Source organism: Pelophylax lessonae (assembly GCF_965119305.1).
Source record: "Pelophylax lessonae genome assembly, chromosome: 10".
Classification (NCBI taxonomy): Eukaryota; Metazoa; Chordata; class Amphibia; order Anura; family Ranidae; genus Pelophylax; species Pelophylax lessonae.
Window position 1 is genome coordinate 93,207,291 of NC_138777.1, and position 144,179 is coordinate 93,351,469.

General features: G+C 44.7%; 1 protein-coding gene across 1 annotated transcript; it reads left to right on the forward strand.

Annotated features, from left to right (window-relative positions):
* Positions 1-22,240: 22,240 nt before the first annotated feature.
* SLC25A45 (solute carrier family 25 member 45) lies at positions 22,241-88,909 on the forward strand. The gene is made up of 6 exons (XM_082269706.1): positions 22,241-22,350; positions 42,304-42,347; positions 44,044-44,115; positions 50,782-50,964; positions 75,359-75,626; positions 88,617-88,909. The coding sequence occupies exons 1-6, from the start codon at positions 22,314-22,316 to the stop codon at positions 88,883-88,885; spliced, it is 873 nt and encodes a 290-aa protein (XP_082125832.1). The 5' UTR covers positions 22,241-22,313; the 3' UTR covers positions 88,886-88,909.
* The last annotated feature ends 55,270 nt before the right edge of the window (positions 88,910-144,179 follow it).

The following is a 144,179-nucleotide window of genomic DNA, read 5'->3' on the forward strand; positions in this document are numbered from 1 at the left end:
TCCTTGCACAGAACGTTTTCAGGGGTTCTATTCGAACCTGTTCACAAGACCCAGGAAAGAGGGCAAGGTGCGTCCAATTCTGGACTTGAGAGCTCTCAAGTGTTTTGTCCGGGTACAAAACTTCAAGATGGAGTCCATCCGAACAGTGGTGGCCTCTCTGCATCAGGGGGATTTCCTGGTGTCCAGAGACAGCAAGGATGCCTATCTTCATATCCCCATCTTCGCAGGACATCAGCGTTTTCTTCGTTTTTCCCAAAGATCATCCCTGGTTCCCACCAGGAGACTGAACTATCTGGGCCTAACTTTGGATACATCCTTGGCAAGAGTGTTTCTCCTTGCGGAGAAACTCCAGAAAATTCAGTCAACGATTCGGATGTTGCTGTCCGTCAACTGGCCTTCCCTTCGGACTTGCATGAGGGTCCTGGGACTGATGGTGGCCTCCTTAGAGGCAGTAGCGTTTGCCCAGTCTCATACCCGAATTCTCCGAAAGGAGATTCTTCTCAAATGGAATCGGAATCCCGATTCCCTGGACAATCGGATCCGGTTGAGCGAGCAGACCAGGGAGTCTCTGGTCTGGTGGCTTCGGTCTCCGATGCTCAGCCAGGGGAAGTCATTTCTTCCGATAGAATCCAGGTTACCGATAAATGTATTGGAACTGAGAGCGATCAGACTTTGTCTGATTTACTGGACCGAGCAGCTCCAGGGCAGCCCGGTTCGGATCCAGTCGGACAATGCCACGGCCGTGGCTTATGTCAATCACCAAGGGGGCACCAAGAGTGTCCTGGCGGACATCGAAGTGGCCAGCATTCTTCGTTGGGCGGAACGGTTTGTTCAGGCTTTCTCCGCGGTATTCATTTCGGGGGTGGAAAATTGGCAGGCAGATTATCTCAGCCGTCAGATTCTGGATCAAGGGGAATGTCCTCTTCTTCATCCAGAGGTATTTCACCAGCTGTGCCTTCATTGGGGCACCCCGGATGTGGATCTGTTGGCATCTCGGCTCAGCAGGAAGGTACGGAGGTTTGTAGCCCGCTCCCGAGATCCTCTAGCGGACGCAGCAGACGCGCTGGTGGCCCCGTGGGGACAGTATCAGCTACTGTATGCCTTCCCTCCTCTCAAGTTGCTGCCAAAACTTCTTCGCAGGATAGAGGTGGAGGGAATTCCAGTTATCCTGGTAGCTCCGGACTGGCCTCGTCGACCCTGGTACGCCGACTTGGTCAGGCTGGTCGCGGACGCTCCTTGGAGACTTCCTCTCAGGGAGGATCTGCTGTCTCAGGGACCGATCTTCCATCCTGCTTTACAATCGCTGGCTTTAACGGCCTAGCTATTGAGACCCAGGTGCTGAAGGACAAGGGATTGTCAACTTCAGTTATTCCTACTTTAATTAAAGCAAGGAAAGCGACTTCCAGAAAGGTCTATCATCGCACATGGAAGTCTTATATTGCGTGGTGTGAATCCCTTGGATTTCCTCCACGTGCCTATTCGGTGACCCGAATCTTGGCTTTTCTGCAACAGGGGGTTGAGCAGAAGCTGGCCTTGAGTACTGTCAAGGGTCAGGTTTCAGCGTTAGCAATCTTCTTTCAGAAACCTTTGGCTACCCATTCCTTGGTGCAGAATATCATCCAGGGGGTGCGGCACCTGGCTCCACCAGTGCGCGCGCCCTTACCGCCTTGGGATCTTAATTTGGTGTTGTAGGTTCTTCAGAAACCTCACTTTGAAAATATTAGGGAGATTCCCTTGCTTACTTTATCCCAGAAGGTGGCCTTCTTGGTGGCCATCACTTCTGCACGCAGGGTGTCAGAACTGGCCGCATTATCCTGTCGTTCCCCATATTTGGTGGTTCATAGGGATAAGGTGGTTCTTCGTCCGAATCCATCCTTCCTTCCTAAGGTGGTTTCAGAGTGTCATCTGAATGAAGATATTGTGCTACCTTCCTTGTGTCCTAAGCCCAGTCATCCTCGGGAGTTTGCGTTGCATTCCTTGGATGTGGTTTGGGCAATCAGGGTATACTTGAAAACTACGGACTCGTTTCGTAAAACGGATTCACTTTTTGTGATCACGGATGGCCCCAAAAAGGGGTTGCCTGCATCTGCCGCGACTATCTCCAGATGGATCAGACAGACGGTGGTACAGGCTTATTCTATTAAGGGTCGGAATCCTCCGTTCCCTGTTAAGGCGCACTCGACTCGGGCGCTTAGTGCTTCCTGGGCCTTCCGCCATCAGGCGTCAGTGGTTCAGGTTTGCAAGCCGGCTACCTGGTCGTCGGTTCATACCTTTACAAAATTTTATAAGGTTGATGTGATGGCATCGGCGGATGCCTCTTTTGGCCGCAAGGTTCCGCAGGCCGCAATTTGAGGAGACCGTTGGTCTACCTCGAGGGTTTTTTTTTTCTGTTGGGTTTTCAGTTGAGTCTCATCCTTTGGTTTGATGAGCCTTTAAGACTTCTAGTCGGCACCGGTTGGGCCTTCTGGATTTGAATTTTGATTTCTGTTATCCCACCCCTCATTTGTGGCACTGCTTTGGGACGTCCCAATTTGATATTAATCAAGAGGACTGCGTCTGTCAATGAGCGACAGAGAAAAATGGATTTTTGTAAGATCTTACCGTAAAATCTTCCCTTCAAGCCTGGGGCTCTTCCCACTGAACCTGGGGCCCTTTACTCTAGTTGTGGGGCCCTTTTATTATGGTCTTGCAGCGGGACCCTTTCACAAGTTCTGCAATGTGCCCCCTTCTTGTCATCTTGGGGCCTCCCCACAGTGGTGGAATGCCAGGGCCCGGTTGCAAGTGTGACCTTTGCGATCCTGGAAGTTCACCCACTGGTATCAGTAGTTTTTATTTTTTGGTATTTTAATTGTATTATTTTTTATCATTTTATTTTGGGTTTTTTTCAATGTCACTGACTATGACTCTGTCCATTCAGAAAAGGAAGGAGCTGGTAAATTACATATTTACCGACCCCTTCCTGGTTCTCTATTGTGACACATCCCCTGCAGCGGCCGGCAGGGGATGTGCATAGCTCAAGCACAGGTTCACATTATTTTGTGAAGGGGATTAAAATCAGTACCTGGAGGCTGTAATATACACCTTCTCAGCCTCACCTTGCACAGATATGTTCCAGCTCATGGGACAACAATCCAAGCATGAGCAGACTGAAAGTGACTGTCACTGGGGAAGGTCAAGAGAGCAATTAACCCTTTAAGCACCCACACTGTAGCCACCACCACATGTTTTAATGGAAAGGCACACCATTCATTGCATCTGCTGTTGTCATTCTGACATTTAAAGAAGGACTCCAGGCAAAATTGGACTACATGTGCCTGCACTGCATGGGTTAACTGGTTATTTGTCTAGAGCAGGGGTAATAAATTGAAATTCATGAAGGTCCGATAGGTAACATTTTCCTCCAACCAAGGTCCGAATCATATGTTTGGCTCTCAATGGCACCTCTGCACAATGCGCAAACATGACGAGTCTTTACGAGTGCCACATCACATGGTGCCACAGTACCATGCAGCTTGGTACGGCGCAATTCAAATGAAAAAAAAAAAAAGGCCAGAGACTTATTTTTCTGCGTTTCTGCTTACAAGGCAGCCCACTGAAATAAATGGGCCGCCTACATGCGTTACGCAATAATGTGAACCTAGTCTACGATCCTTCACATCACAATCCTTTTTATTACATCATTGTTCTCAGTCCCCCTGCACATCATCCCCCCTTCACATTACGGTCCTCAGCCCTTCCCATTTTTGTCTGCAGCCCCATTTTATATCACCCCCTACTTTAAATTGCAATTCCCAGCCCCTTTCATATCACCCACCCTTCACATTCCTGTTCTTGACCCCTTTATAGTACCCCTCCTTCACATTGCAGTCCCCAGCCCCCCTTCACATTCCTGTCCTCACCCCCTGTTCAGCACCCCCATCACATTCCTGTCCTCATCCTCTTTATAGCACCCCCTTTCACATACTGTAACTGTCCTCCCTCCCTTTATAGCACCCCTTCACATATAAATGTCCCATCCCTTTATAGCACCCCCCTTCACATAACTGTCCTCACCCCCTTCATAGCACCCCCCTTCACATAACTGTCCTCACCCCCTTTATAGCACCCCCCTTCACATAACTGTCCTCACCCCTTTTATAGCACCCCCTTCACATAACTGTCCTCACCCCCTTTATGGCACCCCCTTCACATAACTGTCCTCACCCCTTTTAAAGCACCCACCTTCACATATCTGTCCTCACCCCCCCTTCACATAACTGTCCTCACCCCCTTTATAGTAACCCCCCTTCACATAACTGTCCTCAACCCCTTTATATTACCCCCTTCACATAACTGTCCTCATTCCCTTTATAGCACCCCCTTCACATAACTGTCCTCACCCCCTTTACAGCACCCCCTTCACATAACTGTCCTCACCCCCTTTATAGCACCCCCTTCACATAACTGTCCTTACCCCCTTTATAACACCCCCCTTCAAATAACTGTCATTATCCCCTTTACAGCACCCCCCTTCACATAACTGTCCTCCCCCATTTTATCGCACCCTCTTCACATAACTGTCCTCCCCCATTTTATTGCGCCCCCTCCTTCACACTGCAGTCCCCAGCCCCCCATTAACATTCCTGTCATTACCCCCTTTATAGCACCCCCCCCCCTGACATTCCTTTGCTCATCCCCTTTTCTCTTGCATCGTCTGCCGCCCACTCATACAATCTGCACGTCTGGGTATTGGCCTTCTCCACAGCAGTAAGCTAGGCAGAAGATTTTGTTAGAATATTCACAAAAACTTTGTATAGACACACCTACAAGGGGCTGTCCCTATGGTCAATACCTCCAGTTAGCTTCATTCCCAATTCAGTTTGCTGCTGTCTAGTGTAACAGGAAGTCAGCTAAATCTGGGAATGTAGTCACAGGAAGGAGATACATTTCCAGCTGACTTAGAAAGTCCATTAATTAATTTAGGGTGTTGGCTACAGAGCTAGCCAGCAGGAAGTTGAAAGGCCTTCAGCTGTTCAGAATGAGGAGATCAAGGCCTCTATAATTTGTCCAGAGAAAATCTATTGAGTGCTGCCTCCTGTCGCCGTGTAGGCTGGGAGAGGAGGACAGACATACGTGTACCTCCCGACAAGCTGGTGAGCATGGGAGAAGGACTGCTGCCTCCTGTCGCCGTGTAGGCTGGGAGAGGGGGACAGTCGGATGTGTGCCTCCCGACAAGCTGGTGAGCATGGGAGAAGACCCCCTACAGCGATGTGAAGCTAAGGAGGGTAACCACGAGTGAAGACGTCTCAAAGGTGAGAAGACAAAGTGTTCCATGTGAAGAGTGTGAAGAGTAAAGGGACCTGTTAAATGAACTGTGTTCAATGTGAAGAATCTGAAGAGTAAAGGATCCTGTTATAAATGAACATGTGTTGATGTGAAAGAAACAAAGGGACATGTTCCATGGACAATGTTTGTGCTGTGTGAAAAGCAAACAAATGGACATTTGAGTGTCTGCTGTAGGATCAGCAGTGTCGGCCCAACAGTAGGTTGGGAAGACTTCTTAGGTAGGTTCCAGCGTGAGAAGGTAGCCGCCCACAGAGGCAAGGATTTATTTTGTCTTTTATTTTATTTTGGCTGTTTTGATGCTTGCAATTGTGTTAAGTAAATTGCATGAATAAATCAGTCTTGTTTTCAACCTCTAATCGGCTATCTCTCTGTGAAAACGCACCCCCAAAGGGGTCATCCACGCCTACCACCGAGCTAATCCCTCACATATGGTGGAGGTATGCAGTGGGCATAAGCAGAGATCCCTGCAAGGAAGTGCAAATGTTTGATGAACTTTGTCTGGTGCATGAGATTGCACAATCTATGTGTGCAGGAGAGAAGATCCTGACAGAAAAAAAAAAAAAAAAAAAAAAGTGTTTTAAAGAGACAGGGGTCTCAAAATTTTTTGATGAACTTTGTTGTGTCTGGTGCAAGTGACTGCACAAACTGTGTGTGCAGGAAAAGAGATCTTGCAAGAGAGAGAAAAACTACATGTGTTAAAGAGACAGTGGTCTGAAAATTTTTTGCTGGACTGTGAAAAATTTGTTTGTGGAGTTATTGAAGATGGGGCGTTCAAAACGCCTGAAGAATGCAAAGATAGATGAAATGAGAGACCGGATTCTATGGATGGAGGGGATGTTACCGTCTGAACCAGCCCCATCCATGCCTAAAGAGAGTCTACTAAAGAGGAAGGGTGTTGTCCCTAGCAACACTGATGAAACTGCTATGGAGACGCAGTGTGCTCAGATGAAAAGTAAACCCAAAATGGGGGAGATGCTGAAACAACGGAGCTTTGCAGCTCAACAAAAGGCTCATCAAGAGAGCATGGCAGGCTGGAAACAGAGACGCCAGCAGCCAATGGAGGCCATCGGTTTGGAGGAAACCGAGTATGTGTGCAGGGCTGAGTTGGATGCCTTGCAACGGAAAATGGAAGAAAAGGAACAAGCCTTGGAATTGCTTAAAATGGAGCATAGAAACTTGCAGGAAATGAATGAACTACTCAAGTCTCATGTGTTACAGTGGGAAGAATCCACTGCTCTTCTTTTGGTCGAGTTGCAAAAATGTCAAGACACTATAAAGGAGAAAGATACCATCCTCATGGAAAAGGAAATTGAAATTCAGACTTTGCAGAAGCAAAGTATGGCTGATATGTTGGAGTTGCGTAATCAGCTGGAAAAAAGTCTTCAGTCTTTGGGAGCTACAAAAATAGACCTGCAGGAGTCGCAGGAACAGAATGTTGCTCTGAAAGCGACATTGTCTCTCAACGACAAAGAGAAAAGTGAAAGAGAGGCTAAATTACTGAGTACTGTGTATGAGCTCACCACTTTAAGCAATGTGGTAAATGAATGGCGTGCGGACTGTGAAAGTTGGAAAGGGGAAGCCCAACGTGTCCAGCAGCAGTTAAAGGAGAAAGAAGCCTGTGTGGCAGAATTACATTCTTATTCCCAGATGCTAGCCAATGAGGTGAAGGCTCTTATGCAGGGAAAAGGAGATTGTGAACATAAGAGGGAAAAAGTAGAGGCACAGCTTCTGGAATCGCAAGTCAAGGTGTCAGAAGGTGACCGATTGTGTGCTAAGCTGTCAGAGAAGGCAAACCGACTGCAGGTTGAGTTGGACAATGTTACAAATCAGCTTTCTCAAGCAGACAGCAAATCTAGAGAAATTGCGGAAGATTTTTCTATCTTGGAATCGCAGCTGCAAGACACGCAGGAACTCTTACAGGAAGAGAGGTGTCAAAGGCTGAGTTTTAGCACAAAGCTCAAACAAATGGAAGATGAGAAAAATGGCTTCCTGGAACAATTAAAAAAGGAGGCGGAAGCAAAGAAAAACCTATCAGAGCAAGTCGCAACATTGCAAGCTCAGATAGCGGATATGAAAAAACGCATGGAAGAAAGCGTTGGTTCATTACAGTGTGTTGAAGATGTGAAACAGAAGTTTGATCAGATGCTTGGTGAAGAGAAGACTGTGTCTGCAAAATATGCAGAAGAACGCGCCCGTGCAGAAACGGAGGTGCGTGATAACGAGAGCAAAGCCCTGTTCTTGGCTCGCTCTTTGGAGGAAGTTCTAGAGTGTAAGGCTGAACTAGAAAGTGTTAACAAACAGCTGCGTACAGAAATGGAAGAATTGGTCAGCTCCAAGGATGATGTTGTGAAAAGCGTTCAGGAGCTAGAAAAGTCTAAACGAGCCTTAGAACAGCAAGTAGAAGAGATGAAGATTCCGTTGCAGGAACTGGAAGAGGAATTCCAGGCAACAGAGGATCTGTCCCAAAGAGGGGATAGTGTGCCTGATGCAGTTTTTAAAAGGATCAGTGTTTTGGGGTCTGTCCTGAGTGAGCCTCAGAAATGTGACGACATGTGGCTTGAATCACCCCTTTGGAAAAAACCGTTCCTTCAAAAACTTCAAGCATTGGAAAATGTATCATTAGAACTTCAGCAAACAAAGGAGCTGAGTAAGAAATGTGATGATTTCTCAGTTCAGGCTGAAAACCTAGTGGAGAAAACTAAGGCTGTTGGTGAAAACGTGAAGCAAATGAATAAGTGCCTTTCAGGGAGTGTTTCCAAAATGGAACTGGTGAAAGACGGGTGGCAGAAGTTTGATCGTGATCTTGAGATGCATTCCATGTGGAATTCAGATAGAGAAAAGGAACTAGGTGACCTTGAGCGGTCAAATAGTTCAGCAGAAAGTGCATTGAAGAAACCTGTAAAAGAATGTGTTGCAGTTCCATGCTTCTTCACTGATGCAGAGAGGAGGTCTATAATGGATACCACCCAGATCGCTGGGTTCAACTGTGTTGTTGCCTTTGACCCCTATGTTGGTGGAAGGAAAGTTGATGATGTTCTGGTTGGCTTCTTCTGTGAAGAGTTTGGCAAGAAATATAAACTCAATATCAAAGCAAATAGTAGGCCTTTACTGCGACTCGCTCAGGAGGGCGAAAAGTTTAAGAAGTTGATGAGTGCAAATGCTTCAGATCTGCCTATGAATATGAAATGTTTGAATGATATTGATATCTCTGGGAAAAGGAACAGGGGTCACTTTGAAGAAATGTGTGACAGCCTGTTGTCTCAATTGGAAAATCCTCTGCACAGCATCTTAGAGCAAGCAAAGCTCAAGAAGGAAGATCATTCCCTTTTACAACAAAAAGTCAATGATTGTGTACAGCTGTATGGAGAGGCAACTCAAGTCACAGAGGGATGTCAAGAGTCCCTACTTGGAACAAAGCTTAGTGAAGCAAAGGTTCTCAAAGTTTTGTGGAAAACATTTATGGATTGCAGAGAGAGGCGTCTTAAGAATGTTGAAGACATTAAGACTAGCCCAATTGAGTTGCCTATGGATCACGGTCCTCCATGGTGGATTGGACAGACGGTTATGAGGGACAAGCTGTCTGACATTTATGAGAAAGCTGTCAATGAAGATGACAGAAACGAGAAGGAGCGAAATGATGCCAAAAATGCAGTTGAAGAATGTGTATATGAGAGGAGAGACAAACTGTGTGGCATTTATGAGAAATCCGTCAATGAAGATGACAAAACAGTTTCATCCGGAAACTTGAGGATAATAAGAGGCTTATCAGTGAGTCAGCAGTGCTTGACACATGCGTGCCTGGAAATCTGTGTCCCAACCCTAGGGTTGAAACAAGAGGGGGGGGTATGTAACAGGAAGTCAGCTAAATCTGGGAATGTAGTCACAGGAAGGAGATACATTTCCAGCTGACTTAGAAAGTCCATTAATTAATTTAGGGTGTTGGCTACAGAGCTAGCCAGCAGGAAGTTGAAAGGCCTTCAGCTGTTCAGAATGAGGAGATCAAGGCCTCTATAATTTGTCCAGAGAAAATCTATTGAGTGCTGCCTCCTGTCGCCGTGTAGGCTGGGAGAGGAGGACAGACATACGTGTACCTCCCGACAAGCTGGTGAGCATGGGAGAAGGACTGCTGCCTCCTGTCGCCGTGTAGGCTGGGAGAGGGGGACAGTCGGATGTGTGCCTCCCGACAAGCTGGTGAGCATGGGAGAAGACCCCCTACAGCGATGTGAAGCTAAGGAGGGTAACCACGAGTGAAGACGTCTCAAAGGTGAGAAGACAAAGTGTTCCATGTGAAGAGTGTGAAGAGTAAAGGGACCTGTTAAATGAACTGTGTTCAATGTGAAGAATCTGAAGAGTAAAGGATCCTGTTATAAATGAACATGTGTTGATGTGAAAGAAACAAAGGGACATGTTCCATGGACAATGTTTGTGCTGTGTGAAAAGCAAACAAATGGACATTTGAGTGTCTGCTGTAGGATCAGCAGTGTCGGCCCAACAGTAGGTTGGGAAGACTTCTTAGGTAGGTTCCAGCGTGAGAAGGTAGCCGCCCACAGAGGCAAGGATTTATTTTGTCTTTTATTTTATTTTGGCTGTTTTGATGCTTGCAATTGTGTTAAGTAAATTGCATGAATAAATCAGTCTTGTTTTCAACCTCTAATCGGCTATCTCTCTGTGAAAACGCACCCCCAAAGGGGTCATCCACGCCTACCACCGAGCTAATCCCTCACACTAGCTTAGGAGTAGGCTGGCTTTTCCCTGGTTGGGGCTGCGGTCTCAGCCTTCTTTCTTCTTTTTATTTTTCTCTCTAGAAAAGTATTTTTTCCTTAAAAGATAGCTTTTTATTTGTTCCTGCGCTTAGTTAGTCGGACTTTGGAAGACTACAGCGTTTGCGGAGCTGGGAATCACACTCATTATTCTAGAGCCTTACGGAATCCCAGCCTGCCATCGAGCATTAGCAGGTTATTGGTTCGCCCAGGCCTCGCAAACGACTATGTCCCTGACCTCAGGGTCGAGCCTGCAAAGTTGCTATCTTCGCCGGGATGTCTCAACTGCGGTACGCCCGCGTGTTGCTAGCGTCCCTTTCTGCTTACAGCACCACCACTGAGAGCGGGAGGCTTCCTGTCACAGAGCGGTACCCACGTTTTCGCTGGACCGGTGAGTACCATGCTACCCCTCTGTCTCTGGCATTGTCTGTCGGGGTGTGTATGTGGGCCCTCTGTTTTATGGGGATGGCAGTTCGGTATGGGTTCTGTAATGTCCCCCTCATGTCTGTAGGGGCTGTTCCTGTGTGTCCCTTCCCGGTCCCTGCGGTGGCGCTGTGGCGGTTCCACCGCTGTATGGGAGGGTTGCGGGGGTCTTCTATGTCCCTGAGGTGCTTGTGCAACTATTTGGGGAACAGTACATGTTGTGTGGGGACCCCAATCGGCGAGAAACCGCGCGGCCGCCATTTTAGGTGTGGGCAGGCTGTTTGGCCTCATTGTGAGGGCAGAAGCCATTTTCTACTATGCTGTTGGCGCCGATCAGGCGCCATCTTTAGTGTGAGCAAAATGTCCTTATGTGGACAGCGGCCATTTTCCCAGAGCTTTTCCCATAGACTTGTATTGGCAACCATTTTCTTGTGGCTCAGGGCTGGGTCTGCCTCTAGAGGCGTGAGGTCACTTCCTCTTTCTTCACATTCAGATAGATTTAGCAGCGTGGCAAGTATAGCACACTGTGGGGGGGGGGCTTCCTGGCCTGCATTCCTGCTAGCATTCTTTTTTTTGCAGTTTCCTGTAGCACAGGACTTGCTCTGCTTTTGCGGTGCAGACCACGGGGTTCACCGATTTAAAGGGCCAGCGTCATTTAAATTGAGATTGCTATTATGGAGTCCCAGGATAGCAAATTCCCCCCAGATCTGGTAGAGGGTTCAGGTACTCCTAAATCCTCTGCTATAGTCTCCCTTACTGCTGCACTTGCAACTTTAGCGTCAAAAGTGGATCTGTTGATGTCTGACTGGGCTTCTAAGAAAAGGCCCATGCCCTTTCAGTCTTCGGATTCAGAGCCAGATTTTGTTGCCACGGACAGCGTACCCCCTGAGAGGTCTCAGTCGGATGTGGAGGAGGAGGATTCCTCCTCCGGATCAGCACGGGACCGCGCTGCGGTGTCCGCGCTGCGGTGTCCGTGCTTGTTAGCTCTGTGAAAGACACTTTAAATTTGGATGATGAGCCCCACCTGTCGGGTAAGCGGTCTTCCTTTGGGACCCGCAAAGCCCAAAAATCGGGTCAGGTTTTTCCTTGTCCCGCAGAGTTTCACGATACCATGAATGAACAATGGCGTCATTTGAAACGTAATTTTGTGGTGCCAAAGAGATTTCAGTACCGATATCCCTTTGCGGATCCGGTGGATTCTCGCTGGATTGCGGCTCCTAAGGTGGACCACACTGTGTCCAGGTTAAATAATGCCACTTTAATGCCCGCGGAGGATTCTCCGGTGTTTAAAGATCTGGATAGGCGGGTGGAAACTTTCCCGCCACATCTATCTGGTAGCGGGTTTCTTGCTGAAACCCGTGTTCGCTTCGGTAATGGTCTCTCAGGCTGTTGTGGAGTGGGCCAAGGCGCTTAAGCGCACTCTGATTGCTGACTCCGCCTCTCTGACTGTTCTGGAGATGGTGGATCAAATGGGTCAGGCTGTTTTATACCTGTGTGACGTGGCCTTAGATGAGGCCCCTTTAGTCACACGTCTTTCAGCGGTCGCAGTTGGTTGATGTCTTGGCATCAGCGGATGCCTCTTTTGGCCGCAAAGTTTTGAGTGCGGCAGTGCCTTAGGGGAGACAGGGTAATTTTGGTCTGTCTCCTCCTGTTGGGGTTTTTCCCCTTTTTATTTGTTTTCCTGGGTTTTCGCTCCTGTTGAGATTTCTTGTTGCCCAGTGTTTACCTTTCGGGTTCAGAAAAGGTTCCTTTCTCTGACCTGGGTGCTGTGTTTCTTGACGGTTGCGTTTTCCCACCCCTCACATCTACACTGCTTTGGGACATCACAGACGTGCAGATTTTATGAGTGGGCGGCGACTGTCAGAGATCGTAAGAGAAAATTTAATTTTTGTAAGAACTTACCGTAAAATTCTTTTCTCTGAGTCCTCTGACAGTCGCCGCCCCTCTTTTGGGGTTCGTGGATCTCTATACTGCTTGCTACCAAACTAAATTGGGAATGAAGCTAGCTGGGGGTATTGACCATAGGGACAGCCCCCTGTAGGTGTGTCTTTACAAAGTTTTTGTGAATATTCTAACAAAATCCTCTGCCTAGCTTACTGCTGTGGAGAAGGCCAATACCCAGACGTGCAGATTGTATGAGTGGGCGGCGACTGTCAGAGGACTCAGAGAAAAGAATTTTACGGTAAGTTCTTACAAAAAATTCTATTTTCTTAAAACCCCCCTTCACACTGCAGTCTCCAGCCCCCCTTCACATTCCAATCCTCACCCCCTTTGTAGAACCCCATCCCCCTTCATATCACTCCTTTACATTTCTGCCCTGCCTCTTTGATATCACCGCTCTTTCCCCCTTTACATTAGCAGTGCCCTCTTCCCTGTGCTACCTTACACAGGGCAGCGTGGCTGACATCGGAGGCACAGCAGCTGACATCGGAAGTGCAGCAGAGGGATGGATGGAGGGCGGGACCTTCCCCAGGTAACTGATTGGTTGCTAGAATACAGGGCAGTTCTAGCAACCAATCAGTTAACTCTACCAGCCCCCGTCCTCCGTGAATCACTGCGCTGCTCCTCCGATGTCAGCTCTGTAAAGACAGAGCTGCAGCGGTGACGGCAGAGGGAACATAAACAGATCCTAAATGGCGCGACCGCTGCGGGGCCAGACGGAACATTGATTGGGTCTGGACTTGGCCCGCGGGCCGCCATTTAGTGATGCCTGGTCTAGAGGATCTCAGAATGAGCATATACTTACCTAATCTGCTGAACATCCAAGCGCAAGATCAGTCCCCACCGCTCCTGCTTCCCTGCATGCTAGCAGTCTTGTGAATGGACTGTTTCTGATGTCATCTAATCCATAGACCACTGGACGCGGATGAGTGCGGTTTTCTGAAGGATTGGATAAGTATAGCCTTTGGGTGCGCCCCTAGACAAAACGAGCAGTTAACCAATGCAATGCTGGCACAGCCCCATTCCACAGGAGAACATTTTTTTAAGGATTATGCTTTAAAAGAAAAATGTCTATCAATTGCTGTCCCACCCAGACAGGAAAGTAACATATTTTACACCATGGTAGTTTTCTTCAGAGAAGTAGAGTTTCTAATGTCAGAGATTCAGATAATAATTTTAATTATTTAATGAAAAGAAAATGGTGCAAGAAATGTTTACAACAAAGATATTACAAAACTTACGTAAGTAATATGGTTAAACGTGAAAAGTACTAAAGTGAAGTATACCTGGTTTTCAGTAAAGTGCATTGTTTGAATCACTTGATCATTAAATCCAGTCTGGTGTTGCAAGAGTCACTGATCCTCATAAATTACTTAATTTGTAATATAGTTGTGTTTGGTGTCTACCTTCTCCTACATGAATATAACCACTTTTTAGGAGGGTAACTCCATTAACGTAGGAATTATGGAATGTACTGTATATGTAAATCTATAAAGTTTGATCAGATTCAGTTATAGGTCAGCGTAGGTCATAATTCTAGTCTCATAGTTGTGTATTCTTAACCATTGGTCCATTTACAATATGATGATATACTGGTTTAGCTGAGACTGCCTTCACTTTGCAAATTTTTAGTCCATGGGTCAATGCTTTTGTTATCTGTTGTTATTGTCCGTAAACATGAAGATATTTTTAGGGACGGTACAACAGAGATATCAATCCTGTGTGCTGCTCATGCTTAGTAGCACTCATGTTATAGACGGCACTGAGAAAAAATCTGAAAAAACTCAGGGCAATGGCTGTTCCTCTGCACCAGAGCAAAATCATATATTGACAAAGCTCCCTTCCTCTAATTTTAGTTCACTCAGGCTCTCAACAGACAGTCTGTCTGACTAAGGCAGATTTCAGCTATGTCTGATTTCTTTGGAAAACCTGCTGCCATTCTAGAATTTTGGTTCCCAAAGCCCAAAAGAGCTTTTCTGTCTCTCACCATCTTAATCTATTCAGGAGTATGACCTTGAACCCGTTTAATCCTCAGAGGTTCAACTTTCAGACTCTCAGGTCAACGAGACATCCCACAACTTGTTTCTGCTTGAGGGTGCTGAGTAATATATTAACCTCCTTCAAGCCAGATCCATTTTTCTCAGTTCCAGTGAAAACCCTTGCACATCAACATTCTAATGATGTGGAACAAACGGATACCCTCACTGGATCACCAACTACTGCTGTCCAGCAAGGCAAAAATTATCCTGGCATGGTGATTCTCCAACTTAGCCCTAGAATCTTGGAAACTGTTTCTTCCCCTAATGACCAACGCAAGCGTAAAAGGCTGGGGCAATGTCTACAATCTGCTGATTATTGAGGGAATGTGGTCCCACAGCAGTCAATTCTCCCCATTAACAATCTGGAATTGAGAGCCATAGGAATGACTCTTCTTCTCTGGGCCCCTCTTCTACATGCTCACCCAGTCAGGGTTGAGTTGGACAATTCCATGGCTGTGGCCTTTATAAACCCCAAGGGAGTACCAGATGTTAGGCAGCCCTGAAAGAAGCAAGCCTGATCCTCTCTTGGGTGGAGAAACACATTCCAGCTCTCTCTGCTATCTACATACTGGGAAGAGATCTTTCTGATCCTATGCTCGAAATGGAGAACCCCAAATAATGGACATCATTGCCTTCAAATTCAGCTAAAAACTAGGCATGCTTATTGCCAGGTCCAGTGATCCCCTGGCTCTCAACGTGGATGCCCTGGTGATTCATTGGTCCACGTTCAGACTGGTTTATGCATTCCCTCCATTGTTGAGGATTCTTCCTCGACTACTCTATAAGTTAGAAGAATGGATTCTGGTGAGCCTCGTCACTCCAGATTGGATTAGGAAAACTTGATATACAGAAATACACAGGCTCCTGGCAGATAAGCCTTGGCCTTTTGTAAACAAGACAGACTTTCTGTCACAAGGCCCTCTGTTCCTTGCTTCTCAGTCACTGGCTTTAACAGCATAACTGTTGAAACCAAGGTTCTAAAAGGTTATGGCTTGAGGGTGTCCCATGGTCTGTTTTCTGTACTCTATGATTAAGATCATGGGAATTTTGACTTACCTGTAAATTCCATATCAGGTCCTCTGTCTCTCCTTATTGCTTGCTACTAAACTAAACTGGAGTCCCGCAGAGTGGGTAGAATTATATGAGGGTGCACTGGGGCATTCCCAGCAAAGCATTTACCGGTGTCTAATTACTGGGGACTTTCCCAGCAAAGCATTTGCCAATTTCCAATCATCTGAAGATAGTGGCATATAACCCATGGTCTATGATTACAAGTCCATTGTTCTGTACTGTACTCTAAGAATTGACACATTCCCATAAAAATTCCCATTTCTCTTACGTCCTCCGACAGTCGCCGCCTCCCCTAAGTCATCACAATGGGGTATTGTCCACCTGTCCGTAGGACCAGCTAGGCATATAGACTTAGTCAAAAGATAAAAAGCATTAGCATATACACACCCACGGGGGCTGTCCCATCTGGCCAATACCCCCCCTGCATCACCACTCCCAACTCAGTTTTAATCTGCCTAGCATCAGGACTAGTTAGGCTCTCCTTGTGCTGGGGCTTTAGTCTCAGCCTTCCTGATCTTTTATTTGATTTTCTTTGAAAATGTCAGTTTTTTTTCTCTCACTTTACTAGCTGTTTATTTTGTCGGCTTTAGTGTTCGTTTAGTCTTCGCATGCAGATGGATCATGCGGTGCTGGGATTCGGGCTGGCCGCCCTGGTTCTCCAGGGCACTGAGGGTCAGATGGACCCCCAGCCGCCATCGAGCGTTTAGCTATGGTTTGCCCTGGCACTAAGAACGACCCATCCCTGTTCGCTGCAGGGATGCAGCCGTGAGGTGGCTACCTCACAGGACTCGTCTGCGCTGCTGCAGCCTCATGTCCCTGGCTCACGGCACTCCCAGTCAGATGAGGACAGAGGTTTATCCGTGCATAGAGGCTTCCCCACGCCATCGGGTACAGGTAAGTACTTTTCTGTGTGGGGCCTCTGTCTGGGGTGGCAGTCTGTGTTGCTGTGTGTCCCCATGTCTGTGCCTGTGTGACTCCCTGTGCGATCCCTGCGGGGTTCGTTTTTGTACAGATATGTCTGATTGCTGGGGGTCCCTGTCCCTGTGTCACCTTTGCGCGGTCCACCATGTTTTTTGCTATGCACACTGTGTGGCCCCTCTGGGGCGAGTATACCGCTAGTTTTTGGCGCCATCCGCCGCCATTTTAGGGGCGGGAGAACGATCGGTTCGGCCGCATGTCGGCGGCCATTTTAGTGAAGCCTCCTATGCTTCCCTATGGGGCAGCCATTTTCCCTGAGGTCTGGCTTATAGCCAGCCCCTCCCAACAGCATTCCCTTTTTTCTCTGCGACAGCACAGGCACAGGTAGCAACGATCTGCTGGCTGTGCAGTGTATCCCTCTCAGTCTTCTTCTGCATACTGCTTCTGGCTCAGTTTTTCTTTCTCCTTTGGGGGTCTTCATTGCTGTGACAGTAGCGGTGGGCTGCGCACTCTGCAGCGCTATTTAAGGGGACAGTACACTGATTTTTTGCACTGTAATTTTTTACTGTATTGAGCCATGGATTCTCAGGAAAACAAGTTTCCTCCAGCTTTGGTGGGGGGCCCCAGTTCTCCTGTGGCCCCGCTGCGACCTGATCTGGCTGCTGTAGTTGCAACTTTAGTGGCAAATGTGGAAATGCTGATGTCTGAACGGGCTGCGAGAAAACGGCCCAGGCTGTCTCTCTCTTCTGATTCAGATGGGGATATGGCTGATGCTGCTGCTGCTGCGAGCATGCCCTTTTCAGGGTCCCGCTCATCCCTGGACCCCCCGGGGTCTGAGGGGGAGGCTGAAATTGAGGGTGTTGACACATCCTCCCCAGGGTCCCCTGATGAACGGGCGACCATGGATGAGTTAATTGTTTTCTGTAAAAGAAACTTTGCATTTAGAGGGTGAGCCCGATCCTCCGGGCATTGTGTCCTCTTTTGGGACGCGCAGAACCCGCAAGTCTGCGCAGGTTTTTCCCTGCCCAGCTGCTTTTCATTACACTGTTAATGAAATGTGGCGCACGTTAAAACGTCCGTTTCGTGGTGCCTAGTCGGTTCAAATTGCTTTAAAGGCGTCACGGGGGGCAAGAGCACTATTCTGCCCCAGAACCCGAAGAACAAGTCCTTCCGAGGCAAGTGGGGTTCTGCGCCTAGGTCTAATCAGGGGTCCTTTTGTGCCTTTCGGAACCAATCCATGGGCAAGCCTTTCAAGGCCCAGGGCAACCAGAGGAAGCCCTGGGCGGGTAAGCAGAAAGCCAGCAATGCCGGCTCGGCGGGACACTCCGCCTCTGCCTGAATGGGCGCCCTCACCCATTTCTGGGGTGGGGGGACGTTTGCGCGGTTTCCTCAAAACCTTGGCTGCTCCGGATATCGGACAGGTGGGTCCAGGAAATCGTTCGATCAGGATGCAAGATCGAATTCCTTTCAAGGCCGGCAGACAGATTCTTTCCCTCCAATCTCCATCTGCTTCCGGGGCGTCTGCAGGATTTGCATCGGGCAGTGCAGGACCTGCTTGCTCAGGGAATGGTTGTCCCGGTGCATCATCGGGACAGGTTTCGGGGTTTTTATTCAAATCTGTTCACTGTGCCCAGGAAAGTGGGCAAAGTGCGTCCTATTCTGGACCTGAAAGCACTGAACCGCTTCGTGCGAGTTCGAAGGTTTCGAATGGAGTCTCTCCGTTCGGTTGTGGCCTCCTTGAGGCCGGGAGAATTCCTGGCTTTGATAGATCTGAAGGATGCGTACCTGCACGTCCCCATTTTCGAGGGTCATCAGCGGTACCTTTGGTTTGCTATTGCACAGGACCACTACCAGTTTGTGGCGTTACCTTTCGGTCTCGCTTCGGCACAAAGGGTGTTTACCAAGGTGTTGGTACCGGTCCTGGGCCTGCTACGGGCCCAGGGCATTGTGGTCCTGGGGTACCTGGACGATCTGCTTCTGAGATCGAGAGCCAGCCAGGACCTTGTGCGCGATCTGTCCATCACGGTACAGACGCTCCAGGAGTTCGGATGGGCCATCAACGTTCAGGAATCTGCGTTGTCTCCGTCGCTTCGCCTTCCCTATCGGGGAATGGTTCTGGACTTTGCTCAGGCAAAGGTATTCTTGCCGGAGGACAGCTCCGGACTTTGCGGGACGTACTCGGGTCCCTCGGGGACAATCCGTCCTCGTCACTCAGGACCTGCATGCGGGGCCTGGGGTTGATGGTGTCGACCTTCGAGGCGATTCCCTTTGCCCAGTTCCACACGCGGGCTCTCCAGACGGAGATCCTGGCCAGGTGGGACAGACTTCCTCAGTCCTTGGATCTGGATGTCTCCTTGAGTCGCCGGACCAGATTGACTCTTCTGTGGTGGATCCAGTCCCCGTCGGTGGAGGAAGGCAAGTCCTTCCGCCCTGTGGTGTGGACAGTGGCTACCACGGACGCCAGCCTGTTGGGCTGGGGTGGAGTCCTGGGCATCCTATCTGCCCAGGGCACTTGGTCGGAGGAGGAATCCTCCCTCCCGATAAATGTACTGGAACTAAGAGCGATACATTCCGGGTGTGAAAAATTGGCAGGCCGACTATCTGAGCCACCAGACCCTGGACCAGGGGGAATGGTCCCTTCACCTGGAGGTCTTTCAGATGCTGTGTGCGAATTGGGGATCCCCAGATGTGGATCTGTTCGCATCCCGGCTACACCGAAAGGTGGAAAGCTTCGTGGCAAGACCGCGCGATCCGTTGGCGGACGCCTCGGATGCGTTGGTAGCCCCTTGGCATCAGTATCGTCTGCTGTGCGCCTTTCCTCCGATTCAGTTGCTATCCCTGTTCCTTCGCAGATTGGCCTCGGAACCGCACATGGTGATTCTGGTGGCACCGGACTGGCCTCGCCGGTCCTGGTATGCCGACGTTGTTCGCCTGGCGGTGGCACCTTCATGGCGCCTGCCTCTGCGGGAAGATCTCCTGTCTCAAGGTCCGATCTTCCATCCTGATTTACAGTCGCTGGCTTTAACGGCCTGGCTGTTGAGGCCCAGGTCTTGAAGGACAAGGGTCTATCCTCTGAGGTTATTCTTACCTTGATCAAGGCTAGGAAATCTTCCTCTGGTAAGATCTATTACCTGGAAGGCCTACTTCACCTGGTGTGAGTCCAGGGGTTTTTTCCCTCGTTCTTACTCGGGGTCGAGAATCTTGGCTTTCCTCCAGTCTGGAGTGGATCAGCGCCTGGCGCTGGCCACAATAAAGGGCCAGGTGTCAGCACTGGCGGTCCTTTTCCAACGCCCTGTGGCGTCTCGTTCCTTGGTACGCACATTCATTCAAGGTGTGCGACATTTGGCTCCTCCCAGGAAGGGGCCTTTACCTCCATGGGACCTGAACTTGGTCCTGTCCGCGTTGCAGCGGGCTCCCTTTGAGTATATCAGGGAGATCTCGTTGCCTCTGCTGTCGAAGAAAGTTGCTTTTCTTGTGGCGATCACTTCGGCTTGCAGAGTGTCGGAGCTGGCGGCGTTGTCTTGCCACTTCCCTTACTTGATAATTCACAGGGATGAGGTGGTTTTGCGACCGCCCCCATCCTTCCTTCTCAAGGTGATCTCGGATTATCACCTTAATGAGGACATTGTCCTGCCTTCGCTTTGTTCGAAGACAATACATCCAAAGGAGATTGCCTCGCATTCCTTGGATGTTGTCAGGGCGATCAGGGTTTACCTGTCATCTACGGAGTCTTTTCGGAAGACGGATTCCCTCTTTGTCCTTCCTGAGGGACCTCGGAAGGGCGTGGCTGCGTCCGCAGCGACTATTGCTGAGTGGATCAGACAGACCATTGAACAGGCTTACGCCTTGACAGAACGGGTTCCGCCCTTCCCTGTTAGGGCGCCCTCTACCAGGTTTTTGAGTACTTTCTGGACCTATTGGCATCAGGCCGCAGTGGCCCAGGTGTGCAAGGCGGCGACTTGGTCGTCGGTGCACACGTTTTTTTCCAAGTTCTACAAAGTAGACGTTCTGGCATCAGCTGATGCTTCTTTTGGCCGCAAAGTTCTCAGTGCGGCTGTGCCATGATGATGTACCCTTGAGTTTTTTTCTTTGGGTCCCTGGCTGTTGGCATTTGCTTTCCTGGGCTGTTGCTCCTGTTGAGCTTGTTTTTTTCTCTGTTGCCCAGTTGGTTCTTACAGTGCATGTAAGATTCCTTTCTCTGATGTGGGTACTGCGTTGCCTTTTCTACGGTTGCGTCTCCCACCCCTCATGTCTATACTGATTTGGGACATCCCCATTGTGATGACTTAGAGGAGGCGGCGACTGTCGGAGGACGTAAGAGAAAACGGAATTTTTGTAAAATCTTACCGTAAAATTCCTTTCTCTGAGTCCTCCGACAGTCGCCGCCCCCGTCTTATTACCTACTGCTATGCTACCAAACTGAGTTGGGAGTGGTGATGCAGGGGGGTATTGGCCAGATGGGACAGCCCCCGTGGGTGTGTATATGCTAATGCTTTTTGTCTTTTGACTAAGTCTATATGCCTAGCTGGTCCTACGGACAGGTGGACAATACCTCATTGTGATGACTTAGAGGAGGCGGCGACTGTCGGAGGACTCAGAGAAAGGAATTTTAAGGTAAGATTTTACAAAAATTCCATTTTTGTAGGGTGTTGCATTAACCACTTGCTGCCAAATCATGTACATGGACGTGATTGACTGCAAGTGGTTATACCGGGGGTTATGACTGCAGCTGTTAGCCATTACCCAAGTATTTTCTTTTAGTGCCGGTGAAGCTCTACTTAGCCGCTAAATTGCTTTTACAGGCGCCCCCTTCGCCACCCTCCGATGCCTCTCCGGGCTCTCCCATCCTGGTGGGCAGTCCAGCATCTGATCTGGCGGTTGTGCCAGCTTATAATAGAGGTGACCGAAGACCAGATCATCCCCTATGGTCTAGGAGACTGAAAGCGATGAGCATTTTTGTCACTTCCGGTTTCCTCAGATGTAAACTAAGCCATATTTAAACAGTGAAAGCATCTGATCACACAGGGATCGAGCTTTTAAAGGCAGAGGAGACATCTGGGGTCTAAGACCCCAGATCTCTCCAAAAAGAGTACCTCTCACTGCCTATTGCTGCCTATTTGGCTGAGTCAGCTAATCAGGAGAGAGAGGGGGCGGGACCAAACCACGCTCAGTGTCTGAATGGACTGTGGGGGCACGGAGCACTGAAGAGGGACTCGAGAAGAGAAGGATCCAGGCCACTCTGCACAAGTCCACTGTACAGAGCAGGTAAGTATAACATGTTTGTTATTTTTTTCTATAGAAAAAAAAAGAGAATTTACATTCACTTTAAGGAATCCTTCACACTTTGAATGGAAAATGACCAGCCTCAAAGCATGAAAAAAACTTACTTGCACTATTTTTGACAATGCAGAGCACCACAACATGAAGCATTTACATCTGTTCCTTGTGGTGTGCTATAGTGCAGTTTTTTTTGCCGCATGTGTGCACTGTGGTGCCTTTTTAAAACAAACCTCTTTATTTCATAATTTTGTTAATTAAAAATGAAAACTTTGTTTTGTCAGTGATCGATATGTACCATGTGGCCATTATCTATCAGAAAAGAAAATCCGTTAAGCAGTTTACAGTGCTCCTAGTGAACAGGTATGTGGTTAATATTGCTGTTAACACTGCCATACAGTAGTTTTTGTAGTCATTAGCCAATTCCACTTATTCAGATGTATTTACTTAACTGTCCACTTGCTAGTTAAAGGTTACACAAAGTCAAAGTTCAACATGTTTGCCCGTGGTGTAGATTTTCTTCTAAAGGTGAAAGTCACATTTTCCTGGAGATCTTACTATGTCGTTTACTGAATTCATTGCTGGGTGGATTTCAGGTAAAATATATATTGCTCAATTGTTCATGTTACTATGTGTATGCGTTTTTATGGCAGAAATACAAATAGCAAAGGTCTTTGTATTAATTAGTAGAATGCCTTTGTATTCTTTGCATTGCTCTGCACTACAGAGATAATTGCAGTGCTGTGGTACACTGTACAGGTAGGAAGGCTTTGTTAGTACTCATTGAGAAATGTGTGCAAATGTCTCTTATCAAAATAAGAAGGGTCATCTGGGTAAATGCCATTTTACACACACATTTCCAGGGAGCATTGCCTGAAATCTCCCTATTTGTAAGATGTACTCCAGTCACTTCTGTGACGTTTTATTTAGGTTGGCCAGAACTAATAACCCGTGAAACTCAGTAAAGCAAACAGTGTTCACAGCCAGGTGTTCTGATTCAGCAGAAACTGTGTGTTTTTAAATACTCATTTGAACTTTATTGGAAAAGTGTTTACTTGGTGGAAAATATCAGGAGCATTGATTTTTTTTTTCCTGGGGGTTCAGCCTTGGGCATCTAAAGAAAAGCAATTATTCAGCATGTGCAGTGCACTGTGGCAAAATTGTGCTGTCAACGGAGGGGGTTAAAACTTGAGCCCACACACTGTGTACATGGTAACATATGACACAGTTCCTTTATTTAAAAATATTCTTTAATTACTGTGCCAAAAGCAGGAGTCTGGGATCAGGAGTGAATAACAAAGGGTGCGGAGGGGTCAGAAATGCGAACACATAGAATGCAGGGCTCAGGAGTGGGAAAGGCAACGAGTCAGTAGACAGAGTACAACAAAGTGTCTGCCACCCCAAGCCAAAATCCCCCCTAGCATTGATCAACCTGACCCTAGTAAAGATCACCAGCTCCAGTATAGATGAACCCCCCCCCCCCGACCCCATTCCCAGTACAGATGTACAGATTGCCCTCCTTAGTAAAGCCCCCTCCCTCTCCTAGTGTAGCTTTCCCTTTCCATAGAAGTACAGCTTCCTCCAAGTGAAGCTCTCCTCCATCCAGGAAATCAACTTGCCAGACCAGGCAGAGTCCTCCCTTAACTGCTTTAGGTGACTAGAGCTTAGGAGGAGCTAAAGTGAGCCAACCACTCTGAACTGTCTGTCTTGGAGTTTTAAGAGGTGACAGGAATGCAATGGCCGCTGCAGTGCTTCGGGTACTCAGTGCTAGTTGCAGCTCTGTGGGTGCTCTGAGAGGGAAATTTCAACCTCCCCCCATTCTCCCCCTTCTTATCTATACCCCTTGACAACATTCAGAACGTTGGACCTCTTACCAATGTACCCTGCCACAAGTATTATTACCTGAAGGTCTAAAAACCAGAAAACCGTTTTTGCTAACCAAGTCATTAACAAAAGTCGACATGGGTACTGAGGCAAAGGAATTTTCCACAATAATACATTTTAATTTCGAAAATCATTAATATTTGGGTGTAAGATTGTAAATCCCAATCTTTACCAGTAGATGGGGATTTTTAGTACAGAGGAGAGTCACTGTTGTGGAAAAAAAAATCCCTTGTAGATTATCGTCATGTGTTAATGAAGCAATGTTTATTTTTTATTTGCATTTGAGCAAATGAGGAAGTGAGTCAACACAGTCCTTTCACCAATTTAATGAGGCAGAAAGGTACCCCTCCTTGCATTTACCCATTTTGAGCACTGATGATTAGCACTGAGCTGGCTAGAAACTACAGATCAGAGCTTGAGAAACAGATTAACCAGTGCAGATCAAGCTATTTTTGTAACTTGTACGCATTATGAAAATTGAAGTTCAAATTAAGGTAAATTAACATATATATATAGAATGGGTAAGGATTAGATCCCCTGTGAATTGTTTTATTGTTATCTTTGTCTCCATTAGGGAGATTTATCCCTCCGTTTGCACTGGTGACCATTTTTACTGAATAAGAAAGGCAGGGGACATCCAAAATTTTAGTTGTCCCCAGGACAACAGGTAGGGAGAAATCTTCCAATAGGGACACCAGTCTAGGATGGGAATTTACCTCACTTCAAGAATTGTTTTCAAACTTCCTGAGACCTGTTGTGTCTCTGGGACAGGAAGTAAAGGGTTTTTTTTTTTTTTTTTTTACCAGTGGCACCCCCTGGCAGGGGTTTTAACCTTTTTCTACTTTATAGGAACAAAAAAGGCTTGACTATACGTACTGTTTCCGCCTGCACAACGGCGGATACTCTCTAGTTCCAAGAGGACATACCTATATCAGGGGTTGACAAATTTTCTTTGAATCTAGGAAAAAGTTAGGAGCCAGTTTTTCAAATCAGCTGCCCGGGGCCCAGAACAAAAAGAAAGCAAGAAAGAAATAAAAGGGAAAGAAATGGAAAGAAGAGAAAAAAAGAAAGAGGAAAAAGAGGAGAGGGAGGTAGAGCAGGGGAGATGGGGGGGGGGGGGGGTGAGAGAGAGAAAAGGAAAGAGGGGAAGGGGAGAGAGGGAGGGAGTTGGAGGGTGGGAGAGAGTGAAAGTCTCAGGCAAATGTGTTGATGTACAGTGAGGTCCCCTCAGCTCTGTGGTGTGTACAGAGGAATCCTCCAGAGGTGTGGCACTCCCCCACCTCCACCTTCCTCACATACACCCAGAAAATGGCCTGCTTGGCTCCCCCACACATGTGTCTATTCTCCCACACTAAACTGTGCCCCCCAACTAGTTGTAGGTGGTGCCCTTCCCTCAGCCACGGCAGGATGGGCTCAGTCTGCATTCCCACCTCCCCCAGGGGCTGAGGAAGCAGTGACACACAGGCAGGCTGGAGCAGTGGTATGCGGAGCGGCTGACACATTAAATTCTGTGCAGAACCAAGGCCTGGTGCACCATTTCCCCCCGTCACACACCACTCAGCAACGGACCCAGCACTCTTACCTGATGTCAGATAGATGTGTGCCAGGTGACCGCAACGAGGAGAGCTGACGGTGGCAGAAGTCGAGCAGTGCGTCCTATGGATGTGCTGAAAGTGGAGAAGAGGCAGCCGATTCTGATTGGTCAGCGCCGTCCATGTGACGTGCTGACCAATTAAAATGCCTCGTCAGTACACAGAGAATTATGGATAGGAGCCGCGGGGATTTCAGATCTCTGCATCAGCGAAGCGGCGTCCCGATGCCTGACAGCAAATGGCTGAAATCCTAGGCGCCCGGACTACGTTTCTAGTCGCTAATGCGACCTGGCGCCTGGGAATTGTCGAGCCCTGCCTATATGTCCTCCTGCACGTGCAGCTGCATGATCTGTGAAAACTTGTTAAAATGACGACTTAGTAGGCGACCAGCATGATTTTTATTGCAGAAGAGACATAATCCCCTGCCTGCTGTCACACTGAGATTTACTAAGTTTTCACTAAGAATCAAGTCGGATCCAGTGAGAACTACAATCAACTGCCGGATTGGTTGACGCATTGGATATCCTAGATCCTTATGGTCTTCATAGTCCGGCCAGCGAAAGCAACCCGACCGCAGCTCTGCGCTAGGTCGGCCGCGACATAGCCCCACTGGATGGGGACTGGCGAGCGAGTCAAGCGTCTCGCGAGGATGCATAGCCCTGGTCACATCCTGAGTGGAAGCGTACCTCTGGCCCACAGCACCCCCATTCCAAGATGGTGCAGTGGTCTGTCCAGAGTGGTGCCTGCCCAGTTCCAAGGTGTGGGTAGTAGTGTCCCCTCCTTCCATCTGGTGAATTCTCGGGGTGGACAGGTGCCCCTCCCCGGGTTGGTAAGCCCTCAATGTGACCTTCCTTCCCAAATGATGCTCCCCCTCACTAATGGGGTCTCCCTGCACATACTGTACATCCTCATCTAGCTCCCCCCCTCAGTTCCTTCCCCCAGGATGGCCATGCTATCTACATGTGTTGGGGTGGTATGCGGTGATGGGGCCTGGGGGGGGGGTGGGGGTCACCAGTTTCAGGGCAAAATGATTCTGGTGCTGGCTGCATGTACCTGGGGGTCCCGGGAGTCGCGTGGGTGCTGCCGTTTTTCCGTGAATGGCTTCTATTGGTATCGGTGGCCATGTTTGTGTAGCTCAGCTGCCATGTTTTGGTAGTTTCCAATTGATTTCAATGCAGCAGCCTTTTTACTTGTAGCCTGTGGAGCGGTGATTCAGCGGAGGGCCTCTAGTGGCAATGCATGCGTTTCCTCTTCCTCTCTGATTGCCGCAAGGCATTCAGCTTGGCATTCCATGTCCCTCCTGAGTTGGTAGTGGTGAGTCTGTGGGTGTGCAAGCTCCCTCTTTCTGCTATAGCAGCGTTGTTTGTACCTGTGGTGCCACTGGTGCTGTGGTGGGGGGTATTTTCACAGCGATTTTATTCCAGATTTTGTTAGGGGTCCCCGGGTAACCATGGAGTCCTTGGAGCAGGTGTTACCACCTGACCCACTCTCAGAAGCTGCGGAACCCTCTGGGTCTCAGTCGGCCCTGGCGTAGGCGAGGAGCACTATTGATTCGTGGCATTACCCTTTGGTCTCGCCTCAGCTCCCCGGGTGTTCACAAAAGTTTTAGCCCCTGTTGTAGCCTTGCTCAGGCAGGTGGGGATCTTGGTACTGGGATACCTCGACGACCTTCTTCTGTGAGCAGAATCTCCGACTGTCTTAAAAGACGATTTGGATATCACTGTGCGAACCTAGCAAGAGTTCGGCTGGAAACTGAATTTGCAAAAATCGGCTCCGATGCCAACCAACAAACTGGACTACCTGGGCCTGACTCTAGATTCAACCTCATCCTGGGTGTTTCTTCAGGAGGCAAAACTACTGAAGTTGCAGCAAGTGAGTTGGTTCCTGTTATCCAACCGGCAGTCGTTTCTCAGGACTTGCATGCAAGTGCTGGGCTTGATGGTCTCCACTTTCGAGGCGGTTCTGTTTGCTCTGTTCCTTACCAGACTTCTGTAAAAGGAGATTCTTGCCAAATGGAACAAGAATCCATGGTCCCTAGACAATCTGATACTGTTGAGCCGGGGTACGAGGGGGTCCTTGATATGGTGGCTCCGCTCCCTGGCGCTTTGACAGGGAAAAACCTTTCTCCCCCTGTACTGGACAGTGGTCACCACAGTTTGGAGGGCACACAGTACATTACTTGGTGTGAGACTTGAGGGGTTTCCCCCTGTTCCTTTTCGGTGTCTCGTCTTTTGGAGTTTCTCCAAAGAGGTTTAGTTCAGCGTTTGGCCCTGGGCACCATCAAGGGCCAGACTTCCGCTTTGGCAATTTTTTTTCAATGCCTGTTGGCCACCAATTCCTTGGTTCACACTTCGTTCAGGGGGTACACCACCTGGCTCCTCTGGTACGGTCCCCGATGCCTCTGCGGAACCCTAATCTGGTGCTGTCGGTTGTTCAAAAACCACCTTTTAAATATATTTGTGAACTTCTCTTGCTTGCTTTGTCACAGAAGGTGGCCTTCCTGGTGGCTATTACTTCTGCACTTAGAGTGTCGGAGTTGGCTGCGTTGTCCTGTCAGTCATCTTACCTAGTGGTTCAGAGGGACAAAGTGGTGCTACGTCCTTGCCAGTTATTCCTTCCTAAGGCCATCTCTGGTTTTCATTTAAATGAAGACATTGTGTTGCCTTCCTTGTGTCCTAAGCCTAAGTATCCTAGAGAGATTGCCTTACATTCCCTGGATGTGGTCCGGGCAATCGGTGTACCTGGCCACGACTGAGTCGATTCAGTAATCGGATTCCTTGTTTGGTCTTACGGATGGATCTCGTAAGGGGCATGCCGCATCTTCTGCGACCACTTCCAGATGGATCAGGCAGATGGTGGTGCAGGCCTTTTCCATTAAAGTGGAGTTCCACCCATTTTTGGAACTTTAGATCTTTGTAATCCCCTTTAAAATGGCTTTTACCAATGGAAACTTTTTTTTTTTTTTTTTTGCTAGTAAATACCTTAATTTTGGCTTTATTCCTCCTCTCCTCACTTCCTGGTCCGATCGGCGATGACGTCATTCGGCGATCCGCAGTGTCTGCTGGGATGTATTCTACTTGCAGTAGCTGTATCTGTACTGAGCCGTGCCTGCCCCGCCTCCGCCCCGCCTCCTCTCATTGAATTGCATTGTATGAATGTATTAAGGCTGTTCTCTGCCCAGCCTCCGCCCCGCCTCCTCTCATTGAATTGCATTGTATGAATGTATTAAGGCTGTTCTCTGCCCAGCCTCCGCCCCGCCTCCTCTCATTGAATTGCATTGTATGAATGTATTAAGGCTGTTCTCTGCCCCGCCTCCGCCCCGCCTCCTCTCATTGAATTGCATTGTATGAATGTATTAAGGCTGTTCTCTGCCCAGCCTCCGCCCCGCCTCCTCTCATTGAGTTGTATTGAGAGGAGGCGGGGCGGAGGCTGGGCAGAAAACAGCCTTAATACATTCATACAATGCAATTCAATGAGAGGAGGCGGGGCGGAGGCTGGGCAGAGAACGGCCTTAATACATTCATACAATGCAATTCAATGAGAGGAGGCGGGGCGGAGGCGGGGCAGGCACGGCTCAGTACAGATACAGCTACTGCAAGTAGAATACATCCCAGCAGACACTGCGGATCGCCGAATGACGTCATCGCCGATCGGACCAGGAAGTGAGGAGAGGAGGAATAAAGCCAAAATTAAGGTATTTACTAGCAAAAAAAAAAAAAAAAAGTTTCCATTGGTAAAAGCCATTTTAAAGGGGATTACAAAGATCTATGTATTCCAACCTATTAAAAATGGGTGGAACTCCGCTTTAAGTGACAGGTTCCTCCTTTCCCTGTTAAGGCACATTCTATGAGGGCGCTTAGTGCCTCCTGGGCCTTCCGTCATCTGGCGTCGGTAGTTCAGGTTTGCAAGGCGACCACCTGGTTGTCTGTGCACACCTTCACAAAATTTTACAAGAGGGATGTATTTGCATCTGCGGATGCTGCTTTTGGCCGCAAAGTTTTGCAGGCTGCTGTTGCAGAGGCTCAAGTCTCTTGAGGGTGTATTTTTTTTTTTTTTTGGGTAGATGAACTGAAATTGTTTCTGATTGAGCTCTTGGTTTCCTTGGTTGGCTACGTTTAGCTTTTTTTGGGGAAATATGTTTATTGCTGTGTTTAACCCATCCCTCATGTTGACACTGCTTTGAAATGTCCCAAGGGTCAAAATAGATATGGAGCTGTGTCCGTCAATGAATGAAAGCAAAAAACTGATTTTTGTCTTACCGTAAAATCCTTTTCTCTGATGTTCATTGATGGACACAGCACCCACCCCTCTGTTGAGTTGGGTTATGTATTCTTATATAGTTCTATACCAGGAAGTGGGAGTATAACCCCTAGGATTGCCCTATAGGCGTAGTCAATTATTTTCCACCTATTGTCCTACTCCTGTAGGGGCAGCATAACCCAAGGGTCAAATAAGATATGGATAAGGATTTGATGGTATTCGCCTTCACTAATGGGTAACGGCGCCCTTTGCAGGAGCAAGGCTAGGCAGATAATTGATTATTAGGTTAATACAAAAAAACTTTTATACCTTGGCACGCCACTAGGGGGCCATCCCTCAGCCATTATCCTGAACCCAATCTGACATTACCTCAGTTTTAAGCTGCCTAGCTAAGGAGCTGGTTAGGTCTTTCTACTGGGACCGCGTGTCTCAGCTTTCTTTATGTTTTTTTCTGAATTCATGTGTTTTTCTTTACACAATAGATTTTTATTTCTCTCACTATCACTAGTTAGTCAGGGATTCCTTTCCTGGAGGACTACAAGTGACTGCAGAGCTGGGCCTCGGACTGGGTATTATAGATCCTTATGGAGTCCCAGCCTGCCAACGAGCGTCGCAGGCTACTGGTACGCCCAGGCCTCGCAACGACAGTGCCTCCGAATGGGGACGAGCCTGCGGAGCTGTGCCTTCGCTGAGGGTGTCTCAACCCGGATCGTCTGCGTGTTGCCAGCATCCTTCCTTGGCTGACGGCACCCCCACTGAGGGTGGGCGGTCTCCCGTATCTGAGCGGTGCCCGCTTCCTGGACTGGTGAGTACTGATACCCCCTTGTCCCTGGGGACGTTTGGGGGGTTGAGGGCCCACTCTTAGGGGATAGCAGGGCTGGTGGTCTCTGTAGGATCCCCCTTCTGGCCGGGTTGTTGGTTCTCCCTCCCTCCCTGCCAAAATGCATTTGTACACTTTTTTTGCCGCCATTTGGAGCGGCCGCCATGTTTTATGATGTGCAGATTCTAAGCTCTGTGTGAGGACAGCAGCCATGTTAGGATTCTGCACATGCTTCCGATCGGGCGCCATCTTGGATGTGGGCCAATGCCTAGTAAGGGCAAGCGGCCATTTTCCCTATGACATTTTTCATTGAGTTTCAATAGGCACCTTTTGTCTGGGCTCGAGGGCTGGGCCTCTAGCGATGTGAGGTCACTTCCTCGTTCTTCACACTTTCTCCTGTGTAAAAATGTGCTGACGAGGCGGTGACCGGAGCTGACGAGATCGACTGGGGTGAGCTGCCGCGGTGTACGGGCTGCATGTCTGCTAAAGGGCTGGTGTGCTGGTGTGCTGGATGACATCTTGTGGATACGCTGCTTGGTGCCGTACTCTGGAAAAATACAGGAGCAGACCTGGCTACTAGTAGCAGCAGCAGCCACCGCACTGCTTATACTGGCTGGTTTTTCTATCCCCCTGAGGACGCTAATAAAGCAGTGAGTAATGCTTAAAAAGGATATAGGTCCCTCTTCAAGTATTTAAAAGGCTCCCTTTCTGCCTTTCTACCCTTTTTTTTTTTTTTTTTACAACTCAAGTGCACTCCATATTATACCTCCAGCCTCCCATATCAAACATTTTTTATTTTTTTTTTTTCGCATAGTACGGGACTATATAGTAAATTACCTAGCAAACTATTGTACACATAAAGTTAAGCGAGAGATATAAATACCGTATGCAATAAAATTAATAAAGCAGATTGGATTGGATTGGATTGGATTGGATGGGCCTAAAACCTTCCGAATTTTCCAGCTATATTATACTAAGGAAGGGGAGAGGTGGGGGGAAAGAAAGGGACTGGGACGTTTGACTACTTTTTTCTCCCTTTTTGCCCCCCTTTTACCCCCCCTCCCTTTTTTCTTTTTTTGGGAGGAATGCCCAAAAATAAAGGGGGTGTACAGACACGCCGTGCAGTCGTGACATCACCGTCTAAGTCTACAGTAACTATGGCGTCTCAGACCGAACAGACAACAGTGATCAGGGAAGTAGAACCGCCTGCAAGTTTAGAGACACTCATGCATGCCATAGTAGACTGTAAGACGGCTCTGACTTCTAAAATTGATTGTGTACAATCAGATATTGGACTTATCCGTAAAGATATGGACAATTTCCGAGATAGAGTTACCGAGATGGAAATGCGGGTTTCAGAAGTAGAAGACACACAGAAAGGTTATAACTCGGATGTTCAGCTGCTCAAAGCCAGGGTTAAGCAGCTGGAAATACGAGCAGAAGATGCAGAAAACCGCAATCGTAGGAATAACTTACGGATTATAGGTCTTCCGGAGGGGTCCGAGGGTGCAAACCCGGTGACCTTTATTGAACACTTCCGACCATTCTTCCAGAAGCTAAATTCTCTGCTTTTTTTTCAGTGATACGTGCACATCGGATACCAGGGAAGCGAGGGCCTCCTGGCTCTCCTCCACGCACCTTTATTTTGAGGTTCCTTCATTATGGTGACCGAGACACTGTGTTACGAGCAGCCCGCTCTCAGGGTGAAGTGAAATACGAGGGTGGTAAACTTTTTATTTTTCCAGATTATTCTGTTGAAACACAGCGTCAGAGGAAGTCATTTGATCAAGCCCGTTCTAAGTTAAGAGAAAGGGGGTTGAAATATAGTACTCTGTTTCCAGCTAAATTGCGGGTACAAGATGGTGAACATGTGCGTCTCTTTTCTTCCCCAAAAGAGGTATTATCCTGGCTTGAGACATACAAATAAGACTGAAACTGAACTTTTTTTTTTTTTTGTTTTTCCTTTTTTTTTTTTTTTTTTCTCCTTCCTCTTGGTCTGTCATAGTTTGCTTTCCCAAATTTTACATGACAGCTGGGTGAATCAAGATACAAGTTTTTCTTTTCCTTCGTCCTTTTTGAACGCCGGAGTCTTCTCCCCCCCCCCTTTTTTTTTTTTTTTTTCCTAAGGGGGGGGGGTAATATAGCGCCTTTTTTTGACACTTACCCCCTAGGGTGGACTATGAGGTCCGCGGTGGGTGGGATACAAACCCTCTCCAATTTTGGGGAGATGGGTGGGGTGGGGGGGATGGGGATGTTTGAATCATTACTCTGTTATTGTATTTATTGTATTTTTCAGTTGTTTTCCCTTTTTTTTTTTTTTTTTTTTTTTTTTTTTTTTTTTTCCTATACTGTTATTATGTTGTATACATTGTTTTATGAGTGGATATGGAATCTTTAAGGGTGATTTTTTGGAACACTAGAGGTTTGAATTCCCCGCAGAAACGCTCTTTAGTGTTTCAATATTTAAAAGCGTTTAATCCCCACATATGTGTCCTGCAGGAGACTCACTTGTTGGGTACTCGAACGCTGGCTCTTAAGAAACCATGGGTTGGGTACCATTACCACTCTACATTTTCTACGTATGCTCGTGGAGTCAGCGTTCTTATCCACAAGTCTCTCCCGTTCAGACTAATGGGTCTTTCCCTGGACCCGGATGGACGATTTGTTTTGCTCAATCTGCAGATATCATCCTTTACTTTATTGCTGGTAGGGTTATATATACCTCCACCGGCTTCAATCAGGCTGTTATATAAAATTTTTAAAGAAATTGCAAAATATGAGAATGATAACATACTTATTGTGGGTGATTTTAATATGGTTCCAGATCCGAACATGGATAGAATGACTGGAGATTCTTCCACCAGATCGGATCTTGCTGAATGGGCTGAGATCTATGGGTTGACAGACCTATGGCGTTGGCACCATCCCCATGCTAGGGAATATACCTGCCACTCCGCCACTTATAAAACCTTTTCTCGAATTGACTTAATGTTTGCAAGTGGGTCATTACTATCTCGGGTGCGGGAGATTCGGGTTCTTCCTCGTGGGATCTCCGACCACGCTCCACTTCTCTTAAATATGGAATTATCTGGTAACCCCTCTCATAGATTATGGCGTTTATCCAGATATTGGATCGCTGATTCTGATATTAACCCTTTAGTCGAACCCCAGATAGCGGCCTTTTGGGAGATAAATCCGGGCACGTCATCAGTGGCTATGGTCTGGGACGCTTTTAAGGTTTGCACCCGGGGGTATTATCAGACAGCTATTGGGAAGATCCAACGATATAGGCGAACAAATCTATTGCAAAAAGAAAAGGAAGCTAGAGATATGGAAAATCTATACATACAAACTAGAGACCCCACTCACTATACACAATTTCAATCCTTGACTAGGGAGGTAATGGGAATACGCACAGCCCTTACACAAAAAAAACTGCTTTCTCAATCCCAACATATTTTCGTACATGGAGAGTATAACGGTAAAATGCTGGCGCAAATTTCTAGGGAACAGACAAGTGGCTATAGTATAGCACATATTCAGGATCAATCAGGTACTCTTCACTCTAATCCAGAAACTATTAATCATAACTTCACTGATTATTATCGGGCCCTATATAATACTAAGGTTAATTATTCAGGAGATGAACTCGATCATTATCTACAGGCAGTGGACTTTCCAGTCTTAACTGATAGAGATAGGGCCAAATTAGATGCCCCTATTACTCTTTTGGAGATCCAGGAAGTGGTGGCCTCCCTAAAACCTGATAAAACACCAGGACCGGATGGAATTCCTGTTGAATTCTATAAGGCCCATATGGACCTTTTGGGCCCGCATTTATTAGCCACTCTTCTAGGATCTCTAAATGATGGGAAACTCCCTAAAACAATGAGCGAAGCGGTTATTGTTGTGATCCCTAAACCAGGGAAGGACCCATCATTATGTTCATCATACAGACCTATTTCTTTATTAAATGTTGATGGGAAGATCCTTTCAAAGGTCTTGGCCACTCGACTTAATAGTGTTATTACAGGCTTGATCCATCCGGACCAAACTGGATTTATACCTGAACGGGGTACTGATATCAATATCCGGAGATTGTTTACACATATGGCCTTGGCGTCGGGGGGGGGGGAGCAGGTGTGGTCGCCTCCCTCGACGCCGAGAACGCATTCGATTCTGTTGAGTGGCCATTTCTCTGGAGGATCCTACCTAGCTTCGGGTTTGGCCCTAATTTTGTCTCATGGATTAAGCTTCTCTATGAGAACCCTACGGCTAGAGTCCGTACTAATACATCTCTATCGGATAAATTCCCTCTACTGAGGGGTACCCGACAGGGATGTCCGTTATCCCCAGCCTTGTTTGCCTTGGCTTTGGAGCCGCTCGCGATTATGTTGCGAGCGGACCCACAAGTCCGAGGCATTAAGGTGGGGGTCATTGAAGAGAAGTTGTCTTTATATGCAGACGACACCTTGATCTATTTGGCGGATGCTTCCACATCATTACATAGGGCCCTACAATTATTTGACATCTTTGGTCGTTTTTCAGGTATAAGTATTAATTGGTCTAAGTCCGTCCTCTTTCCACTACACCCATCGATACCTTTAATTGATACTCAGACACCGTTGAAATGGGTACAGGATATGGTGTACTTAGGCATCAAAGTGGGTCCAACATTGGAGGTATACCAGCAAAATAACATTGACCCTTTAGTTTTACAATTAAATAAAAAGTGTGCGTCTTGGCGCATGCTTCCCTTGTCCCCCGTTGGCAGAATTAATTTAATAAAAATGAACTATCTTCCGAAATTTCTGTATCTTTTTCGTAATTCCCCCATTGATATGACTAGAACCTTTTTTTCGAGATTAGATAGTATTGTAACAACTTTTGTATGGGCCGGGCGTACTCCACGAGTCGCAAGACGCACGCTATACCTTCCTCTTGCAAGAGGAGGTTTAGCGCTTCCTAACTTTAAATTGTATTTTTGGGCGGCTGTTCTGGTGACGGTCCGGTGGTGGTTCTCCCAGCCCAAAACTAACTCCGCAGTTACACTAGAAGCAGCACTACTGGGTTCATATGCGGCCCTTAGTAATCTTGTTTTCCAGGGGGAACAGGCACATCCTCAAATAACCAGTCTGATGAAGACTGTCCTGCGGATATGGACTCGGGCGCGGGTGATATATAACATACCATTGCATATATCCCCCCACACTCCGTTGTGGGGTAATCCTAATTTAAAACATTTATATCATCTCCCTGATCCACAGTTATGGGCTGCTAGAGGGATTGTGACTATGAAACATGTTATTAAAGATGGAAGACTTCAAGGCTTTAATGTTCTTCAGTCTATCCATTCATTACCTCCCACCATGGGGTTTCGTTACTGCCAGCTTAGTCATGCTATGCGGGCTCAGTTCCAAGGCCCTGTTGTCCTGGAATCAGACCCCTTGGAGAAAATGTTAACTTTTAAGGTAATAGGGAAAACTCTCTCTGCTATATACTCCATACTCTCAACAGATCATAGTCAGTCCCCTGAGAAAACCTATAATAAATGGAAGGAGGACATTCCAGATCTGACTATTGAAGAGTGGGAGGACTCGGTTAATAATTATATCCCCTCAATGATAGCGGCTAGGGACAGATTTATACAACTCAAATTCTTACATAGAGCATATTATACGCCGCAACGTCTTGCCAGGATATATCCCACGAAAGATCCTTTGTGCATTAGATGTGGGCATGAAATAGGTACATTCTTACATGTTGTTTGGTCGTGCCCTGACCTGGCAACCTTTTGGAAAGAAGTGACGGACACTATTGGTGAAATCTTTGACATCATGATTCCTTTGGACCCAAAGGTAACTTTATTGAGTAACCTTACAGAACTGGCTGGGGATAAATATGCTAAAATGTGCATTATATATACCCTGTTTTATGCCAGGAGAGAAATCCTTTTGCGATGGAAGTTACCCGAACCTCCCACCCGATTATCCTGGATAGCTGCCGTTACTAAGACACTTCCATTCTACCGTTTCACATACGGTAGTAGGAATTGCCCAAAAAAATTTGATAAAGTCTGGTCAGCCTGGATTGACGCTGTAGGTGAGCCAAGGTCACCTGTTCCATAATGATATAAGTAGGCACTTATTATTATTATTAATTTTTTTTTTTTTTTTTCTCCTTGTTCCTAAACTGGTTTATTGATATTCCCCTTCCCTTCCTCTCCCTAAGAATTTTTTTTTTTTTTTGTGTTTGTATGTATGGATAATATTATTCCTTGTGCAGAGTAATGTATTGTATTGGAATATTTGTGTTGTTTATATGTTTAACAATAAAATAAAAAATTTAACTGTTAAAAAAAAAAAAAAAAAAAATGTGCTGACAGGCTAGGGATTTTTTTTACTCCTTCTTCTGTCATTTTTCAACCAAAACGTTTTTTACTTGTGGCTAGTGTGTTTTCACAGGGGGCTCTTTCTGTTAGTGCAGATTGCGGGGGGGGGGGGGGGAGGAGGTCCGCGGGAACCACCGATTTAAAGGGCCAAAGTCCCTTTTTCATTTTAAGGCAAAAATGGTCTCCCATAATAATAAATTCCCCGCCGACCTTGTGGGGGCTTCGGGTATACCCGAATCCTCTTCCATGGCCTCCATATCTGCTGCTCTTGTGACTTTGGCGCCCCAGGTGAATCTGCTAATGTCGGCACGCTCCTCCAAAAACCGGCCTGTGCCCTTCTAGTCCTCTGACTCTGAGTCCGAATTGGTTGCCACGGCGATGGTCCCCCTGGGGGTCCCGGTCCTCCGCTTCTGAGAGGGAGGTGGAGGGGGAATCTTCCTCCTCGGTAGCGCAGGAACGCGCTACGATGGATGCTCTCATTGGCGTCATAAAATAAACTCTCAATCTTGACGATGAGCCATGTCAGTCAGTTAAGCGGTCCGTTTTTGGGTTCCGCAGACCCCAGAAGTCAGGTGAGGTTTTTTTCCTGCCTTGAGGAATTAAACGAGATTGTGAATGACCAGTGGCAGCGCATTTAGCAAATGTTGGTGGTGCCCAAGCGTTTTTCTATCCGTTTTTGGAGGCGGTGGACAAACGTTGGACGGTGTCCCCACGAAGGGGATCACTCGGTGTCTAGGCTGAATAAGTCCACCTTGCTGCCAGTAGAGGATTCCCCGGTATTCAGGGATCCGGCTGATAGGCGCATGGAAGCGCTTGCCTGCCACATCTATCTGGTGGCGGGTTCCCTGTTAAAGCCTTTGTTTGCCTCAGTGATGGCCTCTCACTCGCTCACAACATGGTGCAAGGGGCTTCACAGCACTCTGGTGGCGGAGTCGGCCTCTCTGACTGCCCTTGCCATGGTGGATCAGTTCATCCACACTGCGATGTTCCAAGTGCCTCTTGGGCTTTTTTTGCCATCAGGCGTCTATGACTCAGGTGTGCAAGGCGGCGACTTGGTCGTCCGTGCACATTTTCACAAAGTTTTCCAAACTTGCTGTTTTTGGCATCTTCGGATGCTTCCTTTGGCCACAAAGTTTTGAGTGTGGCAGTTGTTTTAAGGGGACATTATTTTTACTGTTCCCCCCTTCTTGGGGTGTTTTTTTTTTTTGCGGTTTCTGGTTTTGTTCCAGTTTTTTTCTGTGGGCTCAGGTTGTTACTGGCCCGGCTGTTTGCGTTACCTTCTAATTTGGTTGCGTTGCTTTCCCACCCCTCATACCGGCACTGCTTTGGGACGTCCCATTGGTGAAGGCTAATACCATTGGGCGGCGACTGTCAGAGGACATAAGAGAAAATAAAATTTTTGTAAGAACTTACTGTAAAATTATTTTCTCTGAGTCCTCTGACAGTCGCCGCCCCCGCCCCTCTGGTTTTTGGATCTGGGGGTTGTTGCCTTCCGCTACTGCTTGCTACAAACTGAGGTAATGTCAGATTGGGTTCAGGATAATGGCTGAGGGATGGCTCCCTAGTGGCGTGTCGAGGTATAAACGTTTTTTTGTATTAACTTAATAATCATCTGCCTAGCCTTGCTCCTGCAAAGGGCGTTATTACCCATAAGTGAAGGCTAATACCATCGGGCGGCGACGTAAGAGGACGTAAGAGAAAATAATTTTACGGTAAGTTCTTACAAAAATTCTATTTTTTTTTAAATTAACAAACATGTCTATACTTATCTGCTCAGTGCAATGGAATTGCACAAATAGCCTGTGAACCTCCTCTTTTTGGGTTCCCCACCCAGCGCTCCTGGCTTCTCCCTTCTGTCCAGTGCCCCCATGGGAAGCCGCTTCAGATGGGGGCACTCTTGCATGCTTGCACTTGAACTCTGCTGCTGCATCCATTGACACAGATGGTCATGAAAGTTAAAGCATTACATGACTACTAAACATGTGTTTTATCTCTAGAAAGCAGCTAAAATATGGTTAACACACGAATATGAGTCTAGAGCTGCTGCAAAATTTAAATACAATAAATCCATATGCAATATGTCATATTTACCAAATGAGTAAAATGAAAATCTATTTTTAGAAAGTTTATTTTTTTTTTTTTCTGAACATAATAAAATACATTTAAAAGTACTATACAGTACATTCTCTTTAAAGGGAGTTATGTAGTCAAAAGTGAAAAACTGCAGAGATAAAATAGTAAGGCAGCACTGTGAACTGATTATAGGTGGATGAATTGGTACAGGGAGATGGGAATCTACAACATCACCCATAAAATCTTATCATGCCACCCTCATATCTTTATCATGACAGTTTCACACTCAGGTTATATAACTCCATTTAACACTTGCATCAAAAAGGTGCTTGTTTAACAATTATGGCATGGGTTATATACCTTTGCTAACACCTGCCTGGTGATTGGACTTCTTATAATAGTCTTGTCACACAAGCTATTTTAAAAGCAGTGTTTTATTACTGGGAAAAAAGCTTGCTGCAGTCAATAAAAGGTCTGTGTTGTAGTGAATTATAGCTCAGTTGTTGTATGGCTGACTTTTGCAGACTTTGTCGATAGCTACAGAACTGCCAGCTTCAGTAGGTTACATAGATTTTAAGGTTAAATAAAGATACCAGTCATTTTATTCCTGCCTAGCAGGATACATAGATAAGAAGACAACAACTGCTCTTTCTAAACCAAATGCTAGATTTATTACAGGTTTTAACTGTAATATTAGGGCCATGTGAATGTGATTAAAAAACACTGGTACATTTTATGTTCAGATCCCAAACTAGGTCCTCACTTACCACCTGTTCCCCAGGTTGTTTTCAGGAAAGCTTGGACCCTTAGAAATCACATTGCCCCAAGTAAACTCAAAAAGACCGAGCCTGAGAGGACAATGGACATTACGAGTTACTTTGACAACTGAGTTGACATTTTCCAATGCAAGAGGCGTGACTGTTCTCGGAGAATGAGAAGTTCTTACTACTCTGTAAAAAGGAGACCCTATGGATATATAAGCTGAACACACTCTCTCCCCATGGGTTGAATGAGGCACTTGATGTTTACACTGATTTGACCATTCCAGTGTGGCTTTCAGTCTTGCCGTTTAGCTTCCTATGACCTAAAGAAGAAATATGTAGTCCCTGTTGCCAGCTTGCATTTTACTGCTATTTGTGGCTACAGCCTTCCTAGACGGGCCCCTGTGTCTGATATTGCCTTTAGCCGGCGAAGCATCAGTGCATACTTGGCCAGTTTTTTACATCATCTGCTGTCTGCTAGCGTGGTTCCCCCCTGTATGCGGCCATCACTTCCGGGTGTCTTGTGTTCTGTCGAAATAGTCAACTTGTCGAAATCTCCAATTACGTCATTTACAGTGACTCTCCAGCAGCAGATTTGAACTGCCTATGCGTGTGCGTGCAACTGACAGAATACCAAAACCCCGTGCGCACTGGCAACTGTTGGAGAACTCGACAAGTTTTCAAAAAAGGTTAGTGACGTACCTTGCAGATGCGCACTGCAGCGATTGGAAGATCCGACAGGGTTTCTGTCATTCTGTCGGGTGCATGTACTCGCATGGGTAGTAGAGCCAACGTTGAAATCTGCTGCTGGAGAGTCACCGGAAGTGACGTAATTTGAGATTTAGATGAGTTGGCTATTTTGACAGCACACCCGGCCGTGATCGGCGCTCTCCAACTGCCCTGTTGTCACCAGCTCATTCAATCTCAGAGATCACACAGGAGTCTACCCCTTGATCTCCCAACTCACTAGGCTGCACATGCAGTAGCTTAACACCATGGCATATAAATTTTTGCGGCATAGAGTAAAGCTGACTATTAATGCGTAGAATATAGAATGAAATTTTTCTACTCATTAGTAGATCAAATTAACATTCATTTTCAACTGTAGTAACAAGATTAGCTGGAAGATTTTCTCGAACAGACAAGTTTCTAAAGCCGGCCATGTATGGGCAGGCTGAATAAACCCAAGTTGATCGATCAACTTGAGTACAACCAGCCTGCCAGATTTTATATGCGATTTACTTCTAGTGGCTATTATAGCCGCTAGCCTGTAATCACAATAGCTCTGTAGGAGGCATTCCCCTATCAATGCTGTCAAACCTATGGTTGCAGGAAAGATATTCACTCGGTGTATGGCCGGCCTAACAGTTTGTGGTTTTCGTTCAGTAAAGTCCATTCATTTCAAAATCAAATGTTAAAAGCAAATGAAATCTTTTGAATTACAAACGAATGTACTGAGAATTTGAATGCATTTTCCTAAGACTTTTCATTGAAAATTCTATCCATTTATTTTGAGCTTAAGGCAGGCCAAACATTTTAAATATCTTTCCTATCCACACATTTGAGGTGGATGAGGTAATCACTCCCTCTGAGCTGCTGTGTTCTTTTCCCGCTGTTAGAACACAATGATCAGTATTGCCAGCTATAGCCGGCGCAACTGCTTGTTTGGAAAAAAATTGACAGGGTGGTTATACAGAAGTCAATCGATAGATCAACTTCTGTATAAACATGGTGCCCATACAAGGATGAAAACTTGGCCAGTCTCTGCTGAACGAGCCGAGTTTTGATCATCTACAGCAGGGATCCTCAAACGACGGCCCTCCAGCTATTGCGGAACTACACATCCCATGAGGTATTGTAAAACTCTGACATTCACAGATATGACTAGATATGATGGGAATTGTAGTTCTTAAACAACTGGAGGGCCATAGTTTGAAGACCCCTGATCTACAGTATGGCCGGCTTAAGATTGTATCCAGCTATAGAATCAACCCTGTAGCCAGCTACAAACACTAAAGAAAAGAATCAGAGATTTGTAACTGCTACAATTACTAATGTGCCATTGGCCTAATAAATGTGAGCTATGCCAACCGGTCGCACCTGATTGTGGCAGCACATTATTAATTGACATATAGTTGCATACATGTGAGAGCAAAGAAAGCATTGTAGTAAATAAATGATTATAGATTGTGAGCTTGCATTGTGATTTGTTTTTCAAATTTACATGCCTGTTCTAGGTCATTGTTCAGGATAACAGCCCTATATCTTGCAGAGTAAGAATTAGATCTTTCCAGACTTCACGGACTACATACTTGTTTCAGGTTGGTCATTCACTAGCTAGTGAGCCCAGGTTGAGCATGTCAGCCTTTAAGCTTGTATCTTGTAAAGCAAATTAACAGTGATGGCAGGTTCACTTGCAGGGATGATCATGGAATGAGCTAATCTACAGTGATCACAAAAGTAGCTAAACGAGTTTGTTTCCCACATACACACCTAGAATCTGGCCATATTGGGACTAAAATGACCTCATCTGACTGGTAACTGGGGCTTATATAAAAGCCCAATCTTTCATAATGGTAATTTCTGCAGTTAGGTGGCAAAATATTGAATTTAGAGAACATGATTTTGATTCAAATAGTATTTTAATGGTACAAAAGTCAGTATTTTATAAGTTATTAATATGTTTAAGCTTCATTAGAAAATACATAGATAAATAAATAACCTATCCCGTCTGTATTAACTACAACCACTCTTTTTTTCATTTTTAGGAGCTCTTGGGCTGGTTGTTGGACATCCAATAGATACAGTTAAGGTGAAAAACCCAAGTCTGATGATGAGCAAAATGGTCACATCCCATAAATAAGCTTCTACTTTTGACAAGCAAAATATCTGTGCAAGTTTATATACACTGCTCAAAAAATTAAAGGAACACTTTGAAAACACATCAGATCTCAATGGGGAAAAAATCTTATGCTGGATATCTATACTGATTTGGACTTGGTAATGTGTTAGGAACGAAAGGATGCCACATCGTTTGATGGCAAATGAAAATGATCAACCTACAGAGGGCTGAATTCAAAGACACCCCGAAAATTAAAGTGAAAAAAATGATGCAGCAGGCTAGTCCATTTCGCTGAAATTTCATTGCAGCAACTCAAAATGGTACTCAGTAGTTTGTATGGCCCCCACATGCTTGTATGCATGCCTGACAACGTCGGGGCATGCTCCTAAAGAGATGACGGATGGTGTCCTAGGGCATTTCCTCCCAGATCTGGACCGGGGCATCACTGAGCTCCTAAACAGACTGAGGTGCAACCTGGCAGCGTCAGATGAACCAAAACATAAGGTCCCAGAGGTGTTCTATTGGATTTGGGTCAGGCGATTCAATGGTATCAATGCCTTCATCCTTCAGGAACTGGCTGCATACTCTCGCCACATGAGGCTGGGCATTGTCATGCACCAGAAGGAACCCAGGACCCACTGCACCAGCATAGGGTCTGACAATGGGTCCAATTTTTTAATCCCGATACCTAATGGCAGTCAGGGTGCCATTGTCTAGCCTGTAGAGGTCTGTGCTTCCCTCAATGGATATGCCTCCCAAGACCATCATTGACCCACCATCAAACCAGTCGTGCTGAACGATGTTACAGGCAGCATAACGTTCTCCACAGCTTCTCCAGACCCTTTCACGCCTGTTGCATGTGCTCAGGGTGAACCTGATCTCACCTGTAAAAAGCACAGGGCATCAGTGGCAGACCTGCCAATTTTGGTGTTCAATGGAAAATGCCAATCGAGCTCCATGGTGCCAGGCAGTGAGAACAGGGCCCACTAGAGGACGTCGGGCCCTCAGGCCACCCTTATGAAGTGTGTTTCTGATTGTTTGGTCAGAGACATTCACACCAGTGGGCTGCTGGAGGTCATTTTGTAGGGCTCTGGCAGTGCTAATCCTGTTCCTGCTTGCACAAAGGGAGCAGATACCAGTCCTGCTGATGGGTTAAGGTCCTTCTACGTCAAGCTCTCCTAGAGTAGCTGCCTGTCTCCTGGAATCTTCTCCATGCTCTTGAGACTGTGCCTGGGAGATACAGTAAGCCTTCAGGCAATGGCACATATTGATGTGCCATCCTGGAGAAGTTGGACTGCCTGTGCAACCTCTGTAGGGTCCAGGTATCGCCTCATGCTACCAGTAGTGACACTGAACCTAGCCAAATGCAAAACTAGTGAAAAACAGTCAGAAAAGAGGAGTAGGAAAATAAATGTCAGTGGCCTTCACCTGCAAAAAACATTCCTGTTTTGGAGATTGTCTCATTGTTGCACATCTACTGCACCTGTTGTTAATTTCATTAACACCATAGCAGCTGAAACTGATTACCAAACCCCCTCTGCTACTTAACTGACCAGATCAATATCTCAGGAGTTTAATGCTATACTCTGATTAAAAATTGTTCCTTTAATCTTTTTGCGCAGTGTATTTATGCTGACATAGACATTGTCACTTTTTCATGTTATAGGTACGTATACAGACCCAGTCCAGGTACCTTGGAATTATAGATTGCATAGTGAAAACTTACCAGAAAGAAACGGTGAGAATTAAACTTTTGTAACCTGTAAAGAAGAATATGATGTGATTATTGTCAAGCAATTATATTTGATGTGGGTCATAGGGTTCGGTATCAAGACTAGAATTTTTGGAATTTGAATAAAATATAGATCTGCCCATTCTTGAACCATTTACCTATGCATTAGATAAGTACACATGAGAATATTTTCATAACAATGGCAAGTTCATCCAGTTCATGGCGTAAGCTGAATTAAAGAAATAGTTGGCAGCCTACTTACTATCAAAACCTGCATCATATCTTAACATATATTGGCTGCAGTTTCATGGCCAGTATTTGCTTAGTATTTATAAATGTTGCATTTTACAGTTTAGGCCCAGTTTAGGCCGTGTGAAGGGTTGCCCATGATGCACATGTATGTTCTGTGCGTGGGTATGCATGCAGACTGTTGAAATCAGTGAAAGGCAGCCAGCTTTGCACAGATCTCCACAGATTTACACTTGCATTCTGGAATGTGCATACGTGCAGGTCAAATGCACGGATCAGGACGCAGACAGACTATTCTGTCTCATGCATTGTACCTGCACAGATGTATACTCTGGGATGCACATGGAGATCCTTGCAACTGTCATTGATTTAAACAGGCTCCCTCTATGGAACACCTGTGCATCTTGGGCAGCTGTAGACAGCCTTTAGCTTGGCCATACAGATTTGTACACTCGTGTGAATGAGGCCCAAGAGTTGTCAAATACCTGTACTGCTTTCAATTCCCAGTACATGCCTAGGAAAAGTTAAACTGGAGTTAAAGTACTCCAGTCATTTTTTTTTCCAGTTAGAGTGGGCAAGGGTTAGAGCCTTTGTCGGGTTTTAGTTATCCTCTGTTACCCCCATTTGAGAGATTTGACCTGACTATTTGTCCTTGGGTCTATTGTCAATGGGAGAAAAAGGTGAGGGGATATCCACAATTTTTAAGGGATTACTTCCAAAGGGTTTTTGTTTTGATGACTGGTGAAGGCAAATAAGGTTTGTCTTTCGCTCATTGACTGACACAGCTCTTGATCTTCTTAACCATAGGGTTATACTGCCCCCTACAGGAGAAGGACACTAGGCAGAAAAAGTCTGACTATGCTTATGGGCAGTCTCAGGGGGTATACAGCCCTCCCTCTCTCTTCTATAGGTACTCAGTTTTGTTACAAGCAGTGTCAGAAGAATTACAACTCCACAGAGGGGTGGGTGCTGTGTCCGTTAATGAACTTCAGAGAAAAAGATTTTACAGTAAGTCAAAAATCCAGTTTTTCTCCTTCGCTCATTGACGGACACAACCCCTGATCTTCTTAGGACATCCCAAAGCAGTGTTAAACATGAGGGGTGGGAACAGCTAAAAAGAAATTCCCAAGGCTAACTATAGCCAACCAGGTAAACAGGAGCTCAACCAAAACCACTGGAGCTCACCTGAAAAAAAACAATACACAGAAAAAAAGTCTGGCTACGCCTATGGGCAGTCCCAGGGGGTGTATTCCCTCTCTCTACTACTCAGTTTTTTTTCTGCCTAGTCAGGAGTAAGGACCTAGTTCCTTGCTAGGATCTCTGGTCCTGGCAGTTTTTTCTTTTTAGATAGAAATTTTTCCCGTTTTTTTTTTTTGCTGCGAGATCAATTGCCGGATTGGGCGATGGGCTGGATAATCTAGATCCAGTGGTCACCCCAGTCTGGCCAGTGAGCGCGCACATACCTCAGCTCCGCGCTAGGTTGGCCTCGACATAGCCCCATCGGACAGGGGCTGGCCTGCAAGGTCTCGTGAGGTTGCATACGACTGGGTCTCGGCTTGAGTCGCAGTGTTCTTCGTGCTAACAGCCCCCCCCCCCATTTTGATGGCAAGGGGTTCTGTCTGGAGCAGTGCCCCTTCTGGTTCCTGGTATGGTACGTAGCTGTCCCCCCTCTCCCCCGGAGGGTTTTGGGGTGGACATGGGCCCCTCCTTGGGATGGTCAGACCCCCGGGTTCCCCTCCTTCCTGTCAGGCACCCCCCTTCATCTGTCCCCCCATCCTACCCTCCACTTATGCTGGGGCTGTGTGGGTGGTCTGGTCCACCTCCTGGGGTAGGGGCAGGGCGCTATGCTGGTGATGGGGTGCGCCGCAGGAGACCAGACGATTGGCTGTGCGGGGGGGGGGGCTCTTGCCAGGGCCTGTTTTTGAGGCCTAGAGATCCTTCCTGGTGCCACGCAGGGCAGCCATTTTGCTGTAGCCTGTGTGCTCAATGCACGGCGGGCATGTTTGTGTAGAACTGCAGCCATTTTGCAGTGGTTTGCCATTGAAAATATCGGCAGCCATGACAGTGGTGGGAGCCCGTCATCCCCTGATGCTGACTCCTGGATCTTTTTGCTTCCTGATTCTTGTGGCTGCAGGTGCCTGTTTCTGCTGGGTGGTGAGTCTGGTTGGGTCCTCTCCCTCTCTGCTAAGGATCGCTCTGTGCCTTGTGCTTGGCAACTGGTTGGTGCTGCCAGGGTGGTGGGGGTTGTCCCTTAGCAGTGTGTTACACTTTTTGTGGGGTCCCCCTGGTGACTCATAGAGTCTTTGGAGCACGTTTCCCCACCTGATCCTGTCTCTGAAGCCGCAGGGCCCTCCGGGTCCCAACCATCAATGCATGCACTGACAGCAGTCCTGGAGTCCCTTGTTTCCTGGATGTAGGCGGCTGGCGGGCGTCGGGCTAGCAAAAGGTGTCCCCCGCCTTCCCCTGCCTTATCTGTCTCTTCAGATACTGAATCTGATTTGGCCACTGCGGACGTGGGTCACCCTGCTGGGTCTGTGACCACGCGTCTGGAATCCTCTGATGATTCCTCCACATCTGCGACTGCGCAGGAAAAGACGCTTCTAGATGTACTGATTGTATCTGTGCATGAGACCTTGAAGATGAAGGACGCAGCTGAAGCTGCAAAACAGTGCACAGGTACCCTTTGGCATTCCCAAGCCATCCAGAGCGGCAAGAGTGTTCTCTTTCCCTGCCAATTTTGACAGAGTTGTCACTAAAGAGTGGGGACGATCAAAGCATCCCGTGGGGTTCCAAAGCGCTTTACTAGGCATTACCTCTACACGGAATCCCTACTTAACCACTTAAGCCCCGGAGGATTTGGCTGCTAAAGGACCAGGGGTTTTTTTGCGATTTTTTACTGCGCGACTTTAATGGACAATTGCGCGGTCGTGCGACGCTGTACCTAAACGAATTTGACGTCCTTTTTTTCCCACAAACAGAGCTTTCTTTTGGTGGTATTTGATCACCTGTGCGATTTTTTGATCACGCGCTATAAACAAAAAAAGAGCGTAAATTTTGCAAAAATAACAATATTTTTCACATTTTTTTATATGAAATTCCCCCAAAAAAAAAGTAAAAATCAAAATTTTTTAACATTTTTCGGCCAATTTGTTTTATGCTACCTATGTTTGGTAAAAAAAATCGCAAAAAGCGTATTTTGATTGGTTTGCGCAAAAGTTATCGCGTTTACTAACAAAGGGAAAGATTTTTGTCATTTTTGGTGTTTTTTTTTTAACGCGTAATGGCGGCGATCTGCGATTTTTTTTTCGGTACTGCGACATTGCGGCGGACAGATCGGACCCTTGACTGACATTTTTGACACTTTTGGGGGTACCAGTGACATTACTGCAGTAATCAGTGCTATACATATGCACTGTTACTGCAAAAATGACACTGGCAGGGAAGGGGTTAACTTTATTGGACAGGGAGGGGTTAAGTGTGTCCTAGGGGCGTGCTTTCTACTGTGCAGGGACATTCCTATTGGTGTAAAAGCAAAGATCAACCGTTCTACATAGTAGAACGGTCAGATCTTCACTTTTACACAGGGAGAACTGACGGGCAGCTTGTTTACACAAGCCGCTCTGTCTTTCTCCCTTCACAGGAGCGATCGCAGTGTGACTGGCGGACATCGAGTCCGCCGGTCACACGCACTGACTTGCCTGTGAACGAGCCGCGGCGGGCGCGCGCCTGCCCGCGATAGGCTCGCAAGTCAGTGACAGGCGAGTGACGTACCGATACGTCACTCTGCCTGGCCGGGGCTGACCGCCGCAGTATATAGTCGTGCGGCGGTCGGCAACCGGTTAAGAAGTGGACTGTGCCACTGGTGGTGGACCCTCCGGTTTCCAGATTGAACAAGGCAACCATGATTCTGGGGGAAGAGCCCCGGCCTTTAAGCATCCGGCTGACCGGAAGGCCGAGGCTGTGGCCCACGTTATATGTGCACTTTAGCTGGTTCGGCAATGAGGTCAGAGTTTACCATTGCCCTAGTGTCTTAAACTCTGATAGAGTCGGCTAAGCTCCTACGCCATGACCTTGAGAGTGAACAACTCCCTCCCGCCTTTGCTGAGCTGGCGGACCAGCTGGTCCAGGAGCTGCAGTTTTACCTGTGATGTCTCCTTTGGATGTGGCTCCCCTGATGGATCTCCTCTCTGTTTTGGCGGTGGTCCTTCGTTCCTTTAAGGGCTGCCTCTGGCGGATCCAAATGAACCTGGTCTGGCAAGCCGAGAGCGGCGTCTCTAGACCCGCGGACGAGAATAATATATACAGTATTATACAGTATATAAGTGAAACAAAATAATTCTAAGAATTGTGCAAAATCACTCCAAAATGTCCATAAATAAATAATTAAATAGTCCATAAAGTGACAATGAATATCCGGATATAGATGGTGAGAAACACTTGGTAGCAATATACACCTCCACCAGAACACCCAGAGTGTATATATGCTTACCAGATGGCGTGGACCCCTTCAATTATAGGGGGTCAATAGAGCAGGTAAATATATCAGACACCAGGCATCAAAAATAGGCACCGACTTCAGGCACTCCAAACGACTCCTCCTCCAATAGCAATATACCTACAGGCTAAATGATGGGCTGTGGATCGCATGTAATTGTATTTTTTCCAGCTGAGATCCTTTTGTCCTGTCTCCCTGTCTGCTGAAGGGAAGGACAGTGATTCCTACATTGTTAAAAGCTAGGAAATCTACTTCTAGGAAGAGCTACCATTGTACGTGGAAGACGTACATTGCGTGGTGTGAGTCTCTTGGGGTTCATCCACGCTCCTTCTCGGTGGCTCGGATCTTAACCTTCCTTCAACGGGGGGGTTGAACATAAATTGGCCTTGAGTACCATCAAGGGCCAGGTATCGGCCTTGGCGGACTTTTTCCAAGGACCTTTGGCCACGCACTTTCTGGTGCGTACTTTTCTTCAGGGTGTCTGACATTTGGTTCCTCCAGTGCGTACTCCGTTTCCGCCTTGGGATCTTAATTTGGTGTTTTCAGCGCTACAGTAGCCTCCCTTTGAAAATATTTGGGAGATTCCCCTGCTTACCCTGTCCCAGAAGGTGGCCTTTTTGGTGGCTATCACTTCTGTGCGCAGGGTGTCAGAACTGGCGGCGTTATCCTGTTGTTCATCTGATTTGGTGATTCACAAGGATAAGGTGGTGCTTCACACCTGTACGTCATTCCTTCCAAAGATGGTCTCTGACTTTCATTTGAATGAAGACATTATGTTGCCTTCCTTGTGTCCCAGGCCTAAACATCCAAAGGAAATTGCCTGGCATACCTTGGATGTGGTCCGGGCAATTAGGGTGTATCTGGCAGCTACAGGGTCTTTCAGGAAGTCAGACTCTTTGTGCTAATGGATGGACCTCGAAAAGGGTTGTCCGCTTCCTCTGCGACCATTTCCAGATGAATCATACAGACGGTGGTTCAGGCCTATTCCATCAGGGGTCAGGTTCCTCCTTTTCCTGTCAAGGCGCACTCTACTAGGGCACTTTGTGCCTCCTGGGTCTTCCGTCATCAAGCATAAGTGATGCAGATTTGCAAGGCGGCCACCTGGTCGTCGGTGCACACTTTTATAAAGTTTTATGAAGTGGATGTGTTGCCATCTGTGGATGCTTCCTTTGGCCGCAAGGGTTTGCAGGTTGCTGTTTAAGAGGACCTGATCCTCTTTAAGGGTGTATTGTTTTTTTCAGGTGGGCTCTAGTTGTTTTGGTTGAGCCCCTGTTACCTGGCTGTCTAATGTTTAGCCTTGGGAATATTTTGCTGTTTCCCTCCCCTCATGTTTAACACTGCTTTGGAACTTCCCAATGGTCAAGAATGACAGGAGCTGTGTCCGTCAATGAACAAAAGCGAAAATGTTTTTTTTGACTTATCGTATAATCCATTTCTCTGATGTTCATTGATGGACACAGTACGCGCCCCTCTGTGGGGTTATAATTCTCCTGACACTGCTTGTAACAAAACTGATTGACTATAGCATGGAGAGGGAGCATACCCCCTGAAACTGCCCATGAGTGTAGCCAGAAGTTTTTTTCTGCCTAGTGTCCTACTCTTGTAGGGGGCAGTATAACCCAATAGTAAAGAATGACAGGAGCTGTGTCCATCAATGAACATCAGAGAAATTGATTTTTTCAGTTAGTCAAAAATCCAATTTTTTTACCTGTTTTGGGAGATTTCCACGTTCTGTTGTGTCTCTGGCGACAGGAAGTGTAGCAAAATATTCCTAGTGGAGACGCGCGCTTTGTAGATTAAATGTTGTTTAAAAATGGTGGAATGTCCACTTTAATCTGCTTCAGGGCAACTTCAATGTTAAATTCCATTCTATTTAAAGGATTTGATCATAACCTATTTATTTATAGTCAATTTTTGTTCGCATTTAGGTTTTAGGGTTTTTTAAAGGTATGAGTTTTCCAGTGGGCAGTGTGGCAATTAGCAATTCCCTTCTATTTGGATCATATAGTAATGCCCTATACTATTTAACTGACACAACAAGTAAAGACTGGAAGAATCCACCAGCAAATCATCAAGTGTTCGTGGCTGGGTGCTTCTCAGGCCTAGTTCAGGTAAGTTAATAGATTTTTGAAATGTAATCATTCATCTGAAAATTGTATCATCCATAGTATTATCTATGGTGCTCATTTTGTAGATTTTTTTTTCTGTGATTTGGATATTTATTTATTAATTATTAAAATTATTATTATTTAGGATTAATCTATATTTCTCTTTCATTCATTGACGGACACAGCTCCATATCTTCTTTGACCCTTGGGTTATGCTGCCCCCTACATGAGTAGGACAGTAGGCGGAAAATAATTGACTACGCTTATAGGGCAGTCTTAGGGGGTATACTCCCACTTCCTGCTATAGGACTTCAGTTTTTTTCTGCCTAGTCAGGAGTAAGAACGTAGTTTCTTGATGGGATCTTTGGTCCTAGCATTTTTTCCTTTTTAAACAAAATGTTTTTCTTTTATTTTTTTCTGAACTGCAATCATGTCTCTTCCTGTGAGAACTACAATCAACTGCTGGACTGGGCAATGCACTGGATATTCTAGATCCTTATGGTCTTCCCAGTCCGGCCAGCGAGCGCGAACCGACCGCAGCTCTGCTCTAGGTCGGCTGCGACATAGCCCCACTGGATGGGGGCTGGCAGGCGAGTTAAATGTCTCACAAGGTCACATAGCCCTGATAACGACCTGAGTCGCAGCATACCTCTGGCTCGCAGCACCCCTATTCGAAGATGGTGCAGTGGTCTGCCCAGAGTGGTGCCTACCCAGTTTCAAGGTGCGGTGAGTAGTGTCCCCCCTCCCCTCTGGTGATTTTTCGGGAGGGAGTGGGCCCTTCCCCAGGTTGGTAGGTCCCTCATGTGTCTTTCCTTCCCAAATAGCTCCCCCCTCACTTATGGGGTCCCTCTGCAAAATACATCCCATTCACCCTCACCTAGCCCCCCTCCTCCCCCCCCCCCCCCACCAGGGTGGCCATGCTGTATACAGGCGTTGGGGTGTCCAGTGGTGATGGGGGTAGGCGGCGCGCTGGCTGCTCAGTTTGCAAATTTCTGGGAAAATGGTCATGGTGGGGGTCCCTGCCAGGGCCCCACCCTTGCTGGCTAAATGTACCTGGGGGTCCTCGGGGGTCTGGGAGTCGCGTGGGCACTGCCATTTTGCCGTGGATGGTTGTCCTCGGTATCGGCAGCCATGTTTGTGTAGCTCGGCGACCAGGTTTTGGTAGTTTTCCATGGTTTTCAATGCACTGGCCATTTTCTTGTAGGCTGTGAAGCAGTGGATCGGCGGTGGACCTCTAGTGTGAGTGCCTGCATTTCTTCTTTCTCTCTGATCGCCGCACTGCATGCAGCTTGGCACTCTGTGTCTCTCCTGAGTCATAGTGGTGAATCCCTGTGGGGGTACAAAGCTCCCTCTTTCTGCTATAGCAGTGCGTTTGGTGCGCTGGGACCTGTGGTGCCACTGGCGCAGCGGTGGGGGAATTTTCACTGCAATTTTTGTCTACATTTTGCTGGCGGTTCCCAGGTTAACCATGGAGTCCGTGGAGCACGTGTCACCACCTGACCCACTCTCAGAAGCTGCGGGGCCCTCTGGGTTTCTGTCTGCCTTGGTGGCCATAACCAGTCCCTGGTGTCCAAAGTTGATTTGGCCCTTCAAAATAAGCCTTGCAAAAAGCGTCTCCCCGCCTTCACCTGCCTAAGCTGTCTCCTTAGATTGGCCCGCCGCGGACACGAGTCACCCTACTGGGTCTGTGTCCACACACCTGGAGTGCTCTGATAGTGAGGATGATTTCTCTTGCACTACGGCTGCGCATGAATAGGCGCTTGTGGATGCACTGATGTGTGGAAAACTTTAAAATTGGAGGACACCTCTAATGCTGCGCTGACTGCGCCGGTACAGTTTGGTACCCACAGACCAGCCAAAGCGACTAAGGTATTCCCCTTTCCTGCCTATTTCGACTATATTGTCGCTAGTAAGTGGGGTTCTCAAAAACGCACGGTCGGGGTACCTAAGCATTTCGCTAGGAGGTATTCTTGAAGAATCCCATGTAATGAAAATTATAGTTCTGGTGGTTGATTCCCAGGTTAAATAAAGCCTCACTGCTACCGGTGGAGGACTCTCCGTCCTTTAGGGACCCAGTTGACAAGAGAGCTGAGTCTCTGGTCCGATACCTTTTTACCGTGGCCGGGTCAATTTTGAGGCCGCTGTTTGCCATAACCTTGGTCTCCCAGACCTTAACGTTACGGGCAAAGCTTCTGCGCCAGGATTTGGAAGGGGGTCAGCATGCTCCTGATCTGTCGGAACTGACGGACAAGTTAGTACAGGGCTTGCAGTATATCTGTGATGCCTCCCTGAACGTGGCCCCTTTAGCCTGCAGGGTGTCTGTGATGGCGGTGACACTTTGTCACATGATTTGGCTTCCAAAAAGGTGCTGACCGATCTCCCCTTTGTAGGAGCTCACCTGTTCTGAGCTTCCATGAAAGAGATCATTAAAGGTCTTATGGGAGGTAAGAGTACTCAGCTTCCACAGGTTACCAAGGGCAAAGAGCCTCGTCGCAAGCTTGGTCCTTTCTTCTCAGCCCACAAACGACCCTTTCGTCCCGCAGGATCGCAGGACAAAGGATCAAAATTCTGGTCTGGTAAGCCAAAAGCGGGTTCCGCTGGTCCCGCTGACAATTCCATTTCTGCCTGAAGGGGCGCCCTCACCGGTATTTGGGTGGGGGGGACATCTTCGCTTCTTTCCAGACCTGTGGACCTCCTTGATCCAAGCCAAGTGGGTCCACGAGTTGATTCGGTGAGGTTACAAAATCGAGTTTCGGTCCTTGCCTCTGGCAAGGTTCTTCCCTTCCAACTTGCATCTGTCCCAGGATCGTCTGCGAGGCCTTCTCAGGGTGGTATAGGACCTGCTCTCACAAGGAGTCATTGTACCAGTTCCAGAGTCGGAACATTTTCAGGGGTTTTATTTAAACATATTTACTGTTCCCAGGAAGGAAGGTAAGGTCCGTCCAATTCTGGATCTCAAGGCCTTGAATGGCTTTGTGCAGGTTCAGAAATTTCGGATGGAGTCCATTCGCATGGTAGTGGCATACCTTCATCAAGGAGATTTTCTGGCCTCTATCGATATCGAGGTCGCTTACCTTCATATTCCAATATATGTTGGGCATCAGCGTTTTCTTTGCTTTGCCGTGGGCGAGGAGCATTATCAATACGTGGCATTACCCTTTGGTCTCGCCTCAGTTCCTCGGGTGTTCACAAAAGTGTTGGCCCCGGTGTTAGCTTTGCTAAGGCCGAGGAGGAATGCGGTATTGGGGTACCTCGACAACCTTCTCCGACTGCCTTAAAAGACAATCTGGATATCACTGTGCGAACTTTGCAAGAGTTCGGCTGGAAACTGAATTTTCAAAAATCGGCTCTGATTCCGTCCAACAAACTGGACTACTTTGGTCTGACTCTGGATTAAGCCTCAGCCCGGGTAAACTCCAGAAGTTGCAGGATGCGATTCGGCTCCTTTTATCCAATCGGCGGTCACCTCTCAGGACTTACATGTAAGTGCTGGGTTTGATGGTCTCCACCTTCGAGGCAGTCCCATTTGCTCCGTTCCATACAGACCTAACAAAAAAAGATTCTTGCCAAATGGAAAAAGAGTCCACAGTCCCTAGACAATCTGATCCTGTTGAGCCAGGGTACGAGGGGGTCCTTGATATGGTGGCTCCGCTCCACAGCGCTTCAACAGGGAAAATCCTTTCTCCCCCTGTATTGGATGGTGGTCACCACGGATGCCAGCCTGTCCAGGTGGGGAGGTGTCTTGGGCACAGTTCCGGCTCAGGGGGTTTGGACTCTGAAGGTGTCAGGGATGCAATCGCCGCTCTGCGGCTAGTGAGCGTAACAGACGTCCGCGCATGCGCGGGATCGCGTCTGCACGTGCACGCAGGCGTGCCAGTGCGGCGCGTGTGCATCATGACGCACAGCACGCCAGCCCAGCCCCTATATAAGGGTCTCTCTCGGTCCCATCCAGCGCTGGATTATCTTCAGCTCCTTGTACCTGCGACCTGTGAACCTGTTCTGCTGCCTCGTTTTGACCCGGCTTGCCTTCTGACTCCTCTGATCTCGCTACAGTGTTTGACCCTCTGCTTGCTTGACCATCCTTGCTCTTGTGCCCTCTGTCTGACTTCCAGTGTACCAACCCCCGGCTTGTTCAATGGACTTGCTTCTGCTTTACCCTCCTGTCTTGGCTCCCTGGCTTGCTACTACCTGCTCCCTTTTGGACTGATAACTGTGTATGACCCTCGGCCTGGCCTTCACTTGCACACTGCTTGATTCCCCTGGAGTTCCTGAAACTTGTTCCAGATACCCTTGTGAACCATTCACCTGCACTCCACAAGCATCCAGTGCTCCTTGGGACGCGTCACCTCCTGTCCCACTTTCAGGGGTGATTCGCACCGAGCTGCAAGGGAAGCCCTCTCAGCATTTCGGCCTCCAACAAAGAAGTTTCCTGACAGAAGGATTCCAGTCTGCCAATCAGTATCCTTGAGATTCGGGCGATCAGGCTTTGCCTGTCTCTGTGGATGGATGGTCTGCAGGGGTGCCTGGTAAGGATTCAATCGGACAAAGCCACAAAACGGGATGAATAAAAATTGATGAGTAATCATCAAATTTTATCAATCATCAAATTTTATTCATCTTATTTATGCACTTGAGCACTTTTTTTGTGTTTTTTTTAGTGTGCACAGCAATTTGTGAACCATGATATGTGTATGAAAATTGTATGATTTATGAATTCACATATGTATTTATGGAGTCTATTCACTTGACACACATGGATGTTAGTGTCTAATTATTGATGCACTTAATGAACATATGGTTTACAGACACAGATATTATAAATAAATATAAACTTCCAATTTTTAATTATATTTAACCACTTAAGCCCCAGAAGATTTTACCCCCTTCCTGACCAGGGGGTATTTTGCGATTCGGCACTGCGTGACTTTAACGGACAATTGCGCGGTCGTGCGACGCTGTACCTAAACTAATTTGACGTCCTTTTTTTCCCACAAACAGAGCTTTCTTTTGGTGGTATTTGATCACCTGTGCGATTTTTTGATCACGCGCTATAAACAAAAAAAGAGCGTCAATTTTGCAAAAATAACAATATTTTTCACATTTTTTTATATGAAATTCCCCCCAAAAAAAAAGTAAAAATCAAAATTTTTTTAAATTTTCAGCCAATTTGTTTTATGCTACATATGTTTGGTAAAAAAAATCGCAAAAAGCGTATTTTGATTGGTTTGCGCAAAAGTTATCGCGTTTACTAACAAAGGGAAAGATTTTTGTCTTTTTTTTTTTTAACACGTAATGGCGGCGATCTGCGATTTTTTTTGCGGTACTGCGACATTGGGGCGGACAGATCGGACCCTTGACTGACATTTGTGACACTTTTGGGGTTACCAGTGACATTTCTACAGTAATCAGTGCTATACATACATATACATACTATGCACTGTTACTGTAAAAATACACTGGTTGTGAAGGGGTTAACTTTATTTGGAAGGGAGGGGCTGTGTGTATCCCTAGGGGCGTGCTTTCTACTGTGATTGGCTGTGGCTTGAGCTGTAAGGACACTGATCAACGGATCTACATAATAGATCCGTTTTATCAGTGTCTTTACAGCGAGGGGAATGACAGGCAGCTTGTTTACACAAGCTGCCTGACATTCTCCCTCTCCCCCGCCGATCGCCGAGTGACCGGCGGACATCGGGTCCACTGGTCACACGCGCGGGGGGGTCCGTGACCACGCGGGAGCGGGAGCACGCCTCCGGGGGCGCGCGCTCGCTCCCTAAACCCTCACAAGCTAGTGACGTAGCCCTACGTCACTTTGCCTGTGAGGGGCTGACTGCCGACGTAGATCGGCGTTAGGCAGTCGGCAAGTGGTTAAAGGGTAACCCCACTTTTGTGGGGAAAAAAATAGCAAATCGAGAAAAAACAATATGGCGTATACAATTGCGACACAAATCATATTGTAATTGAATGTTATTAAAAATTACCTTTCCTTTTCAATCTGCGGCTGTTGTAGATTTCTGAAAATGCAATGCAATATGGCTACCTGGGGCTGTTCTGTACACAGAATGTGTACTGACCACATACCAGAAATATGATTTCCTGCTTGTGTGATTGGTTCACCAATTTTCTAGAAGTCTGCACTAAGTTACAGGTCAGATTTCTGGCATCCCCTGAACAAAAATGCCATTTTTGGTGAAATTCTCCCAATAGGAACACATCTGAAGGGATGCAGGACCAGCAGATTTGCCTCGTTATAGCCCTGAAAGTGCCACAGCTGAGTGATAATTATGAAACCACTCCCATTTGACCCACTCAGCACAGAGGAACAAACAATGATTTCTTCAGAATAACAAAAGGTAGGAATCTGCAACAAAGTTTGTTAAAATCCCTGCAATGTACAGAGATCATCCAGAGGGGAATGTTTTTTCTCAACAAAAGTGGAGTTACGCTTAAAATCTTGAGTCCATGCACATATTTAGATGCACATATAACTAACAGCGCCTTACCTTTTCATTTATTTCACCATTTAATGTGTCATCACATTTAAAGGGTCAGTAGTTAAAAAAGTTTTGTAGTTCAGTTGGGTATCAGGTACCTTCACATATTGTATGTCTTTAACGGCTTGGCTATTGAAAGTCAGGTGGTGAAGGACAGAGGGTTATCAGAATTGGTAATTCCTATGCTGCTGAAAGCTAGAAAATCTACTTCTAGGAAGATTTATCATCGAGTCTGGAGGGCGTACATTACTTGGTGTGAGGCTCGTGGGGTCCCCCCCCCCCGTTCCTTTTTGGTGTCTCGTGTTTTAGAGTTTCTCCAAAAAGGTGTAGCTCAGCGTTTGTCCCTGGGCACCATCAAGGGCCCGATTTCCACCTTGGCTATTTTCTTGCAAAGCCCAGGGGCCACAAATTCTTTGGTTCACACTTTCGTTCAGGGAGAAAGCCATCTGGCTCCCCCGGTAAAGTCTCTGTTGCCTTCGTGAGACCTTAATCTGGTACTGTCGGTTCTTCAAAAACTGCCTTTTGAAAATGTCCGTGAACTTCCTCTGCTTACTTTGACACAGAAGGTGGCCTTCTTGGTGGCTATTACTTCTGCACGCAGGGTGTCGGAGTTGGCTGCGTTGTCCTGTTGTTCACCTTACCTGGTGGCTCACAGGGACAAAGTGGTGCTATGTCCCTACCATTCATTCCTAAGGTCATTTCTGGTTTCCACTTGAATGAAGACATTGTGTTGCCTTCCTTGTGTCCTAAGCTTAAGCATCCTAAAGAGATTGCTTTATATTCCTTGGATGTGGTTCGGGCAATCAGGGTGTACCTGGCGGCGACTGAGTCGTTTCGGAAATCGGATTCCTTGTTTGTCCTTACGGATGGTTCTCGTAAGGGGCAGGCCGCATCTGCTGCAACCATATCCAGGTGGATCAGGTAGACAGTGGTGCAGGCCTATTCCATTAAGGGTCAGGTTCCTCCTTTCCTAGGCACATTCTACGAGGGAACATAGTGCCTCCTGGGCCTTCCGTCATCGGGCGTCAGTGGTCCAGGTTTGCAAGATGGCCACTTGGTCGTCTGTGCACACCTTCACAAAATTTTACAAGGTGGATGTATTCGCATCTGCGGATGCTGCTTTTGGCCGCAAGATTTTGCAGTCCGCTGTTGGAGAGGTTTAAGCCTCTTGAGGGTGTAATTTTTTGTCAGGTGACAGTTGTTCCTGGTTGAGCTCCTGTGTTATTTGTTTGACTACGTTTAGCCTTTTTGGAAAGTATGTTTATTGCTGTGTTTTTTCCCACCCCTCACTGCTTTGGGATGTCCCAAGGGTCAAAGAAGATATGGAGCTGTGTCCGTCAATGAATGCAAGAGAAAACTGGATTTTTGTCTTACCGTAAAATCTTTTTCTCTGATGCTCATTGACAGACACAGCACCCACCCCTCTGTTGAGTTAGTTACGTATTCTTCTGACAATGCTTGTTACAAAACTGAAGTCCTATAGCAGGAAGTGGGAGAATACCCCCTAGGACTGCTCTATAGGCGTAGTCAAACTTTTTTTATGCCTAGTGTCGTACTCCTGTAGGGGGCAGCATAAACCCAAGGGTCAAGAATATATGGAGCTGTGTCCCTCAATGAACATCAGAGAAAAGGATTTTACGGTAAGACAAAAATCCAGTTTTTTTAAATGTTAAACAACTTTGTACAGATTGTAAATTTAAAGGGTAATGGTGTGCAGCAAAGTAGCATTGCCAATGGCTAGTCTGCACCTTATGATTACATTTACAGTATCTGTTTACCTGCTCCTAGTATGGTGCAAACTTGCATGCTCCTTCTTCTATCTTACAATACAGAACTGGGGGGCAAAAGGACATAACCCCCTCAAAATGTTTTTTGCAAAGAATATTTGGATAGTTCCTGGATCCAAACTGGGGGGCAGACCACTATTATAAAGGTAAGGTAATATTTTAATCATCTGCAACATTCTATTGGTTTGTATTACCATACTACAGGTTTGTGATTTTGTTTGCAGAACCTTTTTCTTCTCTTCCGATCTAGATACAGATCATATGTTTTACATTTAAAGGTGTATATACAGAGACCTGGGAACACAGCACAGAATATCATGCAATAAAATCACATTTTTATTTAGCATTATTTTAAAAGGGAACTGCTTATGTCTTTAAAGACACCAGGAGTATTGTACATAAATGCCACTATTCTCTCCATTGCAACTAGTTTGTGAGCTTAAAGGGGAGAAAGGACCTATACTGGTGAGGAGGGAAAGGGTCTGTGCTGGTGGGGAGGTGGGGTGTCTGTCCTGGAGAGTGCATCCGTAGTGGTGGGGAAAAAGTCTTTACTGGAGGGAGATGGTCTGTGTTAGGAACGCTCCCTGTGCACACTGAAGTGCTGTCATGAATCTGCGACCTAAGGGTTAACCTAGTGCAGACTAATTGCAGTAATTTGCAACAGGCTGCCTTATTTAAACACCTCAGCAGCACTGTGTCTTTGCTGTCTTGTCTGCAGCTTTACCTGTACTTCTGATCCTGAACCTGCTGTTTCCTGTTGACTTCCTGATCGACCTCCCGGCTTGTCCACTACTTCGTCTGCTTGCTGCCCGCCCTGACCTTGGCTCGTTCCTGTGACCACTCTCCTGCCTTATCCTTGTCAGATTATCTGCTTCTGGACTTGTTCACCTCCTGGTGGGGCAACCCTGAGGACCGCGACCTGGTGTTCAGCACGCAGAAAAATCCATCCTCACCATCAGATGCTCTGGTGAAGACCTGCTGTCACTTAGACTCCGCACCTCGGGCTAGCCCGTGTCTACCACCAGTGTGACCCATCCGTGTTCCTGTTTTACCGGATCTCACGAGGCTACCTCTGCACATCAGACTCAGCCACCAGCATCATTACAGTCTGTAATGGAGGATGGGGATCTGTTCTGTTTGCCGTGTGAACTGAGCCAGAAATAGGAGCGAGTGCCTGTGAAAACCAGGTACATGCTCCCCTCTCCCCCTCAAAAGGTGCCAAATGTGGCAGCGTAGGGGGGGGGGGGGCAGACAAGCAGAGCTTCCCCTTTTGGTGGAGCTCTGCTTTAAAAAAACAACCACCAATTAGTGAGCAAAGAATTGGCTCAGTCATACCCCCTGATGCCCTAATGATGTCATATGCCCTCCATAAAAACACTATTTCAAGAAAATGACATAACAGCCAGACATCTCAACTAAAAGTGTCAATATAATAACCACCCACAAAGACGAAAATAACGAGATGTAGCAGGGACAAACAGTGGTCAAAAATACAAACAGATTCTATGCTAGTAGATGTAGATAAGTGAACATGAATGGGAGCCTGTACTGTTAACATCAGAACCGAGCAGGTAAACATGGTTCCAGAGCTATTCTTTACTGGTTGCTAAGCTCCATTGGAGGTGTGTACACCATCTTCCAATCGTGGGATCAGATGTGTGTATGTGCCCTATGGTCATATTTACAAAGCGAGCCAGCCGCCAGTGTCATGACACTGAATGACGCAGGTGCTAGGCAAGAACTGGGTCTATACTGGAGTGGAGGGCAGGATCTGTACTGGAAGGAGGGAGGGGTCTGCACTATAAAGGAGCTGGAAGGGTGGTGTGTCCTGTGGAGTTGTCTCTGTATCAGTGGGTCTATACTGAGAAAAGGCTGGGGGGTCTGTGCAGAGGAGGGTTTAGAGCTGTGGAGAGAATGTGTACTAGATGGGGAATTGGGGCTTTGGGGGATATGGGCTTGCAGGGGAATGGGGGATTTTTAATAGGAGGAGGGGGTTATTTTCAGTTTTAATCTTTACAGTAGCCTGTACATTGCGTATTTCTGACTCCTTGTGTTACATACTCCTGGGCCCCGTACTCTATGCGTTATGCACTTCTGATCCCTGTACTCTGTTCAATAACCACTCATGACCCTTGCATTTTGTGCATTATGCACCCCTGACCCCTGCCCCCTGTGTGTTACGCACTTCTGAGCCTTACACAATAGACATTGGGGTCCATTCACTAAACGTTACTGCATGCGATAAGGGTATGATGTTACTCATTTGCATAAGTTATTGTATGTGGTAAATAAAGTACAATTAATAAAAAAAATAAAATAAAAATAACGATTTTGTGGTAAACAACCAAAAAAAAATAAAAATTGAGGTCATCATCACAAAAAGTTGTGCGCTAAGCTTTTAAGTCAAATTTACAAACGGAACAGGGACTAAAAAAAGAGGCCATCCTTTTGGTGGTGGTAGCCAGTGCGGTATTTCCTGTTGGAGTGATTGGGAGTTGAGAGAGAGAGTGCTTAGCAGCATAACAGCTATGGAGCTTTTTGAATGCAATCTTTTGCAATTTAACTTGTTCAGAAGGCATCAGAGGAGGACCCTGTTGGACGACTTCACAGAAGGTGAGGCTCTACGGAAGCCCCGGCTGACCAGGGAGCTGATCCTGATGTTGCACGTTAGGCTGTGGTTTAACAACAAATATTAAACACAACACATTTAAAAAAATAGCAATTTTTTTTAGCTATTTTAACAATTGCAGCAGCATGATATGTAAGAAATATACAACCAAAACAAAAATGGACACAGTGGTCTTTACATAGCAGTTATGTTGTTATGAGTATGATCCTTGAAATTAACAATTTACATAGAACAAGTTCAAAAAGGGGCACTCTGTTACCCTCTTGACACCCACACAATTGGGTGTTATAACACCCCCCCATCCCACCCCCCACACAAATGGGCACATCTTCCTACTAAGGACAACCACACAAATGGGTATTATTGCTCCTTGGGAAACACCAAAAGGAATGGTGCGCTACACCATCCAAGCAAATCTGCATACCTGCATTCCTCACAAATAGAACCACTAAAACAGGACACAAATCTACCTGCAGAAAAGGGCACAATACTATTCACAGATTCCACTCACAGCAAGGGGCTTAATTACACCCACAGAAAGGAACCTAATTCTACCCACAGGAAGGGGTGCAATACTACACTCAGAGAGGGGCCTAATTCCAGCCACAGAAGACCCAGAAAGAGGGGCTTATTGCAACCCACAGAGAGCCTAATTCAACCCACAGAGGACCCAGAAAGAGGGGCTTATTGCAACCCACAGAACACCCACTGAGAGCCTATTTCAACCGATTTACATCGGTCCTTTGACGGTAAATACCTGGGTTATGGCAGCAGATAGCTGCCATAACCCCGGTATTTTTGAAAAAATGGTGGGCGATCGGCTTTCAGATAAGGGTGGTCCCAGCGGCAGATTTGCCACGGGATCACCTTTGCGGTGCGGTGGAAGAGGTCCCCCCTCCCGATGCGTCCCGGACCCACCTAGCAACCGGTTTAAAGGGCCGATTTTTATTTTTCAATGTTTTTTTTTTGTTGTTGTGAGGTCTGAGGTCTTTTTGACCCCAGATCTCACAATAAAGAGGACCTGTCATGCCTATTTATATTACAAGGGATGTTTACATTCCTTGTAATAGGAATAAAAATTATCAATTTTTTATTTATTTTTTTAAAACTGTGTAAAAATAATAAATAAAATAATATAATATAGAAAGGAGATTGGTGTCACCACAGGATGACGCTGTGGACACTGGGGTAGTTCTGTGCCGCATCCTAATTTATTCACATATAGAGGGGATAGATAAATAAAACAAATAGGAAAAAATAAATTAAAACGCCCTGTCCCGGTTAGCTCGCGCGCAGAAGCGAACTCATACGGGAGTCCCGCCCACATATGTAAACAGTGTTCAAACCACACATGTGAGGTATCGCCGCGAATGTTCGAGCGAGAGCAATAATTTTAAGTTCTAGACCTCCTCTGTAACTCTAAGCTGGTAACCTGTAGACATTTTTAAAATGTCGCCAATGGGGATTTTTAAGTACAAAAGTTTGTCGCTATTCTGTGAACGTGCGCAATTTTGAAGCATGACATGTTGAGTATCTATTTACTCGGCGTAACATTATCTTTCACATTATGGAAAAAAATTGGGCTAACTTTACTGTTTTCTTATTTTTTATTCAAAAAAGTGATTTTTTTCCAAACAATTTGCGTTTGGAAGACGGCTGCGCAAATACGGTGTGATAAAAAACATTGCAACGATCTCCATTTTATTCCCTAGAGTCTTTGCTAAAAAAAAATATATAATGTTTGGGGGTTCTAAGTAGTTTTCTAGCAAAAAAATAACATTTTAGCTTGTAAACACCAAGTGTCAAAAATAGGCCCGGTCTTACACATGTTATAAATGACCACATGAGAAAATGTAGTAATTACGGGGTATTTGTTATTTAATGCTAAATTCCTAGTGAATTGAACTTTCCCAGCTGATTTGCTGCATGCGGTATTTTACTACATTTTATTTGCCGTTATTTAACTCTTCGTGAATCAAACTTATTATGTCTTACATTTCATACTCCTGACCACTGCACTCTGTTCACTGGGCTTTATATGACATAATGCTGAGCACTTCACTCTATTATATACTCCTGAAGTTTTTTTAAGTAGACCACCCATATGGCCACACCCAAGTTTTGGCTGCAGTGCACTACATGTGCAAAATTCTTCACAAAAAATGTCCCTCTTTTTCAAGTTCAGAATTTGGGAGGTAAATTAACCACTTGAAGACCAGGCCCTTTTCTGACATTTGTTGCTTACAAGTTAAAACAAGTTAAAAATCTGTATTTTGTGCTAGAAAATTACTTTGAACCCCCAAACATATATTTTTTTAAGCAGAGACCCTAGAGAATAAAATAGCGGTCATTGCAATATTCTATTTATTTTACTGTATTTGTTAGGCAGTCTTTAAAACGCAAGTGTTTTTGGAAAAAATACACTTTAATGAATAAAAAAAAAAAAAAAAAAACAGTAAAGTTAGCCCACTTATTTTTTGTATAATGGGAAAGATGATGTTATATCAATTAAACAGATACCTAACATGTGATGCTTTAAAATTGAGCACACCTGTGGAATGGCAACAAACTACAATACTTAAAAATCCCCATAGGCCATTGCCCAGAAGCTTCCTAGAGGATCCTAGGGGATCTCACCACTCCAGGGCACAAAGCGGAGAAAACAACTAAAAGTGCCACGAAGCTGACAAGCTTCCTCCCCCAGGCCGGCCTGAATCACAGCCAAGATGGTACCGGCAGGACACACAGGCATGCAGCACAAGCCTCGCTGCACAGCAACAACAGCGGACCACAACTTCCAGGATACCTACCACAGGACTCAGCTAACCGTGAGTACTCACCCCCTTACTCACCCACAACCGCATTCTCTGTCAAATCCAAACCCAGGAGAGAGGGAGATAGTGCAAACCAAACCCTGCAAACACACCTTATGCTGCCTACCCCTGACATTCCAAAACCCTCACCTATAGGGAACTTCCCAGCCTCAGATCAGCCCATCTCTGAACAAACAATGAAAGATATGTTAATACCGTTGAAACAAACGCTTTATTCAGATCTTTTAGCAGCAGTCACGTCCTTAACAAACGTGTTGCAACATCAGGCACAACAGCTGCAGCATGTAGAGGCCAAAATGTCTGACCTGTATAACGCCCATAATGACATAGTAGATGTGTACACAGAACATGTTGAAGAAATACAGACCATCAATCTCAAACTAGCTGACTTAGAAGACTGGTCGAACCAGAATAATATTAAATTCCGCAACTTACCTGAATCAGTACAACAACCTGATCTGGTGCAATACCTCCAAAGATGAATGCGACAACTCGTGCCAGAACTGACGAACAGACGTGGAGATTGACAGAGCCTACAGGCTACCAAAACCTCCCCACCTTCCAGCTGAGAAGCCAAGAGATGTGCTATTGCGCATCTACTTCTACAAAGCTAAAGAAAAAGTAATGCTGGCTGCAAAAAGACTTCCACAACTTCCTGACCCTTTGAAGGTGAAAAAATACTTTCGCCAAACGATGTAATAAAAAAGGAGGGCTGCTGCTGCTGCTTCAAGATCCCTAAGGATGACAAACCATATAAATAAATCGCAAAAATTCAATTTAGCAGCGCAAACTTCTCCAACAATAAATCAATCCCAGTGCTAATGAATTAATAAAGTGTTCACATACAATGAATTAATTAAATAAATACATAATTATGAAAATTCAAAGCAAAAAATAATCCAAATATTAAGTAATAAAGTGCTCAGGTGCAATGTATACAATATAATTACATAATAAAAATTGGAGGAATGTCTAAAAAAATTCAATTCAAAATGCATAAAAAAAATGTGAAATATACGTATATAAAATTTTTTGCAAAAATGTGTGCAGAAACCAGTCAAGAAACAAGTGCAATGTGCAAGATGTCAGTCCACCAATAAACCCGAGTAAAATGTGGACTCCCTAAAAATCACAACCAAGGGAATGCACTCCCCCAAAAGTGCCAGGTGCTTGAAGTAGTAGTGGTGACACCCGCCGTGTTCAATGAAAGTGGTAGAAATTCAAACTCACCAGATGTTATTGATCCCTATTACCTTATGGCAGCAGGAGATCAAAACGCGCTTGTAATTTCCCATGATCTCAGTTTCATCAATCCATGTGATCTTGCAGGGAAAGTTGCTGTACAAAGATCTCAGGGGACACAAATGTAAAGGAGAGACAGACTCCTCATAGTGTATTATCCAAGGAAAAACTCTGTTTATTTAAAAGACGCCCGGTGGGGCAAAGTAATTAAAAAACTCAAGGCAGTTAATAATAATCAAAATCATAAAAGTCTCTCAGCCCCGAATATAGTAAAAAAAAAAACCTCCGGTGACCTGCACTCAATGCAGGGAGCCGCACCGTTCCCGAACTGCTTAAACCAGCGTGCGTTCCAGGTGGTATTCGGATCGAGGCGACGTGTGTGTCAGCTTGACGCATTTCGGCATCAGGTTGATGTCATCGGAAGCTGATGGCACGTCACTTCAGCTATACTATTATGCACCAAATACAAAGACCACCCTCTAGTTAGTTTCTCCTCCTCAATTGACAAAGAACCCAATTGAATAAACCTCACGGTATTATCCTAACATTTTAACTACTTCAATTCCCAATATTCTTTACCAATTCAGTGGGAATGGGCAAGTCTATTGGCTGCTAGGCTTAAATTGTATCAGTACTTAAGTTATTATATATGAAAGGGAATATTAATATATATTTAAATACCTTAGGGGATGGTTAAAAAAAAAAATATATATATATATATATACTGTGTATATATATATATTAACCATTTTAACCCCACTGAACAAAAGGATAATTATATATATATATATATATATATATATATATATATTATAAAAGTTAAAAAAATTGAATATATATATATATTTTTTTTTATCTACATCACCCACACTCCATAAAATAAATTTAATTTTAAAAAATCATTTAAATTCCAAAAATTATACATATTAGACTAAAAATGTTTTTAGAATGTATGAAATGATCCTACTTCCAAATCAGTTAGTCGACTTTTAAACAAAAATATCAGGGCAAGGGATAAAAAAAATATTATATAGATAAAATTAATTTTTTAAATAGAGTAAAACTACATCTATTACCTATATTAAAAAATGGGATTCAAAATGTATGTAAAAATTATTTTGCATATTAATAAAAACAGGGGTGACACCCAATTTATAATTCAATACCTATAAGGATAGATACAGAGGGGTTTAGCCGTTACAACATGTTAATAATTAGATATAAAACTATTAATATCCATGTCTATATTCATACCTTGCGGCTGGAATGTGCCTAATTCATATATCCAATAAGTTTTATTCTGTGAAACTGCCTTTCGCATATCTTTTCCTCTCCAGTGATTATCTATTTTATCTATCCCACAAAATGTAAGAAGGCTTGAGTCTCTATCATGCTTCAGTCTAAAATGGTTTGAAATGCTGTGCTTTTAAAAACCCTTCTTGATATTATTAAGCTGTATTCTCCTACTCTCACTGTCAATTTACATGTAGTGCGGTCTACATACTGTAGACCGCATGGGCAAGTAAGCAAATAGGTGACATGCGTACTCTGACAGGTTATCAACTTATTTATAGAATATTCCTTTAAAGTGGTGTTAGATTTAAAGTTTAATCTTTTCCCAATTCTATCCTTTACCGTTTGACAGGATTTACACCTGCCACAAAAATAAAAACCCTTCTGGTCCATGAAAGTACCTAGCGATGGGGGATCAGGCACATTGTGCACTAATCTGTCCCTCAAATTAGGGACCCTATGGTACACAAAATGAGGTTTGGGGGGTAAAATATTTGCATTACTTTGTCTCGTAGCAGAATGTGCCAATGCTTTCTAACTATATCTTCCAATGATTTATGACTTCTATGGTACTGAGTAAAAAGGCCATATTTTGGTCTGTCTCACATTTCACCCTATCTCAAGGAGGGTTCTATCTAGATTACAAACTTCTTGTTTAACCTCCAATAGGGCTTTCTCTTTATATCCCTTATCTTTAAATCTATTGATGATCACATCTGCCTGATGGTTGAATTCCATATCTTCCTTGCAGTTATGCCCGATCTTTATTAGCTGGCCCCTAGGAATTCCCTTTATCCATCTAGAGTGGTGGCAACTATGTGTGGGTATATACCCATTAAGGTCTGTGGGTTTGAAGAACGTTTTTGTGCAGAGTTTTTCTTTTCTATATATGGTTAAATCTAGGAAATGAACTGCATTTTTATCCCAGGTACCTGAGAACACCATTTTATACATATTAACATGTCCTCCAAGAATTTTATAAGGTTCTCCTCAGTCCCTTTCCACAAGATGAAGAGGAGTAACACCACATACAAGCCCATATCTTTTCCATCGGCACCTGAAATACCAGACGCCCCTGGAAAAATCCCTCCAAGTGTTACTACACATTGAACCCACTAGTTAAAGGGTTCTCATTTTTTACCCAGTTCTGCACCAACTTTTACTTTGTTTGTTTCCTGTTCTGCACTTCGCAAGAGCACCACTTCCTCACCTTCAACAACTACAAAAGTGCAAAAGGGCCCAGTCCAGGCTTCCCAGATCACCCCCACTCATAAGCAACCAACACGTACGTGAACTTTCCAACACCTGACTACTACAGTCTCCATAGGCAAAGGCAGTTAAGCTCTTTATTACACAGATGAAAGTTTCATCACTAAACGTCAAGGGTCTAAATAGCCTGCAAAAAAGAACCAATCTCTAGAGAGAAATAAACAAACAAACCGCGGATATAGTGTTTGTGCAAGAGACTCATTTCGCTATAGCCAAAACCCCAACTTTCAAGCTAAAAGGATACGACAACATCTTCCGTGCCTCAGGTCCACGGAAAAAGAAAGGAGTACTGATAGGAATTCGTAACACCTTACAATTCCAGCATCACAGCACTCATGCGGATTCACCAGTTCACTACCTCATAATTATATACACCTTCGCCCAATCCACCTACACCTTAGTGAATATATATGGACTCAACTCCAAACAACTAAAGTTCTTCAAACGCCTCTTTAAGAAGATAGAAAGGATAAAACAAGGAAGCCTAATTATCGGGGGTGATCTTAACATCATAGGAGACATCTCCCTAGATACCTCCACACAGCGACCTAGCAATCGCCCAGCCTTAAACCCCCTTTTCCATGAATCAGAAGTCTATAATGTGTGGCGAGCGCAACATGGATCGGAGCGAGACTACACATTCATCTCCCATACACAATTATCATACTCTCGCATAGATGCCTTTTTAGTAGACAAGTGGACCTTACAAAATGTCCTTAAATCTGAAATTGGTACCATTTTATGGCCAGATCATGCCCCTGTAACCATCACCCTAAGAGACCATTGACAGACCCCAATGAGGCTTTGGAGACTAGATCTGTCCCTAATAGCCGACTCAAAGGAAATTGAAGCTGAACATCACTCCTTCTTCTAGCTCAGCGAACTACCAGACACGGACAAACTTACACTCTGGGCAACCTACAAAACGTATTTAAGAGTGATATTTATGAAACTGAGTAACATAAGGAGAAAACAGAGGACCCAGCAGCTCGAGGAGGTCCTATTCTATATCTCAGATTTGGAGAAACTTAACAAATTGTCACCTTCTCTCCCACAAACCACCAAACTAACAGACCTCAGGCAACGACAGCACACCCTTTACTTCACAAATTCAAAACCAACCTCAAATTTACTAAAGCCAATTATTACCCTTTAGGTAATAAAGCTGGGTCCCTCTTGGCTAAGCGAGTTAAAACCCAACGAGCAAAAGTCAAAATTACATCTATCCACCATCCTTTCTCTAAGAAGCTACTGCCCAATCCACAAGATATCGCCAATACATTTAGCGATTTCTACGCCTCCTTGTATAATCTCAAAAAAGATCCTCTCAAACCTCAACCCTCGGAGGAACAGATACATAACTTCCTGGCCCCAATTAATCTACCAACTATTACAAAGACCCTGGGGAAGATGGCTACACTAACGCCTTCTTCAAACAATTTACCTACATAACTTCAACGCTGCTGGTTCCTCCAGATCCCTACCTACTGACTTGCTGTGCTCTGTAATCGTTACCATACCTAAACTTGGGAAATAAACCACAGACCCTGCTAACTATAGAACAATATCCCTCCTGAACACTGATGTTCGAATATTAGCGAAATGCATAGCCAATAGGCTGAAATCATTCCTTCCTGACCAGATTCACCAAGACCAAGTTGGGTTCGTCCCAGGTAGACAGGCCCTGGATACAACCAGAAGAGTAATTACCTTGTACACCGAGCTCACCAATCTCGAATGCCTTCTCTGCTCCTATCCCTGGATGCAGAGAAGGCGTTCGACAGGGATCATTGAAAATTTCTGCTAACGATACTCACCAAAATTGGGATGGTTCCAAGACACAATTTTATCCCTGTACAACAACCCCTCAGCCAGGGTCCTATCCAGTGGTGCCCTGTCCGCCCCATTTGAAATCTTGAATGGGAAAAGACAGGCATGCCCCCTCTCTCCCCTCATAATCACCATGCTAATGGAAACCCTGGCCTCAAAAATTAGGGAAAACCCACAAATATCAGGCATCTCTTACGACGGGTCGGCCCACAAAATCAGTTTATTTGTGGACGACGTAATTCTTATGGTCACACCAACCCCACACAATCCCTACCCGTGATCCAAGATACCTTAAATAATTTTAGCCAAGTATCATACTACAAACTGGACCTCAAAGTCACAAGTCCTTCCCATACACCCCCCCCCCAACACTGACACATTTGAATGACACCCACCCCTTTACCTGGATGAGCACAGCTATCCCTTATCTGGGCACACAGATATCACCCAACCCTGGTAAACGAATTTACCTAAATTACCATAACTCCGCCCAGAAACTGCCTACCCTCCTGAATTCACTGAAATGTTCGGGTCTCTCTAAACTAGGACGTATAGCCACCATCAAAATGATCATATTCCGTACACTGATAATACCCATTCCTGCTTCCCTTCTCGCCAACATCCAGAAACAAATAAATAACTTCATATGGGAATCCAAGCCGCCCAGATGTGCCAGTTACATTTTAACTAGATCTCACAGATTAAGGAATGCGGGTCTACCTTAAATCAGCAACTAATACTGCGCCTCCATATTAGACCAATTGTACTATTGGTGGCACCCTACACCGGAGAAAATTTGGTCAACAATTGAAACCTCGCATGCACATCTGACATCCCTTACATATTGCCTTCTGCAAATAGCAGCTGGTTACTTTTAACCCTAACAAAACTTGGCCCAACAGAAGAAGCTTCCCTAATAGCCTGTAGGAAACTCCTAACTACATACCCCGCTACCTCGCCCACTAGAACCATACAGATACCGCTAAAAGCCATAATAGCGGTTATTCCTGATCTACATCTCTCCTGCTGGCTCTCCGCCGGAATATCCTCCATTGCCGATTTAGTATCTAAAGATTAAACCCTTTGAGACTCTTTAAGAACAATACACACTACCCAATACAGAATCCTACACCTATACCAGAATCTCTCACCTCCTAGCAAGAAGGGTGGCCGGGTTGAGAGTGAGACACCTTTGGAGGGTCACGTTGTCAGGAAGTAGGAGGGAGATTTGCAGCCATAGATGTCTGGCTGTGGACAGGTGTCGGAGTTGCACCTGATGTAAGATGGCAGCAATGTCATGTGGTGCCAGAAGAAGCAGGGGGTGTGCTAAGACAAGGTCTGAAGTTGTGTCTAGGAGTGCTTGGGCAGCGAAGACAGCCCTTAGACAGGAAGGACCACCTCTAGCCACGGGGTCTAGGCGGCAAGAGTAGTAACCAATGGGTCTAGTCCGTCCTCCATGTTCCTGAGCCAGGACCCCTGTGGCGTGGCCATTCTTCTCCGACACAAACAGTTTGAAGAGTTTCTCATAATCTGGAAGGTCCAAAGCAGGAGCTGTGGATATTGCTTGCTTCAGCAGAATAAAATTGTCCAGGGCCTCGTTTGACAGGGTAAATGGCACAGACTTGAGAGCATCATAGAATGGTTGCATGAGGAGGGATGCATCAGGGATCCACGCCCTGCAGTAAAATATGAGTCCAAGAAAGGCATGCAGTTGTTTAGCTGCTTTCTGTTGAAGAATATTCTGGATTGCGGCTACTCGGTCTGATGTGATATGTCTTGTGCCTTTTAGAAATGCAGTGGCCTAAAAAGGTGACAGTCTGGAACACCACTGAATTTTCTCTTTGGAGGCCTTACAGCCTTGTTCTGCAAGGTAGCATAGTAGACTTTCTGAATTTTCTTCAGCAGCAGGGTAGTCATCTGCAAAGAGGAGAAGAGTCACTGTAGGGTGTTCCTGTTGCCAGGTATCAAGGACGCGGGTTATGGCTTTGGCAAATTGGCTTGGAAATCTTGGACCATTCTGTATTTCACCTTTTTGGGATCCGTTTCTTCACTGGGAACAAAGGTGTGTATCATTCAGAAGTACAGGGTATCAAAGCACCATTAGACACAAGGGTCTCAACCTGTTTTGAGATAGCTTCGGATTGAGCTGGCTTCAACGGGTCCAGTCTCTTCGGAGGCGTGTTTTTCCAGGTAGGAGTGCCCCAGGTTTTAGTTGCACCATGACTAGTGGTACTTTTAAGTGATCAATGTCTTCCGGTTCTGTGGACCATAGGCATGCATGGATCCTGCCAAGTACTTCAGTGGTACTGAACTTGGAATTGTCGTTTCATGGAGTGTCTTCATGAGAGCCAGAGAACACAAAGCAGATGAGTCTTCTAAGGATAGGGGAGTATGTAGCTTCACTCCTCCTTTCGGCATAAAAATAATTGAGGCCTGTAGTCCAGACAGCGAATCAGCTCCTAGCAGATGCAAGGGGCATGTAGAAGACACTACAAATCTGGCAAGAAAATCAGGAAATGTCCCCACTCGGAGTGGCTCAGTAAGAGGACTAGGTCAATTTCTTGTAGCTGTACTATCCTGTGGTATAGGGGCATTGGCTGTGTTTCTGGGTCAGGCAGACTTGTCATTAAGGTCGCTGTTCGTGATGGGGTTAAATCTTTGGGTGCGCTTGTCACCTGCGGTTGGTCGTCCCAGTTGGATGTGTCTTCATCACTAGTATATTGGACCTGTAATCCCGGGAGGATGGGAGTGTTAGAACAGGGAGAATTGGATATAGACCTTTGTTAGGCCTTCCGGGTATACCAAGATGGCCGTCTGCAGGAACTTTACTGGGCGGGGCAGGAAGTGAAGACATGACTGCACCAAGATGGCCGTTTGCAGGAACTGTACTGGGCGGGGCAGGAAGTGAAGAATTGACTGCACCAAGATGGCCGTCTGTAGGAACTGTCCTTGTGGGTTGCGTTTGAGTAGGAGTGGTGTGAGGATAATGGGTGGTGGGCGGAGAGTAAGGACCCTCCCCGTTATCTCTCCAGACGCCATGATAGGGCGGAGGCTTATTGGCTTTACGATCGACTTGATAATACTCATACATGATGCAATTTCCAACCTTGATTGTCATCTTTCTTAGCTTCTACGATCCATCATTCATTATGCAATGTCCTGTTCTCACACAACATTCCTTTCTGTTCTGCTATCAGCGTATGCTGCTACTCCTACGGTTGCTCTGCAGCCTGCCAGCACTTTTGTTTGTTTGAACTCACAAACTTTCCCATCTCCGGTTTGCTAATATGCTGATCCATATTCCTCTCCCCCCCCCCTCTGGGCCACCCAGCTCAAATGCAAGTCACTCTTTTCTGTTCTCCTGCCGCTTTATCAGCTGACGGCCAGAGGGGGCAATACTGGCAACTAATCGCTTAACTTGATGTAAAGGTTTTGGCTGTGTGCCAATTTTCAAACCTCAGACCAGGGGTGAGCAGAGCTGACCAGAGGCCCCCCTCCTGCAATAGAGGATGCCCCCTAAATATCTCTTAAATATTATAATCAGATAAAAAGTTAATCTGATTTGAAACTTTTGGCTCAGTGCCAATAGGGTTCAATGGTCACACTAATTGCGGTAACCCTTTCTGTCCAAAAATAAATTCTATAACTATTACAGGAACAAAGATATTCACTGTTGAACCCCCCTTGGCAAGTAGCCAATTTTCAAAATTTTGCCCCAGCGTCCCCTTTTACATAGGGACCCATTTGCAAAATGTAAGTTCTCATTATCTGTAATTCTATAAAAAAAATAGCCACAAAACATCCAGCCAACTACGGCAAACTGCGGGGCCGGTGCAGGAACATTGACTCCTGGGAGCGATGACGCTCGGCTCCCAGCAGTTAATGCAAGCAGGAAGTCACGGCTTGGGCCACGGCCGCAGAGGGAGGAAGTGGAAGGAAGGTAAGTATATTTTCTTTAAAAACAAGGTAAGTAAACCAAAAAAAAAATTGTGATTATCCAATTCTTTTTCAGGTTACTTAGAGCAAGTGGATGGCAAAATTTTGTTTTGAGGCTGGAACTCCGCTTTAATGTTTACTGTGTTTATGCTGCAAAGCTCTGGTGCTCCCCCCCCCCCCCCCCATCTCCCCTCCTCCCCCACTAGACTCAGACTAGCATATCTGTATTACCATTATGTTAGTTGAAATGTTACAGTCCACACCTATCTGTACATAAAAATAAGCATATGTCTAGTAGGAACAACTTTGTATAGCTCTTAATAAAACTACTTTGTCTGTTACTTGTAAAATATCAATAAAGAACATTTGAAAAAAAAGAAAAAAAACTGATGTTTGAACTCAGTGATATGTCTCCCTGCATTACTCTGTCGTGGACTTGCTGGGAGCAGCATACCAAAGAGAAGATGGCACTGATGATCTGCAACATAAATGGATACTAAACAATAGCAATTAGACAAGATTTTAAACTTTTCTGATCAAAATATTTACTGGGAAGTTTTCACTCTGTGCCAGGACTTTATAGACATAGTGTTGTTGCTTTATTTTGCCAAAAGTAGTGTGATCATATAAATTAGATTATTTCCCCTGTTGAATTTTAACGTTTTTCATTATGAAGCTTGAAACAGAAGAATTAAAACTAGCGGTGGAGAGGTGGTGGAGGTGCAATACCAGGAACTCCATAAGGGAGATGTTGCCACTATAGTCCCTGGGAGATGTAGGAAGCTAGTAGATTATGTCTGACATCCACTTATAGCTAAAGTATTTTTGTTTGATAGCCTGCATGTTTAGTACAGAGATGTTAGACAAAAATCAAAAATTCTTTTGATTCTTTTGAAGTTCTCAAAATCTAGAAACACTCCTCAAATTGACTGAGGCATACACTTTCAAGAGAGAAAGACTTATACTGTACAGCAACACAACTAAGCAATTTCTCAGATACAGTAGATTTTTTTTAGCAAAAGTTATATTAATGTGGAAAATCAGGCAATGACTAAACAGGTGTTTTAACTCTTTCATATGTAGGTATACTTTACAGCGCCAGTTGAGTTGATAAAAATAAGGTTGCAGAACCAGACTGATTCATTGAAGAGCCATAAAACAGACGCCAACATCCAGGCTAAATACCGTGGCCCAAAACACTGTGCTACAAGTATATTCAGAGAGGAGGGCATTACTGGTCTCTACAGAGGGTCTACTGCATTGGTTCTGCGGGATGTACCTTCTGTTGGTATCTATTTCTTAACTTATGAAGTACTTTGCAAATGGATGACAAGCAATGGAGAAATGCCAAGTAAGTATGAATGTTTGTTTTCAGTCGCCAAGAAGAGTCATAATGTATGTCAATTCACCAATGTGTAGGCCTGATATGATAATGCCAGCAAGCTGGCCATAACTAAGTCATTGCCATGAAAGACAAAGGCTCTGCGCATCATTCCTGTACAAGAAATGTCTTTGAATTTCATAACAACATAGCAACAATGTGTAGAGGCCTTTTAGGCTGACCTCTGTGGTGGCAATAGTGTTTACACCTTAAAGTGACACTTCTGGGTAAAAAAAAATGAATAAAGTTGCCTTTAATTGTAGAAAAGTATTTACCAGTCCCATCACCAGTGAATAGAAACATTATTCTCATAGAATTGCACCCGCCAGTGGATCCTTTAGCATTGGACACCTTCTGGTGTGTTGGATGCCTGTGTCTTCACACTTCACACTGCGGCTTTGCCTGTCACCTGCTGCATCACATAGCATCACATCTCCAGTGTTAGACATGCATCCGACACACCAAGAAGTGTTGGATGCTGAAGATTCTAATGCCAGGTGTAGCTCTGCAAGACAGCAAAGTTACCAATGGATGCACTGAAAAGTATTAGTGCATGTTTACAGGCTGCTTTAACCACTTGCCGACCAGCCGCCGCAGATATACAGCGGCAGGATCCTATGAATCGCCGCACCCGTATGGTGCTTCGCAGGAGCGAGAGGAACGGAGAAGCTGACCTGCGGGGCCAGCGGCCGCAAACGCTCCCCGTGGAGACAGAACAGCGGTCTGCTGTTGTAAACACAGCAGACCGTTGTTCTGTCAGCAGTCAACACAGGGCTCCTGGGTTCCTCCTATTTAGGAACACAGGTTCCTCTGTTGATTCCATAAGCCCATCCCCCCAACAGTTAGAAAACACCCCCTAGGCATGCATTTAACCCTTTGATGCCCCATGGTGTTTACCCCTTCCCTGCCAGTGTCATCAGTACAGTAACAGAGCGTATTTTTAGCACTGATTACTGTAGTAATGTCACTGGACCCCCCCCCCCCCCCAAAAGTGTCAAAAATGTCAGGGGTCCGATCTGTCTGCCACAATGTCGCAGTCCTGCTAAAAATCGCTGATCGCCACCATTACTACTTATTGGGATTTTTTTTACCAAAAATATGTAGCAGAATACAAATTGGCCTAATATGATGAAAAAATTAGATTTTTTTTAATTTAGTTTTTTGGGGGAATGTTCTATAGCAGAAAGTGAAAAATATTGTTTTTTTTTTTTTTTCCAAAAAGTCGCTTTTTTTTTTTGTTTATAGCACAAAAAATAAATATCGCAGAGGTGATCAAATACCACCAAAAGAAAGCTCTATTTGTGGAAAAAAAAGCACATCAATTTTTTTTGGGGTACAGCGTTGCATGACTGCACAATTGTTAGTTAAAGTAACAGTGCCAAATCGCAAAGAATAGCCTGGTCATTAACCACTTAAGCCCCGGGGAATTGCTGCTCAAAGACCAGACCCCTTTTTTCAACTTGGCACTGCGTGAATTTAACTGACAATTGCGCGGTCATGCAATGCTGTACCCAAATGAAATTAACGTCCTTTTTTTCCCACAAACAGAGCTTTCTTTTGGTGGTATTTGATCACCTCTGCGCTTTTTATTTTTTGCAATATTAATAAAAATAGAGCGAAAATTTTGAGAAAAAATGACATTTTCAAACTTGTCTTTTAAAAAATATCCAATATACTCAATTTATGTCATATATTTTGGCCAAAATGTATTTAGCTACATGTATTTGACAAAAAAAATCTCAATGAGCGTATTTTTATTGGTTTGCGCAAAAGTTACAGCATCTACAAACTATGGTGTACTGTAAATACTGGAATTTATGCAGCTTTTACTTTCTGTCTGCCTATCTCATTTCATGAAGTGCTAAAATGGCAGGGCAGTACAAAACCCCCCCAAATTACCACTTTTTGGAAAGTAGACATCCTAAGGAATGTCCTGAGCGGCATGTTGAGCTCATTGAATATTTTATTTTTGTGTCACAGGTGTTTAAAAAAATGACAAAAAATATATATATTTTTTTTTACACAAAGTTGTCATTGAAATGATATATTGCTCACGCATGCCATGGGTAAATGTGTAATTACACCCCAAAATATATTCTACTGCTTCTCCTGAGTACAGGGATACCACATACAGTGGGGATCGAAAGTTTGGGCACCCCAGGTAAAAATTTGTATTAATGTGCATAAAGAAGCCAAGGAAAGATGGAAAAATCTCCAAAAGGCTTCAAATTACAGATTAGACATTCTTATAATATGTCAACAAAAGTTAGATTTTATTTCCATCACTGACACTTTCAAAATGGCAGAAAACAAAAAAATGGCGTCTGCAAAAGTTTGGGCACCCTGCAGAATTTATAGCATGCACTGCCCCCTTTGCAAGGCTGAGACCTACCAGTGTCATGGATTGTTCTCAATCATCGTCTGGGAAGACCAGGTGATGTCAATCTCAAAGGTTTTAAATGCCCAGACTCATCTGACCTTGCCCCAACAATCAGCACCATGGGATCTTCTAAGCAGTTGTCTAGAAAACTGAAACTGAAAATAGTTGACGCTCACAAAGCTGGAGAAGGCTATAAGAAGATAGCAAATCGTTTTCAGATGTCAATATCCTCTGTTCGGAATGCAATTAAGAAATGGCAGTCATCAGGAACAGTGGAAGTTAAAAGCAAGATCTGGAAGACCAAGAAAAATATCAGACAGAACAGCTCGCAGGATTGTGAGAAAAACAATTCAAAACCCACGTTTGACGGCACAATCCCTCCAGAAAGACCTGGCAGACACTGGAGTTGTGGTACACTATTCCACTATAAAGAGATACTTGTACAAATATGGTCTTCATGGAAGAGTCATCAGAAGAAAACCTCTTCTACGTCCTCACCACAAAAATTAGCGTTTGAACTTTGCAAATGAACATATAGACAAGCCTGATGCATTTTGGAAACAAGTTCTGTGGACCGATGAGGTTAAAATCAAACTTTTTGGCCGGAATGAGCAAAGGTACGTTTGGAGAAGAAGGGGCCCAGGATTTAATGAAAAGAACCTCTGTCCAACTGTTAAGCATGGGGGTGGATCAATCATGCTTTGGGGTTGTATTGCAGCCAGTGGCACAGGGAACATCTCACGAGTAGAAGGAAAAATGGATTCAATACAATTTCAGCAAATTTTGGATGGTAACTTGATGCCATCTGTGGAAAAGCTGAAGTTAAAGAGAGGATGGCTTCTACAAATGGATAATGATCCTAAACACACCTCAAAATCCATGGGGGATTACATCAAGAGGCGTAAACTGAAGGTTTTGCCATGGCCTTCACAATCTCCTGACCTCAACATAATTGAAAATCTATGGATAGACCTTAAAAGAGCAGTGTGTGACAGACAGCCCAGAAATCTAAAAAAGAACTGGAAGACTTTTGTAAGGAAGAATGGGCAAAGATACCTCAAACAAGAATTGAAAGACTCTTGGCTGACTACAAAAAGTGTTTACACGCTGTGATACTTGCCAAAGGGGGCAGTACAAGATATTAACTCTGCAGGGTGCCAAAACTTTGGCAGACACCATTTTTTTGTTTTCTGTTATCTTGAAAGTGTAAATGATGGAAATAAAATCAAACTTTTGTTGACATATTATAAGAATGTCTAATCTGTAATTTGATGCCTTTTGGAGATTTTTCCATCTTTCCTTGGCTTCTTTATGCACATTAATACAAATTTTTACCTGGGGTGTCCAAACTTTCAATCACCACTGTATGTGAGACTTTTTGGGAGCCTAGCTGTGTACGGGACCCTAAAAACCAATCTCCACCTTCAGAATTTCAAAGGGCGTACATTTTTCATCACATTTTCTCACTACCTATAACGGTTTAGGAGGCCCTGAAATGTCAAGATACCACAAAACCCCCCAAATGACCCCATTTTGGAAAGTAGACACCCCAAGCTGTTTGCTGAGAGGCTTGGTGAGTCCATGGAGTATTTTATATTTTGCCACAAGTTCCGGGAATATTATTATTTTTTGTTTTTTACACAAAGTTGTCACTAAATGATACATTGCTCACACGTGCCATGGGTATATATGAAATAACACCCCAAAATACATTCTGCTGCTTCTCCTGAGTACAGGGATACCCCATGTGTGAGACTTTTTGGCAGTCTAGCCGAGTACAGGACCCTGAAAACCAATCACCACTTTCAGGCTTTCCAAGGGGGTAAATTGTTGATTTCACTCCTGACTACCTATCACAGTTTCGGAGGCCATGAAATGCCAAGACAGCACAAACCCCCCCTAAATGACCCCTTTTCGGAAAGTATACCTCACATGCATGCTGCAATTGCGGTTTACATATGACACTAGACCAGGGGTGGGGAACCTTTTTTCTGCCAAGGGCCATTAGGGTATTTATAAAACCATTCGGGGGCCGTACAAAATTATCACCTTAAAAATTAGCCTGTTATATTTGGTCAAACATTTAATTATCTCACCCCTAATGTGATGGCTGCAACTGCTTCTCTTTGGTGAAGTGTGTGATGTTAGCTGGTATTGATGATGTTGCTACTCGCAACTGGATTTCCAGGTTTGCATCGGTCAGTCTGGAGCGCAGACGACTTTTTTGTGGTGGTAAGTTTTGAAAAGAACTACTGGCAGGTACTGCTGGTGGGTATAGCTGGCTGGTACTGCTGGTGGGTACAGCTGGCTCAGGCTGGTACTGCTGGCTTGTACTGTGCTGTGAGTACTGCTGGATGGTACTGCTGGCTCAGGCTAATACTGCTGTGGGTACTGCTGACTCAGGCTGGTACTGTGCTGTAGGTACTGCTGGCTGGTACTGTGCTGTGGGTACTGCTGGCTCAGGCTGGTACTGCTGGCATGTACTGCTGGCTGGTATTGCTGTAGGTACTGCTGGCTGGTACTGTTGTATGTACTGCTGACTACTACTGTGTATACTGCTGGCTCTGGCTGGTACTGCTGTGTGTGCTGCTGGCGGGAAATGCTGGCTAGGAGAAGTGTAGCAGAGCCATGCTGGAGGAAGAGGTGATGTTTTCTGTATTGGTCAGAGGCGGAGTGCATTTGATATCACTCCACCTGTGACTTACTCAGACTGTCATAACGGAGCAGGAACTATACAGGAAGCATCGGCTCCATTCTGACAGATCAGCTGAGAGACACAGACTCAGCTGCATGGGGGGCCGCACCAGATGACTTTGGGGGCCGCATACGGCCCCTGAACCATAGGTTCCCCACCCCTGCACTAGACCAACACTTGCGTGTGCCTTTGTTCGCAAGCACGGGGGGTGGGGGGGGTTTATTTTTTTATTTTATGTTATTTTTTTTTTAATCATTTTTATTGTTATCGCAGTGAATTTAAATATCCCTTATGATAGCAATCTGTAGTGACGGGTACTCTTTTTTTTAAAAATTGGGGTCTTTTAGACTCTAGATCTCTCCTCTGACCTTAACGCATCTGACCACACCAAAGTTGATGTGATAAAATGCTTTCCCAATGGCGCTGTTTATTTCTGGCGAAACAGAAGTCATGAAATGCTCGTAGCTTCCGGTATCTTAGGCCATAGAGATGATTGGAGCCATTCTTGTCTCCAATCAGCTCTATGGTTAGATAATTTAACCACTGGCTGCACTCTCGGGTTAACCGGTGGTAAAGGAGAGCCAGAGAAAAACCGCGGAAGGTGGCGTGAGGGGGAGTCCTCTCCCACTGCTTGTAAAAGCAGTCTAGCAGCCAATTATCCGCTAGGATTGCTTTTACATGTAAGCGGACCGCTGGCTGTAAAGAACGATACCAAGATGATGCCTAAACCTGCAGGCATCATCCTGGTATAACCACTCAAAGTCCAGCAGCGTACCAGTACATTGCTGGTCCTTGTTTGGCATATAGTGTAGGTTTTTTTTTTTTTCATGCAGCCTGTGGGCTGAACGAAAAAAAGAGAACCTAACAGAAATCACCACAGGAAAATTGTGTAGTATACACCATTAACCGGCCAAACATCCAAACCCACTTATTTAATGGTGGGTATACATGACAATATTCCACGTATACCTAAAGGTATTTTAACTGCAGTGGTGAAATCAACCTACCACAGCACTGCCATCAGAGGTATCCATATATGCTGAGCGCAAACGCTGTTTGTGTCAGAATATATAAAATCAGTGTGGAAGCCGACGAGTACCTGCAAGGGAAACAGGTTAAGAAAAGAATGAAAAATAGACAAAGTACAGTAAAAGTATAGTAGGAAGAGTAGAAGAACATAAAAATAACTGAGACGACAACTGTTTTTGGCTTTTTTATTTTATATTTTTTTTCTATTTTTTTTTAACACTTTTTTTTTGTGAACTGCAATTTTTCAGCTTAGGATCTCTCAAAATGTCGAACATCTTTTGAGACTCTGTGTTTGTGTGCCCTACACTATGTCGTGCTGTACCCTACACTAAAACTCTACTAGTGTGTGGTAGCGCTCAAAACATTCCCCTATGCAGAGACCAGGTTGGTCAGGACAGGTGGGACAATAATAACGGGTGTTGCGCCTAAATCCGCGCCTGCTAAAGACACATCTTTGGGGGCGTCTTTGGGTAGGGGCACTTAGGAGGGCATTTGAAAAATGCCACTCATGCAGCCGGCTCACTGCATCTGGAAGGGGAAGTTGGGCAGGGACACCTCCTGGGTACAGGTAGGCATTGATGATCTCTTCCTGGAATTCTCTGAAGGATTCGGTTCGTCCTGACTCCCTGTATAGGACAAAGGTGTTCAGCATACCCAATTGGAATAAATAAACAGACACTTTTTTGTACCAGCGTCTGGCTTTACGCGCAACTAAATACGGTGGCAAAAGCTGGTTGTTAAAGTTCACCCCTCCCATATTAAGGTTGTAGTCCTGGACACAGAGGGGTTTCTCCATAACGCTAGTAGCCATAGTAATTTGGATCGTCGTGTCTGTGTGAAGGGAGGACAGAACGAAAACATCCCGTGTATCCCTCCACTTCACTGCAAGCAATTTGTCCATTTTCAAGCAGGTTCTCTCCCCCCGACTAAGACGGGAATTTACAAGCCGTTGGGGGAAGCTCCGGTGATTAGGTCGCACGGTGCCACATGCGCCAATTTGTAATTCAAGAAGATGACTAAATAGTGGCACACTTGTGTAAAAGTTGTCCACGTACAAATGGTACCCCTTTCCGGATAAGGGTGACACTGAGTCCCATACTATCTTTCCGCTGCTCCCTATGTAGTCTGGGCAGTTGGGGGGCTCCACAGAGCTATCTTTTCCCTCGTAGACCTGGAAACTAACTGTATAGCCTGTGGCCCTGTCACATCCTGGTATAACCACTCAAAGTCCAGCAACGTACCAGTACATTGCTGGTCCTTGTTTGGCATATAGTGTAGGTTTTTTTTTTTTTTTTTTCATGCAGCCTGTGGGCTGAACGAAAAAAAGAGAACCTAACAGAAATCACCACAGGAAAATTGTGTAGTATACACCATTAACCGGCCAAACATCCAAACCCACTTATTTAATGGTGGGTATACATGACAATATTCCACGTATACCTAAAGGTATTTTAACTGCAGTGGTGAAATCAACCTACCACAGCACTGCCATCAGAGGTATCCATATATGCTGAGCGCAATCGCTGTTTGTGTCAGAATATATAAAATCAGTGTGGAAGCCGACGAGTACCTGCAAGGGAAACAGGTTAAGAAAAGAATGAAAAATAGACAAAGTACAGTAAAAGTATAGTAGGAAGAGTAGAAGAACATAAAAATAACTGAGACGACAACTGTTTTTGGCTTTTTTATTTTATATTTTTTTTTCTATTTTTTTTTAACACTTTTTTTTTGTGAACTGCAATTTTTCAGCTTAGGATCTCTCAAAATGTCGAACATCTTTTGAGACTCTGTGTTTGTGTGCCCTACACTATGTCGTGCTGTACCCTACACTAAAACTCTACTAGTGTGTGGTAGCGCTCAAAACATTCCCCTATGCAGAGACCAGGTTGGTCAGGACAGGTGGGACAATAATAACGGGTGTTGCGCCTAAATCCGCGCCTGCTAAAGACACAACATCTTTGGGGGCGTCTTTGGGTAGGGGCACTTAGGAGGGCATTTGAAAAATGCCTCTCATGCAGCCGGCTCACTGCATCTGGAAGGGGAAGTTGGGCAGGGACACCTCCTGGGTACAGGTAGGCATTGATGATCTCTTCCTGGAATTCTCTGAAGGATTCGGTTCGTCCTGACGCCCTGTATAGGACAAAGGTGTTCAGCATACCCAATTGGAATAAATAAACAGACACTTTTTTGTACCAGCGTCTGGCTTTACGCGCAACTAAATACGGTGGCAAAAGCTGGTTGTTAAAGTTCACCCCTCCCATATTAAGGTTGTAGTCCTGGACACAGAGGGGTTTCTCCATAACGCTAGTAGCCATAGTAATTTGGATCGTCGTGTCTGTGTGAAGGGAGGACAGAACGAAAACATCCCGTGTATCCCTCCACTTCACTGCAAGCAATTTGTCCATTTTCAAGCAGGTTCTCTCCCCCCGACTAAGACGGGAATTTACAAGCCGTTGGGGAAAGCTCCGGTGATTAGGTCGCACGGTGCCACATGCGCCAATTTGTAATTCAAGAAGATGACTAAATAGTGGCACACTTGTGTAAAAGTTGTCCACGTACAAATGGTACCCCTTTCCGGATAAGGGTGACACCGAGTCCCATACTATCTTGCCGCTGCTCCCTATGTAGTCTGGGCAGTTGGGGGGCTCCACAGAGCTATCTTTTCCCTCGTAGACCTGGAAACTAACTGTATAGCCTGTGGCCCTGTCACACAGCTTGTACAGTTTGACCCCATATCTGGCACGCTTGCTGGGGAGATACTGTTTCATAGCAAGGCGGCCAGTAAACTTAATCAGGGACTCGTCAACGCAGACAACTTGTTCGGGGGTAAACAAGGCTGCAAACCGCTGATTGAAGTGGTCTACGAGGGGCCCGAATTTTGTGGAGCCGATCATATTCAGGGTCTCCCCGAGGATGACAGATTTCATTGTTGTTTGATTGCAGAATTTGCTCGTATCTCGCTCTGGACATGGAGGCAGAGTACATGCGCATATGGTGAATTGGGCAAGTGGACCAATATAGCCGCAATTCACTCTCTTTGGTTATGCCCATGTTGAGGGAAAGGCCCAGAAAGATTTTAAAATCGGGAACCGTTATAGGTTTCCAGCCGAATGGTCTGGCAAGGGGCGAATTTGGGTTGGCGGCGATGAATTGTTCACATAAATTTGATTGATCCACAATAAATCTGAAAAGATCTTTCATGAAGAACAGCTCATAAATTCAGGGATTCCAGGTTGGGCAGTGAATGGGGTAATTACGGGGGCTGTAGAATCAGTGGGTTGCCAATTGGGATATGCTAGCGCATCAGGGAGGGCACTATGGGCTCTACGGGCCTGTCTTCAAATACGCGGTGGCTGTGGGCCACTACTTGTGCTAGCCACCGCACCAGCTTCAACTGCACTTATGGGACTCGCCACGTCACCAAGTGTTACTGCAGTGCTGGTTGTACTAGGTCCAGGGTGTATTAGGCCGTTGGCGCTTGCCAGGCCACCAGAAGGATGAACTAGTATAGACACTCTGCTCCGTACGAGCACACTGCGATCTCTGCACCTCAGCAACTCCAGAATGGGGTCGGGTACGCCTGGTTCTAACAGGGACCCATCCGTCGTCAGAGCTGTCTGTCAGGTAGGCGCTGCTTACTTCAGGTTCGTATACTGACCCTGATTCTGCCAGTGAGGCTTCCCCTTCGCTCTCATCTGACATGGTCAGTATACTGTAAGCCTCTGCATTACTGTACCACCGTTTGGTCATTTTAGTAACTCAATTTACCGGTACAGTAGTGTGACTTTTTCAACCACTACCAAAAAAAAACTGCTAATGCTAGCAGGGATCAGGCCTGACTCTGCTAACACAGCGGTTTTGTGTGTTGTGTTTTTTTGTAAGTGACAGTAATCTATTGATTGCTACACTTGCCTGGGTGGGGTGGGGTGGGCTGGGCAGAGGGGTTAAACGCAGGTGCTGGCAGGAATCAGTGCTGATCGTGCAAACACTGCGTTTTGGGAACCCTAAACTATGGGGACGCTAGTATCGTTCAGATCAGATATTGATCTGTTCAAACACTATACTAGTAATGGAAGTGTATGTGTGTGTGTATGTGTGTGTGTATGTGGTAATCAAGGGGTTATTTCTAACTATGCGCCAGGGATCTGCGCTAACTTAGACTGACGCTAACCCTAACTAATGTCACCTGTGTCACTAATAATAGTGATCAGAATTAAAAACTGTACACTATAAAAGTGACACTGTGACAGGGCACTGAAGGGGTTAACTGGGGGTGATCAGGGGGGGTCAGAGGGTTCAATCTTTATGGGGGGGGGGGGTGACGGGGACCCTAAATCTACTTGGGACAGAAAATAATTTGCTAGCGCTAACTCAAGTCACAATCACACTAATACAAAAATACAGTAAACCACTATATTACCTGTGTATAGTGTGCAATGTGACAGGGGGGAAGGGGTTAACTGGGGGTGATCAGGGGGTTAAATCTTTATTGAGGGGGGTGGCGGGTATCCTAAGTATAAAAGGAAGGGCCGCAAGCGCTAAACCTGGTCACAAGTCACACTTATACGGGTATATAGGAAAATGCTATGTACTGTATACAGTGTGTGTTGGGACAGGGGGGATCAGGGGGTTAAATCTTTATGGGGGGGGATGGGGACCCTAAACCTCCTTACCTCCTTGGGACAGAAACTAACTCGCTAGCGCAAACATAAGTCACAATCACACTAATACAAAATACAGTAAAACACTATATTACCTGTATATTAGTGTGCAATGTGACAGGGGGGAAGGGGTTAACTGGGGGTGATCAGGGGTTTAAATCTTTATGGGGGGGGGGCTGGCGGGTATCCTAAGTGTAAAAGGATGGGCTGCAAGCGCTAAACCTGGTCACAAGTCACACTTATACGGGTATATAGGAAACTGCTATATTCAGTATACAGTGTGTGTTGTGACAGGGGGTGTAGGGGTTAATTGGGGGGGGCGATCGGGGGTGAAATGTGCCTATCTAAGTGTGTGTGGGTGTGCTGGTGCAGTACTCAGTTTAGATCTGCTCTCTCCTCTCGATGAATCCAAAAAGGATCATGGGAGGGGAGAGCGGGTCTTTTCTGTGCCTGTGTTTACATTACACAGGCACAGATCAGTATCTGATTGGGTAGGACCGATCAACAGGTCCAGGCCAAAAATAATTGGCCTGGACCTGATGACTGATCGGTTCTGAACCCAATCAGATCATCAACCGTGCCTGGGGCACGCCCCAGAGCGGCGGGAGAGAGCAACGTACAAATACGTCGCTTTGCCTGAAGGGGGCTGACTGCCACAGTGTATAGTCGTGCGGCAGTCGGCAAGTGGGTAAGGGGGAAAATCTTCCGGTCCAGAAGTAGCTAATTTACACTTTTTTTTTTTTATTAGTGACAGAATCCCTTTAAGCATGCATTGTATAACTTATGGTTAGATGTCTGTGTCTTCACTTAATTATGTATGGTTTTTTTTTTTTTTTCTCAAACTGCCATGAGCCTTGTTTGTTGAGTTGGCTACAAATGTGTACCCTTTAGGGATAGGTATATTGTTCACAAGTTTAATAATAACTTGTCATGGAAAAAATAAGGGAATACAATTGCCTGTCCTCTTTTCAAAAAGGTTTCTAAAAGTTTGAGTCATAGACCCAAAAAACGCATGCTGTAAATGAGTGATATACACTACTGTGCAAAAGTTTTAGGAAGATGCTTTAAATTAAGAATGCTTTCAGAAATAGAAGTGGTAATATTTTTTTTTTTTTTTTTTGTTTATCAATTGACAAAATTGAAAGCAAATTAACAGAAGAGAAATTAAAATCAAGCTAATATTTAGTGTGGCCACATTTTGCCTTTAATACCACATTAGTTCTTCTAGGTACACTTGCACACAGTTTCCTGAAGGAGTCAGTAGCTAGGTTGTCCCAAACATCTTGGAGAACTATGAAAGGCCATGTGTGACCAGCGCCATGGAGAGTCCAAGTATAAACGTCAGGTGGAAGCTGCCACCTACCCCTGGGGGTCCTGGGGTCCAATAGGCAGATAAGAAAAAATGTTGATATGTGGCGCTACCTGCTCAAGGGAAATAAGGATATGGTGCCAAAGTGCACAGTGTGTGTATGGACTAAACTTTATATTCCAACATAATTTAAAAAATACTATAATAAAATCAATCAATAAACATAATCCTTATGTATTATTAACATGAAATAAATTAAATTATAAAGGTGCACCATGCCAAGTGGAAGACTTGCTGGGCATATAATGATACCCTTACAAGGTGCTAAGTGCAAGTGCAGCTATGCAGCTGGTAAAGGAATTGTTGCTAGTGCTCAGTATTTGTGCTATTCAATTACTTTATTAAATGATATTTGTGAGACAAAACAGGGGTTTTGTCTGCACACATTTGCAAATACATGCGGGACCTGTAGCTTTCGTGTGTATTTGCAAATGTGTGCGCTTGTTTTTAACGCATACTGTTAGACAGGTCAGTTTGGTTGGTCGCAGGCTGGTCACTAAGGAGAGCTTGGAATTTTCCTTGGATTTGTCCTTGGCTTATTTTTGACATTACATACAGACATTAGCATGAAACGGGAACCTCGTTTTGGCAGTTGGCATGGTTGTATAGGTATTCTCTTTAGGCTGCCCTAGCATCCAAGCATACAAGTCTTGTGTCCTGTACTGTGCAATTAAGATATACAGTATATTTTATTAAACTATTGGCTAGTGGTATGAAAATATGTGCAGGCAGTTGTAGCAGTATAGTTAACCAGAGCCTAGTTTTAATGGCAGGTTCATAATACACGATGGAAGAAAAGAAACACTTTTCTGCTTTGTCTCTTCAGGTACATGGACAATGCTTTTTGCTGGCGGTTGTGCAGGAACTGTGGGGTGGGCAGCTGCAAACCCAATGGATGTTATAAAGTCACGCCTACAGATGGATGGCATGTATAAAGTGCAGTATCGGGGACTATATGACTGCATTTATCAAAGCATTAAAAAGGAAGGACTCCGTGTACTGTTGAAAGGTCTCACAGTTAACAGCTTGAGAGGCTTCCCTGTCAATGCAGTGACTTTTCTGAGTTATGAAAAACTTCTCCATATCTTACGATAAATGATGACTATATTCTGAAATATAGTATACACATTAAGTTAGTACACTAATGGATGAGTATTAAATATAACTTAATAATGTCACTATAAATAAGAAATAAACATTCTATGTAATGGTTATCTGCACATTATTTACATTATAATACACCTTTTATCAAAGTTTAGTCTAACGGGAATAAAGTTCATCTTACAGGTCTAGGTCATATTAGGTGCTGCATCCAAATGACTGCTAGTTTTGAAGCTATTCAACTATGGCAGTGTAAAGGTCATGTCAGGTGAGCAACCTAGTCACTGTTAACAATTTGCCAGTGACAGGATTGCTAAGAAACTGCCTACCATCCTTCTAGGAAGCCTGTCCTAAGATGTTGCTCTGTCTCTTTTCCTTTCCTAGCAGGTTTATTTTCTGCAGTGCTGCATAAAAACAATGGCAAAAAAAAGAAATACAGGTATAGGAAAAGCAGGAGGGGTAGGCAAAAAGGGAAGCACTTCACATGGGAGGCTCTAAGTTTTTTTTTTCCTTTACTGCAAGAGTTAAAAAAATCACTTTGCTGCTGATTATTTTTTTTTACTTCTTGGCAGTACTGTGTCTTACACAGCACACCAAAATTGATGTCATTTTAACCACTTTAGCCCCGGAGGATTTGGCTGCTCAAAGACCAGAACCCTTTTTTCAACTTGGCACTGCATGATTTTAACTGACAATTGCGCGGTCATGCAATGCTGTACCCAAATTAAATTCAGGTCCTTTTTTTCCCCACAAACAGAGCTTTCTTTTGAGGGTATTTTATCACCTCTGCGCTTTTTATTTTTTGCGATATTAATAAAAAATGCGAAAATTTTGAGAAAAAATTACATTTTCAACTTTGTCTTTAAAAAATATCCAATATACTCAATTTATGTCATATATTTTGGCCAAAATGTGTTTAGCTACATGTCTTTGACAAAAAAAATCTCAATGAACGTATTTTTATTGGTTTGCGCAAAAGTTATAGCGTCTACAAACTATGGTGTAAATACTGGAATTTACGCAGCTTTAAATTCTGACTGCCTATCTCATTTCATGATGGCAGGACAGTACAACCCCCCCCCCCCCCCCCAATTAACTAAGGAATGTCCTGAGAGGCATGTTGAGCTCATTGATTATTTCATTTTTTTGTCACAGGTGTTAGAAAAATGAATTAAAAATATCATTTTTTTTTTTTTACACAAAGTTGTCATGGTGAGTCCATGGAATAGTTTATATTTTGCCACAAGTTTCGGGAATATTATTATTTCTTTTTTTTTGTTGTTTTTTTACACAAAGTTGTCACTAAATGATATATTGCTCACACATGCCATGGGTATATGTGGAATGACACCCCAAAATACATATATATATATAAATATATCATTTAGTGACAACTTTGTGTAAAAAAAAAAAAAAAATAATTTTCCTGAAACTTGTGGCAAAATATAAAATATTCCATGGACTCACATGCCTCTCAGCAAATAGCTTAGAGTGTCTACTTTGCAAAATGGGGTAATTTGGGGGGGTTTTGTGCTATCTTGAAATTTCAGGGCCTCTGAAACTGTGACAGGTAGTGCGAAGGTAAAATAAGCAATTTACGCCATTAGAAAACCTGAAGGTGGGGATTGGTTTTCGGGGTCCCGTACACAGCTAGGCTCCCAAAAAGTCTCACACATGTGGTATCCCTGTACTCAAGAGAAGCAGCAGAATGTATTTTGGGGTGTCATTTCACATATACCCATGGCATGCGTGAGCAATATATCATTTAGTGACAACTTTGTGTAAAAAAACAAATTGTCACCTTCCCAAAACTTAGGGCAAAATATAAAATACTCCATGGACTCAATATGCCTCTCAGCAAATAGCTTTGGGTGTCTACTTTTCAAAAAGGGGTAATTTGGGGGGTGTTTGAACTGTCCCTGCATTTTATGCTCAATCTTAGCCACACATCACCCACTCTTCTAACCACTTGAAAACCAAGCCTTTTCTGTGACTTTTTTTTACTAGAAAATTACTTTGAACCCCAAACATTATATATTTCTTTAAAGCAGAGGCCCTACAGAACAAAATGGTGGATGTTGCAAATTTTTTTGTCACACGGTATTTGCGCACAGATTTTCCAAAACGCAATTTCTCCGAAATAAATACATTTTTTTTAACTGAATGCACAAATACACTATATAATTCCAAATTGTTTGGTAAAATTTAAAAGATGATCTTATGCCGAGTACATAGATACAAACATGACATGCTTTACAAATTGCGCATGCCTGTGCAGTGGCAACAAACTACGTTCATTTTTAAAAGTCTTTACAGGTTACCACTTTAGACTTACAGAGGAGGTCTACTGCAAGAATTACTACCCTCGACCTGGTGTTCGCGGCGATACCTCACATGCATGCTGCAATTGCGGTTTACATATGACACTAGACCAACGCTTGCGTGCACCTTTGCACGCAAGCACGGGGGGACAGGGGGGCTTAATTTTTTTTTGCTTTTTTATATTATTTTGACACCTTTCCTTTCATTTTTTTTTTTTTTTTATCACTTTTATTGTTATCACAGTGAATTTAAATATCCCCTATGATAGCAATCTGTAGTGACAGACAGGTACTATTTTAAAAAAAAAAATTGGGGTCTTTTAGACTCTAGATCTCTCCTCAACGCATCTGACTACACCAAAATTGGTGTGATAAGATGCTTTCCCAATGGCGCCGTTTATTTCTGGCGAAAAAGAAGTCATGAAATGCTCGTAGCTTCCGGTATCTTAGGCCATGGAGATGATTGGAGCCATTCTCATCTCCAATCAGCTCTATGGTTAGATAATTGAACCACTGGCTGCACTCCCGGGTAAACCGGTGGGACAGGAGAGCCCGAGAAAAACCACGGAAGGCGGCGGGAGGGGGGAGTACCCTCCCACTGCATGTAAAGGGGGTGGGAGTCTCCTCCCACTGCATGTAAAAGCAGTCTAGCGGCCAATTATCCGCTAGGATTGCTTTTACATGTAAGCTGGCTGTAAAAAACGATACCAAGGTGATGCCTAAATCTGTAGGCATCCTCCTGGTATAACCACTCGAAGTCCAGCAACGTACCAGTACATTGCTGGTCCTTGTTTGGCATATAGTGTAGGTTTTTTTTTTTTTTCATGCAGCCTGTGGGCTGAACGAAAAAAAGAGAACCTAACAGAAATCACCACAGGAAAATTGTGTAGTATTACACACCATTAACCGCCCAACAACCAAACCCACTGATTTAATGGTGGGTATACATGACAATATTCCACGTATACCTAAAGGTATTTTAACTGCAGGGGTGAAATCAACCTACCACAGCTGCTGCCATCAGAGGTATCCATATATGCTGAGCGCAAACGCTGTTTGTGTCATAATATATAAAATCAGTGTGGCAGCCGACGGGTACCTGCAAGAGAAACAGGTTAAGAAAAAGAAATGAAAAACAAAGTACAGTAAAAGTACAGTAGGAAGAGAAGAACATAAAAATAACTGACACGACAACTGTTTTTGGCTTTTTTATTTTATATTTTTTTTTTTTACACTTTTTTTTGTGAACTGCAATTTTCCAGATTAGGGTCTCTCAAAATATCGATAGCCATCAAACATCTTTTGAGACCCTGTGTTTGTGTGCCCTACACTATGTCGTGCGGTACCCTACACTAATACTCCACTAGTGTGTGGTAGCGACGGAAACAGTCCCCGATGCAGAGACCAGGTCAGGGCATTCGGGACAATAATAGCGGGTGTCACGCCTACATCCGCTCCTGCTACAGACACGACATCTTCTTTGGGGGCGTCTTTGGGTAGGGGTACTTGGGAGGACATTCGGAAAATGCCTCTCATGCACCCGGCTCACTGCATCTGGAAGGAGAAGTTAGGCAGGAACATCCCCTGGGTACAGGTAGGCGTTGATGATCTCTTCCTGGAATTCTAGGAAGGATCCGGTTCGTCCGAACGCCCTGTATAGGACAAAGGCGTTCAGCACAGCCAATTGGAATAAATATGGAATAATGTGGGTTAAATTGTGCTCAGCACTCAGAAACACAAGAAAGTGCTTATGTGCATAAATAAATGAATAGTCCTAAAGTGAAAAGTCCTTTGGATGAATAAAATTGAATATAAAAAGTCCTTAAAGTGCCCAGTGCAACACGGATCTCTCAGAACAGACTGAATACACTCTATCTTCAAGTGAGGGACCTCCACCATAAAACTCTCTCCACCCAGTGCTCAGGGGTAAATACTCCTTACCAGAACTGGTGGACCCCTTGATTATAGGGGGTCTCAAACAGCTTAAATGGTCCACAAATGCCTCCAAGCTATCCTTAGGGTCTCTTTGAATAAGGCTCAGCTCGCATAGGGAACTCCAGGGTGTTTTGGAGAAAAGATAAGGAAACTCCAATAGTGTAATAAATTCTAATACTTGGGGTTTATTAATAGAATTGCACTTACTCAAACATGGAATTCATAATGCCTTCATAAAATATGCAGCATAGGTTCGGTGTACGAGACGCTCCTCTGCTTCTACGTGTCACCAACCCGGAACTCAACGGTCTCACGTTCCCGACGCACGTTTCGTCAGGCGTGCTGACGTCATCAGGGGATCATGTGACCGTACGTTTCCATTCACAATAAATAGAGATATTCAGCTGACAACATCAAATCGCTGGCCAGCGGCTCCTGAACCGCCCATTCCCCCCGGGATAATAGGTTCTCTCCCATAACCAGGAAGTACACCGCGGCCATCTTTTGATTGGGCAAATCGCCAGTATAACACTCGGATTTTCATAACAAGCCCGAATAAACAATATTGCAAATGGAATCAAATTGTCAAACTGAAAATTAATACTAGTCAATATATATCAAATTAAAGCGATGGAATGCTGTTTACAATAGATGGATTCATGATTGTATATATTACCCTCAATCAAGTATTATAGACCATACTATATAAGAATTTTATTAGAATATAATTATTAAAATATTAATTAAAAATATTTATTTATTTCAACTTATCCCTAAAATTAGATCCTAAAAATTAAATTAAATTAATATGTAGTTAATTGATTAAAAATTAATTAATATAAATTTAAATTTGGTATTATTATACATAAAATTATGATTATTAAAAAAGGCAGATTTGATGATGTACGCTTAGAAAGATTTTGATGGAAATTTAACATTTTATAAAAAATGGTTAATTTATTCAAAAATTTTTTTCTAAAAATTTGAAATGTAACAATTTAGGTCGATGTCAATATTCATACCTGACGGCTGTAAAGTTTGCATTTTGTAGATCCATTGGGTTTCGTTCATAGAGATTTTTTTGGTCCAATGGCGATCTACTCTGTCAATACCACAAAAGGACATCTGAGATGGATCCTTATTGTGGTATAGGCGGAAATGGTTGGAAAGGCTATGCTTGGGAAAGCCTCTCCTTACATTCCCAACATGCTCATTGATTCGGATTGAAAGCTCTCGTGTGGTCCTGCCTATATATTGTAATCCACATGGACAACTTATTAAGTAAGTCACATGAGTGGATCTGCATGAAATGAGCTTTTTAATTGCAAACTGTTGTCCTGTGACTTTGGACTGAAAGCTAGTGATTTTCCTAGGGTTTTTTTTTGTCATTAGGCAGGCATTACATTTACCACAAGGAAAACATCCTTTAACGTCCAAAAAGGTTGGTTTGATTTATTTATTTATTTAATTATTTTGTCAGATATCACCATTTTGCGCAGTTTCTTTTGGTTCACCAATTTTCTATTTATATTTCACATTTGTGTTGATCCTGCAGCAATGGATATATTTGACTTCATGAAAGATAGGACTACAGCAGATATTTTTTCAGCACAAAGTACTGTTTCCAAAGAAATGGAGCAGAGTGTCAAAACTCTTAAAAATGTACTTGAAAAGAAAATCCGTGTATGGTGGGATTTGGCCACCTTGGAACAGTACATAAAAATGAAAATAACGCCAAGAAGGTTACGTTGGGATCTAGGTCCCAATGATGGTCTGGTAGATCCTGACCTAGATAAAGAATGGTTTAATTTCTTTAATCACAGCGAATCCAGACTACTTAGTCTTATAATATCGCAAAGGAAAGCGAAAATGACTAAGCTGGAGGAAAAAATTAGTGAGCTAAAAACAACTTTAGAACCTTTTAAAGACAATGCTGATTTTAAAGAAAAAAATTACATCTACCCAGAAATTCTTAGAGAAAATAGATAAGGACACTCGAAATAAAAAGATTAATAACTACCAAAGAGACCTATTGGACTATAAAGAATCCAAAGTGTATAAATGGCAGGAAATTACGTCAGGACTGAATGCCATTAACACTACTAATATCCCTGCACAGTCCCCGGCAGTGAGAGAAATGGGAATTGAGAGATTTATAGACCCCAATTTCACTCCCACTGGAGGGACCCCAAATTTTGATGATAATGGTAGGAATGAATATCCTGAAAATAGAAATAACAGTCCACAGTATTTTAATACCTCCCAGTATAATGTACCCACGTATAACAGCTACTCCCCTTTGGCCTATACCCCAGAAAATCAACAGAAGGGTTTTCGGGGGAGGGGGCGAGGTGGCGCCCCGGGTCAAAGAGGAAGGGGAAGAGGTTTCAACCACCCAAATGGAGCTTGGCGGGGACACAGAGGAGGTGGGAGAGGCCAGCCTTGGCAACGAGGGAGGGGATCACAGAATTGGAGACCCCAACAACAATGGAACCAAGGGAACCACTGGCAGAGAGAGAACCACTGGCAGCAGTGGGGAGGGGATACTTATCCCCATTATCAACAGGAGACGACACCCCAAAGAAATTTTCCACCAAACGAAAGAACGGAAAACAAAGGAGAGGGTGCAGAGGTGGACGAAAGAAACAAAAGGAAAAGAGAATCCTAGGGGCCGGGATTTTTAATCTCAGTAATGCCCAGTTCACCCCTGATGAATTAAAAATACTGGAACTTGGTCTAAAATTTGCTCCTGACAAAAGTGTTGACAAGTTCAACACTTTTATTGACATTGAGAAATATGTCAGGAAGCTTAAAATCAAAAAACACTTTCTAGAAAAACCATGCAACCCTACCTTTAACGATGCTGAATATCAGGATAGTGGATTGAAAAATTGTTCTGTTTTTAATCCCCCCAAAGCTTCCAACCATTGTTTGGAAGTTTTTAAGAGTATGGTAGAAGATGATGTGCGGAAAATTAAATTGAAACATCATTATACCAAAAAAGAACTGGAAAAGGGCCTCAAGGAATTAGAGAATCGTAAAGACATAGTCATACGAGGAGCAGACAAAGGGGGGGGGGAATAGTGGTTCTCAACAAAAATGATTACAAACTAGAACTGGACAGACTAGTGGGTGACCAAGTCACATATAAAAAGTTGAGAACCAACCCAACCAAAAGTCTAAAGTCGAAACTTGAGAAAATAGTAAAAAAGGCCAAAGAAAGAGGTATATTAACTAAAAAAGAGGCACAGTATCTTGTGCCAAAAGCACCACGTTTACCCACAATTTACCAGTTGCCAAAAGTCCACAAAAATAAGACAAAGCCCCCTGGGAGGCCTATTATTAGTGGCATCGAATCAATTTTTTCCCGGATAGGGGAATATGTGGACCATTTTTTGCAGCCGATTGTACCACTTTATCCTTCTCATCTTAAAGACAGTAAACATTTGATTAACCTATTATAGCAAGTAGAAGTACAACCAAATACCTTCTTGGTGACAGTTGACATTGAGTCTCTGTACGCTAGTTTGAAGCAAGATGATGTACTTAATGCCACCATAGCCGCTCTAAATACCAAAACCAACATAAAACCACAACAAAAAAAATTTATCTGCGACGCCCTGAGTTTAGCCATGGAAAATAATTATTTTTGGCATGATGGAGGTTATTATAACCAAATAAGAGGCGTGGCAATGGGCGCCAAATATGCCCCGAGTGTGGCAAACATTCTACTTGGGCAATGGGAAGAGAAAGAAATGTTTGCCAATCTGAATCCGTCACTGATCCTATACAAAAGATTCATTGACGATCTACTACTTGTATGGAATGGGTCAGAGGAATCCTTAAAAATATTCCTTGATGACATGAACAGGAACCAGTATGGCCTTGTATTCACAGCCACATGGGACAAAGTGTCAGTTAATTTTTTAGATTTAACGTTGGTGAAACAGGGTAGTTCTGTTTCTACAAAAAGTTTCTTTAAAGAAACAGATAGAAAGTTATATCCCTACCCGCAGCTGCCACCATCCCAAATGGCTGGGTGCCATCCCAAAAGGACAATATATGCGCATCAAGCGGAATTGTAAAAATGATGAAGACTTTCAGGATCAATCGAATTTACTGACAGCAAGATTTGTAGAAAAAGGCTACAAACTGTCACGGAACCATGAACCAGACGTACAACAACAGATAAGTGAAAATAAGAAAGCTTTATTGAAAAACAAGCTATAAAGCAAAAGTCCAAACGGATGGCAAAACCGATGCAGAGTCTTTGCGAAGCCAGGGGTCAGGAACCAGCAGGGTAGTCAGACGAAGCCAGGATCAGGAACCAGCAGGGTAGTCAGACGAAGCCAGGATCAGGAACCAGCAGGGTAGTCAGACGAAGCCAGGAACAGGAACCAGAAGTAGCAGCAGTCTTAGAAGCATGTGAACACAGGAGGACCAAGCAGGGAACTGAAGCCACAGACCTCCTATATATATGAGCTAGGCATCCAGCTCCTCCCAGTGGGAAGGAGGAGCCGCAGGGTGGGAGGCTACAAGAAACCCAGAAACCAAGATGGCCGCCAGCACATGTCAAACGAAGGAGAACAGCAAGAAGGTAAGACCATGACAGTACCTCCCCCTCAAGGGCCCCTCCTCCGCGGAGTAAAGAACGGTTTCTGAGGGAAGCGTGCGTGGAAGGCTCGGAGCAAGGCAGGAGCATGGACATCTGCGGAGGGAACCCAGGAACGCTCCTCTGGACCATAACCACGCCAATGAACCAAAAACTGCACCCGACCGCGGACCAGGCGTGAGTCCAGGATATTGCTCACCTCATACTCCTCACGATTGCCCACTCGGACCGGACGAGGCCGAGGAACCAAGGAAGTGAAACGATTACACACCAGAGGCTTCAACAGGGAGACATGAAACACGTTGGAGATCCGCATGCCAGGAGGAAGCGCAAGGGCATAGGCTACCGGGTTTACCCTGTGAAGCACTCGGAAGGGACCAACAAAGCGAGGCGCCAGCTTGGGAGTGGGCACTCGAAGGTTGAGGTTGCGGGTGGACAACCATACACGGTCTCCGGCCTGGTAGGAAGGAGCAGGCGCTCGTCTGCGATCAGCCTGGAGTCTCTGGCGCTGCGCAGAGACCTCAAGGGACTTCTGGATCTGTACCCAAGAAGCACGTAGGACGGAAAGGTGATCCTCCACAGCCGGAATATCCTGGGGAGAGAATACCTCCGGTAACACGGCAGGTTGGAACCCATAGTTGGCCATGAAGGGAGACGTCCCAGAGGAAGAGTTCACCGCCGTGTTCCTGGCAAACTCAGCCCAAGGCAGGAGGTCAACCCAATTGTCTTGGTGATCGGAGACATAGCAACAAAGGAATTGCTCCAAGGCCTGATTGGATCGTTCTGCGGCCCCATTGGACTGAGGGTGGTAGGCCGAGGAGAAGGAGAGATGAATCCCCAACTGGGAGCAAAAGGCGCGCCAGAACCTGGACACAAACTGACTCCCCCGATCCGACACAATCTCCTTGGGCAAACCGTGCAACCGGAAGACCTCCCTGGCAAAAATCGTGGCCAACTCCTGTGCAGAGGGTAACTTCTTGAGAGGAACACAGTGGCACATTTTGGAAAACCGATCCACAATCATGAGAATGACCGTATGGCCTCGGGATGCAGGGAGGTCCACAATGAAATCCATCCCCAGGTGTGACCATGGGCGCTCCCCGGTGGCTAAGGGTTGCAGAAGGCCCAACGGAAGGTGCCGAGGGGACTTACTCTGGGCACAAACGGAGCATGCCGCTACATATGCGGCGATGTCGGAACGTAGGGAAGGCCACCAGAACAGACGTGAAACAGCCCAGGACAGCTGATTCTTTCCAGGATGCCCCGCGGTCTTGGAGTTATGGTAGGTTCGCAACAACCGAGTGCGCAACTCCTCAGGCACAAAACATCTGCCGTTGGGTCTCCCAGAGGGAGCACCAGATTGAGCCGCCAAAATCTGCTCACCCAGGGGAGAGGTCAGGCTGGTGCGAATGGCGGCCAGGATCTGATTCGGAGGTATGACCGAAGTCGGAATCGACTCCTCCCTGGACAGGTCGGAGTACTGCCGTGATAAGGCATCCGCCCTGATGTTCTTGGAACCGGGTAGGTAGGAGACCACGTAATTAAAACGTGACAAGAACAGAGCCCATCTGGCCTGACGTGGTGTCAATCTCTTGGCCTCAGAGAGGTAGGTCAGATTCTTGTGGTCCGTCAGGATGAGGACCGGAACCACCGAACCCTCGAGCAAGTGCCTCCATTCTTTAAGAGCCTGCACGATGGCCAATAACTCCCTGTCACCAATCTGGTAGTTGCACTCCGCGGAAGACAGTTTCCGGGAGTAAAACCCACAAGGAAGCAGAGGACCCTCTGGTGTTCTACGCTGAGACAGAAGGGCGCCTACTCCCGTCTCAGACGCGTCCACCTCGAGGACAAAGGGCAACCCAGGGTTGGGATGCGACAGAATCGGAGCCGACACAAAGGCGGACTTTAGAGCCTCAAAAGCTCGGATGGCCTCGGGCGGCCAGACCTGGGAATTACTGCCCTTCCTGGTCAGATCCGTGAGAGGCTTGGCTAGCATGGAAAAGTCCCTGATGAACTTCCGATAATAATTGGCGAAGCCCAAAAAGCGCTGCAGGGAGCGAAGACCACTGGGCTGGGGCCACTGTAAGACAGCCGAAACCTTCTCAGGATCCATGGAGAACCCCTCAGCGGAAATGATGTAACCTAAGAAGGTTACCTGGGATCGGTGAAATTCGCATTTCTCAAGCTTACCGAACAGCTTGTTCTCTCGTAACCGTTGCAACACTCGTTTGACATCCAGAATGTGGGTCTCCATGGACTCAGAATATACCAAGATGTCATCCAAGTAGACCACCACACACTGCTGCAACAGGTCACGGAAAACATCGTTGATGAATTCCTGAAAGACTGCGGGCACATTGCACAGCCCAAAGGGCATAACCAAGGATTCATAATGACCGGTCCTGGTGTTAAACGCGGTCTTCCACTCATCGCCCGCCTTGATCCTTACGAGGTTATATGCCGCCCTCAGGTCGAGTTTGGTAAAGACCGTGGCCCCTTTAAGGCGATCGAACAGCTCGGAAATCAAGGGTATCGGGTAAGCGTTCTTGATCGTAATGCGATTGAGACCCCTGTAATCGATGCAAGGCCTCAACTCACCGCCCTTCTTTTTCACAAAGAAAAATCCAGCCCCTGCCGGGGACGAGGATTTGCGAATGTGTCCGCGTGAAAGCGCCTCCCTCACGTACTCCTCCATGGCCTCATTCTCCGCTACCGACAGTGGATAGACTTTGCCACGAGGAGGAACGGCACCAGATTGTAACTCGATGGCACAATGGTATGGGCGGTGCGGAGGTAGGGCAACCGCGCGCACCTTATCAAATACATCCCGGTACTCCTCGTATTCAGGGGGCAACAGAGAGTCCGAGGAAGTACACAGCAACTTGACAGGCCCATGGATGCAACTAGCCCCACACTGCGGTGACCACGAGAGGATCTCGGCCGATCTCCAATCGAAAATCGGATTATGCTTCTGGAGCCAGGGGTACCCCAAGACCACCGAGTAGTGTGGAGATGAAATAACCTGGAAGCAGACCGACTCTCTGTGGACGGCACCAATGGCTAACCCCACTGGAAGGGTCTCATGAGTCACGTGTGGCGGCAGAAGGGGTCTGCCGTCTATCGCCTCAAGAGCCAGAGGAGAACCTCGACCATGCAGAGGAATGGAATTGGCGGCAGCGAACACACTATCAATGAACAAACCACCAGCACCAGAGTCCACCAACGCCTGGGTCGTCACCGAGCCCCCGACCCAGGAGAGGACAACAGTGATCAGTGGTTTGTCAACACGGGAAACCGGGGACGAGGAGACTCCACCCAAGATCTGCCCCCGACAGGATCTCAGGTGCGAGCGTTTCCCGGACGGTTCGGACATGCCAACCGAAAATGCCCACCGAGACCACAGTACATTCATCGGCCCTCGCGTCTCCGGAGTACCCTCTCCCCCTCGGACAGGCGAGCAAACCCCAGCTGCATGGGTTCACCCCCAGACAAGTCATCCCCAGGAGGCGTGGGAGGAGAGGGAGGCACGGGTGGGACAACAAAGGTAGGCGCCAATCTGTTAGGAGGCCTCCGCAGACTCTCCTTAAAGGAAGGTCTCTCCCTGAGTCTGGTGTCAATCAAAATCAGGAAAGAAATAAGAGACTCGAGCTCCACTGGTAGGTCCTTAGCTGCAACCTCATCCCTCAAGGCATCCGAGAGACCATGAGAGAAAGTAGCGACCAGAGCCTCATTATTCCAGCCCACCTCTGCTGCCAGGGTACGAAACTCAATGGCGTATTCAGCTACGGATCGTGAACCCTGTCTGATGGACATAAGGAGCTTCGCAGCAGAGGCAGCACGAGCCGGCACATCGAATACCTTCCGAAGAGAAGCAACAAAACCGGAAAACTCGGCAACCACCGGATTGTTGTTCTCCCATAAAGGCCTGGCCCAGGCCAAGGCCTTGTCCGAGAGCAGCGAGATTAAGAAGCCCACCTTTGATCTCTCAGTAGGAAAGGCATGTGGCAGCAACTCAAAATAAATGCCCACCTGGTTAAGGAAACCTCGGCACTGAGTTGGCTCTCCCCCAAAGCGCTGTGGAAGGGGGGCAGAACCGGACATACCCCGAAACACCGCAGGCGCAACAACAGGTGTCGGGGTAGACTCTGGCGCAACAACCGGAGCGGCAGTAGGAGCGGGCCCAGGAGCGACAACCGACCCATCGGCAACGGGAGCGAAATGAACCGTGCGCTCAAGCAGGGTTTGCAACGCCACGGCAAACTGACCCAACAGGTGATCCTGCTGATCAAGTCTGGCAACCAGCGTGGGTAGTGAGGATGGCCCTGTACTGTCAGAATTTGTGGCCTGTGGTGCCGTGCGTTCAAGCAGGGTTTGCAACGCCACGGCGAACCGACCCAACAGGTGATCCTGCTGATCAAGTCTGGCAACCAGCGTGGGTAGCGAGGATGGCCCTGTACCGTCAGAATTCATGGCTTGGTCCTAATGTCACGGAACCATGAACCAGACGTACAACAACAGATAAGTGAAAATAAGAAAGCTTTATTGAAAAACAAGCTATAAAGCAAAAGTCCAAACGGATGGCAAAACCGATGCAGAGTCTTTGCGAAGCCAGGGGTCAGGAACCAGCAGGGTAGTCAGACGAAGCCAGGATCAGGAACCAGCAGGGTAGTCAGACGAAGCCAGGATCAGGAACCAGCAGGGTAGTCAGACGAAGCCAGGAACAGGAACCAGAAGTAGCAGCAGTCTTAGAAGCATGTGAACACAGGAGGACCAAGCAGGGAACTGAAGCCACAGACCTCCTATATATATATGAGCTAGGCATCCAGCTCCTCCCAGTGGGAAGGAGGAGCCGCAGGGTGGGAGGCTACAAGAAACCCAGAAACCAAGATGGCCGCCAGCACATGTCAAACGAAGGAGAACAGCAAGAAGGTAAGACCATGACACAAACGTGAAGAGGTCACCAAAATCAGAGACCTGGTACATCGGATGCCTAGGAGTGAGTTGTTAAAAACTAAAAAGAAGGAAACTGAGAAAAAAGGGGAACTGGCGTTTTTAACAGATTTTAACAGGAACTACAAACAGATCGAAGCAATTGTGCGCAAGCACTGGTCGATTTTACTAAAAGATAAAACATTGAATAAAGTCCTTCCTGAAAGACCACACTTTATTTCTAGGAAGGCCCCAAACCTGAGACACATGTTGGCACCAAACATACCTGATCCCCCAAAGAATAATCCAACCTTTTTGGACGTTAAAGGATTTTTTCCTTGTGGTAAATGTAATGCCTGCCTAATAACAAAGAAAAACCCTAGGAAAATCACTAGTTTTCAGTCCAAAGTCACAGGACAACAGTTTGCAATTAAAAAGCTAATTTCATGCAGATCCACTCATGTGACTTACTTAATAAGTTGTCCATGTGGATTACAATATATAGGCAGGACCACACGAGAGCTTTCAATCCGAATCAATGAGCATGTTGGGAATGTAAGGAGAGGCTTTCTCAAGCATAGCCTTTCCAACCATTTCCGCCTATACCACAATAAGGATCCATCTCAGATGTCCTTTTGTGGTATTGACAGAGTAGATCGCCATTGGAGAGGGGGAAATATGACCAAAAAAATCTCTATGAACGAAACCCAATGGATCTACAAAATGCAAACTTTACAGCCGTAAGGTATGAATATTGACATCGACCTAAATTGTTACATTTCAAATTTTTAGAATAAAATCTTTGAATAAATTAACCAATTTTTATAAAATTTTAAATTTCCATCAAAATCTTTCTAAGCGTACATCATCAAATCTGCCTTTTTTAATAATAATAATTTTATGTATAATAATACCAAATTTAAATTTATATTAATTAATTTTTAATCAATTAACTACATATTAATTTAATTTAATTTTTAGGATCTAATTTTAGGGATATGTTGAAATAAATAAATATTTTTAATTAATATTTTAATAATTATATTCTAATAAAATTCTTATATAGTATGGTCTATAATACTTGATTGAGGGTAATATATACAATCATGAATCCATCTATTGTAAACAGCATTCCATCGCTTTAATTTGATATATATTGACTGGTATTAATTTTCAGTTTGACAATTTGATTCCATTTGCAATATTGTTTATTCGGGCTTGTTATGAAAATCCGAGTGTTATACTGGCGATTTGCCCAAACAAAAGATGGCCGCGGTGTACTTCCTGGTTATGGGAGAGAACCTATTATTCCGGGGGGAATGGGCGGTTCAGGAGCCGCTGGCCAGCGATTGGATGTTGTCAGCTGAATATCTCTATTTATTGTGAATGGAAACGTACGGTCACATGATCCCCTGATGACGTCAGCACGCCTGACGAAACGTGCGTCGGGAACGTGAGACCGTTGAGTTCCGGGTTGGTGACACGTAGAAGCAGAGGAGCGTCTCGTACACCGAACCTATGCTGCATATTTTATGAAGGCATTATGAATTCCATGTTTGAGTAAGTGCAATTCTATTAATAAACCCCAAGTATTAGAACTTATTACACTATTGGAGTTTCCTTATCTTTTCTCCAAAACACCCTGGAGTTCCCTATGCGAGCTGAGCCTTATTAAAAGAGACCCTAAGGATAGCTTGGAGGCATTTGTGGACCATTTAAGCTGTTTGAGACCCCCTATAATCAAGGGGTCCACCAGTTCTGGTAAGGAGTATTTACCCCTGAGCACTGGGTGGAGAGAGTTTTATGGTGGAGGTCCCTCACTTGAAGATAGAGTGTATTCAGTCTGTTCTGAGAGATCCGTGTTGCACTGGGCACTTTAAGGACTTTTTATATTCAATTTTATTCATCCAAAGGACTTTTCACTTTAGGACTATTCATTTCTTTATGCACATTAGCACTTTCTTGTGTTTCTGAGTGCTGAGCGCAATTTAACCCACATTATTCCACATTTTATGCGTTTTACACGTTTTTTATTGCTGCTTGCACTATGGAAGAAATTCCTCACATATTTATTTAATTAATTTTATCACGTTGATTTATTTATTTAATTATTTTGTCAGATATCACCATTTTGCGCAGTTTCTTTTGGTTCACCAATTTTCTATTTAATTGGAATAAATAAACAGACACTTTTTTGTAGCAGCGTCTGGCTTTACGGGCAACTAAATACGGCGCCAAAAGCTGGTCGTCAAGGTCCACCCCTCCCATATTAAGGTTGTAGTCGTGGACATAGAGGGGTTTCTCCATAACGCCAGTTGCCGTAGTAATTTGGATTGTCGTGTCTGCGTGAAGGGAGGACAGAACGAAAACATCCTGTGTATCCCTCCACTTCACTGCAAGCAATTTGTCCGTTTTCTAGCAGGCTCTCTCCCCCCGACTAAGATGGGAATTTACAAGCCGTTGGGGGAAGTCCCGGCGATTAGGTCGCACGGTGCCATATGTGCCAATTTGTAATTCAAGAAGGTGACTAAATAGCGGCACGCTTGTGTAAAAGTTGTTCCACGTACAAATGGTACCCCTTTCCGGATAAGGGTGACACCAAGTCCCAAACTATCTTGCCGTTGCTCCCTATGTAGTCTGGGCAGTTGGGGGGCTCCCTCATAGACCCGGAAACTAATTGTATAGCCTGTGGCCCTGTCACAGAGCTTATACAGCTTGACCCCGTATCTGGCACGCTTGCTGGGGAGGTACTGTTTCATAGCAAGGCGGCCAGTAAACTTAATCAGGGACTCGTCAATGCAGACAACTTATTGGGGGGTAAACAAGGCTGCAAACTGCTGATTGAAGTGGTCTACAAGGGGCCGAATTTTGTGGAGCTGATCATATTCAGGGTCTCCCCCGAGGACGACAGATTTCATTGTCGTTGAAGTGCAGAATTTGCTCGTATCTCGCCCTGGACATGGAGGCAGAGTACACGCGCATATGGTGAATTGGGCTAGTGGACCAATATAGCCGCAATTCACTCTATTTGGTTATGCCCATGTTGAGGTAAAGGCACAGAAAGATTTTAAAATCGGGAACCGTTATAGGTTTCCAGTCGAATTGTCTGGCAAGGGGCGAATTTGGGTTGGCAGCGATGAATTGTTGTGCATATAAAATTGATTGATCCACAATATATCTGAAAAGATCTTCCGTGAAGAACAGCTCATAAACATTCAGGGGCGTAAAACCAGCTGTTTCCACGTGGATTCCAGGTTGGGCAGTGAATGGGGGAAGCACTGGCGCTGTAGTATCAGTGGGTTGCCAATTGGGATATGCCAGCACATCAGGGAGGGCACTATGGGCTCTACGGGCCTGTCTTTGAATTTGCGGTGGCTGCGGGCCACTACTTGTGCTAGCCACCACACCAGCTTCAACTGCACTTATGGGACTCGCCACGTCACCAAGTGTTACTGCAGTGCTGGTTGTACTAGGTCCAGGGTGTACTAGACCGCTGCCACTTGCCAGGCCACCAGAAGGATGAGCGGCACTAGTACAGACACTCTGCTCCATACAAGCACGCTGCACCTCAGCAACTCCAGAATGGGGTCGGGTATGCCTGGTTCTAACAGGGACCCATCTGTCATCAGAGCTGTCTGTCAAGGACCTGCTGCTCTCTTCAGGTTCGTATACTGTCCCTGATTCTGCCAGTGAGGCTTCCCCATCGCTCTCATCTGACATGGTCAGTATACTGTAAGCCTCCGCACTACTGTACCACCGTTTGGTCATTTTAGTAACTAAATTTACCGGTACAGTAGTGTGACTCACAGATAGAAAAAGCACCTGGTTGTCAAGGACTATTTCAAATCTTTATTGGGGGGGGTGGCGGGGACCCTAAACCTCCTTGGGACAGAAACGAACTCGCTAGCGCTAACTCAAGTCACAATCACACTAATGCAAGATACAGTAAAACACTGTATTACCTATTTATTAGTGTGCAATGTGACAGGGGGGAAGGGGTTAACTGGGGGGGATCAGGGGGTTAAATCTTTATTGGGGGGGTGCCGGGTATCCAAGTGTAAAAGGAAGGGCCAAAAGCGCTAAACCTGGTCACAAGTCACACTTATACAGGTATATAGGAAACTGCTATATACAGTATACAGTGTATGTCGTGACAGGGGGTGTAAGGGTTACCTGGGAGGGGGGCGATCAGGGGTTAAATGTGCCTATCTAAGTGTGTGTGGGTGTGCTGGTCCAGTACTCACAGTTTAGATGTGCTCTCTTCTCTCAATGAATCCAAAAAGGATCATGGGAGGGGAGAGCAGGTATTTTCTGTGCCTGTGTTTACATTTCACAGGCACAGATCAGTATCTGATTGGGCAGGACCGAATAACAGGTCCAGACCAAAAATCATTGGCCTGTACCTGATGACTGATCGGTTCTGAACCCAATGAGATCATTAGCGGTGCTGGGGACGCGCAGTAGCGCGCCCCAGAGCGGCGGGAGCGAGCGACGTACCGGTACATCGGTTTGCCTGTAGGGGGCTGACTGGCGCAGTATATAGTCGTGCAGCAGTCGGCAAGTGGTTGAGCGCCGCCCTACGTACATATACTGTGGCAGGGTGGCCCTTAAGCGCAAAACCACGTACGTACACGTGATTTTGTTTTAGGGCTCTAGGGGGGCATGCACGCGCCGCCGGAGTCACGCTCCCACTGTGATTAGACTTGTGAAGGAGAATGACAGAACAGCCGCCTGCCTATGTAAACAAGGCAGATGGTCACGGCTGTTCTGTCAGGAAGGGAGAGATCATGTGTTCCTACTAATCAGGAACACAGATCTCTCTCTTCCTGCAGTCAGTCCTGTCCCTCTACTGTTAGAAAGTAATCCCTAGGAGCACACTTAACCCCTTGATCACCCCTGATGTTAACCCCTTCCCTGCCAGTGTTATTTATACAGTAACGGTGTATATTATTTAGCACTGATCACTGTATTGGTGTCACGGGTCCCCAAAAAAATGTCACTTAATGTCAGATTTGTCCACCGCAATGTCGCAGTCCCACGAAAAATCGTCCATAAATCTATCCCATAGTTTGTAAACGCTATAACTTTTGCACAAACCAATTAATATACGCTTTTTGGGATTTTTTTTACCAAAAATATGTAGCAGACTACAAATTGGCCTGAACTGATAAAGAAATTCGATTTTTTTACATGTTTTTATTAGATGTGTTTTACACGAGAATGTAAAAAATATATATATTTTATTTTTTCGAAATTTACGGTCTTTTTTGGTTTATAGCACAAAAAATAAAAACCGCAGCAGTGATCAAATACCATTAAAAGAAAGCTCTATTTGTGGGGAAAAAAATACATTTTTATTAGGGTACAGCGTTGCACGACCACGCAATTCTCAGTTAACCAATTCTGGACCGGAAGGATTTGCCCCCTAATGACCAGGCCATTTTTTGCAGTTTGGCACTGCGTTATTTTATTGGAAAATTGTGCGGTTGTGCGACACTATACCAAAATAAAATTGATGTCCTTTTTTTTCCCACAAATAGAGCTTTCTTTTGGTGGTATTTGATCACCTCAGCGATTTTTTTTTTTTTTTGCCCTGTAAAGAGTGACAATTCTAAACCAAAACAATATTTTTTCACATTCTGCTATATAACATTTCCAAATAAAAATTAAAAATCAAAAAATGTCATCCTTTTCTGTCAATTTGTATTCTGCTACATATTTTTGGTAAAAAGAAAATCGCAATAAGCGTATTTTGATTGTCTACAAACTAGGGGAAAGATTTATGTCATTTTTATTTATTTATTTATTTTTTACTAGTAATGGCGGCAATCTGCAATTTTTAGTGGGACTGCGACATTGCGGCGGACAGATCGGACCCCTAACAGACATTTTTAACACTTTTGGGGGGACCAGTGACATTACTACAGTAATCAGTGCTAAAAATATGCACTGTTACTGTAATAATGACATTGGCAGGGAAGGGGTTAACACAGTGGTGATCAAAGGGTTAAGTGTGAGCCTAGGGGAGAGTTTTCTAACTGTATGGGGAATGGGCTTGTGAAATGACCACACAGATCTGTGATCCTATATAGAAGGATCACAGGCTCTCTGTGATCATTTCAGAGAGAAGAACGGTCAGCTGTGTGTAAAACAGCTGACCGTCCTTTATCAGCTGGGAGCGATTGCAGGTGCTCGGCGGCAATCGCGGCCACCAGTTCCATGGATTGGCATCCCCGCTGCCTAGTGGGGGCAGGAGCGCACCGACGGTGGCGCGTGCTCACCCCCCAGCACCAGGGCTACGTCATTTCACGTGGCCAAGCCAGCCAGTAAAAATGCAGGGGGCGGTCGGCAAGTGGTAAAGCAACGCAGTGCCGTATCGCAAAAAATGGCCTGGTCATTAAGGGAGTAAAACTGTCCAGGGCTGAAGTGGTTAATCATATAACTGCTAACATGCACATAAATCTTTCAGTACCAGAGAAATTTAAACCAGAACTAAACCCACGTATTTAAAGTGGCTCTAAAAGTTCATTTTTCTCTTCTTTAAAATAAAATAGCTTTGCACAAAGCAGCCTTGATTCTCCTCTTGTCAGGTCCCCCGATGACAATTCTGGCCCCTCCCCCTTGCCGAGTGCCCCCAAAACAAGCTTCTTGCTATGGGAGCACTTGTGCATGCTAGCTCGCGATCCACCTCTGGCTCAGCGCCGCCCTCCCCCCCCTGCTCCCTCCCCCCCAGCTACCTCCTTATTGGCTGTGGGCCAATGAGAAGGGTGAGACCCAGGAGAGCCCTGACTCTTGTGCACATCGCTGGATTGGTATCAAGCTTGGGTAAGTATTACAGGGGGCCTTCACACTGAATGCAAAAAAAAACCTTTACAATCACTATAACAGTTTTTCAACAGAAAGCTCAAGTTAGTTATGATATTATATCCTTAGTCACACATACCAACGTTTTCTGTAGGGTTATGATTTACAATCTGCTTATTAATGTATGCACATTGTATGTTACAATCAAGGCATGCCTCTGTTGACAAGTTCACAGTTGCCAGTATGCTTCTGTCAGCTCTCGACCAAACTTTCAAGCCCTCAAAGTGTCATAGGTGATCACATGTGCAGTTTTGTTTTGTTACGAATCGAAAATTCGTTATTCGGAGGTTCAGATGTGTCCGAATTTCCGAATCACAATAATAACGAATTTCAACGAATCCAAAATAATTATTCGAAAACAAATTAAAATTTGAAAATTAGTTTGAAATAAAAATGGAAACATATTGCATAATACAGTAAGGTATAAAAGTGAAATAAGATGATGATTGCTACTTAGGCTGTTTTATAGAATGGAATAAATTGAGTGGAAAATAAAAGAATAGAATAAAACAGAATAGAAAAGAAAAGAAAAGAAAAAAAAAGAAATAGAATAGAAAAACATTCATTAGAAGAGAAAAAACTAGAATGGAATATAGCTGTCTTCTGAAATCAGAATTTTGAATAGAATAGAATAAAATAGAAAGAATATAGCCGTCTTTTAAATTTCAAAAGAATTTCAAAAAGCATAGAACCATAAATTCTTCACAATAAATTGAGATCAATTCGATATCTTCAATTCAAATACTTCTAATCCATTCTAAAAATTTGAATCCAGATGAAAACGAATAAACAAAACAAAATGAAACTAAATAAATTTTGTTACGACTGCAACTAAACAACATTAGTAACTTAACGAATCAATCGGAAACACGTTTTTTCGTTCTCCACGTCCAATGTGCAGCACCATGGCAACTGCAGATTTAAATAGAGGCTGATATAGCATTGTCTTTGGCTGTAAAATGATAGGATGGGTTCATTCCACTTCAATCCTGGCCGTAAATGTTTACAATTTTAGTTAATTCAAAAGAATTAGATGAAATTTTAACAGAGGGTTCGGGCCTTTAACTGTCAGCAGAACAGCTCCTGCAGTGCATCAGCTGCAGGCACTCTTCAGGTATTGTGATAGCCAGTACTCGCAGATGTGAGAATACAATAGCCCAGCAGAGGAATTCTTCCATCTGCAGCATTTGTGTGAATGGAAGAATATGTTCGGTTTTACTTTCAGCCCACGGGCTGAGCATAAGGAATCTGTTAGTGTATGCCCACCTTAAGTGTCTATTTTAAGTAAAAAAAAAAAAATGCCTAAAATGGAACTAAACCCTTGTTGTTACAATATTACACTGACCCCTTTTGTATGCAAAGGAATATGACAGGCAGGCTTTTGGTGGGACTGATAGGGTGCTGATGCACCTCTAATGCCCAATTTATTGATTTTGTGTTTCAATAAATAAGGTCATACCCTATATTTACTGCACATTGTACTTTTTTGTCTCTTTTATCTGATAGTTATTATAATGTTAATGGCATCTGGGCTACCCCAAAACTGAATTAGGAACACCAGGATACCCCCCCCCCCCCTCCACTTCCAAGGAGGACTACACCAGGACTGCATCTCCTGTAATAACCTTTGGCTGTCTTTCCAAACGATATTTGTCAGTACACTGATAGAACGCGGCAGAACGTATACCATGCCGGTGCAGCAATGATCGCATGAGAGGGTGGCCCATGTCAAAAAGCAACAAACAAAAATTCCCAGCTCACTTACCAGCCAGCCTGCAACATACAGAATTAACCCTATCTGATAGTTCACGTTAAAACAAGGGGTTTAGTTTGCACACATTTGCAAATATATTCGTTAGCTGCAGAGGCCACGTCACAGCACCTCAATGTACTGCAGTCCTAACTCTATAAATTTTGAGTCTGTAAAGTTGGAGCACACACATAATAATGGGTAGAGTTGGATGAACCATTCAAGCCAAGCAAATGATCAGCCCGAACATCACCCATTCGACGAACACCCAAATTTGCGGAGCGCTCAGCGGAATGTTTGCCGGCCGAACGCCCCACAATGCACTGCGCGCCACACAGGGCATTCTCGGGCCCTGATTGGCTGAAGTATTGTAGCTGACCACAGGGCACAATAGCACTGTCAGAGCCCTGATTGGACAAAGTCATGATAACTTTGCCTAATCATGGCTCAGTGCTCATAGTCCCACCCCACACTATAAAATGTTCCTTCACATCGGAACCTTTTGCAGTGTGTTGTTGGAGATAGATAGAGCAGGACTCAGTGATAGCTAGTGTTATTGTGATGAGTATAGAGTGTCAATGTAGTGTAATTACAGTGTGAATTTAGGGTAGTGTCAGTGTAGTGTGAGTATAGTGTAATGCAGTGTTTACATTACATTTAGTGCAGTATACACATTTATTTTGGTTGCTGCATCTTTGGATCTGGTATAAATTTTAAGGGGAACCCCACATCAAAATGTATGTAAAAACAGCATGTGGGCCCCCCCAATCCATACCAGCCCCCCCCCCCCACACACACACCAAAGCACCTTGTCCCCATTTTTATGGGGACAAATGGCCTCTTCCCCACAACCCTGGGCAGTGGTTGTGGAGGTCTTCAGGAATCTGGAAGCCCCGTTTAACAAGGGGGGCCCCCAGATCCTGCCCCCCTATCTTATTGGGTATGGGGTTTTTGACCATTCCTTTATTTAAAAAAAAAACAACAATGTTCCCTGATGTAACCCTTACCCTCCCCATGTTCAGGGCATGTGGCCTGGTATGGTTCAGATGGGGGGGGGGGGGGGTTTCTTTCCCCCCCCTTTCCTGGCCTGCCAGGCTGCATGCTCAGGTAAAGGTCTGCTATGGACCCACGCAATTTTTTTAAAAGCATTTGGGTCTTATATGGATCTTGGGACCCCACGCTGTATTTTTTATTTTTATTTTTTATTTTTTTAAGAACATTTTATTGAAGTTCAAAAACTCTTTACAAACAGTGTTCAAGAAATAGAACCACGAAAATACTATCACATAGACGTAATTGTTACAGAAATATTGTTCTCATGCATTATGAAAAGTATAGCGAGGAACTCCAGAATACAAAATGGAGCTAGAATGGAAACTTTGCAGTGTAGTTGAATTTCACATTGTGAGTGAAAACAGGGTAGGAGAGGTAAGGAACATAAAATAACAAGGCAATAGAAGGACAGGGGTGGTGGGGGGGGGGGGGTGAGGAGGACGGAGAAAGGGGGGGGGGAGGAGGAGCAGAAAGTGTGGGAATGAGTGGAGAGGGAAAGAGGGAATGGATAGATTTGTTAAAGGGATAGATAGTTAAAGGTCACCAGTAAAGAGGTCGTATTTATGTGTAGCTGGGACATAAGGAAACTGTGCGTCGCATAAACAATCAAGAGTAGACATATATAGGAGACACTTTCAGAAGTACTAGCGATGGCACTTGGTTTCGGGTGAGGACTCCAGCTAGTTGTGAAGCGAAGTGCCATCTCCATATACATTTGCGTTCGGCGAGTTATTTAATAGGTCTTAGGTAGGAGTTATAGTAGAAATCGCATTCCTGGGAGGAAAGCTAGACCATTTTTGGATGAAACGAGTATCAGAGTTAGCGGGGCGTAGATACAGGCCCGTGGCTTCTTTGTCACGGAGAAGATGCATATCATTTGTTAACTCTACAAGAGATGGAGGGGAAGTATCCATCCAATGTTTTAGTACCAGTCTTCTCACTATCATGAAACAAGATAAAAGGCAGTGTTTGTGGCCGGTTAGTGTTTTCCAAGAACTCCTCGGGATGGTCAAAGCCTCAGGGTTGAGGTACCCAAATAGTAAAAGGTATATATCTTTTGGAAACCGCAGTCCAGTGTAACAATGTACATATCGAAAGGAGTTTGTCCCAAAAGGAAGAAATGGGCGGACAGGACCAGAGCTTATGGAGTAAAGAAGGGTAATGTTCGTTGCACAACGTGCATTGGGGATTGGAAATGTCCGGAGACCACTGGAGATGAGGATTATACGCTCTGTGGAAGATTTTAAATTGTTGTTCCCTCCAAAATTAATTTGTGATGTACTTGCGGGTGGTGAGATAGCCCGACAAGATCTTTTGGTGTGCATCTTCCGAATGGAGGACTTTATTCCAAGGTTTTGCTACTGTAGTCGAGAGTTTCTGAAAAAGTTCAGCATGAAGTGGCTTATATAACTGAGATATTTTGTGTTTGTCTTGTTGTAGCCACGAGTCTACAAGGGAAGGTTGAAATTGCCCTTGTGAGGGCAGGTAGATGGAGTCCACAAAACTTATGCATTGCCTATAATAAAGATAATGGCTAGTAGAGATATTATACTTAATAGAAAAGACTTTAAAAGACATAGGTTTGCCGGTTGAGATGTCAAATAACTGAGCAAATCGCTTTACCCCCCGCCTTGACCAGTCCCCATAAGTAGAGTACTGCTGCACCTGTGGAAACATGGGATGGCCATGGATAGGCAAGTATTGGGAGAGACGCTGAGGGGAACCCAGTCGCTTTCTTACCTCCCTCCAGGCCACTATGGTATCTCTAAGTAAGAGGTTGTTTCGTAAGGCTGGTGGGAGGTTCCCTGTTTCACAATGCAGCAGGGCTACCAAGTCATAAGGAGCGGCCATATGGGTTTCAATTGTAAAATTGGTGTATTTCGACTCACGGCTCAACCAGTCCAGACAGCCCCGCATGAGGCATACAATATTGTACATTCTCGTATTTGGGAGGTCTAAGCCCCCTTCCCGTTTGGTCAAGTGAAGCTTGGCGAGTGCAATCCTGGGTCTTTTATCCTTCCAGATGAAGAAGGAGACTGCCTTGTGTAGTCTAAGAATTTCAGAATGTTTAAGCAAGAGTGGGATAGTTTGGAGGGTGTAAAGGACTTTCGGAAAGGTAGCCATTTTATACAGATGGCACCTGCCGAAGGAAGGACAAAGGCAGGGTCGCCCAATTTTTCAGTTCAGCGATCATTTTATCAATGACTGGAGTGAAATTTAGTCGGTATAGGGAAGAAGGGAATCGCCCTATTTTAACACCCAAATAGGTGATGTGGCTGGTGGTGACACACAGGGGGGAGAAGGGAGCCCATAGAGGGGTGCGGGTGGAGTTTAATGGAAGAATTTCACTTTTAGTAAAATTGATACATAGGCCCGAGCATCGTAGGTCTGTGGTGAAAATATATTGGATTATAGGCAGGTCGTGTTCGGGGTCCGACATAAAAATCAGGACATCATCTGCGAACATCACTGTTCGCAATTCATCCGGGCCCACCTTTATCCCCCGAAGCTCAGGGTGCGACAGCATGCATCTCGAGAGTGGTTCCACTATGAGGTTGAACAGCAGAGGGGAGAGAGGACAGCCTTGGCGCGTCCTTGTAACGCTCCTGCGTTTTACGTATGATGTGGATTTTCAGCTGCAGAAATATTCCACTTCAGTAGTCATGTAGAGAAACGCTGAGACACCATTTCCAACTCTCAATGACTCATCATGTGTGGATGATCTCAATTCAGCAAGTAAATACACACACTCAATAAGATGTTTCCTAGAGTGATTTATGTATATAGTAACACAGTGATGATAGGCTGAAGAGACAGGTTGGGTAGAGATGGTAGATGACAGACACTTGAAAGGAAATGTTCTTGAAAGTAAGATAGTAGCAGATGGGATGCAGATAGGTTTAGCAATCATGTATGGTAGTAGATGACAGAGTAGCAGGTGGACATACAAGAGAGATCAACCCAGTGCAAGAACAGGTGGTAGTAGGCTCAAGAGCTAGCAATCTTAGATAATGCAGATGTAGTAATAGTCCTTAGTATGCAGAGCTAGATAGTGTAAGCTTTAGTATAAAGGTTATAGAGGTTTCCCCTGTGGGGTACTTATCACTAATAGCAATGTAGCAGAGGAGAGGTTCGGCAAGAGCGGATGATCCGGTAGCGGGATACAGGGATCAGCGCAGCGTGGTTCCGACAGCGAGGTATGCTTGCAAGCATGTGAGCTTCAAGACAGGTTAGCATCAAGGCACAAAGCAGTTTGAACGAACACATGTGAGTGAGAGCCGGCGATCTAAATAGCCATCCAGTCCGGCGCTCAGTGATGACAGCATCAGTCTTAAAGGTGTATGCGCACCTTACCAAAAGAGAATGGTGGGGCGCATACACTTATGAAAGAGTAATTAGGGTACCCAAAGGTACCAGAACATTACAGTCCTTTGAACAATCTAAACGATTGTGAGATCTGACCTGCTATCACAACCTGCACCTCAGGGGAAGCGTACATGATCCTTATTAAATGAATAAAAGAAAAGAGCCAGAAAAACCCAGGTGTACCAATACTCTGTCTAACCATTGAATGTTGACATTGTCGAAGGCCTTTTCGGTATCAAGTGTATTTATGGCTGCTTGGTTGTGTGGGTCTGCTTTGGAAATTTCTAGTGCTACCAGGACCTTCCTAAGGTTGGAGGTGGCCGATCTCCCCTTGGTGAAACCAGACTGGGCCGGGTGTATGAGTGAGGGTAAGATGGATGCCAATCAATCTTCCATTATTTTGGAGAGTAGCTTGGAATCCACATTAAGTAGTGAGATTGGTCTGTATGAGCCTTGGTCTGTAGGGTCTTTTCCTTTCTTATAGATTCGCTGGATATGAGCCTGGTACCCCGTGGGTAGGTAGGATTGTCCCTGAGTGATGTGATTAAACACCGAGAGCAAGGTGGGGGCAACCGCATCCACTGCCAATTTGTAAAATTCGGGCGTGTACCCGTCCGGACCGGGAGATTTGCCTAAGGACAGTTGTGCGATAGATTTCGTGACCTCTGCCATGGAAATGGGAATGTTGAGGAGGGTCAATTGATCCTGGGAAATGTGAGGGAGATTGATTGAGGACAGCCATTGCGAGGCTGCGTCCTCGTCGCATGGTTCGTGGCTGTATAATTTTTTGTAAAAGGCTTCGAAGACCTGGTTGATTGCCGCTGGGGATTCTACGATCCGACCATCAGCATCTCTCAGCTGTGTTACGTGTGTGGGTGTAAAGGTACCTCTGCATAGAGAGGCGATCAATTTCCCGGGTTTATTCCCAAAGTAATGATATTTCCAATCCTGGTGAGATTTATATAGGCGCTCTCTGGTCTCTGCCCACTCATCAAAAGCAGCCTTAGCCGTACGCCACTGTTCTCTATGAATCGCAGAGTTGGATTTGTTAAGATTAGCCTGCACCTCCTGCAGAGAGTCGCTTGCGTTCATGAAGGCCTTGGATACGTTTTTCTTGTACGCAGAAGTGTAGGAAATAATCCAACCTCTGATCACCGCCTTACCGGTCTCCCACAGGAGTATTGGTGATGTGGTCGGAGTGTCGTTATTGGCCAGAAATTTCTGCCAGGTCGTTTTAACGAGTGAGGAGATCCCAGGGTCCTTGGCCAGATAAGAGGGGAACCTCCACAGTTTGAGAGAAGGTTTGTTTGCAAAAAGAGTGAGGGTAACTGAAACTGGGGCATGGTCAGAAATTGCTATGTTATGAATTTTCGGGGAGACTGCGCAAGGGAGTAAAATGTTATTTACGAAAATGTAGTCTTTTCTCGTAAGTGTGTGGTGAGGGTGGGAACAGAAGGAGAATTCTTTACCGTCTGGATTGTTTAAGCGCCATATATCCGTGAGTCATAGACTCTCTGCAAAGTGGAGTAGAAGGGGGGAGTGGTGTGGAGTCTTTGGGGATTGAGTACCTGCCGCATAAGATTTGTCTTCAGTGTGGTGCATAAGCTGGTTGAAATCTCCTGCCACCAATAAAGGGAGATGTAAATGAGGGGCCAAATTCTGTGTCAGCTTTTGGAAGAAAGAGGGGGAGGGTACATTGAGGGATATATCCCTGCCAACACCCATTCTTGCCGGTCATCAGTGAACCGTAGAATGGCTATACGACCTTCCTCATCCATATATGAGGGCTAAACCTTGGCCGCATAATTTTTGTGCACCAGGACTATTACTCCAGATTTGCCCTTCACCGCGGGGGACCCATATACGTGGCCCACCCACAGCTTTTGCATACGGTGAAAGTCCTTTGCCTCCAAATGCGATTCCTGCAGTATGGCAATGTCGGCACCCAGGCGTTTCAGATGCCTGAGGACCGCCATTCTCTTGTTCGGAGACCTAAGACCTTTTACATTCCATGAAATTATCTTCACGGGGGATCATAGTCAACTAATCTAGCTGCTAGTCGAGAGCCATTAAAGAAAAGTGCATGGTAATACAGTGTGACGCACAGTTGAGAGCAAAAGAACCTCTGTGTAAGCAATGTAGCTAACACAATAGTAGTGACCCGAATCTAAGACATATAAAGGGTAAAGGCCCAACAGGGGCTCAGGAAAATAGGGACAGTACCATATCCATAAAGAGTGCAAACTTTACTTTTTTCCTCCTGAAGAAAACAATCGGACGGACAGCGTTACCGGTTTCAGAAGGTTGGCGTCTAGGGAGAGCAGTAGATATCCGGCGAGAGCCGATTCGTCAACATCTGGCAATCATCAGCCCGGAGGCCCCGCAGAGACGGCAAGTTTCCGAAGACGGTAAAACTGTATCACTGTGAGAAAAAGTCATAAAGACCTATACAGGTAGATAAAGGAACATACAATAAAGGTTGCTGCCAGATAGTAGAACACCGAACAAAATCAAACACGGCACGTAAATAAATCAACCATAAAACCTGAAGGAAGCATCTCACGCATGAGGCTGTAGGCATGAACAATTCAGTAGAAAGTCAGTGACATTTTAAAGGCAAGTGGTAGACAGGATGCCAGCTTCTAGAGCTCAGTAAGAAGTGCAGGGCAAACAATGAAGAGCTTTAAACAACAATCAACGTGGCCTGGAGCGGGAAGAAGAAGGACCATTTGTGCGTTGTTTTTTTGCTGGGTCTTTCCTGGGGCTTCTTAGCTCCCTGGCTCCCTGAGGGCGCTCGGGTAGATGGAGGGTCCAGTTGAATATTAAAGTGTCGCTGAATAAAATGGATGGCTTCCTCTGGGTACGTGAATGATTTTTGTTCCCCAGACAGATCCGAGAGTCGCAGTGTGGCAGGATACGCCAAGGTAAATTTTATGGCCTTTTGGTACTGGGCCTGGCATATCGGCTGAAAAGCTTTTCTATGCCGGGAGACTTCCTGCGAGTAGTCCGCGAAAACCAGCAGTTTATGGCCATCAAGTTGTAGTGATTTCGAATTATGGAATGATTTGAGCATGTTCTGTCTGTCCACATAATTGAGGTATCTCACTATGACAGGGCGTGTAGTGCGTATTTCATTAGACGGTGCTCCCAGATGGTGGGCTCTTTCTACTGTGCACGGTGGTGTGATCCCCAGGGGTAGGCGAGTCATTGCTATATCCATGAGAGTATCTGCACCATGGGACTCAGGAAGTCTGATGATCCGGAGGTTGTTCCTCCTGTATCTGTTTTCAAGGTCATCCAATTTGTCCAGGAGGTATTTCTGAGTCTGCCTGGCTTTTTGATCAATGGCAAAGGATCCTTGCAGCTCATCCTCCATGTCAGACACTCTATGCTCCAGCTCAGTAATTCTGTGAGAATGCTCCCCTATGTCCTTCCTTAACTGGGCCATCCCCTGTGCTTTGTCCACCGCTTCAGTGATTGTGGGCGAAAAAAGATATGCCACAGCCTGTGCCAGTGTAGCTATTTGTGTGTCTGGCAGCGGTGAGGGAGACTGACCTGATGGAGCAGGTGCAGGCGGGAGAGAGGCGTCCACCATGTCCGCTTCTGTGGAGGCCTGAGATGGAGCTGCGGCCTTGATTTGCGGAGCGGCGGAGGACCCGCTGTGATGTTAAAAATGGTCCATCCTGCGGTGTCCCCAGGCTGAGAGGAGGCAAATTGCCGGGTCGGTAGGCTCTAGTAGACCGGTGTTAGGGCTTTATAGGCTGATAGTCCCAGAGCCGCAGTCCCACGCTGCCTCTTACATGGGCGCCGGAACCGGAAGTGGTTTTTTTTTATTTTTATTTTTTGGTGTGGGGCCTGGTATGGATTGGAGTGGTGGGGCATGCCATTTTTTTCACATTTTTGTATTGACGGCAATGGTTTGAAAGCTTGCAGCCGGGAAAATCAATTTAAATGTCATTTTTTTTCTTTATATGGGTCAGTTTTGCTGCAGCAGGTTCTATACACAGCACAGATGTGCAACTTTACAGGGAGACTAAGGGGACCCCCCCCCCCCCCAGGCCCTATATTTAAAGACATTTTTCATTTTTATTGTTTCACTTTAAGCATCATTAAAATCACTACTCCTTCAAAAACAATCTTTTTTAAAAACTTTTTTTTGCTTTTATACATGTCCCCCAGGGCAGTACCCAGGCACCCATACCCTTTATTTGGCCAATAACTTGCATACAGTATCTCACAAAAGTGAGTACACCCCTCACATTTTGGTAAATATTTTATTATATATTTTCATGTGACAACACTGAAGAAATGACACTTTGCTACAATGTAAAGTAGTGAGTATACATTTTATAGAACAGTGTAAATTTTCTGTCACCTCAAAATAATTCAGTACACAGCCATTAATGTCTAGACCACTGGCAACAAAAGTGAGTACACTCCTAAGTGGGAATGTCCAAATTGGGCCAAAAGTGTCAATATTTTGTGTGGCCACCATTATGTTCCAGCACTGCCTTAACCCTCTTGGTAATAGAGTTCATCAGAGCTTCACAGGTTGCCACTGGAGTCCTCTTCCTTTCCTCCATGAAAACATCAAGGAGTTGGTGGATGTTAGAGACCTTGCACTCCTCCACCTTCCATTTGAGGATGCCCCACAGATGCTCAATAGGGTTTAGGTCTGGAAACATGTTCGGTTAGTCCATCACCTTTACCTCAGCTTCTTTAGCAAGGCAGTGCTTGTCTTGGAGGTGTGTTTGGGATCATTATCATGTTGGAATATTGCCCTGTGGCCCAGTCTCCAAAGGAAGGGGATCATGCCCTGCTTCAGTATGTCACAGTACATGTATATTAAAAAAGAATAGCGCAACCATGCAAAAGAAATGACTATTAAATATGGAGACAATCCATAAATAAAAATGGGGATTTAGTACCACCATATGGCCATATCGTGCTCAAGCCCACCACTGCGTCAAAGTACCCCATTATCAGTGGGTCCTACACTATCCATAAAAAAGGGGTGACTCCAGCCTCTCCAACCCTTGGAGACAACACTCCTTGCTGGGATGGATGTGCTAATGCACTACAAAGGTTGGAGAGGCTGGATTCACCCCTTTTTTATGGATAGTGTAGGATTCACCCCTTTTTTATGGATAGTGTAGGACCCACTGATAATGGGGTACTTTGACGCAGTGGTGGGCTTGAGCACGATATGGCCATATGTTGGGACTAAATCCCCATTGTCTCCATATTTAATAGTCATTTCTTTTGCATGGTTGCGCTATTCTTTTTTAATATATATGTTGCTTGGTCCATAGCTGCACCGGCTTTAGATATACATGTTCAGGGTTTGCTCCCCCAATTTTTTGCTTGTTTATTATGTCACAGTACATGTTGGCATTCATGGTTCCCTCAATGAACTGTAGCTCCCCAGTCCAGGCAGCACTCATGCAGCCCCAGACCATGACAATCCCACCACCATGCTTGACTGTATGTAAGACACACTTGTGTTTGTACTCCTCATCTGGTTGCCACCACACACGCTTGACACCATTTGAACCAAATAAGTTTGTCTTGGTCTCATCAGACCACAGGACATGGTTCCAGTAACCCATGTCCTTAGTCTGCTTGTCTTCAGCAAACTGTTTGCAGGCTTTCTTGTGCATCATCTTTAGAAGAGGCTTCCTTCTGGGACGACAGCACTGCGGACCAATTTGATAAAGTGTGCGGCATATGGTCTGACACTGACAGACTGACCCCCCGCCCCTTCAACCTCTGCACTCATACATCTGTTTCCCAAAGACAACCTCTGGATATGACGCTGAGCATGTGCACGCAATTTGTTTGGTCGACCATGGCAAGGCCTGTTTTGAGTGGAACCTGTCCTGGTAAACCGCTATATGGTCTTGGCCACCATGCTGCATCTCAGTTTCAGGGTCTTGGCAGTCTTATAGCCTAGGACAGTGGTACCCCAGATGTTTTGGAACTATATTTCCCATGATGCTCAACTACACTGCAGAGTGCATGGGCATCATGGGAAATGTAGTTCCAAAACATCTGAGGTGCCAAGGTTAGCCATCACTGGCCTAGGCCATCTTTATGTAGAGCAGCATCTTTTTTTCAGATCCTCAGAGAGTTCTTTGCCATGAGGTGCCATGTTAAATTTCCAGTGACCAGTATGAGAAAGTGAGAGCGATAACACCAAATTTACCACACCTACTCCCCATTCACACCTGAGACCTTGTAACACTAACAAGTCACATGACACCAGGGAGGGAAAATGGCTAATTGGGCCAAATTTGGACATTTTCACTAGGAGTTTACTCACTTTTGTTGCCAGCGGTTTAGACATCAATGGCCATGTGTTGAGTTATTTTGAAAGGGCAGCAAATTTACACTGTTATACAAGCTGTACACTCACTACTTTACATTGTAGCAAAGTGTCATTTCTTCAGTTGTCACATGAAAAGGTATAATTAAATATTTACAAAAATGTGAGGGGTGTACTCACTTTTGTGAGATGCTGTATAAGCCTTCAAAATGGGCATTTTTGATTTTTCAAGTTCGAGTTTGGTAGACTTTAATAGGTAAGTTCTGGCGCGAACCGAATGGGGGGTTGTTGGGCCCAACTCCAATAGTAGGTATATTAAGGGCAGGTATGCCTGGAAGGAGCCCACCCCTCTTTAAAGATATAGGGATGCATTGAACACCAAGCAATAGCGCAATGTCAACAAAGGTATCCAGTGCGCTCCCTCACCAAATTACCAACAGTACAAAAAAATGGCAAACAACAAACAAAAATTCCTAGCTCACTTGCCAGCCTGCAACAAACCAAATTGACCCTGTCTAACAGTTCACATTAATAACAAGAGCTTTCGTTTTGCACACACATTTGCAAATATACTTTATGTGTACTGCGGTCCTCTTTCTTTAACCCTTTCCTGCCCGGCCTATTACAAATTAACGCCCGCGAGAACCTCTCCTCCCTCTGGACATCCAAATGACGTCCTGGTCACCAGACATGGGAGTAAAGCCTCGTACACACGTACCGATCGTCGGCCGAACGATCGGCCGTCTTTTGTCCAGGGCTGTCGTGTCTGTTGAAAACTGCAAAAGACTGCACACGAATTTTGTCGGCCAACAACAGCCGACTGCAGAAGTGATGTCATGTGATGGTTAACTTTCTTTGTCTTTTTTCTTTTCTGAGCATGCCCAGTCTTGCTAATCGGCTGTCTGTTGGCCGAAATCTGTACTGACTGGCGAACAATCGGCCGTTCTGGTGTTGGCCAACAAAAATTTTATTGCCTGCACGACAGATTCTGTTCGGCCGAAAATGCGCTGTCCGCTGTCGGAAGCATCATACTAACAAGCCTACAATCGGCAGATCGGTCGTCGGCCGAATATTTACGGCCGACAATCGGTATGTGTGTACGAGGCTTTAGTCACACATGTGCAAGTCACAAGCAAGTCTCAAGTCTTAACCTTCAAGTCTCAAGCAAGTCCCAAGTTACTGTGGCGAAAAGCAAGCAAGTAAGGTTGAGTCCGTGCTAGAAGTCAAGTCCTTTATTTTGGTCAAGTCATAAAATCAAGTCAAAATACTGATCTACCCCAATTTTCACCTTTAAATCGGTTAAAAGTCAGTGGTCAGGAAAGGGTTTGTTTTATTTTCAACATTAACAAAACTGCTTAGTGCTTTTTTCTTGGCATATTAAAGAGGAAGTAAACCCTCCTCTGACACTTGTACCTATAGGTAAGCCGTTTAGGAGATATTTACCTTAGATGCATCCAGTGACGTCACTGGCGCATGCGCTCTGAAGGAACGGCCGCTGGTGCCGTTTCTTCAGAGCCCCGTGCCGTAACTGTCGGCTCCCGCGCACGCGGGAGTGGCGTCACCGCGGCTCCGGCCAATCAGATGGAATGACGTCATCAGGGGCGTGTGACGAAACGTACGTCGGGCGTTCCCATTGGTGGAGGCGGGCGCATGTGCAGTGGACGACGACGGCGGCCATCTTTATGGTTAGAAACATCCTGTTATGCACGCTTCCAAACGCTGTTACTCTGCAAAAATGTGAGTGCAATGTTTTTTGAGTTTGTTCAATAAACCTTTTAAAAAAGCATACTGCACCATGAGAGGTTTCTCTTATATTTTTGAGCTTAAATGCGAGAGGACTCCGGTGTTTGTGACATAGTGTGCCCAGGACATCTATCAGGATCGATCCTATGTCTTTGAGGTCCATATCATTTCATTGCTCAATACATGGTGATATCTGGTAAGGGTATTTATAATACCTATCTTGGTGGTGGTCTGTGTCACGTGGCCTTTGAAGGAAGGAAGGATTGCTTACATATTTTTCCATCTGCACGTGGTTCTCCAGCACTTGTATTGATCTTAAAGACTGTTCCTTTTAAATTCAAGGACTTTTTTAACTTAAGTTTAAGCGCTACAATTTTATGTGGGTTTATGTTTCATGACTTTTCAGGGTCATTTTTTGTGTAGCTGCTTTCTGTATTCAATTATCTGATTAGTGTGAATTATTGAGTGTCAGCTGATTTTTAGTTAAGTGGTGCATAGCGCAGCTGTTTTATACTACATCACCCAGGAGTATTGTAAACACCCCCACAGAGTCTTCCACAAGGTGAGTCTCCTGCAATCCTATGATCGCTGGATGATACTTGCGCAGTTGTGCAGCTATTATGGCTCTCTTCTGAGGGCAGCCAAGTCCCCGCATATTCCATGACACTATAGGGAGTCCAGCCATGTAGGGAAAAACTGAAGGTAGAGGGCACCCGCCAGAGGAGCAGATGCCCAGAGCAGGGGTCTGGAAAGTAACAAGACCGAAATGAGCACATTCAGTCGGGAAGTCTGTGGCCAAGACGCTGTCAAAGCCAATGATGTGTGTGATTTCTCAAAAGCAAAGGCAAAGAAAAAAAAACACGTCCCATAGGGACAAGGCACAACGGTGCCTCAACAAAACACAAGTGGCGGGCAGTAGAGCCAGTCTGCCCACCGGGGATGTCAGCCTCAAAAACCAGTGGTGGCCCGCCATCCCGCTGTGCGCAATGGCACACTCTGCACTTTGTAATTCAAGTAAGGTGTATTCGGTACATCACCGGAACTAGCAGGAACACTCGTTGGTTGGAGCACATCTGTTCCATCACAACAATGGTATTGACCCTGGCCAGGGGAAACATCCAGAGGGTCTAGGCCTGTAGAGATGCTTAGTCCTCAGCATGGTGCCCCTCACTCACCAGGATCCTCTCGTCGGCGTTGGTGGAGGGCGGGTTCATGGACATCAAGCCAGCTCGCCGCATCCGCGGCAGTATCAAAAAAGTGCGCCCTACCCTCCGCAGTGACCCGCAGGCGGGCCTGGGTATAGCATAGCGTAGATCAATCCAATGCGTCAGAGTCGTTGTTTAACATCGAGGAACTTGGCACGTTGTTTTTGGACCTCCGCAGAGAAGTCCAGGTAAAAGGATACCCTGGCACCATTAAACTTGACCTCCGCCTTTTCCCTGGCAAGCCGCAGCACTTTTTCCCTATCCCTGTAGTGCAACAGCTTGGCCAGCATGGGCCTGGGAGCGTTGCCTGGTAGTGCTCTGGTGGGGACCCGGTGGGCCCTTCCCACCGCGAACAAGGGCGAGAAGGACTCCCTGCCAAACATATCACACAGCCATGCTTCAATAAACTCAGTGGGGTCTGTGTCCTCTACCTTCTCCGGGAGCCCCACAATGCACACATTGTTGCGCCGCAGACGATTTTCAATATCATCAGTCTTATCTTTATTAACCTGGGCTTGTCTTGCCGTGTATCTGGACTTAGTGAGCAATGCTGGTATCTGATCCTCCAAGTAGCTAATGCGACTTTCCATGGCAGTGGTGCGCTCACTGATTTTTTTAAGGTCTTGGCACAGGAGAGCCACTTCTTCAGTGAGACTCCCCAGCCTTTCCTTAACAGTATTTACAGAGGCAGTACACTTGTGCACAGCATGAAGTATTTGACTAAGTGTGGGCTGTTCCACCTCCATCACACCCTCATCAGTGTCCAGGTCCCAGTCAAGCAGCGTGGGATGTGAGTCAGCCCCCAGGCCCTGTGTAGCTGCAGCAGAGGTCCCTCCATTGTCAGCATGTGCACAGTCCCCAGTGTCCTGATCCCGAAGCTCAATCAGCTTCTTGGCATATAATAAAATGTCCCCAGTAGCGTCTTTACCTGCGGGGCGAGCCGCTTTAGGCTTCCCCCCAGCCTCCTTCTGTCTCTCTGGGCCACGCAGGACACGCTGTGGGGTCGCCACACCTGCGCCATCTTGGGAGACTGCAGGCAGTGTGCTGTCCTCCTTGTTCTTGTTGCCACGGGTCATAGCAGTGCCGCTGCGTGGGACAAGAGGCACCGCTGGAATCAAGGGGACCCCTTGAGGAAGAAGATGGTACCAGGAAAAGGATTCCGGCCGGGGAAAGGATCAAAATGATGGATCAGGTGCGGGAGCTCCGTGAGGTGAGTCTACTCACATGCCCCGTTTGGCCACGCCCCCATCCCAAGAGTTTAATTGACTTGATGCTATACAAAGTGTTCCTTTAATTTTTTTGAGCAGTTTTATATATATATATATATATATATATATATATATATATATACAGTATATATAGGTGCATCTCATAAAATTGGAATATCATCAAAAAGTTAATTTATTTCAATAATTAAATTCAAAAAGTAAAACACATTTTTTTTATAGATGTGTTATACACAGAGTGATATATTTCAAGCATTTCTTTCTTTTAACTTTTTTTATGGCTTACAGCTAGTGAAAACCCAAAATTTAGTATCGCTAAAAAGTAGAAAGACCGTTTTTAAAAAAATAATTTTTAATACAAAAATGTTGGCCCAGGTTGCTTTGATAGCAGCAGCTCATCTGCATTGTTGGGTCTGGTGTTTCTCATCTTCCTCTTGACAATACCCCACAGATTCTCTATTAGATTCTAATAGATTCTCTATTAGGTCAGGCGAGTTTGCTGGCCAATATAGCACAGTGATACCATGATCATTAAACCAGGTATTAGTACTTTTGTGTGCAGAAGCATTTCCTGCTGGAAAATGAAATCGGCATCTCCATAAAGCTTGTCAGCAAAGGGAAATATGAAGAGCTCTAGAATTTCCTAGTAGAGGGCTGCGCTGACTTTGGACTTGAGAAAACACAGTGGACCAACACCAGCAGATGACATGGCTCCCCAAATCATCACTGACTATGGAAACTTTAACTGGACCTCATGCAACTTGGATTCTGTGCCTCTCCACTCTTCTTCCAGACTCTGGGACCTTGATTTCCAAATAAAAATGCAACATTTTTCACCATCCGTGATGATTTAGGGACCCATGTCATCTGCTGGTGTTGGTCCACTGTATTTTATCAAGTCCACAGTCAGTACAGCCCTATACCAGGAAATTCTAGAGCACTTCATGCTTCCCTCTGCTGACCAGCTTTATGGAGATGCTGATTTCATTTTCCAGCAGGACTTGGCACCTGCCCACACTGCCAAAAGTACCAATACCTGGTTTAATGATCATGGTATCACTGTGCTTTATTGGCCAGCAAACTCGCCTGACCCAAACCCCATAGATAATCTGTGGGGTATTGTCAAGAGGAAGATTAGAAAACCAGACCCAACAATTCAGATGAGCTGAAAGCTGCTATCAAAGCAACCTGGGCTTCCATAACACCTCAGCAGTGCCACAGGCTGATCGGCTCCACGCCACGCCAAATTGATGCAGTAATTCATGCAAAAGGAGCCCGACCAAGCATTGAGTACATACTATACTGTACATGGACATACTTTTCAGTAAGCCAACATTTCTGTATTCAAAAACCTTTTTTATTTTGGTTGGTCTTATGTAATATTCTAATTTTCTGAGATATGAATTTTGGGTTTTCACTAGCTGTAAGCCATAATCAAAGTTTTAGAAAAAAGCAAAGAATGGACTTTAATGGTACATCATGACTAACAACGTGTATTGTAAAATGAATTCTTTATTTAAATTGATTATTAAAAAATATATAGAAAAATCCCAACAATAAAATGTATATACAGCATCATATTCAATGATATACAAAACGTTTGCTAAAATCTAAGTTACTCTGAACACCACCTAACTATCCAGGTTGGAAAACAATCTATAAAGTTTCAAACCCTTGACTCCAACCCCAAAAGGGTGGGTGTTAGTGAAGATGGGAGTAGATATCCAACAGCGGTGGGGTGGATTCAGTAAGTGACACTGAATTCTACATGTTTCATGCTTTCCTGTTTTTTCAGGAATGATTGCTCTTGTGGTGGGTCTGGCTACCGGAGTGGGACAGCATTACCCCAGTGTAAGGACCGTTGATAGCAATCATCTCCAGGAAGGAAAATACAATTTGTGGCACGATTACCATAACCAGGAACCAACTATTAACAGGTAAATTGGATAGGGATAGCCTTAGAAACACACTTAACTCTGCATATAATGATTACACACTATGTCCATATTAATTATCTATCTTTTTATCTTTATCCATCCCAGATTTCACAATCACTGGCCTGTCTGGTTCTTTCTTGTATTGCGACACCTATTTTGCAGTTACTAATGTGATATAAAGACCTACTAACGTACAAAGTACCAGTATCTATTAAACAACTCCAACTTAATAGGACAACACCATGTCCATTTATCCTGGCACCAATAAAAGTAATGGTAAGAATTTGTTTATATGGGATAATTATATAGTACCAGCACTACATATGTGGTAATAGCTAATTACTAATCAACACTTTTTAACCTTTTACTTACCAAATCACCTGGTAAAATACATGTCCATATATTATACAATATTACATTATCACTTTTAGATGTACCCCCGCCTCCACATGTTTGGGATGAATGTGACCGTCCATCCGCTTAACTGAAATATCCTATACATTTGCAATAATAGGACTGTTATTACTGGTAGGTAGAGTGTTAACTGATGAAGTGAAGATAATACTTTTCATCTAGATAAGTTCTATGTACAAGATTATATTATATTTGTCTTTTTTTTTTGTTTACCTCTATAGAAAATTGACTAAATTTGCTTGACACATTCCTGAAGAAGCGCGAAAGTGTGAAATATGTAGAATTCAGTGTCACTTACTGAATCCAACCCACCGCTGTTGGATACCTACTCCCATCTTCATTAACACCCCACCCTTTTGGGGTTGGAGTCAAGGGTTTGATACTTTGTAGATTGTTTTCCAACGCCGGATAGTTAGGTGGTGTTCAGGGTTACTTATATTTTAGCTACATTTTGTATATCATTAAATATGATGCTGTATATACATTTCATTGTTGGATTTTTCTATATATTTTTTAATAATCAATTTAAATAAAGAATTAATTTTACAATACGCGTTGTTAGTCATGATGTGCCATTAAAGTCTATTCTTTGCTTTTTTCTAAAACTTTCATTATGATTCAGGACGAGGCAAGAGTTTATTAAGTGTCCATAGTGCCACTCTATGGTGACATTTTAGAATTTGTTAGCGATAATCATCAAAATTAAAAGAAAGAAATGCTTGAAATATATCACTCTGTGTGTAACACATCTATATAAGATACAGTATCTCACAAAAGTGAGTACACCCCTATATCTTTAAAGAGGGGTGGGCTCCTTCCAGGCATACCTGCCCTTAATATACCTACTATTGGAGTTGGGCCCAACAACCCCCCATTCGGTTCGCGCCAGAACTTACCTATTAAAGTCTACCAAACTCGAACTTGAAAAATCAAAAATGCCCATTTTGAAGGCTTATACAGCATCTCACAAAAGTGAGTACACCCCTCACATTTTTGTAAATATTTAATTATACCTTTTCATGTGACAACACTGAAGAAATGACACTTTGCTACAATGTAAAGTAGTGAATGTACAGATTGTATAACAGTGTAAATTTGCTGTCCCCTCAAAATAACTCAACACACAGCCATTAATGTCTAAACCGCTGGAAACAAAAGTGAGTACACCCCTAAGTGATAATGTCCAAATTGGGCCCAAAGTGTCAGTATTCTGTGTGGCCACCATTATTTTCCATCACTGCCTTAATCCTCTTGGGCATTGAGTTCACCAGACCTTCACAGGTTGCCACTGGAGTCCTCTTCCACTCCTCCATTATATCACCATGGAGCTGGTGGATGTTAGAGAGCTTTCGCTCCTCCACCTTTCGTTTGAGGATGCCCCACAGATGCTCAAAAAGGTTTAGGTCTGGAGACATGCTTGGCCAGTCCATCACCTTTTATCCTCAGCTTCTTTAGCAAGGCAGTGGTCCTCTTGGAGGTGTGTTTGGGGTCATTATCATGTTGGAAAACTGCCCTGCAGCCCAGTCTCCGAAGGGAGGGGATCATGCTCTGCTTCAGTATGTCACAGTACATGTTGGCATTCATGGTTCCCTCAATGAACTGTAGCTACCCAGTGTCGGCAGCACTCATGCAGCCCCAGACCATGACACTCCCACCACCATGTTTGACTGTAGGCAAGACGCACTTGTCTTTGTACTCCTCACCTGGTTGCCACTACACACGCTTGACACCATCTGAACCAAATACGTTTATCTTTGTCTCATCAGACCACAGGACCTGATTCCAGTAATCCATGTCCTTAGTCTGCTTGTCTTCAGCAAACTGTTTGCGGGCTTTCTTGTGCATCATCTTTAGAAGAGGCTTCCTTCTGGGACGACAGCCATGCAGGCCAATTTGATGCAGTGTGCGGCATATGGTCTGAGCACTGACAGGCTGAACCCCACCCCCGCTTCAACCTCTGCAGCAATGCTGGCAGCACTCATACGTCTATTTCCAAAGACAACCTCTGGATATGACGCTGAGCACGTGCACTCAACTACTTTGGTCGACCATGGCAAGGCCTGTTCTGAGTGGAACCTGTCCTGTTAAACCACTCTATGGTCTTGGCCACCGTGCTGCAGCTCAGTTTCAGGGTCTTGGCAATCTTCTTATAGCCTATGCCATCTTTATGTAGAGCAATAATTATTTTTTTTTTTCAGCTCCTCAGAGAGTTCTTTGCCATGAGTTGCCATGTTGAACTTCCAGTGACCAGTATAAGAGAGTGAGAGCTATAACACCAAAATTAACACACCTGCTCCCCATTCACACCTGAGACATTGTAACACTAATAAATCACAAAACACCGGGGAGGGAAAATGGCTAATTGGGCCCATTTTGAACATTTTCACTTAGGGGGGGTACTCACTTTAGTTGCCAGTGGTTTAGACATTATTGTCTGTGTGTTGAGTTATTTTGAGGGGACAGCAAATTTACACTGTTATTCAAGCTATACACTCACTACTTTACATTGTAGCAAAGTGTCATTTCTTTAGTTGTCACATGAAAAGATATATAATAAAATATTTACAAAAATGTGAGGAGTGTACTCACTTTTGTGAGATACTGTACATGAGTTTCACTTTCTGAATTGAATTACTAAAAAAAATGTACTTTTTAATTAAAATCTTCTTTTTTTGAGATGCACCTGTATATATATATTTATGATATATACAGAGTGCACTGAGACATGTATTGACCATTGATTGCAAGGGGCTACTGTGGGATTATTAATCATTATTAATATTGATTCCTTTTGTACCAAATTGTATTGTAACTGTAATGTCTGCCTTCATTTTGTTTAGCGCTACGCAAACTTTTGGCGCTATATAAATGCTGTATAATAATATAATAATATCACTATAACCTAGTAATTACCTCATTAGCTTACTCTGAGTGAAAAGTTTTTTCCACTTGTTCATTTATTTACACTTTGTATGTGTATGTATGTATGTATGTATATATATATATATATATATATATATTGCTATTTACTTTTGTCCTGCTTACTTCCTGATACCTTTAATATAATTGTGTGTAGGATACTAATACTTGTGCTCACATACTGTATTTTCTGGCGTATAAGACTACTTTTGAACCTCAAAAAAATCGCCCAAAAATGGGGGGTCGTCTTATACGCCGAGTATAATATCTCCAAGGTAACCTAAGTATAAGTATTACCGGTAGATGAAAATTAGGGGGGTCGTCTTATAAGCCCAGTCGTCTTATACACCGGAAAATACGGTAGGTGTTTGCAGCATCCCGTTATTTAACCAGGTGTGGCAGAGGGGACGAAGCTGTTCAGAGTCGTGGCCAAGAACAGAGCACTCTTTATACCAAGCATCTTCTTTCGGGGATAGGCGCTACATGTAAATATTTAGTTTTTTCCATTTTACTTTTTCTCTTAGGGCCCTTTCACACACGGAGTCCGTCATTTTTCTCAGCGGGGGATTGATCCGCCGATCCACCGCTGAGCAGGAGGATGACAGCTGTCAGGTCCCCATGCATCTCTATGGGGGAATTGGATGGGGACCATCTGTCTGTTCTCATCCGATCTGATCCGCTGGACAGATGGAAAATAGGATTTCTATCCGTCAAGATTTGAAGGATCGGATGTCAGCGGACATGTCTCCGCTGACATCCGATGCCCCATAGAGATGCATGGGGTGACTGCTCAGATAAAAAAAAAAACTGACAGGCAGATCTGAACGGTCCGCCTGTGTGAAAGGGGCCTTATCAAATAATATTGTAAAATCAGTGAATGAATACAAAGCTTCCTTTGATTGGCTGAGGTTGAGAGATTGGCTGATGACATCTAGCAATATCCTTTTTTGTTTTTTTTTAGATCAGAGCCTCTCCAGTGTCTTTTAACCATATCTATCCCATAAAAAAATGTACTTTATTGTCAAAGTCCTTAAAATGTCTAAACCCAGGACCCTACATTTACTAACTATATCTGGTCTCCCACAGTACACAGAACATGGGGATGCAATTATCTTAGTAAATATAAACTGCTCAATACCTTTTTTCATCAACAGTATATAGCAGTATTGTGACTTCTATCAGTGTCCGGCTGAGCACTGGTTAAAGCTTGTAGGAGGAGTTTATTTCTCCTCTGAACGTCCTATGAGGCTGCATGATCCCTGACCCTTTGTCTTGACAGTGCTGATTGGCCCTGTGCTGATCACATGCACCCCCCCCCCCAAAAAAAAAAAAAACTCTCTAGCAATACACACCAAACTGAGCATGTGCAGAGTGCCTCCTAGGGTTCTGTATTATCAGCAGATGGATTGGGGACAGTAAAAGAAGGAGAGGATCAGAGAAGACAGAATCAAATAGCCTTTTTACACAATGCGGAGGATTAACCTCTTAGGTTCTACAGTAAGTATAACAAGCATACTTTACTGCATATACAGACTGATTTTATTGTTGTGGGTTTAGTAACACTTTAAACCCTCTTTTCATGCTGTTGATATGTTTGCCATTCTGAACAGTGAGTATTCTATTCTGTATTCAGGCTGTAAGTAGGCCAGGAGCTGTAGTCTGGAATCGCTTACCAGTTAACAGAGTCCCGCTGTGTGTCATTTCTTTGCAATACTGCTTGGTGGATTTTGATTCATGCTGAAAGTCCATTTTATGGTGAGTGTTTTTACTCTCGTCTTCATGCTCTCACAATAAAGAATACAGTGAGCGCTATGCTGTTCTCTCCCTTTTTATGTCTTCATTTGTACTATGAGGAATATAGAGCTGGAGCCTCTGTTTCAAGTGGTGAACCAAGAAAGGTATTATATCATTGGTTTAACCCTTTATGAGAAATAAGCTTCTGAGACCTTCATATTACCCAGGAGGTCATTTTGTTAAGGTGAGCAGACAAGTGTGGCACGGGGTGGATATTCTTGCACTTGTACAGAGTGATATCGCATGAGAAGAGCACTGGATTGTTCTCTTAGGAAATGATTTTGCTATTAATGGACTTGCGTTTTGTTAATATGGTTTTAAAGTGTGATATTGTTATTGGGATACGTATTTATCTGTTCTTTTAATGTTTTTATATCTTATTTTATTTTTTGTACCTATTCAAGGGTTTGTGTTGTTTATATATATACAGGTGATTTAGACTGATTATTATTCGCACATGTATATCTGATTAATGCATTGGAGATATGTGTTGATTTACTTGATGACTGGAGATCTTTTGATTGAATTGCATTCACATTTTTTGCACTGAACGCGTTAAATAATTACACTCTATTACATACATTATATTTTATTGAATATACACTCCCATCGTGCTGCGCTGTTGTTGCTGATGATGATATAAATTCTGTATTATCGTTTGACTTGTTCATACTCTTAGATGAGAACTGAGCTTGTTTTCTACTCTGGTTTTGGACTGTTCTACACGTATAGAAAACCTTTTAATTTCCAAAAAGGTATTTTTTGATTTTGTGGGTCTACTATGTTATGAACTAATCTCATAATTTAAGTAGATGCCTTCCTGTATATGAATTTGGGTATCTTAGGAAGAATGTTGGCCAAAGTGTTATCTTTTAGGAGGATTGTCAAGTGTTTTTTTTTTTAACACTTTTCTTAACTAATTTGTACTGTCTGCTAACGTCTGTAATATATGCAATATCTTGTTCATTCTTTGATCATTTTTCCCTTCAACAGTAATTTTCTATTGATTCCTTTCACTACCTTCTTAGTCGCCTCCAGGTTACTTTTCTGTATAATTTTTTCTCAAACCCCTCTATTAGGTCCTCTGTTTCTCAAAATCCCTCTCTAGGTCAGAGTTTCTGTTTATTTGCCCTTTTTGCCCATTTGGAATATTAGCAATCCATCTCGGTTGATGGCAGCTGGAGGTAGCTATAACACTGTTGCAATTTGTTTATTTAAAAAAAAAAAAAATTTGTACATATTTCCTCATTCATAAATTAAAAAAGTCTAAAAACTGACCTTGTTTTTATCCCATAATCCTGAAAAATATGATTTCATATTTCTTATTGATATGTTTTATGAATTTTTAATGGCTCTTGGATTCCCTCCCAAATGACCATAATGTCATTGATGTAGAATTAATAACATTTTTAGTTGGGCCATGATTTTCTATAAATCTCCTCTTCTCTCACTTAGCCATAAAAAGATTTGCTACGCTGGGAGCATTTTTTGCTCCCATTGCAACACCATTGGTTTGCTGTACAACTGGTTCTTGTATCAGAAATCATTGCCTTTTTATGGCCCAATCTAATCTTTTCATTATGAAGTTAATTGGCCCAGATTTTCCTTCTAATGCCCATCTAACTCCACCCAGACCATCCTTTTGTTTTATATTTGTATAAAGGGAAATTACATCTATAGTGACAAAGATATATTTATCGTTGCATTGTATTTTGTTTAGTTACAAAGTTAATTCTTTACTGCCTTTCAGAAACATGGTAAATAAAAATCCAAATATTCCCCTAACCTGGAAAAATTTAGTCCGCCCTCCCAGGAGGGCATTTTCTAGGGACATCATATATTGTGGGTATCTTTGGGGCATTGTGTACGAGGTATCTAGCTTCCTTTTTTCCACTATATGATTGCTTCCCTTTTTTTTTTTAATCAATGCTTTTATTTTTCTTGTGAATTCTAAAGTCAGTTTTCCTTGTAAGATCCTATATATATCATCTACTGACAGTGGCCTTTGCATTACTTTCCCATAATTTCTCTTAATAAAAATCATGATTCCCCGTCCTTTATAAGCTGGCTGGATCACTATATTCTTATATTTTCCAATTCCTTAATTCCTACCATTATATTTTTTCAAGCGTCTGTGGTAGTGAGTCCTTGCAGATCACCCATTCAAGGTTCCCCAGGGCGCGGAGTCTAAGCCCCACCAGAGTCCAAGCTTCATCACCAGAGCCCCTTAAGGTGGGGATAGACTTGCAGCAAGCTGGATCCAGGTCATGGCCCCCAGGTATGCCCAGCTCAGGATGCGGAGACCACTTGCTTGTGCAGAGTAGAAACATCAGGAAATCCCAGGAGACAAGCGGAAGTCAGGACAGGCAGCAAACAAGAACAGAGAGTGAACAAACTAAAGGGCAAAATTTGCTCTAATTCATGATCCCTTGTCATCCTTACCTTCATATGTCTAAGCTGCAGAGTTCGAAAAGACCATCCCGCACCTCCATGAGCATCAGTATGCAGCACTTTTTTGCTTCTAGGGCTGACGACACAGAGGCTCCACCAGCGCCAATAGCGCTGACCCCAGCTTCATCTCCATGGAAGCGAGGGAGGGAAGAACCTCTCACTGCAGGATCAAGACAGGCTTTGGCTCAATCATGCCCAGACAGGAAAGATTAGAATTGAGTGCATGATTAGAGTCCGGTGTATGATTAACCAATTTTAAGAAGCAGGTGCTAATGATCATCAATTTCATATGTAGGTCTAAATACTGAAACCGCTGTGCAGGAAGGTTAAAACTGGGTAAGAAACAAAACAAACTCTGCTACTAAGATGAGTTTGTGGAAGACAGTTTTATTTCACAGGTTATACACCATGGCGAGACGGAGCACAACAACAATATACAAGGTAGTTTACTGCATCAGCAAGGTGTCTCCCAGGCAAAGTTTTTAAAGCAGACAGGGGTTTCAAGATATGCTGTTCAAGCTCTTTTGAAGAAGTACAAAAAAACAGGCAATATTGACCATAAATGCTGTGGTTGGCCAAGGAAACTTAATACAGCATATGAAAGACACATCATGTGCACTTCCCTTTAATATCAGAAGATGTCCAGCAGTGTCATCAGCACAGAACTGGTGAAAAACAGTGGGAACCAGGTACATCCTCCTACTGTCCACAAAAATCTAGCCAGAAGTGGTCTTCATGAAAGAATTGCGGCCAAAAATCCATATGTGGAGACAGGGCCAAGCGACTCAACTATGCATGAAAACATAGGAACTGGGGGGAAGGTGCTCTGGACCGATGAGTCAAAATGGGAAATATTTGGCTGTAGCAGGAGGCAGTTTTTTGCCTGGAGAGCCGTACAAAAATGTGTGTTCGCAAGCAACAGTTTAGTATAGTGGAGTTTCCTTGCAAGTTTGGGGCTGCATTTCTACAAATGAAGTTGGAGATTTGGTACAAACAAATGGCAACCAACCCTATAACTGTCCTTTGCGGCAAGGAGCACCTTAAAGGAGGACACATGTCAAAAAACAACAAACGAAAATTCCCAGCTCACGTACCAGCCAGCCTGCAACAAACTAAATTGACCCTGTCTAACAGTTCATGTTAATAACAGGGGGTTTAGTTTGCACACATTTGCAAATATATGCGTAAGCTGCATCGGCACCCCAGTGTACTGCAGTCCTAACGCTATCATTTTGAGGGTCTCCTGAGTTAAAGCAAATTTATAAAAATGGATAGATTAAGGGCAGGTATGCCTGGAGGGAGCCCACCCTTCCTTAAAGGTATAGGAACTCACTAAACACCCAGCAATAGCACAAGGGCAGTGAAGGTATCCAGTGTGTCCCCCTCACAAAATTATAGTGTTAAGACTGCAGTTTACTGGGGTACTTTTGAGAGTGAGGGAATGCACTGGATACCTTTTCTGCCATTGTGCTATTGCTGTATGTCAATGTGATATGAAGGGGTCCTGCGCGTCTCCAAAACCTTGCATTATGTCTTCTGTGATGTGATCTTTCTTCGATAAAGAGTTTGGACACTACTTGAAGATCTGTGATGTTCTGGCAAATATGCATATGATCTGTGATGTCTCCAATTTATTCAGGTTGTTGCTTCAGCACCTGCTACTCCTAAGTCTTGATCTGAAAAGTTTGCAATTTTCAGTCCATTCAGTTAGTATTGATATATGCTCTTTTTCTCTCCCATAACTGCAGTGCAAATGATCATGTAGGACTGAAACATGGGAGACAAAAACTATCTCCTCTGTTGTCTACCAGGGATAATTATCATACAGCTGTACTTTCAGTTATTTACACCTTAAGTGCTGGTTCACACTAGTGCGGCTGCGGCGATCGCATGTAATATCGGAGCGCACTGCTCCTTCATTACATGCGATCGGCTGTGCGGTGCGAATTCAGCCATACAATTTGTATGGCTAGATTCGCACTGCACCCACAGCAAAGTCGCACATGACCCTTTTTTTTAGCCGCATCAGGATCGGATCGCACAGTGGTTCACACTTGTGCGATCTATAAAGATCGCACTGCGATATGCGATCAAACTGGGGGTATCGTTAACATTTAATTGACACCCCCAGCATATCGCATATGGCAGTGTGAACTGCCAAGGGTGCGTTTGCGATGCGGGAACAGGCTGCGAATTCGCAGCCTTCCCGCATCGCATAAGTGTGAACCGGCACTTAGTGCGTCTCGATTATTTCTTCGGTTGTTTATTTTCTCCTACGTGGGCTTTTATTTACCTGTTGGGTGGATGGAAACTCAATACATCTCCACATAGATTTCACCTTAATTTCATCTTAATTTCAATACACTTTAGCCTATACTTGTGTATCCACTACTTCCTCACTTCTGTCTCCTCCCCCCTGCCTGCACCTTTCTGCAAATAATTGGAGATACACTCATCTCCACCTACCCACAACTGCCTTCCTTCTTCCCTTTTGTCCCTCATAATGCTCCCCTCCCTTATATTGCCAGGACTGGATGGCTTTTTTGACCAAAACTAAAAAAAATTCCTTTCACCCCATTTTACTTACTCCACACATGATAAAGCCTTTAAAGGGTAACTTCACTTTAGTGGGGGAAAAATAGCAATTAAAGAAAAAACAATATAGCGTATACAATTGCGACACATCATAAACCTTTCCTTTTTAATCCGCAGCTGTTGTCGTTCTCTGAAAATGCAATGCAATATGGCTACCTGGAGCTTTTCTTTACACAAATGTGTACAGACCACACCCCAGAAACATAATTTCCTGCTTGTGTGATTGACACCAATTTTCCCAGAAGTCTGCCTAAAATACAAGTCAGATTTCTGGCATCCCCTGCAACAAAAATGTAATTTTTGATGAGATACTCCCAATAGGAGCATGTCTAAAGGGATGCAGGTCCAGCCCCTTTCCTCATTAGAGCCCTGCAGCTGCCACAGCTTATAGATAATTATGAAACCACCATTTCACCCACTCAGCACAGAGGAACAAACAATTATTTCTTCAGAATAACAAAAGTTAGGAATCTGCAACAAAGTTTGTTAAAAATCCTTGTAATTTACATAGATCACTCAGAGGGGAATGTTTTTTTCTCAACAAAAGTGGAGTTACACTTTATTTGCTTGACCCGGTCTCCCTGTCCACTGCTTGAATTCCTAAAGGTCCATATTTCAGTTATACCACCCAATATACCTTCTAAACATGGATCCAAAAATCTTTGCTAAGATCCTAGCTGCCCGTCTGAGTCCACATAGTATGTCTATTTTTTATTTAGATCAGGTAGCCTTCATACAAACAAAGGAGGCTCGGAACAAAAACATCAAGGTCAACCTGATCCATTCATGTTCTCTTCTAACTTCCCATCACTTCATCACCAGGCAAAGCTCCTGCTTTCAAAGTGGAATACAGGCCTCGTCTAGTGATTTGGCTGCTGTAACATAATTAAAGGATAAGTTTACCTTTAAAAAAAAAAAAAAAGAGAAAATGCACAGGTAAAAAAAATGTGCATTTATTATTTTTTTTTCTCCTGCAGACTCTCAGCATAACTTTCTGCTTTTATGAGCAGGCAGTTATCTTAGAGCAGGAAGATTAATGGACTATGACTACTATTACCAGTTTAGTATGGGGACAAACAAACGCTCTAGAATCAAATGCACTTTATTGACCCTACCTAAGTCTCATGGAGGCAGAGCGCTACCAGATATTAATACATATTATGTGGCTAGTCATTTTGCAACACTACTCGACTTAACAAACCTTCATTTATTTTCCTCTTAACAGATTATCTTGGTGTGCTCAATATACTCCACACTTAAAAAACTTCCTATGATTGACATTTCCATTAGTGTATGCTCAGCGGCCTTTTTTAAATATGCCATTTCTCCAGCAGAATCCCCACTTTACCTGAATGTTGGAAATCCAAGATTTACCCTGAGATCCATAACATAAAAAAAAAAAAAAAAAAGTCAGTGTCCTTTTTTACATTTGAGGAAATGGCCCATGGTCGGAGACATTGAGGGTAGATGGCCCATTAGACCTCGACATATGGAAAGTTCTTCTGTTAGGACTCTTTTCAAGCATGTTACCATTAACTAAACTTTTCTCCTGGCCTGTGACTACCTTCAATTAACTTTGCATTGATTAGGCCCTCATTTGTAATGCTCCGGCGTTTGTTTAGTGAACTGGATTTGCAGCTGCAGAATTTCCACTCAGTAGTCGTGTAGAGATGTGTTGAATCACCATATCCAACTCTCCAGACTCATCACTGTGGCCCAGCCTGCCTCAGCATGCAAATATACAGACACTCAGATAAGATGTTCCTGGAGTGATAGGTTGTATACGATAGTATAGAGGTGATGTGCTGAAAGGACAGGCGTGAGTAGTGATAGCAATGATAGGCACTCAATAGTAATGTTCAGGAGTGTTAGCAGATGGTGATAGATAGTATGCAGATAGGTTAGCAATCATGTACAAATAACAGGTGGTAGGGGACAGCAGATGAAGTATACAGGAATTGCTAACTCAGTGCAAGGATATAGATGGTAGTAGACTCAAGAGCTAGCAATCTATGTAACAGTGCAGATGATAGAAATAGTAATGCATAGATAGCAACAGTCTTTAGTATGCAAGAGTAGATAGTGTAAGTTGATAGGAAGGAATCCCCTGTGGGGTACTTATCACTAGTTGGTTTAGAGAGATGAGGGGTCCGGTAATAAGATAAGGATCAGGTAGCGAGATACAGGACCAGTAGCGAGATACAGGATCAAGTAGCGAGACTCCGGTCTATCCAGATACTGGGGAAATAGCTGGAGGCTTCGGCAGCATCAGACAAGGCTGTATAACAAGCGGTTTGCACGAACACTTTGTGAGTGAAAGCCGGCGATTGAAATAGCCGCTCAGAGCGGCGCCTAGTGATGACGTCATGAGAATTAAAGGGACAGGTAGCTATATGCGGAAGAAATGGGCTGGAAGGGTACCGAAGGTACCAGAATCTTACAGTACCCCCCCCTTAAGGCCGGCTCTGGAAGGCCTATAGCACTGGTCTCTCCGGGTATTTGGAGTGGAACCTTCGTATAAGCCTGGGAGCGTGAACGTCAGAAGTATCCAACCAGGTGTCGTCTTGGGGTCCATAATTTTTCCATCTTATGAGATATTGGAGTTTCCCTCTGTGGATACGAGAATCCAAAATCTCCTTAATCTCAAATTCTTCTCCGCCCTCAACTTGTACTGGAGGTGGAGGCGAGATGGTAGGTCTTATTCCTTGGTTGGGAACATGTGGTTTCAGTAGCGACACGTGAAAGATGGGGTGTATTTTAAGATCTGCCGGTAAGGTGAGTTGAACTGCAGCTCTCCCAATGAGCTTCTCAATTGGGAAAGGTCCTAGAAACAAAGGCCCAAGCTTTTTACTGGGGATCTTTAACCTTAAGTTTTTCGTGGATAGCCAAACGAGATCCCCAATAGCATATTGAGGAGAAGGTCTTCTACGGAGGTCGTAGTACCTTTTTTGTTGGCTATGAGCATGTGAGATGGTGGTGTTAAGTAAACCCAGAGAGTCTTTTATTTGGGTAAGATAGTCAGAGGCTACTGGGTTACTTGATGGCAGGATGCGTGGTGGAAGAAGTGTGGGATGAAACCCATAGTTTAGGTAGAATGGACTTTGCTTAGTAGTACTGTGGGTTGCGTTATTGTAAGCAAATTCTGCCAGAGGGAGGAGGTCCACCCAATCATCCTGTAGGTATGAGGTGTAGCAACGCAAATATTGTTCAATGCACTGGTTGACTCTTTCAGTTTGTCCATTGGTCTGAGGGTGGTAGGGAGAAGTAAGTTTTCGCTCAATTCGTAGTATATGACATAGAGCTTGCCAAAACTTGGAGATGAACTGTGAACCTCGGTCAGATAAAAGAGTCTTTGGAATTCCATGTAGCTTGAACACATGTTTCACTAGCAATTCTGCTGTTTCCTTAGATGAAGGTAGTCTGCGAATAGAAATGAAATGTGCCATCTTTGTCAGATGGTCCACTGACACTAGAATGGTAGTAAATCCTTTGGAAGGTGGTAATTCTACTATAAAGTCTAAGGACACAACTTCCCATGGAACTTTGGGTATTGGTAGACTGCAAAGTAGACCAGATGGTTTTGTAGTGTCAATTTTGGACCTTGCACAGATGTCACATGAGGAAACAAATTTTTGTACAGACGTCTTCATATCAGGCCACCAAAATTGCCTGGTGAGCAAATTGAATGTCTTAGTCATACCCATATGTCCTGCCATAGGTACGTCATGTGATAATTCCAAGATCTTGGTACGCATACCAGGAGGTATGTAGAGTTTGTCGTTAAAGTAGAGGAAGCCTTCTGCATCAGCACTTAGTTGTGATGGTGGTGAATCCAGTCCTATACTATGCAGAATCTCTTCCTTCAAGGAACGAACAACACCAATAATACGGTCATGGGGTATTATAGGAAGTGAAGGGATTTCGGCGCAGTTATCTTCGGTTAGCCGTGATAGCGCATCCGCTTTTTTGTTTTTGTCTGCAGGCGTGTAGGTCACTAGGAAGTTGAATCTTAGGAAGAATAATGACCAACGTACCTGCCGGTGGGAAAGAGTCTTGTTGGTCTGAAGGTATTGGAGATTCCTATGATCTGTATATATGAGTATTGGCAATCGAGTACCTTCAAGTAAATGTCGCCAATTTTCTAGTTCCAGTTTTATGGCAAGCAACTCTTTTTCACCCACTGGGTAATTCACCTCTGGGCTACTTAGTGATTTATAGAAAAAAGCAACTGGGTGGAGTGGTGAAGTATTCGTTGGTCGTTGGGAAAGAACTGCTCCTACAGCCATATTTGACGCATCTACCTCCAGGATGTATGGGAGGGATGGGTCTGGATGGCGTAGTATGGGAGCAGAAGTGAAGCTTGATTTTAACAAGCGGAAAGCTTTATTTGCTTCTTCAGACCATTTGAATGGTTTCTTTACACTTTTAAGTTGTGTGAGCGGTCTCACAATAGAAGAGAAGTTCTTGATGAACTTCCTATAGAAGTTTGAAAATCCAAGGAATCGTTGTAATGCCTTACGAGTTGTTGGTACAGGCCAATCCAGTATACACGATATCTTGCTCATATCCATCTTGATACCGTTCTTAGATATGATGTATCCTAGGAATAGTACTTCTTCCTTATGAAATAGGCATTTTTTCAATTTTACGTATAAATTGTGTGCGAGTAATCTGGATAGCACAAGTCTTACATGTCTTACATGTTCGGACAAGGACTGAGAATAAATGAGTATATCATCCAGATATACCACAACACAAACATCAAGTAAGTCTCTGAAGATGTCATTTATGAATCGCTGAAATGCTGCGGGAGCATTACACAACCCAAAAGGCATCACTAGATATTCGAATAATCCGTATCTGGTTCTGAATGCCGTCTTCCACTCATCCCCATTACGGATTCAGATGAGGTTGTATGCCCCTTTTAGGTCCAATTTTGAAAAGTAGGTAGCTCCGCGCACTTGTTCAATGAGTTCGGGAATGAGAGGTAAAGGATAGCGATCCTTTATCGTAATGGTATTTAATTGCCTATAGTCAATAATAGGCCTGAGACTTAAATTCTTATTGCGGACAAAGAAATGTCCTGCAGCTGTGGAAGAAGTAGAGGGTCTAATGAACCCTTTTGCTAAATTCTCATCCAAGTATTCCTTGAGATGAGAAAGTTCATCCTGAGAAAGAGGATAAACATGACCGAAAGGTAGTTTACTATTAGGGAGTAGATCAATAGAACAATCGTAGTCCCTATGGGGAGGCAATACTTGAGCATTTTTCTCAAGGAAGACTTCTGATAGATCCTGATAACATGGTGGTGGTGAAATTTCATCGGACACCATGGACAGGATTTTTTTATATGATTGGAGGTTACACGTGGTCTCGCAGTAGTGAGAGGGGAAGGTTAGAGTCCGTGTTTTCCAATCAATGATTGGTTGATGTATGTGTAACCAGGGAAGTCCCAAAATAATGGGAAAATGTGGTGAAGGTAATACATCAAAAGTGGTGGTCTCAGCATGAGACTCGTTAGCAGTAGCAAGGAGTGCTTGTGTCTGATTGGTAATTGGACCAGAAGATAACGGAATACCGTTAATAAAACTAACAGAGACCGGTTTAGATTTTGAAATAATAGGTATTTTATTTAAAGCAACAAAACTAGTGTCAATGTAGTTCCCACAAGATCCTGTGTCGATCATAGCCTTGGTGGTGATCCTATTGTGGTCCCACTGTAAGGACAAATGAATAAAAAGATAGGGATTAGAAAAAGAAGTCGTTAATCCCCCGAGCAAGACATGTGAACACTCACCCTCTTTTTTGCGGACAAGGGGACAGACGCTTATCAAATGATCCGGGGAGGC

Coding starts and splice junctions, on each gene's coding strand:
- SLC25A45 (XM_082269706.1), top strand. CDS start 22,314: ATGTCGTTTACTGAATTCATTGCTGGGTGGATTTCAG. Junction 22,351..42,303: donor CATTGCTGGGTGGATTTCAG/GTAAAATATATA, acceptor TTTCATTTTTAG/GAGCTCTTGGGCTGGTTGTT. Junction 42,348..44,043: donor ATCCAATAGATACAGTTAAG/GTGAAAAACCCA, acceptor TTCATGTTATAG/GTACGTATACAGACCCAGTC.